General features: G+C 42.4%; 1 long non-coding RNA gene across 1 annotated transcript; it reads right to left on the reverse strand.

Annotated features, from left to right (window-relative positions):
• Positions 1-300: 300 nt before the first annotated feature.
• On the reverse strand, positions 301-95,094 carry LOC147916927 (uncharacterized). Its single transcript, XR_015552534.1, has 3 exons — positions 95,035-95,094; positions 49,307-49,443; positions 301-375 (listed from the first exon to the last, which is right to left on the reverse strand). It is a non-coding gene; the product is annotated as an uncharacterized LOC147916927 (long non-coding RNA).
• Between the last annotated feature and the right edge of the window lie 33,508 nt (positions 95,095-128,602).

A 128,602-nucleotide genomic window follows, 5' to 3' on the forward strand; every position in this document is an offset into this window, starting at 1 on the left:
ACAGCACAGAGGATGCTTAAATTCTATCCTTGAAAAATCAGGCTCTGAAAAAAAAAGAAACACCAGAACTATGAGAAAAACCTGCTGAGTTATACAGTTCTCTTTTAGAGTGATAAAATTCTTTATTTTTCCATTGGATCATTTTTTGAGGTTAATTCTTCCCCAAAACCGAATTTGGATTATGAATCCATGCATTTAGTTCTGCTTCTCTATATGCCAACATAAATTACACAGCACTTTTCAGTCCACATTATCTTAACGTTCTCCTATCGTGCAGTAAACAGGAATTAACTTGACTCACTCATTTCTTTCCAGATTTATGATCAGTTCTTTGCTTTCCAGTTGTATTCGAAAATTCAACACTTGTGGATGATTCTGAAAGATAAACAAGAAAAGTCAGTTGAAAAATATTTCACTTTGACTTGCCAATATCTGAATATGCTCCGTAGGTATATTCAATGGGGGGAGAGAAACACATCCTCTTGGGACCATTCCAAGGCCCCAAGTAGAGGAGAAGAGGACAACCAGAATAAGAGTCTGGAAAACGCGTCACCCTGCTGGGTGGCACTGACACAACTGCATCCCTGGCCTGTGTACTCCTCTCCTTTGGCCACATACCCTCAGGATGCTTCTTGACTCGACCCCCATCTCCCATAATCAACTCCTTCCTCAGTTTCCCTTTCTCTAGACAGGACACCTCTTTCTTTTCCCCAACTGCTCATGCCAGAAATCAGAAGTCCTCCTTGAACCCTCTACCTTTTCCCTCACCAGCTCCATCCAATCCACAAAAAGGTCCTATAGAGTTATACCTCCAAAATACAACTCCCGTTGTCCAGGTCTTACATCTCTCTCCCCCGCTCCAGTCTAAACCTTCATCATCTCTCACCCGGATTACTGCAAAACCCTTCTAATTCATGTTCCTCCATAGCTATCTTCACTTTCCTCCCATTCATTCTCCAATGGCAGCAGAAGGATATCTTTAAAAATATAATGTCATCAACCCACCCCTGCTTATGAGTCTGCATTGGCATCCCACTGCACTGACGACAATACCTCGTGCCTGCAGGCCTGGCCCTCGCCTCCCTCCACATCCCCCTACATTGCTTTCCTCCTTGCTCACCTGGCTCTAGCAGCTGTGTCTTTGCACATGCTGTTCCCTCTACCTGCAATGCTTTCTCCTAACTCTTCCACTCAGGATCAGCTTAAATGTCAATAATTAAAAAAAGCCTTACTTCACTCCCCAATCTAATTACACCCCCTTCTCCCCAGGTAGTCTTCCTTCCAGTCTCCTGTCCTTTTCCTTCTTGTAAGGAAGGACTTCCTTCCTACTTGTAATAATTCAGTATGTTGATTTGTGGGTCCTCTTGTTTATTACCGTCCATGAAGGTGCCAGACACATAACAGAAGCTCAACTAGTAATTGGTGAACGAAGGAATCAATCAATAGGGCAAACAGCTCTACCAACCTCTTCTCCCTCTTGCTAGGCAGACACCCTCTTCCTGTTCTCCTTTGGGTGCCAGGAACCCTAGTCTATGTGTGCCCATCTGCCAGTGGGGAGCAGGCACCTACATTCTCTGTTCTGCCCCAGAAGCCCCAACGAGTTTCTTGCCCGCCCTAAGAATGTATTCCTGTGGCAGTGTCCCTTAACCCCCAGCCCCACCCCAGGCTCTCTCCCACCTAACCCAGGCGGTCAAATATGCCACACTCCTTCCTGTTGAGCCCAAGTCAATGATTCGGAGTCTTTCCCCAAAGTGAAAATCTATTTGCCATCCCAAACGTATCTTCCTAAGCCCCCTTCTGCTTTCCCAAATGCCATGCATCCTCAATGATTCTAGGGACTGATGGTCCAATTCCTCTCCCTCACCCAGGCCAGCATGTCTCAAATGGGGCATTTCTCACTAAGAGAATTTAACATTTTTAATGTTGATTTTAAAAAATGAATGCTGTGTTTTCATTCTGATGACATGTTGAGACAGTTCACTCAGCACAACGAGGCCCTGACCTAGCTCGCCATTGCTTCTGTGTTCACGTGGGAGCCTGGCAGTGCTGCCCGACCTCCAGGCTGACGTGAGAAGCAGAGGGGAGGGGTTAATTCACAAAGGATGCAGTCAACTCAAGAAAGGGCAAAATGCCATCACAGCCCAGTCCAGAAATTAAGGTTTCTTAGTGGCTTAAAAAGAACCAAGCGGAGGAGAGTTGGGTCATCACGTGGAACCAGCACCACAAACTCCAGAGCACCCGGCTCTGCCCAGTTAGCGCGTCAGTGCTGCACATGGAGTTCCCGTCTTGTTCAAACATCATCCTCACCCACGTTAAATTGGCGCTGCTAACTTCAGTTGTATCGGTTTCGTCTGCCTTTGCTTTGTGAATTCTTTTGGTTTTATGCTTGTATAACAGATATGAGAAGTAGGGGTTTATACATAGTTTTCTAATATTCCGTATTCAAAAGGCACTTCTATAACTTCAGAGTTCAAGAGACTTTTTTACAACACAGCATTTCAGCTACGCTATAAATGAACTAACCACACGCTACTACATTTTAACAGAAAATGGGTTGTAAGCTCCAAAATCCAACATTAAAATAGTTAAAATGCAACAAAATTTAAACAAAAACCACAACAACTGAAGGTCACAAGAGCTTTGGGAAAATGTAAAAACCTGCATTAACTAATGCCATATTACTGGGGCTGAATCATGAAGGGGGAAGCACGATTCACTTTGTTTTTAGGGCAGCCCTTTGCACATCTTTTTGTAATTTCCTATGTCTAATATGGTAGCCATTAGCCACATATGGCTATTTAAATGTAAATTAATTAAAAAAATTTAAATTAGTTCATCAGTCGCACTGGACTCATTTCAAGGCTCAAAAGCAACATGTGGTTAGTGGATATCACCATCAGACAGCACAGACGAAGAACATTTCCATTTTCACGGAAAGCTCACAGAAATTTCCATGTTCATTGGACACCTCTGAGTCAGTAACAGAGACCTAAAACTTGCATCACCAACTGCTGCCTGATTAACAGACTATTTTAAATATTAGTGCCTTTAGGGGATAAAATTAGCAAAGCCAAGTTTTGTGTCTTTTTTAGTGTGCTTCCAGAAGGCTCTTCTCAATTTTAATTGATGAGTGATATTATTTTTTAAGTAGTTACTTAAGCTTGAGTGTTAAACAGGTAAATTTCCATATACATGAAATGCTTATGTATATTTTCTGGGTTTAAACAGGTCTTGTTTTGTATGGATTCATTCTAGCAAATGACTACACAAAATCTAGCGATCCTGTGAAAACCACACTTCTTAATTGACGTACTTTGATGTTGTCTGGTATTTATAAGAATTGTATGGATTTCTGAGTGTTTGCTGAACTTTTAAAATTAGTATTACTATTCCTATTAATTAAACACACATTACTTCTTTTGATTTTTAATAGAGTGTGTAAAAGTGTTTCTAAGCCCTGTATTTGATTTTGGGTCTGTCACAGAGACTGTTACCCACATTTGACTATACTTTCTAACACTTGGATTTAACTACAAACACTTATAGAATGTTCTCTCCAGGGTTTGCGATTTGTATCCATTAATTATATCTTAGAAAAATAATACTATTAATTATGTTTATAATAAAATATTAGAAAAAATATGTCTCAATATTCTGTCAAGATATACCCAAACAGCATACAGATGTATAAGGATATATATTTGTATGTGTCTTATATACGTGTGTGTGTAAATAACTTAGTTACTTTAATTACAAATTGTTTGTCTAAGATATTGACATACATATCACTCTTTTAAAGAGAAATCCTGACAATTATATTTGTGAATAAAAATATTTGCAGCACTCTTTTTTCCCCCCAAAAAATTGAGCTAGTTTAAACATTAACATTTGTACTCATCCCACATCAAGTCCCTACAGGACCTGTTATAACATTCCAATGTCAACATCTTTCAGATGACTACATTTGCCCCCAGGGAGGCAAAAACATCTTTATCTGTATACTTTAGTTGAGATATGAATGGTGCAGGAGAAATCAATGGAGAAGAAGAACAGAGAGCTATTTTAATTCAAAACCACTAATTGCATTAGATTTCTTCGTTTAAAAGCAGGTATTTGTTCTGTTTTCTTTCGATTTTTACATTGGAGATAATGAACTAGTGCTGGTTAAATATAGCATTCCTTTCTTAAAAATAACATATTGATTACCCTAATGGAACAGTCTTTTATTGAATGCTTAAAGAACTGCATTTGCTGAATAAATCAATTAAGTGCTAAATCAATAGGTTAAAAATGTTTTGTCATTTTTAGTCATTGTAATTCTAGTTTTTTAATTGGGAAAAGTACATCCAAAAGAATGTATAAAATGTATAAGTCCAATTTAAAAGACAACAATAAAATAATCATTAGGATATCTATCACCCAACTGAAAAAATCAAAATATTAGTAGAATCTTAGAAGCCTCCTGTATTAGCTGGCTAGGGCTGCCATAACAAAATACCACCGACTGGGTAGCTTAACCAACAGAAATTTATTTTTGCACACTTCTGGAAGCTAGAAGTCCAAGATCAAGGTGTCAGCAGGTTTGGTTTCTTCTGAGGCTTCTCTCTTTGTAAATTCCTCATGGAAATGAGTTTGGGCAGGCCTCCCCAGACGGTTCACCCAGGCAGATCTGCAAAGTAAGGCTCCAGCTAGCACCCCGTGGCCCATCACCTGGGCCCTCAGCTGCCCTGTGGGCTCTCTGAGGTCTTCCACAGTGCACTTGGCCAGCACATCCTACTTAACTGGAAGTATAAGCAGATGTTTAAAAAGTGATTTATTGATTAGCTACAGCTTTCTTCTTCTCAGCATTATGTGTGTTGTGCTGCCCTTCTTTAATATGTATAATTGGGAGCTCACCCAAACTTGAATTTAAATTATTTCACTCATGATGGGTGCAAAATATCTCAAGTTAATAAATGTAGCTTTTCATGGATGCAAGGATGCTTATGACTTTTTTTTCTCTGACAGATGGAATGATACACAGCATCATCTCCCTGGTGTTTCTATGTCCTTAAAGAGTAGCCAATTTTCAACGACTTGGAAAACTCTGAACCTGACCATGAAGATGAAATAAGGTGGCAGTGAGCCGGCAGGAGGAAGAGAATTACATTAAAAAACTAAGATGTGGGGTCAATCGCCAAGACCACTTCCATCACGACTTCTAGGTTATCCTCTCAAAGACAATGGTCGGTGCTGAGCCAAAGTCATTCATCTCAACCATCGATACTAGAAGCTCAGAGAGATCTAATTTTTCAAACAGAATAACAATATTACAATAATGCATTCAAGGGACTCTGAAATAACTAGATCCCTCTCCAGTACTAAGTAAATGCTTCAGACTGCAGCCCTGGCATTCATGGGGCACGAGGGAGTCATTTATTGCTATGAATATTTAGAGGCAATCTTGATTACAACTTTAATATTAGTGTGCTAGTTCCACAGCCGGGAAGATATGTGCACCGTGGAATTGAGAAAGGACAAAATCAAATTAACTGCAGAGTAACACAGTAAGGAGTGAATTGCAGCACCATAATGGGGTGTCCCTGGCTTGGGCCTTTTAGGTATTACATAAATGATAATAATGTTTATTCATGAGTTTTGATAAGTTTTTCTGATGGAAAATTGACATTAGCAAACAGCTTGTTGAACTGGGCAGAATGGCACATACTAACCTCGGGTAAAAACTGCTTTTGAAATATATATAATGTAGTTTTTAAGGTTTTTTTGTGTTAAAATGTTGGATTATTTTGAGTACAGACTCTTCTTACCATATTTCTGTGACATGACGGGTTTACAGATGTTCAGCCCACTTCTCCCTTCCCATCATGAAAAGGCACAACCCCAACACCTTTCACAGTGTGATGCTCTTAGTTCAAGTTCTATATCCTGTTGCTGCTGGTACGATCACCAGTGCTTAAATTTGCATCACATATTTTAGATTTTCATTTTAGATTACTGTAGCTATAGCCAGACCATCTTAAAACCTTACTTATTCATCAAAATATCGCCAGTCTCGCCCCGCCCCGCCCATGCATCTGTGCTATAGGATTGAGGTTCCTCACGCTCTGTGTCTGTCTGCAGACAATGGTGGATTCTGAAGCAGACAGCGGTAATCTGCTCCCTCCTGGAGCTCACAGTCGGGTTGTAAGAGGAGAGTGACAACATGAATTAACAGAAAGCAATTTGGAAAGCGCTACAATGCAGGTTTCTCAAACTTAACACATCTAAAATTCAATTTTTATTTTACACCTCTCCCCAGTCCAATAGAAAGGAGAAGTTGGGGAAAATCCATGCTAGCTCCCCCCAGAACTCCCCTGCTCGGAAACAATGCTCTTTCTGAAAACCCTTCAATGGTGACCCACTGTACTTGGAATAAAGCCGTGGCCTTCAGACCAGGAAGGGTCTGGCTCTGCCCACCTCTCGGCCTTGGGTGAGCCCCTCTCCCGCCTGCTCCCGAGCACCTGACACACTCTTGAACCGGCCAGGCTCGACTGCCTCCCAAGCCATCTGCTGACGCCCTGCCCGGAGGTCCTCCCTGGGCTCTCTGTGGGGCTGGTCTCAGCCTGGACACCACCCTCAGAGAAGCCCCCGCCATGGCAGTGGGGTTCTTTGCTCTTACAAAGCCACTTCTCTCCCTTCCTAGCCTAAGTCCTCATTTGTGATCATTTATTGATCTATCTCCCCTAGTAACACAGAAACTCCATGGGGGAAAGGAATTTTTTTTGCCTTGTTCCCAACACCCAGAACAGGGCCACCTAGAAATATCTGTCGGATGACAGAATACAGGCATGGAGGTGGTAGGAGATGGCAGAAGGAACACTGACCAAGGGGGTAGCGAAGAGACCCCAAAGCCATTAACATCACCTCTGGAGGTTTGAAAGGGACATCTGGACTCTCCTCCCCAGTCAGAACTGACCCCTAGCAGAAGGCTGCAGTCTGTCCCTCTGACCCAACGGGCTGCCTGCCTGGCCTCCCTAACAGATACAAGTGGGTATACAGAAGATCCCTTCCTAAGGAGCGAGGAACCGGCCCTCTCAGAACGACGTGTGTTCTGATCCTCTGAGGAGAGCAGGCAGGGCTGGCTGGGCGCTGAATTTCTCACACTTACACTCGGGACTGGAGAAACATTTCTCGTGAGTGCCCATCCCCAGCCTGGCTCCTGGTGCCCTCAGGTCTCTAGAGAGGACTCCTACTCAGGTTCTTCAGACCTTAGTGATAAAGAATCCTGAACAGGGCAAAGAAGCACAGAGCAGGCAGCTGAAGGAGGACGGAATGCGATAAAATGTAAATCAATGTAAAACACAAGGCAAAGAGTGGGGGGGGGGGGGGTGGAGCAGGGAGAATTAGAAACCAGAGCCCTGTTGGGGTGGGGTGGGTGGAGGGGAATCAGGGTAGGAGGGATTTGAGGAAGTCCTGTTCTGCCACTTAATGGCTCTTAACTGCCCCAGGCTTGGGGACTGGACCCTGGACTGCATGGTGACATGGTGGCCTGGGAGCTGGATGGTGTGGTGAGATCGTGTTGCTGAATCTGGCCTCTGACTGGGGCCAAGCGGACACTAGATCCCACCAGGCTGTGGCCCTGGGTCCTCAGACCTCTGCTATCCTCCTGTCCTCTTCTGCCTTCAAACATCTCTATTAGCAGGAAGTGGGGAGAAATTCGTGTGGCTGCCTGCTGATGGCTCAGGACCACCAGGACGCTGAGGACAGGAGGCCAATGGCTAAGGTGGGACCTTCCCATCACCCCTGCATCTGACTGACTCACAAGACCACCTCCAGCCCTAGTGCCACATGCCCATCATCCCTCACACAAGAGGTACCAGCCCCTTGTGAATGTCAGAGTCAATACGGCTGCACCACTGTCAAACAGGGGTCGTGATGAGGAATGTTATCACGAGAAGAAGGCCTTGGCTGGGTGCCAGGACCCAGATCACTTCAGCATCTTCATACTACCTCCAACAGCCCAGAAGGAGGTCATGGAGCCCCCAATTGACTTCTAGGAGCATCCTAAATTGGAAGTTTGCAAATGTGTAACAATTCCTCCTCCCTTGACTGCAAAGGAACAATAATTTTAAACAAGAAAGAACTATTTCATTTCATCTTGAAAATGTAGTGTTTTTCCATTTAGAAGGCTACACACCGGGGAGGATTTAAGCTAGAAATCTGTCCACAGACTGAGTGGATGCTGCCACTTGGGCCGTGGGACTGCCAACTAGTCATTTCACTCTGCTGGGCCTCGGTTGCCTCACCAGGAAAATGGGGATAACAATACTTTTCCTGTCTATCAATGTGGTCGGCAGAAAAACAGGCCCCCAAAGATCTTCTTGTACGAATCCCTGGAACCTGTGTATATGTTACCTTACTTGCAAAAAGGGACTTTGCAGATGTGAATAAAGTCAAAGACCTTGAGATGGGGAGATGACCCTGGATTACTCGGATGGGCCCAATGTAATCATGAGGGTCCTTAAAAGCAGAGAACCTTTCATCGCCCGGGGCAGAGAAATGTGACATGAGAAGGACTTGACCCACCTTGTTTGCCCTGAAGATGGAGCAAGGGAGCCATGAAGCAAGAAACACGGTAGCCTCTAGAAGGTGGGAATCGTCTTCAACTTACAGCCAGCAGGAATATAGGGACCTTGGCCCTATAACCTCCAAAAGCTGAATCCTGCCAACATCTCACATGAGCAGGATATGGATCCTCTCCAAATGCCTCCACCAAAAAAGACAGCCCTGCGGCATCTTGATTTTAACCCGGTGAGATCTGAAGCAGAGAACTCAACCAAGCCACTGGACTTCTGATCTTTAGAACTTTGAGATAATAAAGGGGTATTGTTTTAAGCCACCTAAGTTGTGATAATTTGTTACAGCAGCAATAGAAAATTGACATAATCAGGAAGATTGCTATGAGATTCAAATGGTAGAATGTCTGTTTGGAAACCATAATGCATGATAAGATGAAAATACATGTTTATTCTAGAAATCCAATCACCAATGAAACTGCCCCTTCATAGCACAACAATGACAAAATACCATTTCACTGATTATTTATTGCTATTTACACTGCAAGCCTTTTATCCTTTTTGTATTTAGATCTAAATAGCCATGATAAATTAGGTTTTCTAAAGAAAGCTAACAATTTTTCAAAAAGGAACATAACATATTCATTAAGTGGGGGCCCATTTACGAGCCAGGCACACGGCCAGTCCCTGGGGAGGTGGCTGAAAGCAACTTAGCTCTTCCCTTCTTTCATATGGGAAGAAGATGGTACATCTGTAAGACCAGTATTGGAGAAGAGGCAGAAGGTTCTGAGAGACCCATGTGGATGCAGCACAAAATACGTGAAAATACTTCATTTTGATGTGAAATATTCTAAAGGTAACACTTTCTAAGATTTGCTTACTGATATAATCAGGTGTATTAAAATATTAGAAAATAGCACAGAACATTGATTTTTGGAATGACTCGCCTAAACTTACAAGACATAGTAGTAAAATAATATGCACTGTTTATTAACTGGAAAGCTTGGTTTCCAATTCATTTATCTAACTAATTTGACGTCTGAAAACATTCACATCCCATTTTTTTTCTACAAAACTATTTCAAAACTGCCAGTCAGAGGAAGTTAGCTTAAGTTGCTGGTTTGTTTGCAGGCAAGCTGTCTTCTAAAGAGAATATCCCATTCATATGCCGACTAAGGATCATTTATAAAGTATCACTGCAATCTCTTTCAAATAAACATTAGCAGAATACAAAAAGTCCTTTAAAAAGTAATCTTGCTATCGATCACAGAGGCACTGCCAAGTCACTGTGGACTAACTGAAGCCTAGTGCAAACAAGTTTTTCTATTACAAACAGAATTACAGCTAATTGCTAGCTTTGTATAAAACACACTCTAATTGCTCCATGAAAACTCATGCCAAAAGCCTCGCAGAGATCTAGGAGAATCCACATTTCAGAACTTCAGACAAAAGTTGGAGCCTGACTATCACTAGCTTTTTCTATCGCTTGCCTGTCACACTATTTCTTGGGGTGTCTGGGTCTCAGAATCAGGAGGGAGAAAGAGCAGGAAGAAGTCGGGGAGCCAGCTAGGGCTGGAGGAACAGCTCTGCCCAGAGTTACTAGAACGGAGCCCGAGGAGAATGGGGCTGTGAGCGTGGATGGATGCAGCCCTGCAACTGAGGACTGAAGAAGAGCAAGTGAGACAGAACGGCTATAATCAACAAGACAAGAGAGAACAAGTGTTGGAGAGGATGTGGGGAGAAGGGAACCCTCATGCACTGCTGGTGGGAATGCAAACTGGTGCAGCCACTATGGAAAACAGTATGGAGAGTTCTCAAAAAATGAAAAATAGAAATACTATATGATCCAGCTATCCCACTACTGGGTATTTATCCAAAGAACGTGAAATCAACAATTCAAAGAGATTTATGCATCCCTATGTTCATCGCAGCATTATTCACAATAGCTAAGACATGGAAGAAACCCAAGTGCCCATCAATGGATGAATGGATAAAGAAGATGTGGTATATGTATACAATGGAATACTACTCAGCCATAATAAAAGACAAAATCGTGCCATTTGTGACAACTTGGATGGACCTTGAGGGTACTATGTTAAGTGAAATAAGCTGGACAGAGAAAGCCAAACACTGTATGATTTCACTCATATGTGGAAGATAAACACATTAGATAAGGAGAACAGATTACTGGTTACCAGAGGGGAAGGGGGTGGGGGAGGGCGAAAGGGGTAAAGGGGCACATACGTATGGTGACGCATAAAAACTAGACTATTGGTGGTGAGCACAATGCAGTCTATATAGAAACTGATATATGATAATGTACACCTGAAATTTACACAATGTTATAAGCCAATATGACCTCAATAAAATAATTAAATAAAAAAAAAAAAAACAAAGAAGAGCAAGTGAAGGACTCAGGTGGCCTCTCAGAGCCACCACGTGGACCCTCACTCCACTGGGCTTGCAAGACTTGCACCCCTTGAGGACATAGTTTTCCATCTTCACTGAGCTTTGTTTTAGGGACAATCAGTACACCCTGCTGAAGAAAATGTGAGTTCATCTCTCTTCCTACTAAAATATTAGTAAAATCAACCAGTCATAAATCCAGTGACACTTATGGAAAACTCTGTCCTCTATGTAGAAGTTTCCCAATTCCAAATCTCTAGCTCCGACCTCTATCTTGAGCTAACATGTATGATGCAAATGCCCCACGAGACACGTCCAACAGATATCCTACCAGCAACCCAAAAGCTACAGGGTTTAAAACACACTCACCACGTTTTGCATCTCTCCCACAACTTCCCCAAGCACATTCCTCGTCCTGTGACCCCCTTCTTTTCCCTATTGTCATCGTCATCCTTTTCAGTCACATTCGTAGCATCTTCTGACTCTTTCCTTTCTCTCAGTCCCATGTTGAATTAGTGGCCGAGCTTTGTGGATGCCTCCTCTGTAGCATCTCTGGAATCCTTTCTATTCCTACTACGTGGTCCTTCTCCCAGCTCTCCTCTGGCCACTCTCTCATTAACCAGTCCTATCCATTGTTCCCTGAGCTGTTTGATAAACACAGGGCTCCAAAGATACTACTTCCCTTCATCTTGGGTATGAAGCGGAGGTTCCTTAGCACCCTCTCCTCCTCGGTCTGCCCCCTCTCCCTCCACACCTACTCACTGTTCTAGAGTAGGGTTGACAAACATTTTCTGTAAAGGGCCAGACGATAAATATTTTAAGCTTTGTGGGCCATACGGTCTCTGCTATGACTATTCAACTCTGCTGTTGCAGGATAAAGACAGTCATAGATAATATGTAAATGAACGAGCGTGGCTGTGCGCCAATAAAACCTTACTGATGGACACTGAAACTTGAATTTCATATAATTTTATGCATCATGAAATATTATTTTTCTCTTGATTTTTTACCAGTCGCTTAAAAATGTAATAAAATTCTCAAACTTGAATGGGCATCAAAATCACCTGGAGGGCTTGTTGAAACACGGATTGCAAGGCCCATCACTGAGTTTCTTATTCAGTAGGTCTGGGATGGGGCCTGGGCATTTGCAATTCTAACAAATTCCCAGGTGATGCTGATGCTGCTGGTCCCGGGATCACATTTCCAGAACCACTATGCTGGGCCAAGTTTCACAGGGTGGCAATTCATGAGCTTCATTCAGCCTACAGCTTTCATTGGTTTTGTCCTAAAGTGTGTGCCACCCAGTGCTGTCAATTTGAGTTAGTTGCTAACATCTAGGAGTCAGGAGGATCTCAGACAAATCTGGGTGTGCAGCTTTTTGGAGAAGAAATATATCAGAAAAATGGCAACCCTGGTCTTGCACTTCAGATGGCAACAACTGGCTAAAACTGAATACAATCGGCCAGTTCTCCCAGCCCCACCATGCCCTAGTGTACTGGCACACGGAGGCCAAGGGGCAAAAGTTATCCATCATCTTACACCTGGCCAGCCTCACTTGTTTATAACACCAGCCTGGCCCCTGGCAGCATTTGAATTCACAATCTCTGTATTAAAGTCAAGTAGCTGATGATCAATATGCCTGGAAGGAATGGATGAGCACACCTTTCCGTCTCTTACTCCCTCTTCTACTTCCTGAACTACTTACTCTCCATCCCTTAAGGGCCCTGAGATGCTCCTGACTTTCGAAGCCCTCCCAGATGGCACAGGTAGGTCTCAGGTAGGAGACGTCTCTCTCCTCTCTCTGCGCTTTCCACTACACTTCCACATTCTGCCTGGAGTGCAGTTATTTCTGTCCATGGCTGTACACTCACTAGGCTGCAAGCGCTCCTTGAAACCTTAGCCAACCTTGAGAATTCACCAAGATGCCTCAGGTGCTGCTTTCTTGTACATTCGAAGTACAAAATCAATGCTTATTAGTCTGATTACTTTGATCAACACATTATAAAATGTTGCTCACTCATTCCTTCATCTAATATTTACATGCCAGATACTGTGCTAAGTGGAGGCTGTCTACCCTGCTAACCAATCTTGACCATCGCCACAAAGTTCAAAGTCACGAGAGTATCTTATTATACTGAACAATTGAATATACGAGCTACTTTGTTGTTGATGTTGTGTTGACAAAATTAGGTATTTAAATTCACCCTTAATAACAACAATTTTCAGACCAAAATAGAAAATCTAGTCCTTGCTGAGAACGAGGCTGGAATTATCAGAAATGTGTGATTAGCAAATCCTTAGCCTATTTTGAGCTTTCCTGGATTAGCCCACCTTAAACTAAACCATGAGTGTAAATGTGACAGCATTTAAGAGGCCACTGTGGAAACCGTGGTATTTCCACCAGGACGATACTAGTAGGCTGCGTCCAAGCGGACACAATAAATGAAGTTCATGGTCACTGCAGGGCCTTCATTTCCTTTACTGGGGCTCTCCATGGCTTTGCCTTTGGGAGGACGGCAAAGAGTGCTCAGGGGTCCCTCCCTATCCTGCTAGGAAGAGGAAAGAGTGGCTCCATTCCTATGAACGAGTTTACAACAATGATGCAAAACTGGACAAATATGTAATCAATTTAACTGGACCTTAAAATGAAGTGATATTGACTTAACAAAAAGTGAAACAGAGAAAGAAGAGACAACAGAGCTAAGAGATGCAGCACGTGGGTGTGAATAATTCATAACTGACCAACAATATTTTTAACAAATGAAAACCAAAATTACATTATTATCTACAGATAGAATGTCATACAGGGATACCTGAAGTCCTGCTGAAAAACCTTTTATTTGCAACAATTTCAAAGAGAATATTTCGGAAAGATTTCAGATGAGTTACTAGCAAGAAGACATTTTGTATAAACAAAATTGTGTGTGTATGGACTTTTCTTAAGTATAAAACAAGATCTTACCTAAAGGTGCACTAAAATAAGTAAACATAAAAATTGTTGCACGGTCATCAAGTTTAAATTAAAGGTTTCACTGTTAATTCTTAATAAATAGCAAGTCCAAGCTTAGTGGAAGATAAAAGAAGTGGTCAATTAAGCCCATCAGTAGCTTTACCCTAAACTAGAACTTGGTTTTTCATTATAGCCTCCTCCCCATCTCCCCAAGTAAATTAGGATTACACAGACCTGGAGTCAAATCCAAGCTCTATGATTTACTACCTCTGTGACTCAGTCACTGTTAGCCTCTCTGATCCCCAGTTTCCTCGCTTGCAAATCATCGTCATACCAGCTGGGAGGATTAAACGGCATGGTTCATATCAACAACTGGACAGGGCTGGCACAAAGGAAGCACTTGATGTGATTGACAGTAAGGATCACACCACACTGCCATTCGTACTGGTCATATCTCTGTTCCTTTTGTTTAAGGATATAGTTTTGCCCTCCAATCCAGCAAAACATTCTCATTCTTACAATCTAGTCTCCATTTTGCTGCAAACCATAACATCTTATCACAAAAATACACATACACACACGTTTATTTCTGCTCTTCTATTGGAATTGTTGAAAAAAAAGGAATTACTCGTAAGAACCTCATCCAAACTGTCATTCATAGTATCTGAATAAGAAAAGAAAGGTTAATAAATCCCTTCTCAGTAATTCTAGGGGACTCTATCCCTCACCACAAAAACATACACATGCTCCTGCCCCCATGCCACTGGTACATTTTTTTGGCCTATCCTAGAAGGATGCTGTTTATACAGGAAAACAAAACAAATAAAACCATGGGATGTAGAGTGGTCAGAAGGCAAGCCAATCTCTTCATCTGACAAGAAAAGCTAAAAATAAACCACTGTGATGAAGCACTGAACAACAGGGAAACATACCTGCACAGCATGAGTAAATCACGCATCTACACACGGTGTCTGCTACAAATGATTCAAACTCCTAGCAGGGATTTCATGAAAGGCAGTGGCTGGAGAGAACAGTAGGCTCATATCCATCCCTGTCTGTGGGGACCATCAGGAAATTGTGCCAAAAGGTTTTTTAAAATAAAATGCTTGGTAGATAACTGCCTGTTCCTTATTTTTAAATATCCTGTTGAAAAGAACTATATTTTCAAAGTCATGCAAAGTCATCATTTCCTCTCCCAAACACATCTTTTGTGGGGGTTACACACTCTGTTCCTTCAACTATTTTCTACGTGGTATGGTTATAGACCATCCTAGACCTGCTTAGCTATTTTTTTTATTGAAACTAAAAACCTTGTCATTTTACTTGCATTGATTTTTCTTATGAGTTTTTGGCCCATAGTTCCAACTTATTGAGAACTTTTAAGACCATGATTTTTTTGGCCAACCTGGTAGCTACCTGGTGCCACGCCAGGCTTATTAAAGTATGAGACGCTAACGTTGGTGAGATGCCAAGAAATGTGTACTTCCATGCACAGCTGGTACAAGTGTAAATTGGTGCAGCCTTCCATGAGGCAATTTGGAAATAGTTATCACTCCCAAAAATTCATTTAAAGGAAATAACTAGAAAAGTACGCACAGATATAAGCAGAGAGACATTTAGCACAGTTCATATTGAAAAGTCAGAAAATACCTATGTGTTTACCCCAAAGGAATGGTTAAAAAAATGACATGACAGAACCACATGATATGATATTCATAATCATTAAGCTGATGGTACAAAAATGGAGGCATTCTGCTTTTGGTAATGACAATTTGAGTAATGTGGACTCATCCCTCCACTGAAAACAACTAGAAAAGCTGAAAAAAGTACATAAAAATTCGATTTGAAAGCAATGTAGAGTTTCCAAAGTAATGAAGAATTATGGGACCACGATGCAGGTACAACAGGAAACCCAAGGTGTGAACCCAGAACTGGAGGTTAACTTTCCCACTCAAAGCATCTGCAGATATTAGAAGAGGCAGCTGGGAGGCTGAAAACTGGAGCAGAACTTTCAACAGACTCACAGGACTAAGGGGATAAAAATTGGATATCAGAGTCTGCTAAGAGGTGGTACTGATAACTCCCCACTCTGGACTTTGGTCTGGGAATCTCTAAATGCTAAACCCAATGAGAAAGGGTGACTCAGAAGTAGATTAGTTCTCATAGAGAACTATGAAACCAGCTCAGTCCCTGATCACATGCGCCTCTTGCTTAGGCACCAGCCATATAACATCAGTGCCTTAAACTATCTTTAAGCTTTGCATATACAATGTCTGACACTCAAAAAATAATCAGGCATAAGTGGACACCAAGGAGATGAGACTGAAATGCAAGAGAAACAATAGAAACTGATCTATAGGAGATCCAGCTAATGGAGCTAACAGAAACAGCCTTTAAAATGACTACGCTTAACATGGTCAAGAAGTTAAAAAAAAAAAAATATCAGCAAAGAACTAGAATCACATGGATATTCTAGAACCAGAAAATATAACTCAGTGAATAGGTTCCACAGCAGTTTAAACACAGCCTAAGAGAGAAACAGTGAAGTGGAAAATAGGTCTAAATAAAATACACAGGACTAAAGCATAAAGAGATGAAAGGATGGAAAATTTAGAAAGGAACTTAAGAGACATATGGGATATGGTGAAAGGTCTATGCATGTGCAATCAGAGACACAGAAGAAGAGACAAGAGAAAACACAGCAGAAGCAACATTTGCAGAGAAAATTACTAGGAATTTTCCCAAATTGGCAAAAGACATCAAGACTCACATTTAAAAACACCATGAATCCCAAGCACTATAAATAGAAAGAAAAACCACACCTAGACCTAACAGAGTAAAATTTCTGAAAAACAGAAACGAAGAAAAAAAGACAAATAAAAAAAGATACAATGTCTTAAAAAAGGAGCAACAATAATTGACAGACTGACATCATAGAAAACAATGGAATATATTATAGTGATTAAAGAAAATAATTTCCACCTAGAGTTCTACAGCCTATGAAATATTCTTCAAAATTGAAGGTGAAATAAAGATATTTTCAGACAGACAAAAATTGAGAGAACTCGTAAGCAATAGATTGCATTAAAGGAATACTAAGGGCTTTTCTTCAGGCAAAAGGAAAATTACACCCTTGACAATTCCTGGGAGATGCATGAAGGAATGAAGAGGTAACATTAACAAGTGGGAACATCTAAATAAATATTAAAGGCATGATACAATAAGAGAGAGGGGAAGTAAATATAACCCAATGAATGAGTTTACAGGAGTTTAAACACAGCCCATGTCCATTTTCAATGCCTTCATTTCCCATGACACATTTTTCAACTGGAAGAAGATTCCATGAGCTCAGGCCTTGGTGTTCCTACCTGGAACTTCAGTCACTAGAGATATAGTCTAGATTTCTTCTGGCTACACCCATTTCTTCATTTTCACTCATTTATTCAACAAATCTGTTGAGTATCTATTAGGCGCCAGGCACTGTGCAGGCTACTGGGACCACAGAGATGAAGAGACCCATTTTATAGGTGAAGAAGAAAAACTCAGGGAGATTAAGCAACTTGCCCAAGGTCACCTGGTTCTTAAGTGGCAAAGCTACACTCCAGATGGATTTCCTTGCCATGGGTTTTTACTAAGCAACTCTGACTCCCAATAAAAACTAACACATATATGAATGCTCAGCTGGAATTTATCCATATTATTCTTTCTCTCTAATGTTTTATTGCCATTACTGCTCAGCTTTTTTCTCTCACATCCCTACATCACTGTCACTTTCTTCACCATCTCCAAATTATTCCCTTTAACTCTCTTTCCTATTCTCTATGCCTTTGTGCATAAAATATCTTGAATTCATTCATGAAATTACAACCTTCTATTTCTTAAGATGTTAGTACGCAGCATTCTGCAGATGGCAGAATCCCACTGGGATTTCCAAGCATTTAATGCTATAAATCATACACAGCTGTTGTCCTCTCACCCTGGCCAAGAGCTGGGGTCAGCATCAAAAGTAAAGCTCCAAGCTGGCCCAGGAAAGAAGGAAGGAGGCTGCTGCTTCCCTCCACCTGCCTGACCCCATCCCACCTAATAGGACCTTGGTGCTAGTGCCCCAGTGATGCACAGAGGAGAGAGGCCAGTGCTGATGCTATCAATGGGGCTCCTTCCTGCTTCTCATTACCAAATACAGTACTTCCGAGCTAAGAGTTACCCCCCTTAACTTGGGCAATTACATCTGCAAACATCTGTATTACAATTTAACAACTAGGGGGAAAACATTTCTATAAAGCAATGATCAATCATCTGTCATATATACATACAATTTATGGTCAAGATACATTTTTAGAACACAAATACTGCTTCAATGTTTCTGCTGTTAACATAAGATCCTGATTTTATTTATTTATTTATTTATTAACATAGCACCTCACATTTTTTTATTAATAGGAAACAGAAAAAATGACCTGACTGGAGAACACAATTCTAAACAGAAAAACAAAAATAACCTTTAAAATCCTAATGGAGAAGTCTACATACATTGAGCGTGTAATTCTTTTCACATGTCCACAGATTAAGTGCTTCTCATACACAAACATTGCTAACATATTCCATGAGATTCCACAACTATGTCATGATGAAAAACACCAACTTCTGAGGGGGCCCAAAGGTTTCTGTCAACAGGTGTTCTCTGTTTCATCTGCTGAATTAAAAACAAGCATTCAAAACAAGCAACTATTTCACTAGGTAGGTTGAAATCAGTGGTTATCATCTGGGGTCATTTTGCCTCCAGGGGATGTGTGGCAGTGTCTGCAGACATTTTTGATTGTCACGACTGGGTGAGGGGTGCCACTGGCATCTAGTGGGTAGAGACCAGGGATGCTGCTCAACATCCTACAATGCACAGGACAGCACAGCCCCCATCCTAGAAAAGAATTATCCAGTCCAAAATGTTAATAGTGCCACAGTTGAGAAGCCCTGGTTTAAAATTTTTCTTCATGAATAACTGTATTTAGCCAGATGGTCTACAACTTAATAAGTACTAACAACCCCCTGGCTTACATAATACTCTTTATTGTTATTTTATTTATGTATGCCAACAGATGTAGTATATATTTTTTAAGACCACCTTTGAATGAGAGAAAACTTGCCAAGATATAACTACATTCAATCTATGTCAGTGTGAATGTAGTTTCACTCAGCCCCAGAAATGATGGTACATTAGAAAATAGGTTAATGTGTATTTAATCTGGGGAGGTTTTCCAGAGGAGATAAGTCTTCAGTTCTCGTTTAAAGGAAGACCAGAGCAAGCTGGTGGGAGGAAAGGAGAACTTTCATGTTTCAGAGTCAAACGTGCAAAAACTTGGAGATAGGCAAAAGGAATGTGATGGTGAGGAGTGGGGGGTCCATCAAGCTGGAACAGTGGATTCTGGGCGGGGCGGGTGTATTTATTTGAGATTAAGGCTTATAGGGTATGACCAGTGGCAGGAAGGTTTGAAGACAATCATCAAAAGTTTGTATTGAATCCTGAGCAATGGAAAGGCAGAGACCATGACGAGTCCACTGAGAATACTCAGAAGATAAAAACATATTGGTCCGCTCTCCTCTCATCCAAGCGGATGAAAAGAGCCCTATGCAAAGACTCTTATGCTGTTCCTAATTTCAAGGCACAGTTAATACTCTGCCTCCTTAATCCTAGTTTATACTCTGTGACTGGGGCCTAATCACTTAATCTTGTTGAAATTTAAGGAACATACATGGGTAGCATGTACCATGACCATGGGACAGCTTGAGCCACTTAAGAAAAGTTTCAAATCCAAATAGTGTACAAAAACATCCTGGCCTTATCTAAAATTTCGACATTCTCTGGAGAAGCAACAATCTGTAGTGTGTCTCCAGAGGGATTCTCAGGGTCATCCAATTTTGATGCTTAAATCAAATAATCATTTGGCTTAATTCTCTTATTATTCCTCAAACCCTATCTCCCCTCTCCAACCCCATGCTTTCATCATTCCAAACCATTCATTCTGCTTCACCACTTTAGTTACTGTGCCAAAGTCTGTAAGTTCAGCCTTCAGCCTATCCTTCTACAAGATTGAGGCTCAGATTAAATTCTCACTAACTTGTTATTGTGGTTACAGATGTCCTTCTGGATCTGTGTTCCTTTTGTGTGCAATCTCATGGAGTTTGGGCTGGAAATAGAAAGTCAGCATTTTTTAGAAAGTAATTGGTCTTTTATGATATTTTGAACATGATAAATGAGTTTCGGCAAAAACAGAAATTATTATGATAAGAAAGAACACAGATAGATGCGAAGAATTCACCCTTTGGATGAGGACACTTAGGATAATGAGTAGAGCCCAAGGCACAAGAGGGTGGAAGGGGTCTCAAGAGTTTGAAACGATCTCCATAAATTTAAAATAAAAGCACAGTTGTCTCCTGTCTAAAGCCAGTTTGTACTCAGTTGTTTTTAAAAAGAAAATCCCCAATGGAAAGGATCCTCTGTTATGCCAAATTATAAATCTCCACAGAAAAATAACTTTTAGAAAGAAACAAAAAGGTTTTTCAAATAGGTTACACCTACCATGAGCAAAGAATGCATCTTTCCAGAATTATAAATACCTGAAGTGAACGTACTTTTGAGTCAATACAGTAAAATCCTCATTACTTCCAACTTCTAATAGTTGAACACAACGGCTGTGACGCTAGAGAAGAAATGACCTTTACAAGAGAGGAGGAAAGTAAGAGGTGACACATCTTTGAAACAGGCTGGACATTAAGGATAAAAGAAGAATATAAGCCAAGGAAGGTATGAAGTGGAAAGTGGGGTGCCTGGGAGGACACTGATGCCTGGGAAAACATAAAGGAGTGGAGAAAGAGAACTGATTTCATAATTTTTTATATTTTATGTGTTAAACATTTTTACATCTGTGACATTAATGTTTCTTTAAGTACATGTGACCCATCCTGTTTCAGGAAGCACAGATATTCCTTTTCACAGGTTGGTTGGTAAATTCCCTATTCATCACAGTGTGCTTCTCATTCTTTTGGTATTTCCAGTTGCTCCTACTAACCTATGTATGTCACTAATATAACAACAGCTATTTTTATTGCTGCTGTCATTGTGTTGGAAAAGTACAAACATGTTTGTACAGCTTTTCTAAGCAAAATTGTCATCTTCCCTTTTATTAAGTTGGTCTTTCATGATTAGTGGAAACAGTTAAATAGTTGTAGAAACTTGATTAGAAAGAATAATGTAACAACCATACAGGGGTCCCAGGCCATTTCCCAAGACAGGTCATTAAATTACTTCCTAAGTAAAGAGAAGAGTCACATACGGCACTTTTTCCTCAAGATACTCATTCAGGGCAATAAAGAAGCCCTTACCTATTCCTAGCCTCTAGAGAATTTTTTGAGGTGAGGTATTATGCTTTGAGCAAAATCAGGGAATATGGTAAAGGGAGATTACTTCTGCACAGCAGGACAGGGAAACAAGCAATATGTTTGAATCTTGTCCTACCCACACACATGCTTTGAGACAGACTAATCACACATAGCAAAACCTCTTTACTCATGGTGGCTTAGGCTTCTTAATTCACTGCAAGGTAATGCCTCACCTTGCTTCTCCTAATTGTGAGACCATTATAATGTGAAGTACATTATACTTCAAATTGGTTGGTTCATAGGAAGGTAAAGATCCTAAGCCAAAGGTATTTTTAAATTCTCTCTCCATGGCATGATATTTTTTGACAATACACTATAAATAAGCTAAAGAAGTGTATTATAAATTCCACACCCTTTCTCAATCTGACTTCCTCCAGAAATTAAACTGTAATGCCTTAAGACATCCATTATACATGACGAAATAACTTCTTTCCCATACATTTAATCATTTTTTGTCTTCTGTGGTTCAGATGAAAAGCTCTGAGAAAGGCTATGCCTCACACAAACACAATCAATTAATGAAGACAAAGAGACAATAGTGTAGGAAAATGGAATACTAAAAAAAAAAAAAAAAAAACCCTACATTAATCCAAAACAAAGTAAGAAAAATGGACGAAAACAGATGGAAAAGCAGAAAATAAATAGCAAACACTTCAGTATAGCTAACTCTATCAATAATAACATTAAGTATAAGTGGTCTAAACACTCTGAAATAAAAGGGAGAAGGGCAGACTGTGTTAAAAAGCAAGACTTAACTATACACTGTCAGCAAGAAATCCACTTTAAATATAAGGAAGCAGATAGGTTAAAAGTGAAAGGATGGAAAACAATAGACTATAGAAAATGAAATACTATTTGATAATTGGACTTCAAATGTTAAAAATTCTGTTCATTGAAAGAAATCATTAAGAAAATATGAAGTTAAGTCACAACGTGGGAGAAAATATTTGCAATACAAAGGATTGGTATGCAGAATATATAAAGAACTGTTACTACTCAAGAAGAAGAGTATATAAAACCCATTTTAAAATGGGCAAAACATTTGAACAAATATTTAGCTACTCCCCAAAAAAAGATATTTGAATGGCCAAAAAGTATATGTAAACATAGTCAATCTCATTAGATATTAAGGAAATGTGAACCAAAACCACAATGAGATACCAATACTCATCCATTAGAACGGCTGAGAACACAAGTCTTGGTGAGTGTCAGAGCAACTAGAACACATATACATTGCTTGGGGGAAAATAAAATGGTATAACCACTTTGGAAAACAAGGTGACAACTTCGAAAGCTACACATGCACTTAGCATTTGAAACAGAAATTCCACTCCTAAATATTTTTCCAAGAGAAATAAAAATATATGCCCAAACAATTTATACACAGATAATCATAACAGCTTTATTCTTAATAGCCTAAAACTTGAATCAAGCCAAAAGTCCATCAACAGGTGAATGTACAAACAAACTGGCATATCCAACGAGTTACTAGTTTGCAATAAAAAGGAACGGACTGACACAACAACACAAACGAATCTCAAAAACATTATGCTAATCAAAAGAAGTGAGACTCAAAAGAGTACATATTGTATGTTTCCACGTATATGAATTTCTAAAAGAGAGAAATCTAAGCTTCAGTGATAAAAAAAAAAAATAGATTGGGGCCAGGGTTAACGGGAGGGACTGACTGCAAAGGAAATTTTGAGGCTAATGGAGAAATATTCAATATCTTAGTTTTGGGGGTGGTTTCATGGGTGTACACATTTGTCAAAATTCATTGAACTGTACACTTAAAATGATGCATTTTATTGTTTTTTTGTTTTATTTCAAAGATTATTGTTTTTAAATCTCCACTGTGAAATGGTTTTGTCTCTCCTTTTATTTCTATTAATTCTTGTGGTATATATTTTGAATAAATTCCAAAAGAAGTTTTTCAGATTGAAGGAAAATTATTCCAAATAAAATTATGGCAGGCTAATTGACCCTTTTTTCATTATGAAACGTCCCTCTTTATTTCTAATCATTCTTTTTGTCTTAAATCTACTCTAATTGATGTTATTACAGTTGGTCACTTTATTTTGATTAGTGTTTGGGTAGCCTATATATTTTTCCATTCTTTTACTTTATTTCTATAGAAATTTCTGTATTTCTATATTATATATTTGTATATGTATTGATATTTAAAGTGTATCTCTGACAAATCACATATAGGGAGTTTGGTTTCTTAATTCCATCTGAAAATCTCTATTTTTTAATTTGTCCATTTAATTTTAATATAATTACTGACACAGCTAAGTTTAAGCCTAACATTCTTCTATTTTTCTTTTTCCATTGTACTTTGTTCCTTTATTCCTCTTTTCCTTTTAAAAAAATGAGTCATGTATTTTTATTATTCCATTTTTCCCTCTAATAGCTTCTTATATACTTTTATATTATTCTTTTAGTGATGACTTTAGAGATTAAAATATGCATCCTAGACTTATTACAGTATATCTAAAATTAATATCTTTACTGCTTTCAGAACAATGCAAAAATATTACAACAGTTTAACTCCACTGGTCCTTCCCTTTGTGGTACTGATGTCATATATTCACTTCTACATGTTGTAAATCCTTAAACATATGGCTATTGTTGTTTTAAACAGTCGATACTCTTATATTTACCAACATATTTACTTTCTCCTGCTTTCACCAGTTCTATGCTTCTGTCTGGTATAATTTTCCTTCAACCTGAAGAACATCCTTTTACAGTTCTTATAGTTTGAGTCTGTTGGAGATGAATTTTATCACCTCTTCTTGGTCCTTAAATGCCTTTATTTCTCGTTCATTTTTGAAGAATATTTTCACTGGGTTTGGATTCTAGGTTGGCAGTTTTTCTTACTCTCTACCCTTTCAAGCTATCTTTCCATTTTTCTATGGCTAGCATATTTCTGTCGAAAAGAGAGCTATCAGTTTTCACTTTGCTCCTTTGAAAGCCTTTTTTCCTCTGGATGTTTTAAAGATTTTCTCTTGAACTTTGATTTTCAACAGTTTGACGGGGTTTTCTTTATATTTAACCTAATTGGGATTCACTGAGCTTCTTGCAAGTATGAGCTGACTGATCCTCATCACTTACAAAAAATTCTCAGCCATTGTCTCTTTAGACGCTTCTGTCCCAATCTCTCTCTCTTTCCTTATGGTGTTCCAATTACATGTAAGTTAGGCTTTCCACTGTTCCATATGCTTTGTTATGTTCTCTCCCTTAGTTTTTCAGTGTGTGTTTCATTTTCTTCTATTGCTCTGCCTTCAAGTTCACTATTCATAACTTTGTTCACATTCTGCTATTAAATTTTCCAATGAATTCTTAACTGTAGATATTGTATTATTCAGTTATTATTCAGTTTGGTTTATCATACCAATCCTAACTATTTTTAAGTCTTTCTCAACTAATTCCAATATCTGGATCATCTGCGACTCTGTTTTTATTATTTGTTTTTGTCTCCTGATTGTCAGTCACAATTCTCTGCTTTTTTTTTTTTTTTGCATGTCTAGTTACTTTTTATTTCACGCTAGACATTGTGTATGAAAGTACCATAGAGGCTCCAGATAACATTTCCCACCAGAGAGCGGCAGCCTTTCCTCTGTGTGCAGATGGGACCCATGTGATATGTCCCTCACCCGTCAAGAATTGAGCCAGGTCAGGGCTGGGGTGCACTCTTATTAAGACTCAGTCCACCTCTGGTCAGTGCCTATTCCTTAAGGGTGACCCTCCCAAGCTTCTGATAGTCTGGAGGGTCTCGGTCCTCTCACTCCCCATAGACTATAGAAGAGGTTCAGTTCTATCTCTTGGAGGTTTGAAGCTTACTCTTTAGCTCCCTTACCCAAGCAAGTTTAAAATCTGGCATGAGGTGGAGAGAGTCAGATGACTGTTGCAAGCCCTATTCCTCTGGCTGAATTTTGTCTCCTAATCATTATGATGGTGTGGGAGATTTCACTTTGCCTTCCCCCTCAAGTACCCCAGCCTCCTAAACCACACCAGAACTTATCTGTAAATTTATACCACTGAAGTCAAGGAAATTTTCAACAATACAAACCTCTTCTTTACCACTTTAAACACTGCCATAGAAATCTTGCTTTCACTACTGATTTACTTAGTATTTTTAACAGACAGCATAAAAGTGACCTTCTACATAGCTACTGTTTAAAATTAATTCCAATTTTGAGTAAATAGTGTTTTGACTACTTTTTTAAAATTTTGATTTTCTATTTCAGGAAATGCCCTCAAACTATATCCTAGGAGTTTAAAAATATTCACTGCAAATTGGCTGATGCCTGGTGTGCTTTGTAGTGGAGGACATCTGAACATCTCATCTCAGATAAGAAGCATTATCATCCCATAGTTAGCAACTGCAAATAACAGCTGTGACATGCTGAAGTCCTTTTAATATTATATCCATAGCTGAAGGTCAGATCTTATCACTTACCAGTCCGAGAATGATGCATGTGTCAGCTGTCATGAAGCCTTTCCTGGGATAACGGAAGAGATGCATCTATAGAGTTGAGTAGACATCTGCCATTTTTGCCTGCTTGCCTTCCACTCTCCTCTCATACGGTCCCAGAACCCAGCGTTCTTTGGGGGAATCACCACTCTCCCACTCAGTCCTGGTGATTATGATTGACTATCTCCTCCTCCCGGTACCAAAGACAGACATATGGCCCAGGCTTGGTCAGTCACTTATTCCATGCCTCTGACCACACTGATCATTTCAAGTATTGACACATGACCCAAATTAGTTCTCAGAGACTCAATTTGAGGATTCTTTTTTACATCATTGAGGAAGAGAATGTCTGCACCTGGGGTTACAGCGAAAGAGCTATGAGACTGTAGCTGTTGACAGCCATCTTGCCACACGAAGATAGGGCCTCTCTGAAAACAGTGCTGATAGAGAGGAGCTGAGCTAAGAGATGTAGAGAATAAACACCAGTTTTGAGGACAGCGGTTGAGTCACTGGAGCCTATCATGTCTAAACCCAGGAAATACCTCAGGACTTTTCAGTTTTGTAAACAGAAAAAAATCCCTATTTAACACAAGCAGGCTTTAGTTAGTTTTCATCACTCATAATCAAGAGTCAATTTATTCATCAGGTAATTCTCAACAATGGATCATCATTCTCAGCCTGAGTCCCTTCCAAAACAAAGGCTAGAATGGTGAGTTGGGTCCGGAGCGTAGAGATATAATTAAAGTGATCTGATTGCATTACACTGAGTGGGAATCCATGCTTAGGACCTGGCCATGTCACAACCCAAATATGGACACCAGCAAGCCATTTAGATTTCAAGAGGAAGTAGAGAAATTCATGTCTGGGGACTAGCAGCTAGAGAGAACGGCATAATGTCCAGACCGAGGTGATCTAAGATGGTTGGAAATATGGACCTGAACCTTGCTAAAAATCAGGGCTTGAGGTGAGGACTTTGTCATGTGATAGAGGTGATAGTGGAAACGTTGCAGTATGCTGAAAGGGTCCAGAGAGAGAACGCAATGAAAAGGAAGTAGACAGAAGACAGAACCTTGGGAGTTGCACAGACTTAGAAGGCCAGTGGAGGAGAACAGGAGCAGGGGACGAAGCTGGTGGAGCAGTCAGGGGGGTAGGAGGAGAATAAGAAAAAACTGGGGACCAATAAATCCAGGGACAGCAGCTGAGAGAGAGAGAAAGAGATTACCAACTACAAATACCAAAAAGCTGAAGACCCCAGAGACTGAGAGATGGGCAAGGAATTTACCAAGGTCATTGTTGACCTTGCCCAAAGCTCTTCCAGGCAAGTGGTAAGGTAGAACCAGGCTGCAACCGTTACCCAGCAAACGCATGGCGAGAGAGCAGACCCCAAGAGCAGTCAGCTGCCTCTGCGACGCCTGGTGACTGAGGCAGGGGCAGACAGCAGGGCATACAGAAACTGGGGGAGGGGTAACTCTAAAAAACATAAATGCCGTGACTGTCTCTGATTGTACATCACCATTTAGGATGCCGGTCTCACTTTCAATGGGAAGCTATAAAAAATTTAGTCAGTAAATAAAAGTACGAGGCTATAATGCAGAGTAGCACATGCTCGGGAAAATTATCAAGAGCTGAGTTTCATCTGTTCAGTGAGAAGGGACCAAAACATGAAACTGTGCACTGTGAAAGAAATAAGATTTTGCCCAGCATCTACTGTTTAAGGTGACACAGTGGATTCTAAAAAGCAGAAGACAAAGTTCCTGCCTTTAGGGGGCGCCAGTCTATGTTGAGGTTCAGCACAAGATGGAGCCTCGTCTGAGCTGTGCCCCTGAAATACTAAGATTCTGCCCACACTGGGTCACGGGCCCCCCCGTCTTCCCGATGCCAGGCGTGGTTCCAGCACAGCTCTAGCAACACTATTTTCTCTACTTAGTGTTCGTCTCTTTTACTTGGCTGAAAACTCCTAGAGAGCAGGGATTACACTTTATTCATATCCACATCACAGAGTCTGGCAGAGAGTGGACACTCAAGTAGGGCTCCCAGATTTAGGAAAAAAGAGAAAAAAAGAAACGACATCTAGTTAAATTTGGAATTCAAATTCAAATACCATATGGGACATACTGTTATTCAAAAGCTATTTGTTGTTTGTCTGAAACTTCAATTTCACTGGGTAGCCTGTGTTTTATCTGGCAACGCTACATTCCATCCATGTTTGTTGAGTGAATGCAGGAGTGTAGCTGGGGCAGGAGAGAGCTGGAGAGGACAATTACTCCTTCTGAACCCATTCTGCAAACACAGTAATTTAAAAAAACAGCACGATGCTAGAGGCAATACATTGGCAGCGCAGTGAGGACCACAGGAATAAGATTTGAGAGAGACTGTGAGAACCTCGTAGCAGGAACACCTGCTGGGGGACCCCAAGAGGGGTGCGGGAGGTAGTCCAAGATGGGGCCTTTTGGACACACTTGCTCCCACCTCCCCCACAGCTGGGCCCTGCCCTCTCCCACACCCAGGATCACAACTCCTGATGTCAGAACCTGGCTGTGCCTCTGGATGAATGCGGCTGAATTTAAGTCATTGTCTCTCCTCAACACACAAACACAAAAGAAGAAACACTGTGTGCAGCTGGGTGGTCCTGACCACACGGTTGGGGGATTTGGAGACTGTGGGGTCAGTGGAACCTGGGTGGTCAGGGAAGGCTTCAGGGAGGAGGCAGGCCTGTGGTGTTGCCTTCAAGGAGGTGGAAAACATAAACAGGCAGAAACTTCTTAGATTCTAACTCTGAATTCTTTGTAATTAAACCTAAAAAACCAGCCAAACATGAGATCAAGATCGTGGCTGGCTTCCTTAGACACTCGGCTTGTTTATTGTTTTAGCTTTTCCCTGCTTCAATAATAAATGACTCTCTCCTTTCTCCCAGCAGACAACAGTCCCGTCAACCCTGCCAGGATCAGAACAACTTCGTTTCTGACAGACTGTGAGCTGTGTCCTCTCACTGCAGGCCACGTGCATACACACACAGGCACCTCCACAGACAGGCAATGCCAAGCTAGGGCGTCTACAGTCAAGTCTTCGGACTTTGCATTTTTTTCTTTAATTTTAGTTGACACTGTCTCACTTACTTGCCTCCCTTTTATGTGAGAGGTAACCACTTCTGTTCAAATGAAGACAGTACGTTAGCTTGCTCCTTTGCTTACAGTGTCTGTGGGGCAGAAACCTGGAGCAGCTTAACTGAGAGGTTCAATCTTGGAGTCTCTCATGGGGTGTGGTGAGAAGTCATTGGGGGCTGCTGTCTTCTGAGGGCTTGACAGAGACTGGAGGATCCGCTACAAGATGGCGCACTCACAAGCCTGGCAAGTCGGTGCCGCCTCTTGCCTGGAGGCCTCAGCTCTCCACAAGGGCCTCTCCACAGGACTTCTCAAGTATCTTTGTGGCTTGACAGCTGGCTTCCCCCAAATGAGAGATTCAAGAGACCAAGGTGAAAAGTGTAAGGTCACACACTGTCACTTCTACCTTATTCTATTGGTGACACAGACCAACCCTGACTCAATGCAAGAGGGGGCCTCAGAAGGGCAAAGACCATCTTGGAAGCTGTCTATCACAAAGCCAGCTTAGGAAATTCAAAATATGCTAATTGGGGGCAAAGTCTCCCACCCTGGAAATAGGAGGACATTTTAAGATCTCATAAGAAAAGGCCAGAGGCCCAAGGAGACCATATAAAAGGGAGGCAGAGAACACGGAGGCCTCATCAACACCATCTGTTTCAAGGTGATGGCCCATCCATCCACCACTCACCCATCACCCACCCAGCCACCCAGATATCACTGGTATTTATCACACAAGCTTCTGTGGTGGACTCCGGGGAATAGTGATGAGCAAATGAGCTATGTCTCTGTCCTCTTAAAACAGACAGTCCAGGGCCGGCCCGGTGGTGCAAGCCGTTAAGTACGTGTGCTCCGCTTCGGTGGCCTGGGGTTCGCAGGTTCGGATCCGGGCACGTGCCGACGCACCGCTTGTTAAACCATGCTGTGGCGTTGTCCCATATAAAGTGGAGGAAGATGGGCACGGATATTAGCTCAGGGCCGATCTTCCTCAGCAAAAAAAGACGAGGATTGAATTGGATGTTAGCTCAGGGCTGATCTTCCTCACAAAAAATAAATAAATAAATAAATAAATTGATTAATTAAAAAAAGAAAAACTTTGAGGCTGGCCCAGTGGCGCAAGTGGTTAAGTGTGCGCACTCTGCCGCGGTGGCCCGGGGTTCGCTGGTTCAGATCCCAGGCACGCACCGACGTACCGCTTGTTAAGCCATGCTGTGGCGGCATCCCATATAAAGTAGAGGAAGATGGGCACAGATGTTAGCACAGGGCCAGTCTTCCTTAGCAAAAAAGAGAAGGATTGGCATTGGATGTTAGCTCAGGGCTGATCTTCCTCACAAAAAAAAAAAAAAAATCAGACAGTCCATGGGCTGGTCCCATGGCATAGTGGTTAAGTTCACACGCTCCGCTTCTGGTGGCCTGGGGTTCGCAGGTTCAGATCCCAGGCGCAGACCTATGCTTCGCTCATCTAGCCATGCTGTGGCAGGCGTCCCACATAAAGTAGAGGAAGATGGGCATGGATGTTAGCCCAGGGCCAGTCTTCCTCAGCAAAAAGAGGAGAATTGGCAACAGATATTAGCTCAGGGCTAATCTTCCTCACACAAAAAAAAACCCAGACAGTTCAGTTGGGGAGGCAGACACTAAACCAGGATACAAGCAAATAAAATGGCGAGGCTCAGTGTGAAACAGAGAGCAATGACAGCCACCAACAGAGTGTGCACCTGCTTAAATGAGACGACCAGGAAGGCTCCCTAAGGAGGTGGTTTTAAAGCAGAGATGACAAGAGGCTCACTCACCATGTGACGAGATGGGTGGTGGGGGGACTCAGGGACTGCAGTCAGGAACAGGCGTTCACAGGTAGGTTCCTAGAGTTCTTCTGGATAAAAGCCCAGAGGAGAAGCCAAGTGAGGAATGAGATGAGAAGCCAGGTGTGGAAGATGAGCCCACTGACTCTGTCCTGAACAGCTTCAAATAGAGGGGTTGGCATAGGTGGCGCAGCCTTAGAGCCGCCAGAGGAGCTGCGGGTGGGGAGGGAATCACGCCTGGAGAGGGGCGTGTCAGCAGAAATCCCAAGAAGCCAGTTTGCTAGAGAGGAGAGCAGATGTCCCAGGTGAGGAAAGCAGAAACCAGCCCAGGGTGTGTGGTGACAGACTACAGCGGGAGGTGGGTGCTCTAAGGGAGTTTGAAGGCACAGACAGCAGAGCACGGCTGGGCTTTAGGGCCACAGGTCAGAGTCCGGCTGCCTGTTAGAGAGCATCATCTCAACAGGGCCACACATTAAAGAGCTCTGCTTCTCATTTGGGACAAACTTTGGGAGCACCATCTCCTCACAAATTGGGACACACCTGAATCAATCAAGAGAGACGACATGTATATTTTTAGGAAAAAAGGTCTGCCTAAGAGCCCATTGTTTACAGTAACATTTTCAATAATTTGAAAATGCAAGCGCCTAAGGGAAATGATTGTTAAACTATTTATGAAAATGATGTTTTACTGTTTGTGGCATTCATCAAACTTAAATAGAAAAGCACTAGACCAAAACAAAAGTCAAGATAAATGAAGTAATTAAAAAACAAGGGACTCTCAAAGTCAACATAAATATTAACTCAAACGTCTTTGGGGACCTACTATGTGCCAAGCACTGTGACAGACCCTGAGGATACTGAGATGAGCAATACGCAGTATCTGCCTTTAAAGATTTCACAGTTCTCCTAGGAAACCAGTGAGAAAACCAACTGTTATGTGTGAATAACATGCACCACGATGGAGGTACTGACTGGGTGCTCAGGTAACATGTGCCACGATGGAGGTACTGACTGGGTGCTCAGGTAACATGTGCCACGATGGAGGTACTGACTGGGTGCTCAGGTAACATGTGCCATGATGGAGGTACTGACTGGGTGCTCAGGTAACATGTGCCACGATGGAGGTACTGACTAGGTGCCTGGCAGCTAACAAGATATTGGCAAGGGGTGTGGACGTGAGGAGTTCAGGAAAAACCAACTGTTGTAGTCTGCTTGGGCTGCTATAACATAATACCATGGACTAGGGGGCAGAAACAACACACATTTACTTTCTCACAGTTCTGGAGGCTACAAGTCCAAGATCAGGGAGCCAGCATGGTTGGGGTCTTGGTGAGGACCCTCCTCTTGGCTTGCAGACAGCCACCTTATCACTGTGTCCTCCCAGAGTGGAGAGAAAGCCCTGCTCTCTTCCTCTTTTTATAAGGCTACTAATCCCATCATGGGGGCCCCACCCCCACGATCTTATCTAAACCACATTACCTCTCAAAGGCCCCATCTCCAAATACCATTATATCAGGAGTTAGGGCTTCAACATGTAAATTTTGGAGGGACACAAACATTTGTTCTGCAACACCAACCAAAAAAGGTAACTTCTGCGATGAGACACACCATAGCAGATGAGGGAAGGTCTTAAGGCAGGGAAGGAAAGGGTGTACAGAGCAACCAAGCAGAGCACAGGGGCAGGAAGGAGCCTCTGGGGATTGTAGGTAAGGGGTTGGAGGTGATGCACAGCCTGAGGAAGATGGAAGGGGGCGCAGGTCACACACAGGTGCTTAGGCCCCACATCAAAGGTTTGGGTCTTGTTCCAAAAGAAATGGGGAGTCACTGATGGATTTTAAGCAGCTCTAAGACATCGTCAGATTTGTGTTGAAGAAAGACTCATTCCACAACAATAAGGACGGATCTGAGGGGCCAGAGAGTGAAGGATCCACTAAGATGCTACTAACAGGATGTAACATTAAAACCAGATCTTCCAAGAACATTTCATGGCATGGGAAGTATAAATAACAATAACAATAATCACAAACACAATAAATCCTGGCATGTGCTAGACACAAACACCATCTTATCGATCATAGCAACAACCCTCTGGAATAGGTACTTTTTTGGGTTCCTATCTTTAACAGGAAAACAGAGGTTCAGAGAGGTCATATAATTTGCCAAAGGACACAGAGCAAGGAAACGGCAGTGCTGGGTCCGACTCCTGAGGCCCTGCTCCTCACAGCCATGCCACCCCTGAACACAATCAGTTTGGACAGCCTCCATGCTGGGGAGGGGTGGGCCAGTGAGAAGGGGTCCACACAACCACTGGACCTGCCACTCTGCAGGCTGAAGACAGCCCCTGAGCCAAGGAGAATCTGCTAGGTGACGTCCTTGGGAGTGGCCTCTTGGGGTCGTGTAGGCTGCCCCCTCCCCCCCAATCCCACTGCAGGGCTCCAATTTTGCATATAGTAAGAGCACAGTGATTTGGGGAATGATACGGATGTAGTATACTTTGTTTAAAAAGGCCAAACTCTACTTCCTCTCCCCAAATAGATGCAAGGAACACTAATAATGCCATTTTGGCTCAGGGTGTGTTTATCCAACAGTGGAAATGCCTCAGCCAGCAGCATGAGGCTCTGGGAAAGGCCCATACCCAAAGATCCATGACAGCGAGGCCCCTGGTCTTTTGTCCTTCACCAGCAGGGAAACAGGCCCACATCCTGGATTTATCTTCACTGGGGTGATGCTCTGAGTTTGCATGGGGTCTGCAGGGAATAAGAACCCTCAATCAGCTCCTGCTCTGGTCTTCTCACAGGCCTGGACCCTGCTTTCTGTCTCTGGCATAACCCATCTACCGTGTCCCCACCATTCTCCTTCCTAAAACAGACACTCTGTTTCAAACCTTTTCTAAAACTACTACCCCGAATGTCACTTGACTACTCTAAAACCTTCAGTGGCTTTCCATTGACTTCAGAATGGAATTCTAGCTTCTTAGCACGACATTCAAGGCCCTGCTTATTCTGAAAAATCCTCACCCCAAACCCCAATCCTGATAGGATCTTATCTGTAATAGGTGCTGAAGAGTCATTTGTGAAAATAAACAGAGAAAATTCCAACTCACTACTCAGAGCACAGGCAATGCAGAGCATGGTTCTGAATCTCCACCATGATCCTTTCTACACAAGGAGACGGAGGCAGGGGGTTTCAATAGGCTTCCTCAGTATGCACGGAAGCTAGGACTTGTCAATTAATGTTTCTTCCCACTTGATCCAGAAATATAAGCAAGGAAATCTAAGGCTAGTTGTTCCGGTCTCAGCTGCTTCAAATAAAATATTTAAATTAATTTGTTGTCATGGCCGTAGGAACTTCTTGAAAGGAGTTGCCTCCAAGGTCAATGGGCGGGGGGAGCAATTCTGTGTGCTGAAATTCTTGGAATCTGAAAACATGGGCAGTTGTAACTGGTACGGTTTCACTGAAAAATGTACATGTGTTGTCTTTGAGGGTATTTACTTAACTAAAGACGTACGTTTCCACAGCTTCTGGACATTTATATTATAGGAAAAGATCTTTAAAGCTTCTCCAACTCATTTCCCCACCTGCCAACTTCACCCGCCAGCTCTTTCCTTGTAATGCCTGCTGGTGCCAAAAGAATGTCTCCATGCTCCTGTCTGTTATAACCAACAAAAATGCGCACAGTGTTTCATATTTGACTGAAGAACATTGTTTCTGTCCTCAGCTGACAGCTCCTCCTAACCCTGTCTGGGCAAATGCAGAAAGTGGTATGAAAATCAGAGTCTTAGTTTAGTGCACAGAACTCGGAGGACGACCGGCTTGTGTTATGCCCATTACAGGCGTTTCCCGTGGCAGCTGCGTTCCCAGAAATGCTTCCAGACTGAACCAGACGAGGCTCGATACCTGCCAACGAAACAGCGGGCTGGAAAAACTCAGCCCTAGGACTCCACCGAGGCTGTTCCGGAGATGAACCTTAACAAGCTCCCTTCTCCCCTTACGTAGGCAAGGGGGTCTACTGAACCAGAATTCTTAACTCTTCCAAAACAGCCCAGACAGGAAAACTGCAAGACAGCAAAGTCTGCCCTCAGTGCTCCAGATGAGCAAAGACACATACACAGGCGGCCAGTGTCGGCTCACCCAATACTTCCTGGGGATCTGATGCTTTCCCACGTACTCCACTTAACACACTAAAACCAGCAATAACTTTTGGCAATACAAACACATTCCTATTAGCTGAGTAGGCACGACCAAAGATTACATGCCCCAGTGGTCTTGTTTTGAACCATAAAAGAAGGAGCAAGATTTCAAAGGAGCTGTGATAGAATTCTCTACCCCTGGTAGGCCCTTAACTCTTCCTTGTGTTTGTACCGCAGGAGGAGCAGACATTTCCTAGAGTTCTGTTTGAACAAGCTTCAAAGTAGTTCTGAAATGAAATTGCCAAATTTTATGCATTTTTTAAAAGGGCAAAATATCGCTAGCATCTAGCACAGGGCCTGGAACATAATGGGTTCTCGATAACGATCTCCTGATTAAATGAATAGACAGAAAGAACTCAATAGAAAAGGAGGATAATCTTTAACTGGTAAAAATGTTCTCCTCAAAAGTTATACATCAAAACTCGTAGACAGAATTTCATTGCCTTGTTCCTAGGCAGGGCCACCACCCTCAGCAGCTGAGCAGGTTCTGCACTGCTCAACTCTAGGAATCAAATGGACTCCACTCCCCCTCCACCCACCAAGTTGTGCAGGGCTCAATTTGCATGGCTGTACAGGGCACCCCTGATGAGATACTCAATAAACATCTATTGGATGAAAAAAATTGAGAAATTGTTAAAGGTCTGAGACACTGTTTTCAAATGGTATAATGCGTTTCCCGAATGATAGATGCATTTAAAGAGGTATACAGCACACTTCATTTTACATTCCTTTATGCGTTTAATCATTTATATTCCTTTCATGTTTTTGAGGAAAAAAATCAATGAGTATGTCAAGCATGTATAAACTATTAAGTGTGGCTGCTTCTATAACTGCTTCTATAATTAGGCTAAAATACTGCATGTGGGTCATGGGTGACTAAAGTTTGGGAAACATATGTAAAATATGTCACTTACATCTACAAATATAGTCCTGCTAATCCATCAATGGGGGGGAATAGTGCACATATAACGTTTCTGAATTTGGGCTGATCCATTGACATACCTTCAGAGACGTGCTTGTGAGATGCCTGCTGGGGTAAGACATGTTGGGAAAGCCAGGGAACTGAGCCAAGCTGGTGGCTCCCATGTGAAGGGGGAATCCTAGTCGAGACACAATCCATAACGCTGGGTCCTGGTCTCATTAATTCTGTGCTCTCACCAACTCTGTACTGGGTTTATGACCATGTCCTTAAATCACACATTTGGAAAATGAGTAGGTTCAAGCTAAAAGAAGGCCCTAAGTACCTTCACTGAAAACTGCAATAAAAGCTGCATGTGAAAATGGTTATGCCAGCTCAATAAAATCTTTGTGTGTGCCACTTTTAGGAAAAGGTCAAATTAATTTCAAGTAATTAGCCAAAATGCAGCCTTGAGGCATGGATCAACTCAGAGAATATGAAAAGCTAGAGTTATGTCAAATGCTGGAGAGTTGGAAACTAATTTTTAAAAATAACATTTTAGGGAGAAGAACTTAATGATTGGGTTTGATTTCAAGAATTGATTTAGTTTACTGAAACTAGTCATCTTTTTTGACCTGTATATAGCTATAAAAAGCAAAATTCCTGCTCTATTTTCTCTTATACAATTTTAAAATTAAGTATATTGTGTGAAAGGGTTATGATGTGCCTCAGTCATGATCCAGCATTTGAGATTTGTGTCTTTAAAAATCTAGCAAGAGCACACACACACATCTCCTTACTCTGTCAGCTGAGAAGACCAAGAAGCAACAACACTGCGGTACAATGAGCACACCCCGCACCCAGATCTGGGTTTCTAACACCAGTCCCTATTTCTCCTTGAAGAAATGGCTGATTCTAGGACTGGGGCAGGAAATAGATAAGATGAACTTGGTGGATCTTGTAGTGACAGAAAGTAAGGAAGTGCTAACACACACAAAATAATGTGTATACATCACAGGGACACAGGAGCCAACTGAAAGAACCCCCAGTGGCCGAAGCCGGAACAATTCGAAAACAACATAAAGTAGCACTGGATTACAACCCAAATTATAAAATAAATACCCACGAGTCCGTGCTGATATGAATAAATGATTGAATACATAAATAAATAGGGAAACCAGAGAAATCTCACATGCAGAAGAATTCAAAATAATTTATGTAGCTACTTCACCCTCAAGGAGATGAAGCATAACTCCTCAAGCATGGGACGTGCACAGTGACTTCCTTCCAAAGAATTCATTATGGAAAGGGAGGAAAAAAGAGGAACTTAACAGCAGAGAAACTTGACAAACACGACCTCAGCCAGCTGATCAAGGTTAACATCAATAGCGATAAGTCCTGTTGATAGTATGGACCTGTGATATGGTGTAACAAGAATGGTACTTTACCTCTGTGGTCTTCTCCCCAAAACAGATAAGCCCAGTTCAATCACGAGAAAAACACCAGACAAATCCCAGTTGAGGGACATTCTACAAAATCCTTGACTCCTCAAAACTGTCAATCATCATCAAAAACAAAAAATCTAAGAAACCGCCACAACCAAGTGGAGCCTGAGGCGACATAAAGACTAAATGTAATATGGCATCCTGGATGGGATCTTAGACCAGAAAAAGGACATTAGGTAAAAACTAAGGAAATCTGAAATAAGGTATGGACCTTCGTTAACAATAACATATCAATATTGGTTCATTAATTGTGACAAATGCACTATAATAATGTAAGATGTTAAATGATAGGGAAACCGGGTGTGAGGGATATGGGAACTCTCTGTACTATCTTTACAATTTTCCTGCAAATCTAAAACTGTTCTCATGTAAAATACTTACTTTTAAAAATCTAGCAAGAGCAGTTTTTGAGGGAGAGAGAAATAAACTTTTCTTCTTACCTGCCCCAAATCTCCAACAGGCAGACTTTTGTAAATACATGTAGTCCTGGGGAACAAGCATTTCCTCTTGCCCATTTACGTGGGGCGCCCATCACGCATTCTCAATGGGCTGGATATCTGCCCTCAAAGGGGCAAAAATTGGTCCATGGGGAGGGGGCGAAAATTCTTAGATATTACGGTGGTCTGTGCCACTCCAAAGCTTAACACTTCAAAATCTTATTCCTTAGTACTTAATTTCCCTCTTTAGGGAGAAATTAAATTTAATTTTAATTTATTTAATTTTTCTCCTTAGGCAGGCAATAACGAAGAAATGGTTGTAAAATACTGGTGTACACCACTCAAAAACACATACCTTATGCTTCCAAGGATGCACGCGAGACACAGAAGAGCTGGGAACACATTAAATCAATACAGAAAGAAAATCTCCCGTGAGCTCTCTCCACAGTCATTATGTCACAGTCATAGAATAGCACTCTATTCAGTTGTTGTTTTTACATGATTTTACATACTTGGTTGCAGGCACTCTCGTGATAGGTTTAAAAATATTTCTCATTTTTTAAGGAAAGAATAGGAAGATTTTTTTTAAATCTGAGCTTTAAATTTTGGTTGAACAAAACATCTTCATCACCATCACGACTGTTTATTGAGCAAGGAACTGTCCTCATTGGTTATGTTTTAACTTCAGGGAAAGTCCAGAGTAAATGCATAGGCGATGGCTTCCTCAGCCTACATAAGATAGTAAACTATTAAATGCAACATGGACACATTAAATCTCTCTTGTGGAGATATGGTCTTTAGTCTAAACTATGATTTTAAAATCATAATCCTTTCTAGAAATTATATGTTCTTCTAAATGTCCTCAATTGCCAGAACTTTTCTCTCTTATTAAAAGAGTTCAGGTTAGAATATAAAAAACCATATATCTGGGGGCCGGCCCCCTCGCGTAGCAGTTTAGTGCGCGGGCTCCGCTGCTGGCAACCCGGGTTCGGATCCCAGGCATGCATTGACTGACTGCTTGTCAGGCCATGCTGTGGCGGCATCACACATAAAGTGGAGGAAGATGGGCACAGATGTTAGCTCAGGGCCAGTCTTCCTCAGCAAAAAGAGGAGGATTGGCATAGATGTTAGCTCCGGGCTGATCTTCCTCACAAAAAACAAAAACAAAAACATATATCTTTACTTATTACAAATGTACCATACAAATGCAAATGTGAACAATAGGGAAAGCTGGGTGTGCAGTATATGAGAACTCTCTGCGCTATCTTTGCAATTTTTCGGCAAATCTAAAACTATTCTAAACTCACTTATTTTACGGGGCTGGCCCCAGGGCTTAGCGGTTAAGTGCTCGAGCTCTGCTACTAGCAGCCCAGGTTCGGATCCGGGCGCGCACCGACGCACCCACCGCTTGTCCGGCCATGCTGAGGCCGCCTCCCACATACAGCAACTAGAAGGATGTGCAGCTATGACATACAACTATCTACTGGGGCTTTGGGGAGAAAAAGGGGAAAAAAAAGGAGGAGGATTGGCAATAGATGTTAGCTCCGGGCTGATCTTCCTCACAAAAAACAAAAACAAAAACATATATCTTTACTTATTACAAATGTACCATACAAATGCAAATGTGAACAATAGGGAAAGCTGGGTGTGCAGTATATGAGAACTCTCTGCGCTATCTTTGCAATTTTTCGGCAAATCTAAAACTATTCTAAACTCACTTATTTTACGGGGCTGGCCCCAGGGCTTAGCAGTTAAGTGCTCGAGCTCTGCTACTAGCAGCCCAGGTTCGGATCCGGGCGCGCACCGACGCACCCACCGCTTGTCCGGCCATGCTGAGGCCGCCTCCCACATACAGCAACTAGAAGGATGTGCAGCTATGACATACAACTATCTACTGGGGCTTTGGGGAGAAAAAGGGGAAAAAAAAGGAGGAGGATTGGCAATAGATGTTAGCTCAGGGCCGGTCTTCCTCAGCAAAAAGAGGAGGATTGGCATGGATGTTAGCTCAGGGCTGATCTTCCTCACAAAATAAAATAAAATCACTTATTTTTAAAATCACGTATCTCTTAAGTACTGATTTAAATTTATTACAATAGTTAGTTCACTAAACCGTGAGCTTCTCAAGGGCTGGATTGAGTCTCACCCACCCGTGTGTCACGGGTGGAACACGGGTGTCCGTGTAGGAACTTGACCTACAACCTCGGACACAGCCAGCACTCACACGTGCTTGGACAAGTGAATAAAAAACTGAAACAATCTATCAAACTCCTTTTTTCCTAATATCGAGGAATTATATGCCCTACATGTCAGCCAAACATGGAGAGTCTTAGCTAAGGATTGTAAAGAAAAAAATATTTTATAACCACTGTCTGTTTAAATAACGCAAACCACTGTATCTCCTAGCATTATCCAAATTTGTTATTTTAAAATATAATTTTTTAAAAAGACCCAGTTCCATGATGATGCTAGAAGTCTGAGGAGGGAACAAGTTGCAGAAAGTGTAGGGAGAACTCATTTAATAGACAATTTTTTAAAAAACGATATTAAGGCTTTGCCAAGAGGTCACAGGAAATAACGGAGTCAGCGGTGAGCGGTGGAAATGCAGTCCTAGGGTGCCTCCTCGATGAGCGGCGAGCTCCCAGAGCGGGCACCGGCGACCCAAGCACGATACCTCGGCTTGCTTTCTCCTCTGTGTGTTGGCCAGAAAGGAAGAGTGAACTGGGGTGGCGCGCTCACAGCTTGCTGAAGAAGGCCAGAGGTCCCGCGGACAGCAAGACTGACAGCTGGAGGGAGCCACGGCGCGCGCTCCCCACGCCTGCCTTCTGAGCCGCGACCTCGCCTCTGCAGTCCGGGTTTCTGAACCAATCCTGATACGATGCACAAGGGAAAGAAAGCTAGAGACTTTTCCAGGAGGCAGCAGAGCACTATGGAAAGAACACCAGACTTCAGAATCTGACAGACTTGGGCTCAGTTGCTAGTCCTGGCACCTCACATTCTAACTCTGTGCGCGTTGGTGTCCTCACCTACAAAATGCGCACACCACCCCCCACTTCGCAGGGCTGCTGGGAGCGCCCCGTGAGATAATATCTACAGTACCTCTAGCCCGAGGGTCGCAAACCACGGCCCCTGGGCCAATCCAGCCCACTGCCTGTGAGCTAAGAATGGTTTCAGATTTTTAAACGGTTAAAAAAATAACAAGACTATTCTGTCACAGATGAAAATTATAAAATTCAAGTTTGAATGTCCATAAGTAAGTTTTATTGGACTACAACCATGCCCGATCGCTCACCTATTATTGATGGCTGCTTTTACACTACCAGGGCAGAGCTGAGAAGCTGCGACAGAGCACATAGGACCCACACAGCTGAATATAGTTACTGTCTAGCTCTTCACAGAAAAAGTTGCTGACTTTTGGTCTCGCTCCATCCAAAGTCAAGGAGAGGTTCTCAGTAACTGCCAGCTCCCTCATCCTTCTCAGTCTTCCCTCCAGGGCAATGGTTCTTAACCAGGGACATTCTGAGTTGTCACGACTGGAGTGGGGGCAGTAGTGGCATCTAGTGGGAAGAGGCCAGGGATGCTGCTACACACCCTACAACGCACAGGTCTGCCCCTTCCCCGACACACACAACAAAGAGCTATCCAGTCCCAACGGCAACAGCACCGAGGTAGAGAAGCCCTGCACAGCGTAAGAGGAAAGCCCAGAGTGAATTAAGGGAAAGGAGAATGGCTGATGTCTACTGAGTATGCCAAGGGTGCTGTGTCAGCCGCAAAGTAACCATTACCGTCTCCTTTCAGATGAGGAAACAGAGGCTCAGCACAGGTTAGTCACTGGCCCAACATCACACAGCCAGGCAGAGACTCCTGTCTGAATTCATTTCTGCATGTTCCAATGCCTTTTCTCCTTCCACTGTACATGGCATTGATTCTTAAAAACAGTTAAGTTCCCAAAGATACAAGGGTGCCAGCTTTTCTCTCTCTAATCCCTCTCCCCAGAAGGGTGGGCAGGGTCTTGGCTGGGTGGTTATGTGAGACTGGGACAGGAGTCAAGTCCTACAGCAGCCTCTTGTGTGCCAGATACAGCCTCACGGGGACCACCAGGCAAGGGGTGGGGTTGGGGGTCTGATGGGAGTTAAGAGGTCTGGGGGAACAGACCATCCTAGGAGGCTGTACAGTCTGGAAATAACATTCCAACTTATGAGCCATTGTGCATTTCTTATGAGGAGCTTCACAGTAGGTATTTTAATAAAATTATATTCTTAAGAGGAAGCACTATTGGCTGGGTTGTAGGCTTATGTAAGTTCAACGTTCCGTAAGTCAGAAAGGCTGACCGCTGACCATTGAGCTTACTCAGCCAAGCTCCAGACACCACTGGCCGGCCTGCACCAACTCCTGCAGTTACCAGAATAACCCCTTAGGACAGGGGAAAATCATTCTCCATAGGGCTGGACGTGTGAACCCCCCTGGAACGGAGGCACACGTGGGGAGTTATTCCAGGTAAGACATCAGCAACCACAGAAGTGAAAAATGTGGCATTCCACCCAGCTGTAAAAGACCTCCAACTGATTTAAAATCACCTACGCTTGCTAAAAGGCGGGCAGCAACTCTGACAAGTCAAGGCAGTCTGAGAGTGGTTCGCAAACTCTCCGCAGAAACGGAGAGGCTCCCAAGGCACCCTCTGGGTTTGAATCAAGTGCAAACGTTGACTTTTGTCTGCTCTGTCTTCTGCGGCAGCCACAGCCACCACCACACCAGTGAGCAAGCTGGCCCCAGGCACAAAGGAAGGCTCGGAGCCAGTCAACAAACGTCCCACATCCCTCCGCTAGCTGCCAAGCACTGCACTAAGGATGAGGGCATAAAGCTACCACCCCCAGGGAGGGCACAGGCTGGTGGGAGAAGCAGAACTATAAACTAGCCATGACAGCACAGTGTGATCTGTGCCAAAGAGCTGGGTCCCAGGCCATGTGGAGTCAGGGTCTAAAGCCAGCACGCAAGGCAGAAGTAGTACCCAAGGCAGAGTCGGAATTGATCTTCAAAGTGCCTTACAGTTTTCACGCTTTCATACAAGTTCAAGGTGGCCATTTCTTTTCTCCAGAACATTGTTTCTTGGGTTGAGCATAGTTGAGTCGGCGTATTTTAGGGGCCCTACTATATAATGATATCTCACTGGAAGAACTAGAATCGCTCTCAGGGAGTAAGAGGCCTGCCCTGTGAGAGGCAGAAGGAACTGAGGAAGGAGCAGAGGCAGCTCTCCCCTCGTGCCCACCCTGGCCACACGCTCCTTGGGGAGATCAGAGGATGTGTAGAGGATTTAAGTTGTATGTTTGCAGCATCTGTTTCTGCCATGCCCACAGGCTCAACGTGCCTGAGTTAAGTGTGTGCATGGTATGACCGCACATCACAGAGATGCCTGTGACTTATGAGGACGAAGGTATGGGAGGGACAAATTGGCTGGGGAGGTCAGGATGAGCTTCACAAGAGAAGGTACAATTTAAGCTGGGGCTTCAGGTGTCAGGGACACAGCATATGCCAAGCTTGGCGATAAAGAACATGGCATATTTAGGCAACAGGCTGGGTGGCTGAGAAGTGGGAGTGGGGGCCTCCCGAGGCAGGACAGCTCTGCCTGCAAATCTTCTTGGGCATCATGCTAAGCTACCTGGCTTTCGAGTCAGATATCATGGGCAGCTTCTGAGGGACTGGAAAGCAGGAGGGGGACAGGCTATATCTGTGTTTGAGGCAGAGCACTGGCCTGCATGTGTATAATGTCTGAAGCAGAGGAGGACTAAGCGAGGAGGGGTGGTGGGCATGGAGAGGAAGGGGCACGCATTAGAAGCACTGGGCCAGTAGAGTCAACGGATGTCTCCAACCTCATGATTCGAGGGGAGAAGGGGGACGACAAGCTTATCCTCTAGGAGTTGTTAGTAAAGTAGAGAACATGGGTGGGGGCTGTGTCCACTTGGGGGCAGAGTGCATGCAAAGTGATTGGGAACTTTCACCTGGGGGTGCCTGAAATCCGTTAAGTCGTGATTGAATCTGAGGGGTCACAACAGGGTGAGCGACGTGGGTTTTAAGTCAACACACATCAGAGGACGAACGGCGAGGTTACCATCTCAAACGGGCCTGATGCCGTGCCTCACACACAGTAGGAGCTGAGGGGTGGAGGCCATGGTGGCTGCTGTCATTCATGGGAGCCCCTCCCCACACGCCTCCACACGACAGATGGACTTGGGGCCTGGGGAGTGAATGATGCGGCCAGCAGGAACCCTTTGTCTGAAGTGGGCCTGGGAAGAAACTCAGGGGAAACCAACAGTTAAGGGACAAAGCCAAAAAGAGGAATAAAAGCAAGAATTAAAAACATATGAAAAGAAACAAGAGAGAACAGGGTCCGGGAGCCAAAGGAAGTGAGAATTTCAGAGGGGAGTGACTGGGTGTCAGGACAGCGCAATAAGGATAGAAAGGCACACTGGCTGCCGAGTTAGGAGGCCACCTGTGACCTTGGCGGGAGCGGTCGTGGTGACGTGTGGGGAGGGGAAGCCACTACCGAGGGCGGCAGAGGGATGCAGGGAGGAGGCGAACCCCCTGACGAGTCTGATCGGAAGGGATGAAAGGGGACGGTTACTTGAGGGAAAAGCAGGGCTCCGTGTTCTCAGCTGTGAAACAAACCAAGTGGAAACGTGAGGAGCAGAATCTCCCTCTGCCGTTTTAATTAGTTGCTATTCGATATTTCAGACCCACAATATGCTAAGGGAAGCTTTGGTTTCATGTTCTAATCCGTTTGCCTTTTTATTTTCCATTTCACGTACTATTCCCATAATTTCATTCTCACGTGAGAAAGCTGGAAATTGGAAATTTCCTGGAGCATTCAGAGGCTGAGCTCAACTGAGGTCATCTCTCCATCAATCACATTCTGACACGGCTTCCCTGGTTCTAGAGGTTATTTTTTTAAGACATGAAATTGGAGACTGGTCCCTAAAAACACTTTAAACTTTCAATATCACCCTACAGTTGTGTAGTAGTTTTTTAGTTTCCAATGTATTTTTATAGCCATTGTTTCATCTCATCCTTACAAGGACCCTAAGAGGGAGGAAAAGTAGATAAGCTTATCCCCATGTTATAGACCAAAACAACAGGCAGCAAACAAACAAAACTGGAAGCCCTCCAACGTGCCAAAGGTCATCCTCTTTCCCATTTCTCTACTCTTGCAATCAAATTATCAGTGGCAATGATGGCTTGATTCCTGACTTGCTAAAGACATAATTAGATCCCATTCAGATCTATTTCAATCACAGGTGAGTGAGAGAGAGAGTGCATTTTGACTTTTGCCTACATCAGTCCATTACTGGATGCAGCAGCAATTTTCACTAATACTGGGGTTCTAAACCTTGTGTGCTCAACAGAATCACCTGGGGGCACTTTTTAAAAAGGAAGATGCCTAGGCCTTTCCCAAAACAAGTTAAATTGGACTCTCAAAGACTGGATGCTGGACATTGTTATTTATAAAAGTTTCCTGCTGATTCTAATATGCAACCAGGCTGAGAACCGCTATAGGTAGTAAGTCAATGATGTAACGAAAATCAAATTAATAAGGGGGTCCTTTCTCTTTGGGGATGTTTATAGTGGAACTACCACCCACCTAGTTAGCAGGTACAGAATGTCTCTAATCCTCTGGCAAGTCTGATGGACTCTCCCTTCCATCTGACCGCTTCTCAGCAGTTTGAGCTGCCCCCCTCTCTTCCCCGGATGCTGCACCAGCCCCCCATTCCTCTCCTTGTTTCCACTCAGGGCCCCATGCTGGGGTCTTTGCACAGCTGTCAGAGCTCTGTTAAAACTCACTGTCACAACCAGGCTCAAAGCCCTGTGGTCCTTTCCCACCCCAGCCATACCTCACCTGGGCCCTGCCGACCTTTTCACACTCTGTCCTTCTCTCCCTCTGTTCCAGCCTTACACTGCTGTTCCCTCTCCCCAGATCTCTGCACGACTGGCTCACCAGTCACCTCCTTCAGGTCACTGTTGACATATGACCTCCACAAGGAGCCCTCTCCTGACCACCCCGTCCACAAGCACCCCACCTCTGACCCTTTACCCTTGGCCTTCGGTATTTTTCCTCAGGCACTTAGCACCACCTGTAGTCATATTATTTATCTGTTTCCACGTTCCCCTCTTGCAGTTTGGTGGAAGCACCATAAGGGCAGAGATGAGGCTCCAGCACTAAGAACAGTGCCTAGTGCACAACAGGCACTTAATCAATATTTGTGAATGAACGATTAACTCCTGGGAACTTGTTACTGCCTTCCATCCCCGAGGGCTTTGAAACAAGCGCAGTGGGCAGTGGGGCAAGTGATCAGTTCAGCCCGCCGGACACAGGAGTGGCCTTGTGCACTGGCCTGGTAGGATAAGGGTCCACGGCTGGTTTGGGGAGGTACTTGAGGGGGTACAGATCAGAACACGGTGTCCTGGGGCAGGGGGGCAGGGAGGGGCTGTTAATGGCAAGAGAGTCGGGACCACACAGAGATGTGCTTTTTCTGCCAAGCCTAGAGTTTTCCTTTGTGCTGTGGACATGAGGTCCACCTCTGAAGGCTTCAAGCAGGACTGGGATGAGTTACATCTTCATTTTCGGAAAAACATTATGGCAAGCTATCTGGAGGGAAACCAGAGGGGACCTGACTTAGAGTTTCAGATCCCTTCTCTACGTTATTGCTTCAGTCCCCAGGGTCTTGTGGCATTCCCAACTAGAAACCATGTGTTTACACTCTCAGGTCCCATTTACCGGACTTCTGATGGCCCTCCAGATAGAAAGGATGTTTAAGAGTTAGGTGTTTCTGTACATATAAAGAATGTCGTTCATTATTGTGAATACTGCATGAGTTACCTCTGTGAAGAATAATTACATGAATTCATGTTACGGGTTGGTAAGTCACATAAAATCAGAATGTTTAACTATCAGAGAAAGAGGGCTACAGTCTATCATCTTCTCTCAATGAGTGTCTCGTTTCTATAGGCTGCTACTTCTACAGTGACATCACATGGACCCACTGAAGCCCACCCTGTGCTGGGCCCTGCCGCTCCTGCATCATCCCAAGACCATCTCATCTCCCCCACTCCAGACACACCAGGCTCCTCCCTGCTCCTTGCACATCAGCCTTGCACACACTTGCTCTGCAGAAGTCGGACTCTTTTAAACTTATTGAAAAAGTTTAATAGCTTATCATCTTCTTAGAAAGGTCTTCCCTGGAAACCTATCGAAATATATCCCCCCTGTTGGTCCCTGTAATGTGTTTTTACTTTCTTAACACTATCATAATCTGAATTTGTTTTGTTTACATTTCCCTCATTAGAATGTAAGTTGCACAGGGGCAGAAAGCTCGTCTGCCTTCTTTGTGAACTGTATACCTGCACCTGGTCCACAATAGGTGCTCAGTTAAAAACTGGCTGAATAGAAAGAAACAGGGGAGCAAGAATGCAAATCTAAAAGTCTATACTCTAAGACACGGCAGGCACAATTGTGCAACAAAAATATTCATTAATGTGAGTATGTCTTGTATACTTGAAGATACACTCTGATGATGCAGTTTAAAATGAAAATGTTCGCTGTTATGTTTGATAACAAGGAAAGACACACGTCACTAGCGAGAATCCCTATTCTCACAACAGGTACACACATCCCATAGAGAATTCCAGCAAACAGGTACATGTATACACATTAACAGACATTTACATGCACCCCTTTTCATGCAGGGTCTTGGTTAACCACCACATATGGACACATATTGTAATTACAAAGCCATAATGCTGATTCCATGAACCATATGTTGAGATGAGCCCCACGGCATTACAACAAAATACCGTTCCCCAAATCCCCTAGGTCCTTATTCCCTTAAATCATGTCAGTAACCTGGAGTAATTTTAGTACAGTGGGTATGTACCTGCTACCTCCATGGTTCTAATCCTAGAGGTCGAATCCCAGAGGAGCTGGGACAGCTATCAAACAATAATGGTTTTTCCTAGTTTTCTATAAAGATGGTGCTGCTGGTGGCCGACCGTCCTCAGGTTGTGAGGTTGGCCAGCGGCAGATGTGCCGATTCCTCCTCCGTCACACCTCATGATGTCTGCAAGATGGTTGGCTGGCAAGAAAGATGAAGCTGGAGGTCAGAAACCAGAGCCGACCTGAGCTGGTCCATTCCAGGTGCACGCAGCCAGCCTTACCAGCTGGTGCCCTGACATCCCCAGGGAGGGCTGCCAGATGAAATACAGCACACCAGGTAAACCTGGATTTCAGATAAATGACGAGGAATTTTTTGGTATAAGTATGTCCCCAAATATCGCATGGGATATACTTACACAAAAAAATTCATTGTTTATCTCAAGTCCAAGTGTAAGGGTGCATGCTGTACTTTTATTTGCTAAATAACAGCTTCTATCACCCAAGAAACTTTAGATTATTCTATATTTTTCTATTATTAATTAGTGCCTATAAATATTTTAAAGACAGACTTTCTTTATAAAATACTATACTTCTCTTTTACTGCACCTATCAAATCATTTCTGATTTTGCTGATTAATGGCATGACAAAATGTTTTTTAATGTCTTAAGTTTTTCTTCCAGGAAACATCATCAATACTACCATGATTGACTTGTATTTTGTATATTCAATTTGCAACAGTCTCCATGAAACCATAATATTCAAAAAGTGCAGATTTGGCATTCAGATCCTTTAACCAAACCTCCAGTCTTTCCAAATGCTCCCTTTCAACTGAAAGCCTCTCTAGAAAATAAATGAATGATGTAAATCATATTATCATTACCCACATAAAGGTGGCCCACTGCAGCCCTTCCAGAAAGCTACAGAGGATTTTCATGATCTCAACTGCTCTTTAAAAAAAATCTGTTTTCTATCAGAAAAAATAATCTAAAAATAGTTCCATATAACATAAGGACGAAGCCATCTGTATCTTCTCTCCAAAGAGCTCATATTTCTATAGATTTTTTCACTTTCCAACTGTGCCAACAAGTTCTGAAATTTAAGAAAGTCACGTAGATTTGGCAGATAAAACTCATCAAAATATTAAATTTAATCACTAATGTTTCAATTATTTTATATTATTCTTTTACATCATAGAAGGCTCAAATGAAGCGTGTCAAAGTAAACACAGTATAAAACTGCATTAAAACTCACTACAAATTTTTTTTAAAAGTTGTATTAAAATGTTTCTACCAGTAATCGATTGGTAAAACCAAAATGTTGATGAAATAGACATAAATAGAGAAAATTACCCAATACTCAGTGAAAACAAATACAGAAGTTGTATATCTGGAAATGTCATCCCTGGTGTATATTTGAAAAATGACTTTCAACAGATGCAAATACTGCTGGCCACTCCTCAGAACTGACACATCAAAATTGGTTTGTATTTTATCTTCGGTAAGAATAAAGATTTCACTTTATAAGGATAAAGTTAGCATTAAAATAAAGGCAAACTTGAATAAAAGAATGCAAATGCAGTAAATGTGGTTTTAAAACTTCAGCCACCAGAAAGTCAAGAAAAAAACAAAAATGCTGACCTTTGAGTCGATGCTCTTCGTGGCATCCCAGGGGTCTCCGTTTAAGAGAGAGGCACTGATGACTTCATCAGCTCCTCCCCAGTCCTTCCTTTGGGCCTGTTGCACGGAAGATGCTAACTTGCTTCCCAAGTTCACCCCTGCATCAAAAAACAAAACAAAACAGCCCCATTCTTCACTCTGGTCGGAAGACTTTGGCATCAGAAGCTTGTGACGTAAATGAGTCAGTGAAGATATCTGCAAGTTGACTAAGCCCAGGGAATGCTATAATCTATGAAGTCACAAGTGTTAAAACTGATGAATTCTCTGTCAATCCAACCATAAAATTTTATAACAAAAAAAAACAAAAGCTAATTTTTTCCTTCGAGACCTACAGCATGTGCTGGGTGATTATCACAGTCAAAGTATATAACTCCATCCTTCAACAAGCAACAAAAGCACACAAGCAGTGACTTTTTAAATGATGAATTCATGCTTTGCCTAAGATCAGCTCTCTATTAAAAGTCGCAAGGCTTTAGCTGTATTAAGACTAAATCCATTTACTTAAGTCCCAGCGAATCAGTTAAACACAATGCCAATTCTCCTCTCTCCACTTGCGGAGGTTAATTTTATATGCTTCAGTGAGTGATTCTATAGACAAAATTAATTTGCCAGTTCAGACTGACTAGACTGGTTTACGTAAAAAAAAAAAATTAAGTCATTCAATAAACTATTATATGATCTTGTTTCTTGGGGTCCTGTCTGTCGAACCAGTTAATATACCGACAGAGGTTCAATTTAGCCCATTTCCATAAACAATTCTAATGGAAAGTATAACATTTTTCTCTTCTGGAGAGTGTATCGCTTTCTTAACAAATACGGTAATTTCTCTGGGCTTGCTCTCCTATGAGGTCACGCTTCTGCTATTTGGTGCGACCACAGTATATCCCTCAAGGTAAAGGATGGGAGCAGATTCTCTCACATGTTATTCCCATTTCTTCAACCAGGACTCATAATTTTCAGACCTGAGTCATAATAGCACAGTTTTAAGTTACTAAAGAGTTTGCATTTATTGGGCACAAATGGTATTGAAATTTTAATCCTAGACATTTTACAGTTCCCCAAATACTTTTAAATCCACACCATTTTATCATTCTCGATGTGGAAGTCTGCAGTTATATTCAGGTTACAAAAGGATTACTACTCGAGTATTAACTGTCTGACACAGCCTCTCCAGAAAAATTCTCAAGCTGGTCACAAAGCATTTAAAACTCCCAGTTGTCCAGGACCAAGGGAACAGGGATGAATTGAGAGTTGAGAATATGGCCCGTGGCAGAGGGGTGAGCTGGCTGCTCGGCCACGTGGGGAGGAGAAAGGGAGAGAGAGGACTATAAGCCAGGTGAGCAAGGAGGATGACGGTGCTTGGAGCCGGGATAAGAAGTCTTCCAGGAGGAACCATATTCAGGAGATGAGGGTTCTGGCTGTGCAAGCAGAGGAGGCTGGCTCCAGGTGGTGACATCTGTGGACACTGGTGGAGGGCTGGATGGAGGTGGAAAGAATGGGCTATCTGAATGGAAGACATCAGAAGTCATTCTCCTGGCTGCAGAGGGGGCAGCCATGGCAGTGTGCAGATCTTATACAAATGAACTTCATCCAGCAGCTTGACTTCATGCCCTCAGTGTGCCCCAAGGTAGCACCGCATGGCTACAAGCAGGGGCTTTGGAGTAAGACATACCCCTGCATCAGCATCATCTCTACCACGCATCAGCTGTTTGTTCATTTACTCACTCATTCGTATTCACTCATATTTATAACCATCTACCTTGTGACAGGTTCTCTGTAGGTGCTCTAGACCTGAAGGCTTCCATCCAAAAGTCCATTCGTTCTGCCTCAGGCTAGTACACCTCAATGTCACCTGCAGGTTCTGTCTACACTGCCAGGACCCTCATCTCTTAAATACAGCCTCACCCAGAAGATTCAGTCCATTTCACGCAGCATTACTCTCTAAGCTTTGCCAAGATCCAGCTCTCTTGCTTAGGAACCTCAGTAAAATTCATATGTTGGAATTAACTGAATCAAAGTGAGTTCTGATCCTTTATACAGCTCCTGCAGAGCTAGATAACACAGTGCAATTAACTGAACTTATCTTAAAAAGGGAGCTGGTGTGTTATTTGAACTGGATTAAAAAGGCTTTGAGGGGCCGACCTCGTGGTGTAGCGGTTAAGTGCGTACGGTCCGCTGCTGGCGGCCTGGGTTCAGCTCCTGGGCATGCACCGACGCACTGCTTGTCAGGCCATGCTGTGGCGGCGTCCCATATAAAATGGAGGAGGATGGGCACAGATGTTAGCCCAGGGCCAGTCTTCCTCAGCAAAAAGAGGAGGATTGGCATGGATGTTAGCTCAGGACTGATCTTCCTCACAAAAAACAAAAACAAAAAACAAAACAAAACAAAAAGGCTTTGAAATGCCAGCAACTATGGAGTAAAAACTCGAGATCCATCGAACTTTGCCCTCAACGAATGAAAACTATGCCATGTGCCAAGAGTTACCCTGGCCATTATTTTAATATGTTAAAATGTCAGGTAAAACTATTAAGAAAATGATTGCAAGCATTTTAAAATTTCTTCTATATAAACAAACCAATTTGATGATGAGCTACTCCTGGCAGTTCTGTCAGTTAAGTTTCCAGCACAAGTGAATTGTTAAATTGAATAGTTAGTCACAAATCCAATTGTCCAAGGGCTTGTTAAATCTAAAACTGGAGTCGTGTATCACCCGCCACCTGGCTGCAGTGGGGAGGACAGGATGGTTTCCATGGGTATTCCAGCCACCGTACTCAAAGGCCTAGAGGATTTTCACCCAGGCCCCAGATACTTGGAGAAAAGTCTTTGCATTTGATACAACTTGCTTGAGAAGCTGTATGTCTTAGAAGGAAGGAGATGGCGCCATGAAATTCAGGTCTCCTAGCTTATCATTAGCACGCCTCTGCCAGTGGAGGAACTAGGAGAGAGAGCAAGTCCACACCCTTGATCCTGCGGAAGCTGGGAAGGCGCTTGTGAGGTCTCCTATTTGATAATCAGCTGAAGCTGCACAAACCAAATATAAAGAACATTCTTAGTTCTCTGGACCTTCTTCCTCCAAGACTCTTAGTAACAGAGAAAGACAGTTATTTACTCTCCTGAAGGCACAATACTCCAACCACTGAACATTTCCCCTCACCTACATATTCCAGCATCTTAAGCCAAAAGAAGTCCTTTTTGGCTAAATTATTTTTCCTCTAAAAGACTTTATTTCTAACTATTCCAAGGAGAATTTACAGGCAGGCTGTGCCAGCTCTTGTAGAAGGCTGTGCAACCTTTTTAAGAAATTGAGTAACTACACTATTTGCTGAGTACAGTATTTATTATCTATGTACATGGATAATGAAGCCATCTCTCAGCTTTTTAACTGGTGGCACAATATCCCCCCAGCAGTCTCTGTAGTTAGAAGACTGTTTCTTATGAGCTTTGCTTATGTATTCATACACTGGTACTTCTTTTAGATGATGCAAATAAAAATTTTATTTGTGCTGCATGGATAGACAGAATAAATTATACACAGCTGTGAGATATCAGAATGTATTTTATGGAGTGATCTTGTTGACAAACCATAAAAGCAGGTCTTGGATGATGCGTACATTCAAGCCTTAGAAACCCAGGGAAAAAAATATGACCTTACAAAACATACAGTTTGCATAGGTTTTGTTTTTCATAATATTTGGGTATCAACAAAACTCAGTTGCCTAAATAAAAAATGTGAATAGCTGATACTGGGGAGGAACTTCTGGATTTTTGCTGTTGGGTAACCTGATGCACTGCTTGCCATTTTGAGAAAATGGCCAGTTTGTTTCTGAAAGAGAAGGAAGGAAAAGTATTAGATATTTTGGTTTCTAACACAATCATTTTCTGTAACAATCAGCTCTGCTTTCCCCCGGGATGTGTGTGTGCCTACTTCGCTTGTCTCCTCATCTGAGTTTGTCATCTTCAGACCCGATTATGGCCGGTGAAGAGGGAAGTTATAGGCCAGTTCCTCAGGCAAGAATCTTTCAGCAATGGCTTTTAAGGTCTTAGAAAAGCCAGCAATGAAGACACCTCCCAAAAGTGACTCTAGATGCCCTCTTGTGAGAAACCCAGATCCTGGCTGCTGTGTATGTCCTGCCCCATCCCTGCTCTGGCCAAACCTCCATTGTCTAGCTTACTAAGGGAGGTCCAGACCACCCTGATGCCCACCTAAGGGCTCTGAGATAGTGAACAGTGAACATCTTGGAGCCACAAGTCCTGGCCCTAGTCTGAGTCCTCTTTGACTTATTGCCTCAGTCAAAGTCTGTTATCTGAGGTTCTGGCCTCTACAAAATGGGAAGACATTCTCTCCCCTCATCATTCTCATTGGGTTAAGGAAGCTCAAATAAGTCAATGCAGTCAAAGGGCTTTCAAAATCTTAATGCATGAAATCAGTCTGGGATATCAGAATCCAAGTTTCCAGATTCTAGGCAGTGTTTGTCTAACCAAACCACACTACTGGTGTGAAAATGACAACTATGTACTGATCATTAGAAAACACCAGGGGCTGGCCCGGTGGCACAGCGGTTAAGGTCAAGGGCTCTGCTTCCGCGGCCCGGGGTTCACCGGTTCACATCCTGGGCATGGACTTACGCACCGCTCATCAAGCCATGCTGAGGCAGCATCCCACATAGAAGAGCCAGAACAACGTATAACTAGAATATACAACTATGTACTGGGGCTTTGGGGAGAAAAAAGGAAAAAAAGAGGAAGATTGGGAACAGATGTTAGCTCAGGGCCAATCTTCCTCAAAAAAAAAAAAAAGCACCAACTGTGTGATATTAAAAAAAAAAAAAAGAATAGGAAACACCAGGGTTTATCCACTCAAGCCACCCAATGGGCCATCAGGGAAGACAAACTCTGATGAGATTACTAGTCAGCGTAAAACTGAAACATTACCCCTGGAGCTCTGGCTTTAAAGCGAAATCATTATCAACACCTGCAGGAACTAAGAGGCAGGAATCAATCTGGGGCACCAAAAGCAAGATTAAGATAAATATTCCTTTGAAAATCTAGCTGGGGGGAAAAGAAGTTGAGGCGGCCATCATGAGCTGCAAGAGAATTGGGAGACATGGCCCTGGAAACTCATAAAGCATTTTCCTCAGCCCCAAATATCCAAAAGCTAAAGAAAATCTTATAGAACTGACCGAGCAACTCCTTGTTTCAGGGAAATATGATGACAATGCTCTCATAAAGGACAACTATATTACTTCCTTGGTTCAGATTCACATCTACAGTCTTAACCAAATAACAATGCCACTCTTCAGCTCATCTGCAGACTCCCTGGGTAGAAACTAGGGATGTGATTTTTAAATGACATAGTTCAGGGATGCTCAAAAGAAGCACGGCAAAAGTTCATCTGAAAAGAGCAATTTTTCAGTGGAAAAACCTGAGAAACACTACTTCAGCCAGACGATTAAGGTCATCATCAACAGTGATAAGTCATCTTGCCGGCATGTACCCTTCATAGGATGTGATCAAAACGACATTTTACCTCCGAGATCTTACTCGTCAAAACCCATAACCCTAGGCTAACCTTGAGACAGATGCCAATAGAGGTGCATCCTACAATATGTATGCCTGACCCGCACTCCTTGAACTGTCGATGTCAACAAGGACAGTCTGAGAAACTGTCACAACCAAGAGGAACCTAAGGAGACATGACAACTCAACGTAATGTGGGGTTCTCAATGAGACTGACGATCAAAGAAAGGACATTAGGCTACAAGTAAGGAAATGTGATTAAAGTATAAACTTTAGTTAAAAATATTATGTCAATATTGGTTCATGGGTTGTAATAAATGTACAATACGTACTACTGTAGGATGTTAATAATAGGGGAAACTGGATGTGGGGTAGATGGGAATCATCTATACTATCTTCTCAATTTTCCTATAAATAAAAAACTGTCCTTTGAAATAAAGTCTATTAATAATCATTTTTAAAATTTAATCTGAATCTTGCAAGAACAATGTCATTCTGGAGCAATTCAGTATCAAAAGGCTCAGAGATGGCCGGTTATCACTGAAGGCTCCAAAGACCAGCAAATTGGAGTGTTTGTCCTTCATCTCTCTTCTAACATTGCTATTTGTTTAGATGGAGGAAGACGCAGTAACTGCAGTCAAGGGAAAAGCATGAAGTAGTTAATTGACAAAGTTTCCTAGAGTATAAAAAGGCAGAGGTGTGTGAAGGTAGTTGAACCTTAAGCAACTGAAAGGCCACTCTAAGTACCCCAGAGTGCTCTCGAGAACATGGAAACAAATTGCGACAAAAACTTCAAAATTTTTAGATTATTGGTTTAAGGCTCTGGGATAGTACAGAAGTGAAAAGTTGATTTAGGAAGGTGACACCAAGTGACAATCACATAAATACTTTGATAAAAGATGTTGAAATAGAACCAGATTCTCTCTGGCAGGCTAAGTTATCAAGACTCAGTCCAGTGTAAGGGAAGCAGCTATAGTATTTTGAGTCAGAAGACACATCCTGCAACCACCACAAGCTATCTAAGGATGCTCTTGATCAAGTTTCTTGCAGTCCTTGACATTCAGATCCTTATGGGTCCAGCAAGTCTATGGACCATCATCTACCCCAGAGCACTGGCAGGAGGACCAAGGGAGATCACAGATGCAAGGTGTACGTGGATGTCATTTGGCTCAGTTTTATGTTTGTTTCTTTTTTAAATCAGTCTTTGGAAAGAAATACACCAAAATGCTCCTGCAGGTTTTTTCTGAGTGTTGAGGCTATGACTTCATTGTTTTTCTTCTTTATGTTTGCATGCATCTCTGATTTTTTAATAATCAGCACATTTATTCATCATAAAAAGTAATAAAAAATAAATTATGCTGAATAAAAAATAAACTTGAAATAATCAATCATTTGGACTCATGACGACAAACCAACTGACTGAATGTTTTACTTTCTTACCAGCTTTCCTGGCATCACAGATACGCAGCCTTGGGCATGCTAGAGGACATAGCCCATTTGGAAATACAAGCAATCAAGTGTTATGGAAGAATTACAATTTTGAAAAGATGTTTTATATGTCATTTCAACGCTCAAAGAAAGCTGGTTATAGCTTCCCATAAATGTTTCCAATGGATTCATACCCAAGCACAAGTTGTCTCTACTACACAGAAAAATAACTTGGCATGCCCATAGAGTCTCCCATCTGTGGGGAGCAAAATCATTTACAACATTAACTTATATTTTTATACTCCTTTGCTGGTCAGTGGAAGCTAATGCAAGTCCCATTGTACAAATGATGAGACTGAACTATAGGGTTATATGAATTATTCCCAATATTGCCCAATAATAAACAGCAGAATTAATGGCAAAACCCAAGGCCTTTGCATTCAAATACATTCATTCACTTTGTTCTTCATAGGAGGGACAAAGACACGCTACAGGAATTCATCTGTAATATTTTCTGAGGGGATGGGAGGTAGGTCAGAATTTTCCAAAGTTTGCTCTGCAAGAAATGATGTAAGGGAAAAATGGAACCGATTATTAAAATCTATACCCCAGGAGCAATTTGGGGAAGTTAACAGCAAAAGGATAAGAATGGAAATTAGTTTATTCCACTTACTATTATAAATTTATTAAATGGAATTAAACAACAATGAAAGAGCAGGCATTCTGCATCTATACTCAAGACCCAGTTCCATCTAGGGCACTCTCTAACATCCTCACTGCACCATTGGTCATTGGTGGCCACCTTCTGCTGAATATACACCCGATTTAGCAGCACTTGACGATTAAGGTTTTCTTCTGCTTCTCTGACTAGGTCTTGCCTTTCTCCAGCCTCCTTCCCACCTTGGGGGACTTGAACACCCCCCAAGTCTCAGCTCTTGGCCATCTTCCCTTCCAACTCTTACTGCCCCCCAGAGAACTCATTAATTTTTAAGCTGATGTTGCCCAAATCAATATTTTTCCATGTGGCCCATTCACCCAAGCACAGTCTGCATTACAATACGTCTCAGACACTTTAATTTCCGTGTCTCATCACCAGCTTCACCTCAAATTCAGTATGTTTACAAATCAAAGGTTTCACTCCATCCCCTAGTCAGAAAACACAACATTTTCCATAATACGTGTCTTGTCAATGCCATCACCATTCACCACTCCTTAAGTCACGTGGCTGGGTGCCTTCTTTGACACAGTCCTTTTTTATCGCCAAGAGTCAACAACTCCAATATAGTGTTTCGTGCTTTGTTTTTGCTCTCTCTGGTTTTCTAAAAACTCGCCTACTTCTTAACCAAATCCTAGATAGCCTCATCATCCGCAGGTTCTCCCTCTTCCAGTTTTAAAGGAGAAGGAGATTTGATAAGAGCAAAAATCTGTGGCAGGGTTTTCCATCCAGAGAACATGAACGTAAATGGCCAAAGGCAGTAGAGAGCTTAGTGGGTTCTAGGGACAGAAAGGCAGTCAGTACGGCTAAACTGCAGTGAGTGATGGGATGGAGAGTGTGAGCAGAAGCAGAAGGGTAGACAAGGTCTCGATCATGGTGGGCCTTCCAAGGCAGAATTTGGATTTTATTTGAGTGTAATGGGAAGGCATTCTAGAGTTTTTTGTTTTTGTTTTTGTTTTTTAAGCAGAGTAAATCATTCATATTAGAAACGTTCTCTGTCTGAGAATGGAGTGTAGAAGTCTGGAGAAGAATGGATAAATAAGAACTATTCACAGGGCAAAAATACAATGTTGAGCATAGATTACACAATCAATAAGCACTAAGAGATTACAGTGTTGAACGCTAATTGAACAACTGCTATGCACCAAGCCCCAATCTAATCCTTTATCAGTTTAACTTGTTTAAATCTCACAACCACTCTATGGTATTTATCCTCATTTAATAGATGAGGAAACTGAGGCACAGAGAAGTTAAGCAACTTGCCCATGGTCAAACAAACCATGAAGCCAAGTTCTAGGATCTGTGCTCCGGTCATACTCCATGATCAATAAACAATCACTCTGGCCAGGAAACACTTGGATTAAATTCAGATTCCTTCCTGAGTCCTATAGGTTCTGGAACTTCATCCCCTGAGAGCTCCATCTTGCTCACTCTGCTGTGACCACACTGATCACCTTTCTGACCCCTCAATATGCCCAGCTATGTCCTATTTCATGTTCTTTGCATTTGCTGACCCCTCTGCTGAGAAGACTACTCTCAAACCTTTGCCTGCCCCCTCAATCTCATTATTCATGTCTCAGCTCAAATGTTACTACCTCAGAGAGGCTGCCCTAGTTAAAGCCCTTTCTCTCTAGCCCATCATCCTATTCTGGTCCTTTCACAGCATTTATCAGTACCTGAACTTCTTTTACTTATTTATCCTTGTGTCTGTCTCTACCACCCCGCCCCCAACCTAAAGTAGAAAGAGGTAGGGACTTCATCTGTCAAATTCACTGCTATATCCTCATACACAGACAAGTGTTTACTTAATGAGTTATTACCAAACAAATGAAAGTTCCCCCAGCCTCGATGTGGTCATAATGACATGGGGGAGGAGACCAGGCTTGGTTTTCATTGTGGAGATTCCCACAGCTGACTGATTTTTAGCTCACCCAGCAATGCCTGGTCCTTTGCAGGTCAATGCACAGAACCAAACCCACAGGAGCCTCATTTATAAGCCAGAATTCCAATTTACTTATTTTTAATGAGAAAGAACTAGCAAGTCAACCAGAATCCTCATCTAAGGCACTTTGCTCATTATCTTCCCAGCAGGAAATCTTCCTTGAGAAGCCAAATTAAGATCAGAACAGAAAACTAAGGGACCATGATAGAAACTGTCATCATGGAAGCCTGATAATTCCTTCTCAACTCAGGAGTGTGGACCTGCCGTGCTAACCAAGGGAGTACTACATCCCAGCAAGAATGTGGCTGCACACCAAGAGGAAGGGAGCACAGCCTGATTATTTGGACTTGAATGCATTTTCTCTAGACTCGGTGAGTTGTCCAATGCTTATTAACTCAGAATGTAGTTGACTCTCACACCACCATTTAGAACACTTCATTTTCTTCATAAGAAAAATGCTCTTTGAATTTTAACTCAGGTAATAGTTTTCAGAACTAAACCCCATGTGTGTTTATGAGAAAATATATTCAGAATTCCAAAATGCAACACCAGGGACATATCCTGTGCCCCACGGCCCTACTGCAGGAACTTTCCCTTCCCCCCTTCTCCACCTGCTGGGCACTCAGTTGTAGGGACTCCTGTGGCTTGGGCAGGATGGGGGTGGGAACAGAGCAAGAAAGGGAGTTGTGGCTTCCAGGTGGGACTTGCAGGGCAGTGAAGATGGGGGTTGCTAAGTTAGGGACGCCTGCCTAAGACCTAATGACCACAGGTTGAAGTGGGGCTCTCTGGAGGTGGGTGCTGATAATCATTTTTACAGCTTTTAATTTTCTAGTTGTCGACTTGCTCATTGAATGTGGGGGACATAAATGGGAAATCCTAATTTAAATAGTCAAACAGGATAACCAAAACTATTATAACCTAGGATTAGAGCCCTGAGTTCAGAGAAATTTTAATTCTACACAATTTGACAAATATTTATTAGGTTTACAGAATGACCTAGGAACACTTTTAATCATTTCGATTAGAAATACTTTTGTTCTCAGTTTTTGAAACTGAACGATGTGCTTAACTATCTTTAATCCTTGCTTCATCTTACACAGATAAAGACAAAAAAGTAAACTGTTCAGTTTAGGAACTTTTAAACAATTTCCTTTCAATAATATCCAGCTTTATTCTGATCTTTTCCTACAGCCCACACAACTAGCCAATCCCATACTGGCCGGCAGGTATCTTATCAGAGCAAGTGTATTTGTGGGCTGAGTGTCACTGCCCTGGTTGAAAGTTCACACTAATGAAGCATTAATTTTCTAAATGGACTTTCCATTCTCTGTAAAATCAGCACTGTTATGTCATCCAAGTGCCACCATGTGAAAGGGCTATTGGCAACCCAAGGAGCTTGTCCATCCTCTCCTCTGTCAGCCTCTCGTCACACAGTTTTGCAGAGTTGAATCAACAAGAGGAAGGACAATTTTCCATGGGCTCCCTGCACTGATGAATGCTGGAGGCAGGGTGTGGACAGGGCTTCCTCCTCGCCAGACCTAAAACGGGACTGTCTTCTGTTCCTTCAGCAATGACCAGGCCCTGGCAGGTTGACAACTCAGTAGCTAATCATTATAAAGAAAATGCCCTACAAAAAATTTTTGACCATTTCTAAAGAAAAAATCATATTTCTTTGTTGTTTTAATGTGCCTTTGTCACCGAAGTTGAACTTTTCCATATTTTTATCTTTCATTTCTTAATTGGGGATGATTTGCTCATATCTATTGCTCATTTTTAATTGGCATAATTTGTTCTAATTTATTTATGTGTTAAGAATATTAAACAGGCTTATTTCTCAAACAAACCAACAACTGTTGAGTCAAACAGAATCCTCCCTGAAGAGTAGAGGCCGGCTGTCACACGTCAGTGGTGATTTCCCTTCTGCTGTTCAGAAGTGGGGTGTAGGTGGTGTAGGATAATAGCCAACAGCATTTCAAGGTTCCATGTGAATCTAGGATAGGTTTAAGCTCTGCCTTTCACCAAAGGTGGGACCTTTCTAATGTATACAGTCATGTGTCACTTGATGAGGACACGTCCTGAGAAACTCTTCATTAGGCGATTTCGTCATTATGCAAGCATCAGAGAGTGTACTGACACAAACGTAGATGGTAGAGCCTCCTACACACCTAGGCTCTATGGTGCTAATCTTATGGGACCACCATCGGACATGCATTATTATGTGGTGCATGACTGTACAAGGAAGTCCATAGAATCCCTCTCGACTAGAATAGTGGAGAAAATGGAAGGAGATGATTTGAAGAAGGAAAGCCTTTGGCTCAGCACCTGGTTCATGGTAGTGCTCAGTAGAAACCATTACAGAAGTGAAAAAAGGAAAGAAAGAAACCTTTTCTGAGTGTCGATTTCCTGGCAGCTCCCATGCTGTGTGTTCTTTCCTTAAATTGGACTTGATTCTGCCCTCAGGGAGCACGAAGTCGAGTAAAGAAGACTGAAAGGAATGGCGCCTTTAAGAGCCATCGGAGTTGAGCTAGGAAACCGACTGAGTTGAGATGGTCCAGGAAGTCTTCACGAAAGGGGTGCCAATTATAGCAGGCTGTGACCAGGTAGGATTTGGGTATTCACATGTGGGGGAAGCGGGAACAGGGAGGAGAGCGGAGGGGAGGAAGTCTTCTTAGACTTAGACCCCTGGTCTGCCTACATGACGTGGCTGAACAGCAAGAGGAGAACATGAGAGCACATGGACGTACAGGAGGAGAAGAAGGTACTGACCCGCGTCCAATCAGAAGCGCAATACATGTGACTTATTGGTCTATGTTTAGACTTTGTTCTAACAGAACGTTTTTGTTCTATAGAAGGGCTGGGCTGAGATTTCCTCCATCACTATCCCGCACGGACTTTCAAACTCACAAACCCTTCATCCCTGAGGAATTTTCTTTGACAGTCACTGTTTATGACAGTGAATAATAAATTGGGATCTACGTTGAGTTGCCAGAGGTAGCAAACAAAAATATGATTTCTAGGGCCTGGTGCCGTGGCCAAGTGGTTAAAGCTCTGCTTTGGCGGCCCGGCTTCACGGGTTCAGATCCCAGGCACAGACCTACTCTACTCACCAGCCATGCTGTGGCAATGACCCATGTACAAAATAAAGGAAGACTGGCACAGATGTTAGCTCAGGGCTAATTTTCCTCAAGCAAAAAAAGAGGAAGATTGGCAATGGATGTTAGCTCAGGGCAAATCTTCCTCAGCAAAAAAAAAAAAAAAAAAAAGACTTCTAGTTAAATCTGAATTTCAGAAAAACAACAAATGATTTTTTAGTATAATTATGTCCTATGCAATATTGGGGATGTACTTATACTAAAAAAATTATTCCATGTTTATTTGACATTCAGATTGAACTGAGAGTCCTCTGTTTTATCTGGCAGCACTAGTTCCAGGCTTCCTTGAATAGCTCACTGGCCCACAAAGCCAAAAAATTTCAATCAATTCTTAGGAACATGTTCTAGTTTCAAAATTTGAAGTGAACATGAGAATGCCTGAAACATAATTATTTTCAATCAATTCAGAGTGTATGACAATATTTTCTATGGCACAGAATTTGAGACCAAATAACCTAGTGACATATTTTGAAGGGGGAAAGGAGATTTTAAGCTCACTGGAGAACACACCTCTTAAGTAACTGGATCCTCTTAATCTCGCAGCTTGTCGAACCCAACTGCTGGAAGACAAAGTCTATACACAATGAAGAGCTTCATTCAAGGGTCCACATGACTCCATCCATCACCGAAGCACATGTCTGGCACGGACTGAAAGCCAAATGCAGTCTAACAAATATTTCAAAACTGAATTTATATCTTTCTAACACATGGTTTATATACAGATGTAATACCTAGAGAGCTTTGCAGTTCTCAAATAATATCCTGGCTAAACTACAAATGATATCTGCAGCAGACCACAATACCCAACTTATCTGCTTTTTAAATATGTTAAAGAAAGCTAAGTTTATGAGGGGGGCGCTGTCCGGAGATGCCTGTCTCAGTATGCAACTGTTATAAGATAAGGGACGAGAATCCAAACATATCCACTGTAAGCCAAATATTTGCATAATTCCCGATACGAAGAGGAAACTCTTCTAAAGCTCCAACTTTAGAATGAAATTATCAAGGGCTGTAACTCATATTTTAATAAACTTTAAAATTTCTGAATATCTCTTCATCTAGGAAAACCACTTGAACATCAGCTCTATAACAATGCATACACTAATATGTTCGCTTCTGCCCTCAATAGTAGAACAAGTTGGCATTATGCCTTTCTCTGTATGCAAGCACACTCACATATACTGGCCTGTTCTTCTAAGCGGTTTTCCCCATAAGACAAATTTCTAGATGAAGCTCCAAAATTACTGAAAGGTAGATATTTTGTTTTCAGTGTCAAAGAGCCACGTATGTGTAAACTTCCTTTTTTTTCATTATTTTCATTTTTCCTGCAACTGTATGATTGCATGTAGACCCAGCTTTAGTTTGTTAGAGAGCAGACGATATTTGCCATTGGTTGGCCAATGATATTCTTGTAAATATTTCAATACCCTCCCTATTCCCAAGAAGAAAATGGAAAAACCAAAACAACTAAAAGAAGGCAAGCAGGGTCCACACGCTGGCACACATTGTAATTCTACTAACTTTTCAGCCTGCCCTAAAGATTACTTTTCGTGAGAAGGGCTGGGTGGGGAACAAAGAAATTGTCACATTGATTTTCTGTGGAAATAATACAATTTATATTTTTTGATACTTGATAGCATCAGTGTAAATCAGAGCCATATGGAGAGAAACTCTATTCCTGAACACACACACACACACACACACACACACACACACACAGTGGGCCCAGCTCTCTAGAGCTCCAGGGGGCAGACTTTGAGAAAGTGATGGGGAGAGAGGGGAGAGGAACTCAGACCAAGCACAGGGACAGCTGCCTGCCGTGTTTTCACCACCACTAGACTCACTTCACCCCACGTCGTCACCAACATTTGAGGAAGCTCCTGCCCTAGAGCCTGACTTGGCTCATTTCTTGAAGGACTTTGAATAGTGACCTGTGTGTCGAAAATGGCAGTCTTGTACCTGACATCTCCCAGTTGTCAGGCACTTCACAGTTTACAAAGTGCTTTCCATAAATGTCATCTCACCCAACCCAAAAAGGTTGCGGTAGGTTTTATGTGCCCCATTCTACCAGGGGTGGGAATGGGGATGGGGTGGATGGGAGTGGGCCTTGGGGAAGCCAAATGCTTGGCCAGACCTCACAGCTCCAGCAGGTGGCAGAGGTTCAAATCCAGTGGCTTCACCCTGCCATGGTCACCTCAGACCCAGAGCGACTGTGGCCTGAAGTCAGCCAATCCCCAACGCCCTCTCTCCTATAACCTCCCACACTTTCCTGCTCACACTGGCCTCCAGTCTGCCTGGGACACCACATCCTTGTTTCCCCAGGGTGTCCACATCAGTCACTTAAGTTAGACCAACTGGGGCTTGGAAGTCAGGCAAGGGACAGGCTTTCAAGAGAAGCTGGGCTGTGGCAGGGAGGTGTCCAGGGACAGGGGCTCTCAGGCCCTGAGGTCCAGGCCCTAATCTCTAGGCACAAAGCTGGCACCAGGCAACTTGGGCCCCCCGACTCTTCACACTTCTGTCCCCTGGTTTTCCCCTCCAGCTTCAGATTTACTGCAGCCATCTGGACCTCACCAGACGTGGCCTGGTTGTGACCAGCTCCCGCCAACTCGGCCCTCTGCCGGCCCCACCCAAATCAACGGGGTCTCCAGTTGTATGAACAGGCCACTTCTTTGCCTCATTGGAAGTCACCCTGCATGCTTGAGGTACAACAGATCCTCGTCCCACCTGGAGAGTTGCCCACAGGCTTCTGCAAGGAGCAACTCCATCCTGCTCTGGGCCCTCCAAGCACTGTGTGTACTCTTCCTGACGTGGAGCCTTGTGTCACGGCAGGTGGTCATCACCTGGCCACCTGGGAGCTGGCTTCTTTAGAGCGTGTCTTACTCTTCTCTGAGACCCCAGCCCCAGCACAGCACCTTGAACCTACCGCATGCTAAATAAATACATTGAACGGATGTGAGAGAGAGAGGGACGAGGTCCGGAAGCTGTCAAGTGACACGCATGAAAATGCTCCCTGGTTGATGGTTTGGGTCCAGGGTCCAGGAAGAAAATGCCAACCTCCTCATTAACGAGACAATGCCTCCATCTGTGCACTGCTTTCCCAGCCTCCTCGCCTCCAAAGAGGGGCACTGAGCCCCCAGAGGCTTGAGTTGGCTTCAGGGGTCATCTACAGACCCCCCGATTCCAGCACTTAGCCCTCACCGGGCCTTTCGACTCACACCAGGGAGTGGACTGTTAAAAGCACCTGGAGGGCTCTGGACCCTCCCTTCCTCACTATGCCTGGGCCCTCTCCCCTCTGCTTTAGATAAAGGGTCACCAAGTCACTCTGGGATCTTCACAGAAGGAACTCAGGCCCCCAGTCTCTCAGGACGCAACAGACATCAGTGCCCCTCAAAGAGTCAGACCCACCCAGGGGGCTGGGTGTGAGATGCTCTAGGCACAACAGTATGTCAAGGGGGGAACAAGTTATTCCCTTCTCAGTTCTAAGTCTTTCACTTAGGACAAAGTCTGTTTGGTATAATACATGCCTAAAACCTCCCTAGCCCTTGGCTAAGCGCCCTTTTTCACAAAGGGAGCAGGTCTCTGGCTCAGGGACATCAACAGGCACCACTGTCTGGCTGGAACTTAATAACATTGCTCTGTTTTCCTCTGACTGAATTTTACAGTATTTATGACAAGTGATACTGGCCTTCTATTTATAATATGGAAGTACAATTTCCTTCTTAAATAAATTTAAGTAAAATGCATATATTGACTTAAAGGAAAATTTAGGATAAATTAAGAAAAAATATTATTTAATTAAATAATAGCACAGGTGATATACACATATGAAAAAGTCATGAAGTTCTGAACACCAAATTGGGAAACGTGGCAATACCTGGACTGCTTAGACCACAGCTGGTGACACTGCTATGTGCTGAATTATTTACAGAGCTTGACGAACAAGCAGGGCCCACCACGACCTCAGAGATGAGATCGTGATCCAGGTGGGGTACCAGGTGGGGTATGAAGCTGCATTCATAACAAGCTCCATGGGGGGCTCAGTGCAGGTCATCTGGTCTCAGAGACCCTGGCCTTTGACCCAACAGTCCCCGACCACCACCCTAAAACAGGAGTACAAAGGAGCTCTTGCTAGGGATTCCCATGTGATTCCCATGTCTCTACCTGATGATTACAATCAAAGCAGCTTCTCTCTACTGCTCCAGAACATCCATCCATGGGACAACTGAGCACCTCCTACATACCAAATACAGCCCACAGATTCAACGGGAATTCCACCGCCCACTTCCTAACCTCAAACGGATGCAGCCCCTTATGAGAGGAGATGTACGAGACATGAACTCTGATGTCAATGAGCTCACAAAATTTTTTAACTTGCCAGCCTTTATTGAGCATCTGCTATGTTGCAGGCCCATGGGGTCGAGAGTCAAAGGTCACAAGCCCAGCTCTGAAAGATTTCACAGCATAAGTGGGGACGACAATGGTGTCAGACCCAGATAGCAAAGCACCCAGGGACAATGCCTACCACACCCTGGAGAGAGGAATCAGGGGTGAAGGAGAGAGAACAGCAGTCAGGAGGTGTCCTGAGGGACAGGGGTTGACAAGCATAAAGGAGGCGTGCACAACAGCATTCAGGACCGAGAAAGCGACATGTGTTAATAGGCAGGCGATGATAAAACAAGGCAGACATTGTGCTTACATTAGTATGTCATTGTTTCCATTTAATCTTCAGGGATCTCAACCTGTTTATTAAAGAGCTGAGTGATATGAGGGCTGCTGGTAGCTAAATAAATAGATTTATGATTCTTCTAAAGCTAACCACTGCTTGTGAGTAGACAAAGCCAATGGAATCCAGGTCTGTCTAGCCTGGCCCTGCTCATATACCTTTAGGAAGATTTCATAATGAACCCTCCAGAGCCCCTAAAAAGAAGGGCCAACTGCCTTCTGTAACCAGTACACTGCTCTGCACAAACAGCCAACCGTAGGCTTCCAGCTGCCCTTATTTGGGAAACACATTCCCCAGGGATAACGCCCCTTCACAAGCCTACAAGGCCAAGTCTTAGCCCCAGCCAGGGGAATCATGTTTGCAGCAAATTCCACATGCCCAGGTGTTACACCAAAGGAAGTTAGCCCATTTAAATTTGAGATAACATATTTTAAGTAATTTTTATACTGATAAAATTTTAAAAGGGGATATTTGCATTTATTTACTTAACTTATTTTCCACTGATACCTCATCTATGCCTCCATAAAATGCTGCCCCTTCACTAGTTTGGTATCTATCTTCGGACAAGTCATTTGACCTTCTCAGCCATACCTCCCCCATCTGAAAAATGACAGATTTATGAGTTGTCACCCTGGCTTCTTGGGGTTTCGAGAATGTAGTATTGAGGTTCCAGGAGTCATTTTTATTAAAGTAAAAATCCCAGAATGTATCCCACAGTAATGCTGGTTTGTTTACTGCAATTGGCTCCTTGTAAGCCTTGGCTTTCAAATGACTAACAATCCTATGTTCAGGGAGCAGGGTGAAGGAGGATTCAGAAGTGACCGCACACAGTGTCTGTAACAGCAGGTGCTCAACGAACATTTATGGGGGGAATGGTGAAAAGGGTGGTAACCACAGGACTCACTGAGTCTCTAGGTTCTGCTGTATCTCTAAAATCCCATAATTCTTTATATTCTATATACCTTGCTGGCAATTACACATGACACTGAAATTTAACTAAAATTTTCATCATTAGCTTTTTTTAAAGTAGGGTTTTAATAGAAAAAATCATGTTTAATGCTGAGAACAAACTGGTTGGCTATTCAGAAAGAAAGTTCTGTGGGGGTAGCCACTGGGGACAAAAAGCATTCATGAACATCTAAGTCGTCTTTTTTTTTTTTTAATTTTTTGTTTATTGCAGTAACATTGGTTTATAACATTGTAAAAATTTCAGGTGTACATCATTGTACTTCTATTTCTGCATGGACTACATCATGTTCACCACCAAAATACTAATTACAACCCATCACCACACACATGTACCGAATTATCCCTTTCACCCTCCTCCCTCCCCCCTTCCCCTCTGGTAACCACCAATCCAATCTCTGTCCCTATGTGTTTGTTTATTGTTGTTATTATCTACTACTTAATGAAGGAAATCATACGGTATTTGACCTTCTCCCTCTGACTTATTTCACTTTGCATTATACCCTCAATGTCCATCCATGTTGTCACAAATGGCTGGATTTCATCGTTTCTTATGGCTGAGTAGTATTCCATTGTGTATATATACCACAGCTTCTTTATCCATTCGTCCCTTGATGGGCACTTAGGTTGCTTCCAAGTCTTGGCTATCGTGAATAAGGCTTCAATGAACACAGGGGTGCATGTACCTTTGCAAATTGGTGTTTTCAAGTTCTTTGGATAAATACCCAACAGTGGAATAGCTGGATCATATGGTAGATCTATCGTTGATTTTTTGAGGAATCTCCATACTGTTTTCCATGGTGGCTGCACCAGTTTGCACTCCCACCAGCAGTGTATGAGAGTTCCCTTCTCTCCACAACCTCTCCAACACATGTTGTTTCCTGTCTTGTTAATTATAGCCATTCTGACGGGCGTGAGGTGATATCTCATTGTAGTTTTGATTTGCATTTCCCTGATAGTTAGTGATTTTGAACATCTTTTCATGTGTCTGTTGGCCATCTGTATATCTTCTTTGGAGAAATGTCTGTTCAGGTCTTTTGCCCATTTTTTAATTGGGTTGGTAGTTTTTTTGTTGTTGAGATGCATGAGTTCTTTATATATTTTGGAGACTAAGCCCTTATCAGATGTATGGTTTGCAAATATCTTCTCCCAATTGTTAGGTTGTCTTTTCGTTTTGTTGATGGTTTCCTTTGCTGTGCAGAAGCTTTTTAGTTTGATGTAGTCCCATTTGTTTATTTTTTCTATTGTTTCTCTTGCCCGGTCAGATGTGGTGTTTGAAAAGATGTTGCTAAGACCGATGTCGAAGAGCGTACTGCCTATGTTTTCTTCTAGAAGTTTCACAGTTTCAGGTCTTACATTCAAGTCTTTAATCCATTTGGAGTTAATTTTTGTGTATGGTGTAAGGTAAGGGTCTACTTTCATTTTTTTGCATATGGCTATCCAGTTTTCCCAACACCATTTGTTGAAGAGACTTTCTTTTCCCCATTGTATGTTCTTGGCTCCTTTGTCAAAGATTAGCTGTCCATAGACGTGTGGGTTTATTTCTGGGCTTTCGATTCTATTCCATTGATCTGTGTGTCTGTTTTTGTGCCAGTACCATGCTGTTTTGGTTACTATAGCTTTGTAGTATATTTTGAAATCAGGGAGTGTGATACCTCCAGCTTTGTTCTTTTTTCTCAGGATTCCTTTAGCTATTCGGGGTCTTTTGTTGTTCCATATACATTTTAGGATTCTTTGTTCTATTTCTGTGAAAAATGTTGTTGGAACTTTGATAGGGATTGCATTGAATCTATAGATGGCTTTAGGAAGTATGGACATCTTAACTATGTTAATTCTTCCAATCCAAGAGCACGGAATATCTTTCCATTTCTTTGTGTCTTCTTCAATTTCTTTCAGAAATGTTTCATAGTTTTCGGTGTACAGATCTTTCACCTCTTTGGTTAAGTTTATTCCTAGGTATTTAATTCTTTTTGTTGCAATTGTAAATGGGATGGTATTCTTAATTTCTCTTTCTGCTACTTCGTTGTTAGTGTACAGAAATGCAACTGATTTTTGTATGTTGATTTTGTATCCTGCAACTTTACCATATTCGTTTATTACTTCTAAAAAGTTTTCTGGTGGATTCTTTAGGGTTTTCTATATATAAAATCATGTCATCTGCAAATAGTGACAGTTTCACTTCTTCCTTTCCAATTTGGATCCCTTTTATTTCTTTCTCTTGCCTGATTGCTCTGGCTAGGACTTCCAATACTATGTTAAATAGGAGTGGTGACAGTGGGCATCCTTGTCTGGTTCCTGTTCTTAGAGGGATAGCTTTCAGTTTTTCACCATTGAGGATGATATTAGCTGTGGGTTTCTCACATATGGTCTTTATTATGTTGAGGTACTTTCCTTCTATACCCATTTTATTCAGAGTTTTTATCATAAATGGATGCTGGATCTTGTCAAATGCTTTCTCTGCATCTATTGAGATGATCATGTGATTTTTGTTCTTCATTTTATTAATGTGGTGTATTATGTTGATTGATTTGCGAATGTTAAACCATCCCTGCATACCTGGAATAAATCCCACTTGATCATGGTGTATAATCTTTTTAACGTATTGTTGTATGCGATTTGCTAGTATTTTGTTGAGGATTTTCGCATCGATGTTCATCAGTGATATTGGCCTGTAATTTTCTTTTTTTGTGTTGTCCTTGTCTGGTTTTGGTATCAGGGTAATGTCAGCTTCGTAGAATGAGTTAGGGAGCTTCCCCCCCTCCTCAATTTTTTGGAAGAGTTTGAGAAGGATAGGTATTAAGTCTTCTTTGAATGTTTGGTAGAATTCACCAGGGAAGCCGTCTGGTCCTGGACTTTTATTTTTAGGGAGGTTTTTTATTACTGTTTCGATCTCCTTACTGGTGATTGGTCTATTCAAATTCTCTACTTCTTCTTGATCCAGTTTTGGAAGGTTGTTGCAAAGTGAATGCCATGGAATCAACCATGGTAAGATTTCCAGTAACCACCACTAAGAATTGTTTTTGGAAAAAGGAATACTCAAAAGAGATATGCAATCGATGAAATTCTAAATCTATGCTCATTTTATTTTGGAGTGCCAGCAAAATGAGATGGAAGTTTTCACATACTTATATTAAAACTTGCGTCAGTCTTAGAATTCACAGTAGGTTACAGAAAATCTGTCCCACAAGAGACCTTATGTCAATCTTCAAACAGCAATTCTCCAAAGAAAAAGGAAAAATTTTAAAAAGGAGAAAATGTCTTACATTCTGTCTAAAGAATAATACACATCAAATTATATGAGAGGGAGCCAAAAATTTACTAACAGGCAAATGCTTTTATGCTCAAGAAATAAGAATATAAATGAATTAAGCAGTAAACTAGAAAAAAACAAAACCAACAATGAAAATTAAGAGGAAGGAGTTAAGAAATAAAAGCAGAAATTACTAAATTAGAAGCCATAAATGAAAGCAATAGATTTGATGAATAAATCCAAGACAGTTTTTCAGACAGACCAAACATATAGCCAAAACTGATAAGTCTAAATAAGGAGAAAGATAAATTGTAAATAAAGAGAAATGGGTATAATTCTAGGTACAAATTTAAATTATAATCAAATATTACACATTCTTTATACTAATAAATCTGAAAACATGGATAAAATAAAAGATTTTCCAGGAAACAATGTTATAGAAATTGGCTCAGTAAGAAATAGTAAAACCAATGACCATGTAAGAAGTTGAAAAATCTGTAAGAGATTTATGTCCCATAGAGATGCTAGGTCCAGATAATGTTAAGAGAAAGTTTTTAAAGCCCCAAAAGACAGATTATTCTCATATTATTTTTACTGTCCCCAAAAACACACACACAATCAAAGACAGAACAAAGGAAACTTAAGAATCATGGCTGGTTGCTAGAATGGCCCTAATACTTCACCCTCCCTCTGTCTGAGCCCCAGTGAGCTCTTGCTTTGGGCTTGGGATGTGGCTTTGCAGCTCCTTCTCTTGAGAGCTTGAGCCTATTCCCCACCCCTTGATTCTGGGTTTGGCTAGCTGACACGGCAATGGGACATTAGCAGGTGAGACCCAAGCAGAGGCTGGAAATGGGCTTGGGCATTAGGCCTTGCTTGTTCTTGCACCTCTGCCTTCCCCAAGAAAACACGCCTAGGCTAGCCTACTGGAGGAGTGGGAGAGAAACGTGGAGCAGAGCCCAGTCACCCTGTCAGTAGTCAGTGGATCCACAAATATATGAGCAAGCCTCATCAGGACTAGAACTGCCCAATGTAAATCCCTGACTTGCAGACTCATTGAGCCAAAGAAATGTTTTATTGTTTTTAGCCACTGAATTTGGGGCCAATTTATTAAGCAGTATTATTGTGTCAATAAACAGCTGATATAAGACCCTTGCCTTCTTAGTATAGATATGAAAAATCTTAATTAGAACACTAGGAAATTAAATTCAGCAGCATATTAAAAATATGATAACACCTTGACAGAGTTGGATATGTCCCAAAAATGTAAGGATGTTTTGACCTTTGGAAATCCATCAGTGAATAATTATATCAATAAGTCAATGAATATTTATATCAGTAGGTTACAGGATTAAAAGAGAAAGAAAAGATATGGTGCCTCAGTAAGTGTCTAAAAGGCAGTTAATAAAATTCAATATCCAATGCTGATTTAAAAAAATTTCTATTTGTGGGGGCCGGCCTGGTGGTGTAGTGGTTAAGTTCACGCACTCCCCCACGGCAGCCCAGGGTTTGTGGGTTCAGATCCCAGGCATGGACCTACACACCGATCATCAAGCCATGCTGTGGCGGTGTCCCACATATAAAATAGAGGAAGACTGGCACAGATGTTAGCTCAGGGACGATCTTCCTTACACACACAAAAATTTTATTTGAAAACTAGAAATAGATTCTTCCTTTAAACTAATAAACTTGCATCTTAAATCTACAGTTAGTATCATAATCAATGGTGAAACACTAGGGGCCTTCACATTAAAGACCAAAACATAAGAGAGATTCCTGCTATTTGTACAAGTTTTAAAACTGTTCTTTATGTGTGAGAGACTGTGAGAAAGCAATAAAAAGAATTCAGAGAAATAAATGTTAGAAAAGAGAAATTACTTATAGGTGATATGATTAGTTACTTAGGAAACCCAAGAAAATCAACTGAACATCTACTAAAACCAGCACGATATGTGAATAAATGGGCCAGTCCCAGAATGTATATATATAAATCAATATCAAAAAAATACTATTACTAAAATAAAATTGAAAATTGGATCCCATTTATAATGACAAGAAAAGAAAAATAACTCAAAAAAAACCTAAAAAATGCTTAGTAAGAAATGGATGATAATGCTGTTCATCCAAAATTATGATTCACTATAGGGTAGTGCCATAATATATAAATAGCTCTTAAGAAATCAATAAGAGAAGATAAATACCTCAATAACAAAGTGACCAAAAGATATGAACTGACAATACAAAAAAATAAGGAAGAAGAATCACAAATTGTTGATAAACATAAGGGGAAAAAATTCAACTGCATTAGTAAGAATTTAAAGATCATCTCCTTCCCCTAACTCCTTCACCCCCTGCCCTATCCTACTTGTTTCTGCATGCAAGAACTTACGCCTGGCCTCCCCTCCAGTCCCAGCTCCTCCAGGGCAGGAACAGTGACATATTTGATAGAAGAGATTGGGAGGAAGAACTGGGTATCCTGGCTCAGTCCCGCTGTGTTCTCCCTCTCTTCTTGGATCTACAGCGGGTTCATTCTGGTCTGTTCTCTGCTCTATGTTAAGGGCAGTGACCCCGTGAGGCAAGATCTGATATTGTCCAGCAGGACTAATGACTCTCAAATCTGGGAGTAAAGTAGCAGCAAGCCCACCTGGCCGCAGACTCAAAGCCAAATTCTCCAATCAGCTTTCCTGTAATAACTGATAGTTTGATCTCTAACATTCGGCCTCCTAAATAATCAGTTAGTTCTGAATCTAAGAGGGGAAGAGTGGTGTTGCTTATTAGACTCCTAAGACCCCAACAATAAGTTTAAAATGTGAGTTAAAATATTTTAACATAGAAAATTGGCAAAGAAAACGCAACAATAATTGACAACAATAATGCCACTAGCTAGTGATGAACAGGCTTCAGAAAAGCAGGCGGGAAGACCATAAATGAATATGGTCTCTGGAAGGCAAACTGCAACCCACAGCACAAATTTTAGATGGTGGTTCCTCCTCTCTGAATTTATCTGCAATTTTAATGCAATCCTGTTCATATTTATTGAGATTTCTTTTAGATATAAAGTTTATATGGAAAATAAGCGAGATGGTACAGAAAAACTCTGAAAGAATTGTGTAAGGGGTTTTCATCTACCAGATATTAGACATAACAAGTAGGAATACTTAAGTGTGCAGTACTAGTCTATGAATAGACAGATCAATGGAAGTGAACGAAAGTGAGGAAATCGAACCAAAGATGTATGAAAATTTAATATACGATCAAGGTAACATTCCAAATCAACTGAAATAAAATAGTGGTCACGTTGAGTAGCCATCTGAAAAGAAAATGGACTCCTATTCTTATTCTTTATATCAAAATAAATGCCAGATGGATCAATGATTTAAATGTAAGAAAAATAAAACTAGAAAACTACTAGTTGAAAACATGGTACCACGCTAACTTCATGTAGCCCTTCTGGATCTCACAGCAGGACATGTGCTCCTTTCTATTACTCCTGTGATAACTGCATTAAGTTAGAGATAAATATTCTAATCCCTGTGGCAACCACTACAAAATTACCATAATCAAATTAAGAAATATAGCTTTAAAAGATGGAATACTAAAACTACTCCATCCAAAAGAAAACAGGAAAAGGGGAAAAAAAAAGAAAAAAAAACATATAGGGCAAATAGAAAAGAAACAGCAAGATAATGAATTTAACTCCCCATATGAATAATTAGATTAAATGTAATTGGATTAAATGTTCCATTTTAAAGGAAGAGACCTTCAGAATGGATTAAAATGCAAGGCCAACTATTTACTGTTTACAAGAAATGCACATGAAGCAGAAATACATAGACAGGTTGAAAGCAAAAAAAAACCAAAATGGACAAAGATGGCACATACATATCTGCATCCTCAGCGTAAGAAAGCTGTGTGGCTATATTAACATCCGAGCAGACTCAAAGACAAGAATTACTGCCTGAGATAAAGAGGAAATGTCACAATGATAAAAGGGGCAATTCATCAAGCAGACAATCCAAGATGTGAATAAAACCAACATAAGTTTCAAAATACATGAAGAAAACTGATAGAACTGAGAGGAGAAATAAATTGACAATCCTAGTTAAAGGTTATACTACTTTCCCAGTAATTGATAGAAATGGTAGAAAAAAATCAGTAAGCTTATAGAAGATTTGATAACACCATCGACCAACTATGCCATTTATAAAAGACTATGCCATCCAACACCTACAGAATATACATTCCTTTCAAACGCTCATGGAACATTCACCAATATAGACTCTAAGCTGGGGTATGAAACAAGTCTCAACAAATGTAAAGATCAAAATCAAAAAATATATTCTCTGATTACAAGAAAATACAATTAGAAGTTAAAAAGATATCCTCAAAAATGTGGAAATTAAGCAACGTATTTCTAAATAAGCCATAGGTCAAAGAATAAAATCACAAGGAAAATTTTTAAATATTTTGAGCTGAATGATAATGAAAATATAGTCTATGAAAATTTGTAATATGCAGCTAAAGATGTGCTTACAGAGATATTTATATTTCCAAATGTTTATATGGGAAAAGGAGAAAAGTTTTATGTCAATAATCTAAGGATCTACCACAAGAAACTAAAAGGAGCAAATCAAAGAAAAAATAGAAGGAAAGAAATACTAAAGAGTAGAAATCACTAAAAGAGAAAACAAACAGAAGAGAAAATCTTTGAAACAAAAGTTGTTTGCAACGTTGATAAAACTGTTAAATTCTTAGCAAGATGAAACAAAGTGAGAGAAAACACAATTTACTAATTTCAGGAACTATAGAGGATATCATTATAGATAATATGGGTATTAAAATGATAAGAAAATATTACGAAAATGTTTGTGCCAATAAATTTAACTCAGATGACACAGACATGTTCTTCGAAAGACACAAACTACCAAAACTGGTACAAAATGAGAACTATCTATATGGCCCTATATCTGTTACAGAAATTGAATTCATGATTAATTCCTTCCCCCAACACTAACACACACACACACACACACACACACACACACTCCTCCCCAGGCCCAGATGGCTACACTGATGAATTCTGTCATTTAAGAGAGAAATAATAACAGTCTCACACTAACTCTTTCACAAAATACAGGATGAAGGAAAACCTTCCTAACTCTTATTATGAGGCCAGTATAACCCTGATAACAAAACCAGATAAGAATATAACAAGAAAAATACTGCAAACTAATCTCTCTTATGAATACAGACATAAATCCTTAATAAAATATTGGAAAATCAAACCCAGCTTCTCTCTCTCCACACACACACACACACACACACACACACACACAGGGGAAGAATGGGCATGCTAATTTGCGGACCTAAATAGTCCATATTCCCAGGACTATACCTAACTAGACCACTCGGTTCTAATTTATATTAAAACTCTTCAGCAGGGGCCAGCCCGGTGGCGCAAGTGGTTAAGTGCTCGTGCTCCGCTGCGGTGGCCCGGGGTTCGCCGGTTCGGATCCCGGGTGTGCACCGATACACCTCTTGTCAAGCCATGCTGTGGCGGCGTCCCATATAGAGTGGAGGAAGATGGGCACGGATGTTAGCTCAGGGCCAGTCTTCCTCAGCAAAAAGAAGAGGATTGGCAGATGTTAGCTCAGGGCCGATCTTCCTCACAAAATAAATAAATAAATAAATAAATAAATAAAATTTAAAAAGGAAAAAAAAAACCTCTTCAGCAACATGAATGTTACTATTCCTTTGAAAACCTAATTCAATACTTCATGATCTGGGCTTAGTTTTTGTGCTATTTCTACAAAGGACCAATGGTAAACCACCAAGAGAAAAATGTATTGTAAAAATAAATAGGACACAACCTTAAGAAATGTACTTTTAAAATTACTGTGAGTTTATCAACAATAAACTTTGATGTTTTCCAACTTTAGTATATAAAAATGTTTTTCCCAAAACCACTGAAGTCATCCAACATGGACGTAAATAAAAGGATAACCGAGGTCAATGGAAGGAATCAACAGAAAACAAAGTAAAATTCATGATTTGCAAATGAGCCTGATGTGAGGTTTCGCGGTTGTTTTTCTGCTTTTGTAGTTGCTGAAGTTGAACTCTGTTTTAGAAAGTCATTTTATCCTGCAACTGAATCTTGAGTCATGTGGGTCAAAATCACTTCAAAAGTTTAAAATGAAGAGGGAGGGAATAAAAAGAAAAGAGTGAATATACAGTTAAGTTTATCTTCACTGGGTCACTAGGTACCAGCTAGCGAAAACCCAAACCAGCACATCGAGTTATTCACACCCATCCCCCTGCACCGTGTGCTTCTCAGCGAATCACAGGAACAAGCTAAAACTGGTAGAGACTGCTTCTGATGTTTCTTATCAGCTCACATTTTCTACCCAATATAAAAATAACATTCAAAGTAGAGTTTCATAGTAGTCCCTAGAGATGTTTCTTTTGGATCACTCTTAGATACTATCTTTTGTACCAAATATTAGGATACATTGTGTTTTTTTTAAAGATTTTCCAAATGTGCTAAATTATTTACATGAAAAGTTGTACAAAGACAAAAAGTTTAAAGTAGAGCTTTAGTGAACCACATTTGTTGGAAAGAAAAAGAAGCACATCAAGTGGGACTCTCCACTCAATGTGCCAATATTTATTGAGCAGCTGTGACGTGGTAAGCGCTGGGGACAACGGAGAGTAAGATGGATATGGTCTCTGTCACCGCGGAGCTTAAATTCTAACAGGGAAGACAAACAGGTGGTTACAACATGCTAAGTACTCTGATGGAGAAACAGAGCTTTAGGGCACTTAACAGGAGGGACCTCTCCTCAACTAGAGTCAGGGGCAAAGACCAAGAATGCAATGCCCTGAAGAAGTGATGTCTAAGCTAAGTAGGAGTTAGGCCAAATGTTGGAGCTTGAAGTGGGGAAAGAACTGTTAGGAAGAGGCAAAGAACTCCGCAGTGAAAAAGGATATAGAACAGTTGAACAGTTACAGAATAAAAAAGCAGAAACACACACCCACCTTTCCAGTAGGATGCTGCTACCAATTCTGATGTCTGTACATGGTAAGCTGATACCTCTCAAACAGAAGCTTCCAGCTGTCAGATCTATACCTGATACTAACAATGCTCATTTTCTAATTAACTCATTGTGGTAGACAGACCGTTATGATGGTTCCCAGTGAGCCCTCTTCCTGTATTCACGTCCTTGTGCAAGCTCCTCCCCTTGAGGGGGGGCTGGCCTGGTGACTTGCTTCTAACCAATAGAATATGGCAATAACTTCCATGATTAGATTACAAAAACTTGTGACTTTTGCCTTTCTAGCAGATTCTCTCTATTGCCTTCTCAGTGTGCTTGCTTTGACGAAGCAAGCTGCACTGTTGGAGAGGCCCCTTGTTAGGGAAACGAGGGAGGCCTCCAGCCTCCAGCATCCAGCCAGCTAGGAACAGAAACCCTTAGTCAACAGCTCTCAGAGGTCTGAATTTTGCCAATAACGATGAGAGCTTGGAAGCAGATCCTTTCCCACTCCAACCTTCAGATGAGAGCCTGGCCCTGGCTGACACCTGGATTGCAGCCTGTGAGCAGCTCAGCTGTGCCACATTCCTGACCCACAAAACTTGGGGTCAAGTCAGACCCTAAATGTGTGGTATCTTAAACCACCAGCTTGTGGTAATTTGTTACACAGCAATAGATAACTAATACACTCATATATGTACATTCATAATTTAAATATTTTCTATAGCCATCACAGATAAAAGTGATTAGGGTGAGTCTTATATTTTATTTGTGAGAGAGAACAGAGGACAGTATACTTAATTATTAAACAGTACGTTTCCCCAGCAGAGAAAACATATTTTGGCTATGTCCACATGCTCCTTTAATGCCAAAACAAAAGGTCAAAGATGTTGGACTGTAAAAATGGGTCCCCAATTTTCCTATCTTTTCTGTCAATCTCTGAAGGGCAGGACCCACCCACAGGAAAAGTCCAGGAGATCTACCCCGTGACAGACTCAAGTATTGCTCTGCCTCAGTGCCTTCCTGGAAAGATGAGCCATTCACTCCTCAAACCCCGATGTCCCAAGAGCAACATAAGATAGGATGAAGCTTCCAAATCTGGATGGGCACTTGGAAGTCATGGCTCTTTGCACTGTAGCCCAGCGGTTTATCACATGGGCTCTGAAATCAACCATCTAGTTTGGTCCAGGCTCAGCCTCTTAGAAGAAGCGGGAGCTAAAGCAAATTGCAAGTTCTCTACGCCTTGGTCCTTTCTTCTGTAAAATGGAAGTTATAATGGCCCACACCTCCCAGCGCTATAGGGAGATTTTAATGAGAGAATTCGTGCAAAGGGCTTAGGCAAGCACCTGCTGAATGTTAGGTTCGTTGCTGGTGTCACTGCTATTGCTGTTATTAGTGTATGTCCCATTTCATTATTTCCTATTTCTGCAGTACCTCATGTGCATAATCTCAGCTGTGCCACCTGCTAGCTGTGTGACCTTGTGCAAGTTTAACTTCCTAACCTTGGCTTTCACATCTGGAAAAGAGTGATCATACAATCTACCTCCCAGACACGTGGTGAGGATGGACTGAGAATGCATGGAAGCTCTTGGAACAGTGCTGGCACACAGAAATCACAAAAGCAAAAACCCCTGTATGGAATTCCTTAAATCCTTCCTCAAAGTAAGAGCGATTACCATCAGGAAATAGGACTGTTGTCCAGGTACGAAGGTAAAACTGTAACAAGGAGCCCTTGCGTATTGTCTGATAACGTGTTGAACTAAGACTGAGTGGACATTTTTGAAAATTCATTTGCTTCTTTGCAACTCAGTGAAATGATAGCCATATAAGAAAGTATAAGTATAAAAAAAGTATAAGAAAGATTCAGGAGATAATCTTGGCAGCAGAGAAAAATATATCTTTTCATTTACTTATTTTTTCTTCTATACATTGGGAAAATAACACAAACATTTGGTCTTAGAGTGGGACATTTCTGTCAGATTCTGGAAAGTTCTAAATTTGAATTGATTGGAACCACAAGGATGCAGAGCCTCTAACTGGTCATACTACTGCAATCACATACTCTAATTGGTAATTAACACAAACGTTAAGAGCTTACAGATATGCTTTACCCACAGAATGTGAGAGACTCCTGTTTCTACAGCAATTCTTATTAACACCTACCCAGCACTCTGATGAGCATTTTAAATTTTATCTTCCTTGCAATTCAACTCCTACTTCTCCTCCCAACTCCCTTTCTCAAGAAGCCAAAGGAAGCTGGGGGCTGGGAAAATCCATGCCCCTGGCCTGGGTCTCTGCCATCATTTGTTCTTTCTCCAGCCTTTATGCTGAGCCCATGATATGTCCTATACAGTGGCGAAGAAGGAAACTAATAATCGTTTTGTTTGCTATAACTAAATGATATTTGAAAGAGTTGACATTATTAGGACAATCTCGAATGGTCCTCTTTAACAAAGAGATGCCCTAACACAGACTGAAACATGAGATCGAAGCTGGGAGAAAAAGGAGCAGAACCGTCCTGCTCTCTTAAACCTCTGCCACCCCCTCTGCTGACCTCTGGGGGTAAGTTGTACACCCATCTACCAAGAGCAGAAGGGGAGGGCGGCTGTGGACGCGGAGAACTTTGTGCCTTCCAAGACACCCCAACCCAGTGAGGGAGGCTGTATCCTTATTTTTCTTTGACAAATAAGGAAACTGAAGTTCAGAAAGAGTTAGTAGGTTCCTCAAGGTCACACAGCTAAAAGAGGCCAAGCCAGAACTCTGAGTCAGGTCTTCTCACTCCAGGTTCAGAACCCTGGCCACGATCCCAGCCACCTCTCAGCCTCATCACTACAGCGCGAGAACACACAGCACTCTCGACCCACTAAATCCACACGGAAGGGACAGCAGGGGAGATAAGGTACAGAAATCTCATTATTTCATGTCAATGTATACCCATAAGAGAAGCAGAAGCTTCTATTAGGAATTTTTTAATGCTTTAAAACGGTTGTCTTGACTTGGTTTTTCCAACTCTATCTTATCCAGTCCCTTCTGCCATCCCTTTTGAAGTCACTTTCTCACTGACCAATGGCCTGGCCCTTCGCTGTGCTGAGTAAGAAAGAAGATTGTAAAGCACTGTTTAAAGGTGAGCAGAGACAAGAAAAAGAGAAGACAGAGTAAAATATGTGTCAACTGTGAGAGAATTTTCAGGAGGACCATCTATTGCAGCTGAATAAATTATGCTCAAAGGGACAGACTTTCCCCACTAAGAAACTGGAAGTAAAACTTAATGAATTGAGTACACTCCATTTGACACATCCAAATTTTAGTGACAAATCAGGTATCTGATTTTTCTAGATAAATCAGTGGAGAAATCAATCTATGTGGGATCATATTATTCATTCCAAAAGTTAGAAAGATATAGACGAGTGTTTCAATCATCAGCTTACCCCATTATACAATCCACTCTCTATATTAGAATTTTAAAGTATGGAACAAATTCCATATATGCTCCTGGAAGGCTCCCATGAATGGAATTCTATTGACACCTCCACTGGCAGTGGAGCAGCTTCCGGGAGCATATGCCAGCCTTGTTTCCCAGCTGTTCTCATTTCGCCTCAGCCAGAGGGAGATGGGAACAGCTGAGGCTTCACCCCCAAAGCCCGGCTTGGCCCCATCATTAGCACATCTCACCCCTGCAGCTGCCAAGGCCAAGACAACACGCCAGCAGGAAAGCAGCTGACTTGCTTTTCTGACCAAGTTTCTCAAGTATTGGAAACTGAGAATCAGGGTGCCAGGTGGGTTCACCTCATTTTCTGTACATCTTTAGGTCCCACTCACTCTACATGCCACAAGGTGAGAGTCTGTGTCTGTTGTCCTCACTGTCATATCCCCAGCTCCTGGCACAAATCTAGGATTACAGTAGGCAAATAAATTTGTTGACTAAGATAACCACAGAATCAATGTTGCGGACTCCTAGTTCTGAAAGCATGGGGGACTGAACTGATGCAGATAGAAAACCTTCCCACTACAAACACATAAAAATGCTAAATACAAGGTGACATTTTTATAGTACATACATAACTAAACTAGAACAAAAGGAAATTACCAGAATCCATAAATAAAAAGGGAATTCATAGCCAGAGCATTAAAAGCCAGGGCGTTCAAACACTGCCAATGCCCTGAAATCCAGGAGACCCAGCAGATACTTCAGTCTAGGAGCTGGAATTTTAATGACAGGAGGTATGATCTGGAACACAAGAGATGGGGAACTGGACCTGAGACTCTTGCATAAAGCCAGGACCCTGCAGGACTGCCCTTCTCAAGTTCTAGGGGCTAGAAAAACTCTACCAAATGCCCCAGGGAAACTGCAAAGTTGCTATATCTACCTAGAGAGCTTGTGAGAGTTAGGCAGTCTCCCAAGAGAAATCAAAATTTCAGGCCTTTGCCACATGGGTGTGAAGACCAAAATTATAATACACTTGGGGTAGAAAATTCCCAAGATGAGAAATTAACATAAAAACTGGGCTCAGATGAGTGAAATCCTTGAAACACCTATCATAAGTAAACAAACTCCGCTCCACTGGACCTTTCATAATCCAAGGGGCATAGGACTCCCATGGAGGGGACAGTGGTAGAAGGGAAAAAGCTGAAAATGAGTTCACAATTCAAAATTGCAAGGCTTTGGAAGAGATAATCTATGATAATACAGATTCAGTACCCTAGGAACTAGAGATAAGAGAATAATCTGAAAGGGATAACAGCATATACGTCCAAAAGTTTTAAAGACATAGAAGAATGCACAGAAACCATAAAGGAAGATAATGAAAGGACACTATTTTTAAAACATCTAGCAGGTTGGAAAGAGAACAAAATAAAGCTTTGATAAATGAAAAATTTAAGGCATTGGAAAATGAAAAGTAAGTCCACAGACAATTTAAGCAGCAATTTAGACATGGCTCAAGAGAGAATTGTGAAATGGAATTTAGACTTGGAGACATCACCCAAAATATAAAGCAGAGTGATAAAGAGACAAAGAGAAGTTAAAAACAGGATGACTGAACGATAAGGTCCAACTACATACAAGAAAAGTCCAAAGGAGATTATAGAGAAAATTAGGTCAAGACAGTAATTGAAGAGATAATGGCTAAGAACTTTTTATAATTGATTGGATTCAAGAAGCACAGCAAGGCCAGATGTACATAAATTAAAAAGAAATCCATTTCAAAAAACATGATAATAAAACTACAGAACCACAGAAAAAAAACACAAAGAACTATCTTTAAAAGCAACCAGAGGGGCCGACCACGTGGCTTAGCGGTTAAGTTCACATGCTCCACTGCTGGCGGCCCGGTTCAGATCCCGGGCGCACACCGATGCACCGCTTCTCTGGCCATGCTGAGGCCACGTCCCACATACAGTAACTAGAAGGATGTGCAACTATGACATACAACTATCTACTGGGGCTTTGGGGAGAAAAAGGGAAAAAAAGGAGGAGGATTGGCAATAGATGTTAGCTCAGGGCCGGTCTTCCTCACAAAAAAAAAAAGAGCAACCAGAGAAAAAGGCAAATTTAGTGCAAAAGAACAATCATTAAACTTAAACTAAAGTTAAGAAAATTAAATCATTAAAGACTTCTCAACAGTAACAGTAGAGGCCAGGATACCATAGATAATATCTGCTAAAAAATATATATAACTGTCAACCTAGAATTCTATATATAGTTAACCTAACATTCATAAAAAAGAGAAAGCAAACATTTTCCAGGCAGACAAATACAGAGAGTTTTCTACTCATAGTCCTTCCAAGCAACACTACTTTGATAAGAAGCAAACTGAATCCAAGAAGGCAAAAGAGGCTTGCAAGAAGCCATGATGGAAAAAAAAGAGCTGGTTACATTAGATACATCAAAATAAGCCTGACCATTAAAAATAAAAACAAAGCCTACTACCACCTCACTGCATTTTTTGATGAGAGATGTGTTTCAAAGTGGCAGAACTAAAATGCTAGCCAACAATATTAATAAATGGGAGGAGTAATAAAAATGCATTCCAGCATGCTCAGCCTGCAGAATTGTTTGGGAGGAGACAAGAGTCCCTGATTACCTTTAGAATTGTTACCCGAGTGCAAATGTTAAAAATTTAACAGCACTACTGAAAATGTGGAAACAGCATATATGACCTCTAAGTTCACAGACCTGGAGAGAAGTGGGTATAAATAATCCTTCAGCAATATAACAGGAGAGAGAAAAGAAGAAAAAGAATCTAAAAATAGCAATGGTAAATAGACAACAAAATAGAAGGAGAATTTAAAAATATCAAAGGTCACAATAAACGTGAATGGACGAAACTAGTTAATTAAAAGGCAGTAATTATAAAGTTTTAAAAAAAACCCAGGCATATTTTGTTTATAATAGACATGTGAAATATAATGACATGGAAAATTTGAAAGTAAGGAGATAAAGAAAGATACACCAGAAAAATATTAACCAAAAGAAGACTCATATAATAATATTTGTCTTAGACAAATCCGAAGCTGTACACAGTTGAATGGAGCCAACAAACCAGCCTCAAAATGTATAACAAAAAAACCCGACAAAATTACAAAGAAAAATGGAAAATCCATGATTATATTAGATTCTTAAAACCTCTCTTAGAAACAGAAATATTGAACCAAAAAGTCATCATAATTAAGATTTGACATCAGTTAACAAGCTTAATCTAACTGACATATTTAGAACCCCATAGCCAATACTTAGCACATATACATTATTTTCAAACACACATGTAATTTTTACAAAAAATAACTGTGTATTAGCTCATAAAGAAAAATTCAAATATATGAGAGTCAACAGGATACAGATCACTTTCTTTGACACCAGTGCACTAAAATCAGAGATCAATAACAAAGATAACTAACCTTATCCCAAGCATTTGGTAAGTAAAACGCACATACACATACACCAATCAAAACATGTCTAAATAACTTAGTAATCAGAAAAATCATAATTCAAGTTATAGATTGTTTTGGGCTGGATGATAACACAAAACTAAAAGCAAAATGTGTACACCAGTGAAAGCAGGAATCAGAGGGAAAATGTCCCCCTTTGTGAATATAATGGAAGAGAAGGATGATGAAAAATGAGAGAGCTAAGCTTTCAACATAAGTGAGAAATAGAACAATGGTATTAATTCCAAGAAAATAGAAGAAAGGGACAAAATTTAATGAAATAGAAAACAAAAATAAATGATCTACAAAAGAAAAAAAGCAACAAAATTATTTCAGAAAGAAAGAGAAAATACGAATAGCACTATAACCATTGAGGAGATTGAATCAACTGTCAGATTTCTGCTAAAAAAACAAAAAGCATCACATCCTAATGATATTAAGTTCCAACGACTGCTAAGGAAAAAAGAACCTCTTATACCTAAGCTGCCTTAGGAATAGAAAAAGACGTAAAGCTCCCTAACTCACTTTATGAGGCTAATAGGATAGCTTTAAAATGAAAACTAAACCAAGAGATTTAGAGAATAGAAAATTAGAGACCAATGTCGGTTATGAACATTGCCCTAGAGGGGCTAAATTCTTAGTAAATGGAATCCAACATTGTATTTATAAAATGCATCCAAATCATGGAGGATTTACCCTAGCTGTTCAAGGATGGTTTAACAACATAAAATCGACTAGTGTAACGCATTAGTAGTAATAGCATTACATTAGTAACAGAATAGAGGAGGGAAAAAATCAACAACAAATGAGCAAGTGCTCATATCAACAGATGCTGAGGAAAAGTCTGAAAAAATTAAGCAACCATTTATATACGTTAAAGAGAAAACCTGTTAGCCAACTAACAGCGTACGGAAATGTTCTTAACCTGATAAAATGCATCTAACAAAATTTTGCAGTAAACATCTTAATCAGTGGTGAAAAGCTAAAGTTATTCTCATTAAACCTGAAAAAAAAACCAAGGACACTTGCAGTCACTTTTGTTTGTCACTGTAATGGAGGTGCTAGCCAATAGAAGAAGTAGAATGCATAAGAACTGTGAAGGAAAAAACAAAATTTATCATCATTTTCAGGTAATAATTCTCTTAGAATTTCTATGCTGTCATCTACAAACTATTAGAACTAATAAAAATAGAGCAAGGTTGCTGAATTCAAAAATTAAAATACAAAGATCAGTAACATTCATTTATACTGAAAAGAAAACATCAATTAGAACTTTTTAAAAAGATATAATTCCACAGATAAAACAAAAATAGCCAAGAGCTCGTACTTGTAAAAACTGAGTAACAGACATGTGTATTCATCATACCAGTTGGTCTTCTTTTGTATAGTTTAAAATTTTCCACATTAAAAAGTTAAAATCTAAAAATAAAAACAGTGACACCATTCAGAATAACAACAAATCTATTAGGTACTTAGGGTACCTCGAAATATATCTTACAAAGATGTGTAAGAACTTTAGAGAGAAAATTATTTAAAACTTATTGAATAACATTAAAGAAATCATATAAGTAAAGAAATGACCATATTCCTGACGGGAAGCTTTGATGTCATGAGGATGTCAATGCTCCTCCAAATTAATCTATAAGTTCCTATACGGTATTCTGCAGAAATTTGCAAGAAGATTCTCAAGTTTATATGAAACACTAATGTTTCGAGAATAGTCAAGACAATTTTAAAGGAGAGGAAAGGAGAGAAGGGGAAATTAACCCTTTTTGAGCACTTAGCATGGTCCAGGCAGTGTTCAAAGCCCTTTCCCTGTGTCATCTCATTAATCCTGCCCACACCGCTGTGGGGCAGACAATATACCATCACCATTTCATAGAGGGAGACACTGGGGAAAAAGATCACGTAATTTGTCTGTGGTTTAGGGTGACCACCCACCCGGTGTGCCCAGCACTGAGGGGTTCCTGGGACCAGGGATTCTCAGTGCTGACCCTGGGGAAGTCCCCACAACACAGCATGCTGGTCACTTTCCCAAGGTCACAGGTTAGTAACAAGATGGCAGAGCTGACATGCAAACCCCAGCAAGCAGATCTCAGTGTCTGCCCTCTACACACCAACCAATCTAAACACTTAGGATTTATTATAAAGTACAGAATACTGAAAGCAGTATGATACTGGAAACAGGATAAATCAATAGTCCAACGGAACAAGGAACCCAGAAGCCTATCTGTCTACACTTGGTGTTTATTAGAGAGGGAAAGCATTCAATAAATGTTACTAGGATGACTGGTTATCTACATAGGGAAAAAACAGATGCTGATCTCATACAACAAATAAAAAATAAATTCCAGTTATACTAAAGGTGAACAGCAAAAAGTTAAAATTTAGAAAAAATTATAAAAAGAAATCTCTCTTGGAGCTTAGGAAAGAGAGAGGGATTTCTTAAACTAAACTCAAGAAAAATGGGCAAATGATAAGAATATGTAATTCAAAGAAGAAACACAAAGAATAATATAAATACATAAAGAGTCTTAGAGTCCCTAGTAATCAGAAAGATGCCAATGAAGACAATGAATATTTTACATCCAGCTTGGCAACATTTAAAAGTCTGAACAGCCAAGAATTTGCAAAAATGTGGGTAACCAGAACTCTCTAACAAGGAGGCATGTAAATTGGTACAAGCAATTTAGAAAGCAATAGAGCAAAATATATTAATGTAGAAAATTGGCATACTCTGTATCTCAACCATCCATTTGTGACAGATTTGCTAGAGCTCATGCCTGTGTGTAAGGAGATAGGTACAAGTATCCTTGCACCATGGCAATATCAAAAAGTTGGGGAAAACATATTTATCACTAGAATGAACAATTTACGGTTTAGTCATTCAACTAAAAGGAATGAAGCAAGCACATGTATCAACATGAATAAATCTTTTAAAATATATTGATTTTAAAAAAGCAAATTGCAGAAGGCTCTTGCGTATAGTAGGGTACCATTTATATAATATTTAAGTACAAAAACAATATCAAATATTGATTAGGGAGATGTATATACATATAAACCCACCAGCTTCAGAATAGTGGTTGCTTCTGCAGAAGGAGGAGGAATTGGATAGAAAGGGAGAATAGAGGATTGTTATAAATATATCTTAAACATCTTATATATTTAAATTTTAAAAATTCTGAAGCATATATATTAAAATCTGGTTGGCAAGAGTATGAGTGTGTAATTTATTCTATGTCCTTTTTTCCACTTTTAAGATAGTTCAAATTTTATAAGAGAATGGATGATGGGAGCCAAAATTCTTTTTCAATCTTCTTTTGCATGATCATCTCAAATTATACTGAAATTGGCTGAAAAAATGATTTTAGTTTAGAAATTTTACTTAGGATCCCTCACTTCAGGAATACATCTATTCCATAAACTGGAGTACAACTGCACTCTGAGATATAACACAGACTTAAACCCTATTGCAGGCTCCCAAAAATACTACTAAAAATCCCAGGATTTAAAAAACGAAAAAAAAAAAGCAAAACCAGGTTCTCAGATGATATTCAGATTCATGTGAGCATAGATCTCACGATAAATGCTTAAATCCTATCTTGGCTTTCATTACAAATACAGCAAAACACAAAACAAGGAATCTTTTCGTCAAATTGCAGGCCAGCGCTCACCACCGCCCTGCAGAGGAAAGACATGTCAGGGTCGATTAACAGTTCTAAGAATGGATCATCTAGACTGACTGGGGAGGCCAAAGCTCCCAGAAGCAGGTGAACAGATGGATGGTCCAGAGTGTGTCCGAGGAGACTGCCTGATTTTTTAAGCAGTTGTCTGGAGGCTGAGCTCTTAATGTAGCCTTGGGATGACATAAAAGCTTAAAGGATAAAAAATATCAATATGATGTTGAATTATTCGGCTTCTCCATCCCATCTATCAGTTGGAGGCAAGGTATATTGGGCATTACATAAAGCACAAGGAAGCAGAATGAAAAATGAGCTGGAGAAAGCTTGAGGATTGAAATGGCAGCGTCAGAAAGCACGATACTCAGCGCACACATTTTGATTAGCAAAGTTTATTTGAACTGCATTATCATTCTGTTTAAAACCAAACTAAATTACAATCTTATTGCTATAGACACTGTAATTATTCCAAAGACAGAGTTCATAGATTACAAAATGTTTACCATGGCTCGGTGAAGACCCCAACTCCATCATGAGACCGCCTAGAAAGCACCCTGCATCTGCCACTTGGCAGATACTCAGCATCTGAAGCTGTGGGTTCCTCCTCTGTAGAGGGAGGGTAACAACCGGGCCCACTGTGGTATTCCTCCATGAGGACTGTATGAGAAAGTGCACGCAAAGATCTTAGAACAGCTCCTGGCACCAAAGCACTCAATAAATGCGTTTTTAAGTAACTATGTGCTGGTATAAAAACTTTAGGTTTAATAAAATACTAAACAAACACACATAAAGAAACAGCTACTCAAAATGCACAGAAACTATTTTCTTAAACGTTTTGTCTAGATTATATCAACTTCACCTTCTCAATCCCAGAGAACTGATAATTAAAGACTTTTACATACTACAGAGCTGTTTAATACAGCTCCCAGTGGGCGCACAGCCAAAGGGCTAAGGGGCTAGCCATTTGGTACGAAAGAAACATCTGAAAATGTTTCTCACACCTGTCTTTATAAATCATAGATACTGCAGGAACAATTTAGCTTAAAAAGGCCTCTGGAACACACTCTGATACAAAAACAAAAAAATCTTTTTCACAACTGTAATGCATTCATTATAGCATCATCTACACCAGGAAGAAATATGCTTAGCTTTTTCAGATGATGTACTTGCATCCCTTACCAAAAAGAAAGTTTTACAATTTCCATAGCTGCAACATCTATCTAATTAGATATATGCTAACTTTGAGTATTTATAGAGTTTGAAGAGAAAGTTTTGAAACATTTAAAAATGCATATAATGTTTGTTTCCACAAGGAAGGGATAGAAAGAGTCAAAGGACAAGTGAGAGAAAGGAAACACGTCCATCTGTGGAGTGTGGTCATAAGAGCAAGGGCTGACTTCTATATGTACGTGGCAGACCCACGGGTGTTCGTCTGCACTCCCTCCTGAAACCCTACCATAAGGAATAATAATAACAATAAGAATTTAAAAAAGAATTGGAGAGAAGATAACAACACGTAGGAGAAAGCAACAAAGCTTTGGAAGATGGAAGAGGATAGACAAGTGGGTCCCTACTCAACAGAGAAGAGAGAGCCGGAACCCTGTTGCCTAGAGAGGAGGGAAGCCATCAAGAAGTTGAGATGGATGAGAAGAGCCCCAGAAAGGCTTGGGAATGGGAGGCCCTGGGCATCTCTGAGGGCCAGTACAGGCTGGGCTGAAACATCCAAGGAGAAATTAGAGCCCCAAGTCCCATGCAAAGCCAGCAGAGCTAGGTGAATGCCCCTCCCTCTCCGACAGACTAGAAGTTGTCTTTTCTGGAGACAGTGAAGCAGAGAAGTTCTATACTTAGGGACCCCAGGCATAGCTGAGAGTGGGGAGGGGTAGCAAGGTGCCAAACTGAAAACAAAAGAATTAGGAAAAAAAAAATGCAAAGCACACTTAAAGATGAGACATTCCCTTAACTCTGTTCCCCTACCTGGCTCACAGACCCTGCCTTAAGAAAAAAGACATAGTCAATGAGGCATGAAGCTTCCTGCAACAAAATGTGTGCTTTTGAAACACACAGAACTTTCAATCAGCTTTTCAGTGTCTCATTATTAAATATAAACAGAGAGCCGAAATTCAGACACTTGAAGAAAGGCGGAGACTATAAAACCGGGGTGAGGAAGAATGTGAGAGCAAATAATCAGAATGAAGTGAGCAAAAGAATGCTTAAAAAATAAAAATTAACACACTCTAAGAGTTCATAGAAATATGGCATCTCTTATAAAGAACAAAAAAACAACAAAGGGAACATTCATAGAACAAAAAACAGCTCCTGGAAATTAAATATCTGTTAGCAGAAGTAAATAACTTGAATAGCAGGGTTGGAAAATGAAATTAAACAAACTATCCCAGCAAGTAGAACAAAAATACAGAGAGGAAAAATAGATAAGAAAATTAGAGGATGTTTTCAGGAGGTCGGGACATCCAGCTAATAGCAGTTTCAGAAAAGCATGGTAAAAACAGTGACGAAGAAATAATACAAGAAAGTGTACTGGAAACTTTACAGCATGAGTTTTCAAACCGAAAGAGCCCACAGAATTCCCAGCACGATAACTGCTAAGAACTCTGCTAAAGCATATCATCATGAAATATAAAATTACCAGGGATAAAAAGATGATAAAACCTTCCAGAAAGAAAAACAGCCTACATTTAAAGGATTGACAGCGTACCATCAAGCTCTCAAGCAGCAACGGGCATAAAGGCAATGAAGAAACGTCTTATAAAATACGGAGGAAATACGACTTCCACCCCAGAATTTTATATCTAAACAAACCAGCAGTCAAGGGTGGAATATACATATTTGTACATAAGGTATAGCAGACACATATTCCAACCTTCAACTCACAGAACTGTGTTTTATTTGAAACACCAATGTGTACAGCTAAAAATATTTACTTTTCTATTTTCCCATGCAGCTGGCAGTGGCCCTGTGTCACAGTCTGGCCAAGAGAAAATCTGCTACAAAGGTTTCTGGAAATAGTCTTATTTTCCTGATAAAATAGATTTTGCTGGCTCTGCGTTTTTGCCTCTTCTGCCCTATTACTGCCTGGAATGCAGATATAATGCCAAGAGGTACAGCAGCCTTCATGAGACCTTGAGGCAGTAGGCATAAAGGCAAAAGTTAACATACAAGTATGGCAAATACAAACAAAAGTAAGAGCTTGGGTCTCTGATGGTATCACTGACTCGATAGTACACTGCTGACTTCACAACTGCTTGTTATGTAAAGAAAAAAAAAAAACTTTAAAAAATTGCTGTCGTCAGGTTCTCCATTATTTGCAACAGAAAGTGTTCCTGACGGGTTGGCAAAAAATTTTTATCTCCCATACACCCTTCCTCAGGAAGTCACCAGAAGATGTACTCCACAAAAATAAGGAAGAAACTAAGGAAGAGAAAAGTTATGAAGCTCAGAAAACAATTGATTCAACCCAAGAAGGATGCAAGAGGAATTTCTAGCATCTTGGTAATAGGGTAGTCCTGCGACAACAGCTGTACTGCATGCCTAAAAAGTAACCAGTTTATATTAGAACAGGAGGATAAAGGGCTCCAGGAGACAGAACACCAAGAAAAAATAAATAATGGATAGATTACCTGATGTGTTTGATCATACTGAAAGGAGCTTAATAATTCTCCCAAAAGGTTTGGAGGTAAACTAGAGACCAGTACACAGGAAGCAAGGCAAAACAGTAAAAAAACAAAAACAAAGCAATTATTAACTCTAGGAAAAACAAAAAGTTGTAAGAAGGATGAAATGGAATTATAGGACAGTGTGTGACTCAACTGTGAACAGTATTTGCAAAGTCTTCACAGTGCAAACACTGAACATTGTTTTTAAAAAATTATGGCAATATTATATTGGAAAGTTGGAGAGAAGAGAAGCCAGTGTGGCTGGAGTACGATGAGCAACAGGGAGAACAGTAAGAAAGGAGATCATAGAGGAAAACAGAGATCAGGTTATCCAGAGGTTTAGATTTTCCTAAGAGCCATAGAAAGCCACTGGAGACTTTTAAACAGGAAACCAGCGTGATCCAACTCATGACTGAAAATGATGACTTTGGCTGTGGTGTTGGGAAGAATACACTGTGCAGGGACAAGAGGGAAAGCCAGAAGACCAGTTAGGATGCTATTATACTAGGGATAAGAGGCTTCTGCAAAAGAGATAAAAAGAAGGAAAAGAAATGGCCTGGGTTGGGGGAAGGCACGCTTTGAAATGGGGAGAAGTGGGTAGATGGAATACATTTTGGAAGTCGACGGTTTGTGAAGGGAAAGGGGATACTCATGGATGACTTTCTAGGTGTTAGCCTGAGGAATCTGGAGAAGGCAGAGGATGCTGTTATTGAGTTGGGAAGACTGGGGGAGGAATGGATTCAGGAGTGGAGGGTTTGGGAATTGGGTTCTGTTTTGGACCTATCAGGGCTGAGATGCCACTGAAGGGTACCAAGCAGGCAACTGTTCTGGGAGAGACAGAGAGACAGAAAGACAAAGCCCAGAATATGCTCTGCCTTCGACAAGGAGTAATTGCTCTTCTTCTCTTGCCAACACAAAGAAATGTTTCATTATATGTTTGGATTTTTAAACAACCTCGAAGCTATGATTTGGTGCACTGATTAAGACTTGATACGGAGAATCCAAGGGTAAACAGTGAATCCTGGGATATTACAACAGGTAACCCACTCAAAATGTTTAGGCCTAAATGGTTTTCTATTTTGAGTCACATCTATCCCAAGGAAAAACTCTCTCCACCAAAGCTGCAGTCACAAAATAATAGTCCCCCACTCCATGAAATAATTTCCCATTGTTAGCATGATTTAGTAAACATTTTCCTCTAAAGAAAAATAATATTGTCCATGCTCAGTGGACTTCTGTTTATGTGTACAGAGCATGTGCCAAGTCAAAGACCACCTCAGGCACACTTTGAGATTCTGTTTCAGTTTTTATAAAGTTCTTCCTCAATAAACATTCAAAAGGACCAATTTGTACAAAAGTCTTTCAAAACACTTTTGACTACTATTATTTTCATTTGCAGGTCATAGAGTTCTTTCACTGAACAGTCAGCAGTATTCTGTCTTGGCTTTCTCACTGCTCTTCATTACTTTGTGCAATCCTCTTATTGAATCATTAATTCCCAAATTGGTCCTCATTGCTGTGTGGATTTGAACGAGAATTGGCTTTTAGCCACATTACAGTAGATGCGGTGGGGGTGGAGGGTAGCAGTGACAATTGCAAAATAAAACGTACCATAAAGTGGTAACGGTCGGTGATTGAGGCCAGTTTGTTGAAAAATAAATGTCTGTTATATAGAATCATAGAAATTTAGACTTGGAGGCCAAGGCAAGTCATCCATCGGTAGACCGACAGCGCCTCTCGCGGCAGAAGGAGGATGGCGGCGGTGGCGGAGATACAGGGAAGCTTCTGCATTTTTAACAAGGCACCTGCTGGGTGAGTCCTCATTATGCAAAAAGAAAGGATCCACAGGTGCCCAATTTTAAGAGGATACAATTTTGGAAAATCTAGATCTATAAAACAAGTATAATATCCACACTTTAGTTTAACTTCGAAATGAGTTGTCGCTTTACACAAGGTTGATTTAAGATTATTTATGGCCGAGAAAGTGACGGAGTGGCGAGAGGCGGAAAAATTCTGCTAAAGTTTGGCCGCCACTGACAACTAGTGAGCGATCCGGAATTTAAAAAAGAGGAAAAGAAAACTAAAGAAGCAGGCAAAAGAGTCACTTTTTAAAAATGGAGACCGTGGAACACAGCAGGCACACCTGCGGAGAAGGGCTGGCTCACCTGCGTGGTTAGTGCGCGTCCCCCAAGTGTACCCACGGGGGAGGCAGGGGTGGAAAGGGAACCTCACGGAGCGTTGACCCCGAGCCTGGGGAGGGGGGTCACTAAGGGTCAGGGGCAGTAAGATGACCCGACGCGCATCATCCCGGGCGACACGTGTAACTGTCAAGACACAGAGAGTCATCCTAGCAAATGACAACCGACAGGCGAGGGGACGGGGGTGCAGCCCGAGGCAGTGCCGTCCGAGCTCCGCGCTGGCGGCTTCCGGGCCCCGAGCCAAGTGCTCCCTCCTCCTCCTGGGAAGTGGCACCTGAGGGGGGTCCTCTCCGCGCCGAGGTGGGGGGGGGCTCCGCAGCTGCGCCCGGGTGCGCCACCTCGCGGGGCAGCCCCGCCGCTCGGCGTCCCCCCAGTGCTGCGCGAGGTGCCCCCGAGGGGCGAGACCCCAGCCAGCGCAGGACCCCGGACGGCGGGCAGGAGAGGAGAGTGGGCGGAAACCGGCAGGGAGCCGGATGGGCTCGGAGACTTACCTCGGGCCGCGCGGGGCGCGAGCAGAGCCCCGGCCAGGGCGAGCAGGAGGGCGCGGGCGGGGGGCGCGGGCGGCGGGCGCGCTGCCATCGTCGCCGGCCTTCAGTGCAGCAGCTCTCGGGCCCGGCGGCGAGCGCTGCACCATCCCCCGCGGGCGCCGGGCGGGGACCGGGCGTCGCGACCCGAGGGATTTCCTGCTGCAGGGAGTCAGCTCCGAACCCCTCGCGCAGCGCCCGCGCCGCTGGTGAGCTAGTCTAGGCTTTCATTTTTTTTAAAAAAAAGTTTTCCCCCCGTGTGTGCGCGCGCGCGCTGTTCTGGCAGGAGCCAGCCTTGACCGTTGCAATAAATGAGCAAACTGTCCGAGTTGGCCCGGGGACGAGGAAGATCGTTAGTGAGAGAAGGCAGGCCTGTGAAATGGATCCACGGCCAACAGTCACCGTTCTCATTACCACGGAACAAATTATCGTCTCCCCCGCACCCCCGCCCGCCGGCGGCGTCCCGCGGGTCCTAGAGACCGCTCAGGGTGCCCCGCCAGGGTCCCGCCCAGAGCCGGCGCTCGCCCACCCCCGGGGGCGGCTCGGTGCAGGGCGCCTCCCGGGCCGCGCGCCCTGGCGGCACAGACGTGGCTCCGTGGAGGCGCGGGCGCCCGGAGCGCACACATCCCCGCCCCAGGATGATGTGGCCGCGGGGCCCGGGGCGCCCGGCTGCCAAGAGCACACGCGGCTGCACGGTCCAGCTTTCCAGTCTGAGGCTGGAAATGATGACTCGGCTGCTCGCTCCCCGGCTCGCCGGGAACCCGCGGAACGCGAGTAGCAAGTCTGAAAGGCCGTCCACTGGCCGGGCGGGCGTCCCGGGGACCATCCCCTAAACCGCCAAATGGACACCTCGTGCCTGAGAAATAAGCTTGGACTCCTAGGCACACGGCCTCTGGGCATTACGCTTTGATGTATTGCTTTAGGTTTTATGTTGATAGATTGATCCACGTTTCTTTTCCATGGCATGGACTCAGAAAAGGGTGTACGGTGATGTTCCCCAAACTTTCCTGGCATCTGGGTTTGTCTGTTAAAAATGCAGATTCCCAGGCGCTCTGCCCCCCACGCCTTTGGACTGAGACTCTCCGGGCGGCCGCGGAGTCCGGGGAGCGCCAGGTGTTTGGGAAACACCAACCAAGTGAATGGACTGTCTGGCCTTCAGTCTTGGCTGGTCTCCGCCTCTTGCCCCTGACAGCCTCGCGGAGCCATTATGTCAGTTTTTATAAAAGGACTCGTTGCCCTCTCAGAGACCAGGGAGCAGCAGCCAGGGGGCTACCCAGACTGAAGGAGCTGACTGTATCAAGGAAGGTTGCCACCCGCCTTGGGGGGCTACAGTGATCCCCAACCTTGGAGACGACTTAGAACCGACAGAGTTAACGAGATAATAACAGCCCCACCCAGATTAATTAACTCAGAATCTCCTAAAATGGGCGGAGCCTGAATAGTTTTCAAAGCCCCGGTGATTCTGCTGTGCACCCAGGGCGGAGAACCACCCGTGGAAATCTGCCCCGTGACCTCCCACCAGTTCCTGAGGAGGCTCCATTCTAAGAGGCCATTAGCCAGCGTTGGAGGAAACCCCCTTCCTCACCATTTCTTCCTACTGGAAAGTATCTTTTCTCACCGTCTGCCTCCCACCCCCAGGTTTTGCCGTGTTCCAAGAACCAGGTCAACCCTGTCAACAAAGTGCAGACCTTTTTTAAAAAACCAAAAGCCAGAGACACTGGCCCAAAGGCCCCCTTTTCAGTGCCAGGACATCTCAACACTCCATCTGGAAGTGAGGCCTGGGTCCAAGCCCCACTCTGAGTCCAGCCCTGCTACTTCCCGGCTCTGCTCTGCATGGCCTTCTTTGTCCATTCATTCTCTCCATCAGCACTTAGCAACGCTGTCTTAGGGACCTGGGAAACCAAACTGATGAGAGAGGCCTCCTGCCTTCAAAGACTTTTCTGTCTGGTAGGACAAACTGATAAATCACAACTATTGAACGGTGTGAGCTGGTTACTTAACCTATTTAATAATCATCCAGTTGTTTGTTAACTAGTACGTTATTTATCACATACTTCATATAATCGGAGTATTGTGCTAGCATGCTTCCCATGCGTTATTCCGTTTTAAAATCCTGAATTTCCGGATGAGGAAACTGCAGTGGATAGAAGTTAACTAGCTTTCCCATAGGTCACAGCCCACACCAGATCTGTTTGCAGGTACAGCCTGTCTTGAGCTCTGACTTCCAAGCTTCACGTGCAACATCTGTTAAGTGGAAGTAAAATTCAAACCTCCCACGTGGCAGTGAGCATGAAATGAACTAATGCAATGCCTTCCCAGCCCACAGGGATTCCTATCTGTGGTCAGAATTCAAATCCCGTGGTATTTGCACTGGAGATTCTTCTTAGGAAAGTCTGGGAAGGATAGTTTTAGCAAGTTCTCAGGTGGTTCTGATAAATTGTGTTCCACAGAACTTTCAGAAACACTGTGCAAGAAAATTAAACATTGTTTCCTTTGAGGTCAATGGGACAGCCGAGCTTTAGGACAAGTCAGCTGCTGGCCTCTGGAATCTTCTGACAGTTAAATTGTTTATTCATAACAGACCTAATATATGCTGTGCACAGGGCTAGGGGCTTTATATACTTTCTCGCCTAATGATCCATTTATTTTTGTTCTTTAATATTCAGTTGTTACTCTTGACTATAGAAGTCCAATTTTTTTTTAACCTGGAAGTTGCAAAGCTCTCTCCAAAGAGCTAAATGTGCCCGGAGACTGTCCTCGGTTTGTGTTTGACTGAATGAAACAAAACACCCAATGCAAGGGGAAAAAAGAAAGACAGGAAAGAGAATCCTAGCCACAAGCCCTGGTTTCTCAACCTTCTAATTCCCCGTCTCTGTGAAGCAAGGAGCCTGGGCTGACACTCTCTCCATAGACGTCATGCTCGTCAGTAACAGCCAGCCAGGCAGAGAGAAAATCTTACGTCCGGCAGATGGTCAGCCTTTGGATGGGAGCTCTGTCGCCTCATTCACAGGAAACGGAAGCTGACATGGCATTCAATACTGGATTGTTAGGTAATGGTATGGGGTCAGAGGCCAGGATCTGCTCATTAAAATTTCAGATAGATGGCTTGTTGTCCCTTCCTCGCCAGAAGAACTGACCTTTGCGATGCTGTTTCCTGGTGCTATTTTTGTTCAACAGCCTGCATTCACAATGAACAGGGCACTTATTTCTTACCCAAGCTCACATTTAGCTCAATCCACTTTGAGTACAAGCAGATGAAAACTGGAGGCAGATTTTCCTAAGCCAGGCGTTTACAGGCGGCCACTCCTGATTTCTGCAGGAAGTAACGGGCCAGCCTCCTTGCAGGTCCACCTGTTGCTGGAGCTTCAGACACAGGCTCACAGGACAGCTTTGATCCGTCCAAGCACAGCTCCCGAGGCTTGCCGCAAAAGCCAACAAACAACCGCCCCATGATTAAGATTCTCGGAAATCTTTTTATTCCATCTCTTGGGGAGACTGAAACTCATGACCCTCTCAGCCTATAATAACATGTAGTCCATTTTTCTTTTCATAGATCTTCTCACTTCAAGAATCCATGCCTTCACCTCCTCAGAGATCTGCTCCCGAGAGCCTCCTCTGGGCAGATTAACCCCTCTTGGCTCTGATACTTCCATTACTGCCTGCAATCAGTACTTAAGTAGCCTGTCCAAACACCAGAGAAATAATGCTCTTGGGGGGATCAGGGACTCATGGATGCTGTGGGTCAGAAGGGACATGGAAGGTCACTTAGGCTAGCTCCCCCCATCTGTACTCATCTGTGTCACCTGCCAATTGACCATCCAACTTCCGCTTATATACCTACTGTGATGGGGGACTCATTACCCTCCAAGAGGGCCAATTTTTAAAGTACCCCAAGTGACTGACAATGCTCAGGAGGAACAGAGAGCCACCACAGCCAGAACACCAGCTGCTGAGAGAGCCCTCCTGGCTGCCCATGCCCATCCTCTCCCATGATCCTTGGGGCAGGCTGAATGAAAAGACAGTGCTGAGAGAAAGGCAAATGGGGAATCTCAAAACAAATATAAACTCACTACAAGAATGACCAAATATTCCAAGATCCTCCTTCATTCAAGAAATAAAGCTTAATCTCCTTCCCCCTTAGTGTGGGCTTGGCTTGGTGGCCCATTCTAATGAATAAAATGTGGCCAAAGTGACAGTCTATGAGTCTGAGATGAGATCAGGAAAGTTCTGAGTGACTCAGATCACTCACTCAGGGGAACCCAGCTGGCCCATGGAGAGGACACTCAAGCAGCCCAATGGGGAAGAACTGAGGGAGAAGCTGAGGTCTCCTGCCAACAGCCCCGTGAGTGAGCCATCTTGGAAGTGGACTTTCCAGCCCCGGTCAAGCTTTCAGATGATGGCAGCCCAGGGCAGTGTCTGAGTGCAGCCTCCAGAGAAACCCTGAGGCCAACCATCCAGCTAAGCTGCTCCCAAACTCCTCTCCCACAGAAATTGCAGGAGATAATGAACGTTTGTTGTTTTGAGCCACTAATTTGGCCGGGGGGGGGGGGTAGGGAGGCGGGGGTAATGTGCTATGCAGCAATAGATGACTAGTACATATTTAATAAAGGAAACATTCCTTTTCTATATTTTTTCTAGCTTCCAAGAATTCATGATAATTTCAATATCAAGGGCGCCTCTCTTCTTATTCTTGAGCTTTGACTATGAGTCATAGATTGGGCAGCCATAGGTCCCCGTTTTGTCCGAGCATAATTATCAACAGCACCCGCCATTCACTATCACAAATGTCCTGGTTACTAACAAACGGCACCGTTATCCTATCTGTAGATAAATATGTCTTTGATGTGGTGTTTTGGGGGCAAGAGGAGGAAGCAGGCACACAAGCTTGGTTCTATGTCTTGACTCAGTTCCTTCCAGGAATGATGGTTGAATGAAGAACTGAACTCCCAGTGATGGATAGTGTGCCTAAGCATGGTGACAGCCATGACACCCAGAGCAGAACTGTCTAGGAGCTGGAGTCTACAAGGTTCTCTGAGTATTTTCATTGCTGTTAACCAGTCACGCAGTGATCTGATCTAGACTGCCACTTTCGGAAGTTGTAAGACATTTTTTACCAGCTGCCAAAGAACCTGCAGGCATTTGCTGTTGACTGTATCTTGAACACATCGAAGAGAAAATGTGATTAAAGGTTATGCTTGTTCTTGGATTGGGAGACCCACCAGAGCAAGCACAGATGCTCCCACCCGTCCAGGCTGGCCCCTCACTTGTCAGGTTTCTGCTCTGAAAAGATGCACAGGCTCCCAGAAGCCAGGAGAGCTGGGATTGGTGGGGGCTCTGGAGACAAGCCAGGGCCTCATATCTCGTCTCCAGCAGGCTCCCTCCCAGCGAGGGGGGACAGCCCTACTTGACAATTATTCCAGGCAAGGCCGTTCCAAGACGTACATACGTTTATGAAACTCCTTCTTTACCTGATCTCTCTTGGGGCAAATTAGGCCATTTGCCTCTTATTCTGTGCTCTTGAAATTGGGAAATAACTGGACACCGGCCCCTCTTTATGTATTTGAGTGCAGTTCCCATTTCATCTTTACTGTTTTAGGCAAATCAACCCCAATTTCTTTAACTTGCCTCTTGGGTCCTATTCTTGCTCTCTTTAATCACGTTTTTTGCTCTCCTTTGGATCCTCTCCAGTTTCTTGATTTCTATTAAACTGTGGAGGCCAAACGTGGCCACAGAGCTCCAAGAAGGGTCTGCACGAGGCCATGAGAAGCACAGGCTGGTTTATTGCATCTGGTTTATTGGTGGTGGGTCTCTCTGCAGTAGAGACTTTTAACTCCCCTTTGGAGGCCTGGACCAGTTTCTACTTTGCCGGTGAAGGAGCAATTCTCAGTGGTCCTGGGGAGGTTGACTCCTCCGATACGGGGGTGTTTGGCCCTCCGTTCCGTCACTGCACAGATTTGTTTGTGCTGCATGCGGCCCTCCTTCCTCACCGTAGTTATTTCAGTCCACTTCTGGGATCTCAGTTTTCTGTGCTTCCTTGATGGGCACTTTGATGCAGGGCTCGTTTCTCCTGTGAGCTCCTAGATGGACTCAGGCAGAAAAGCCGACTCAAATTGCTAGGGCCTGGGGTCCATGGTTCTTCCTCCTGCATTAAGCTCTGGTCTAGGATCTCATGTAGCTTTAATATTGTAGCCGTTACCAAGCATTTGATATTTGTCATCACCACCACATCCTGACCCAGCAGCACCCCCACTGCCGTAAGCCTACCAACACCTATCAGTGGGGAGAATACCCCACTGCTTCCCTGGGTATAGACACTGCCAGCATTCCTTTCCCTTAAATTCTTAAGCAATACTCGCAAGAGATTTTTCAGCTTTCTTTGTCCTAGTCTGGGCTGAAGAATAAAGAAAAGAAGTTGAGCAAACATCCCCAGAGCTAGTTTTATGTCTGTGCTGAAGCTGGGGACACAGACAACAGCCCTCGTTCTCGTGACCCACCGGTCTTGTGATACAGAGAATGGCCTTGAGCCTCCTACAGTAATCCTCCCAGACAGCCTCTGTCTTCATCTGATCTACTCTGCCCCAGGCCTCCAGGTTGGCATTAACCCTCACTGAATCCTGTTCATTACTCTTCTTTTGAAGGAGGAAACAGAGGCTCTGAAAAGTGATTTGCCCACGAAGGCAAAACTTGAAAGTGGTACGGCTGGGATTGGAAGCTGGGTCTGTGTGATTCCAAGGATCCTCTATTTCATTTCCTCCCAAACTCAAATCATATCTGACCCCTTCCTTTCTCTCTCCCTCTACCATGCCCTTCTAATTCGGCATCAACTCCTATCCATCCCTCCTCAGAAGTCCCTCCTAAGTCTGTCCCCTCCACCCCCTACCCCTCAGTCCCAGGGCTCCGGAATCCTGGTGCCTCCCATTGATGCCAGTCACAGGCTCCTCAAACTTGTTTGCTGTCATTCCAGCTACTGCTACCGCAAGAGCACTTTTAAAATGAAAAACTAACAAAGCTTCACTGGATCCTCATTGCCTTCTGTAATATATTGAATCTCCTTCGTGAGACATACGAGGCCATTTGGGATCTGAGCATAACCAGTGTTCCCAGCCTCATCTGTCTCCCACCCCTGATACACAGCCCCATCCTTTAACCACATGGGACCACTCGACATTTGAAAAGTGTTTATTATTTTATGATTTTCCATATGCTTCTCCCAATGTCAGAATGCCCCTCTCCTCCTCTCCACCAGCTGATCCATCCTTCAAGGCCCAGAGTGGTGCCACTTCCTCTGTGTTCTCTTTTCGATGACTCCAGGCAAAATGGAGACTTCCTCTTTTTGCTTGCACAGTTCCATGTATCCACTGCTAGTGTCAGGCTTGCCACGTTGTATTATAATTATTGTTATGCAAGACTGTCTGCCTCACTAGACAGGCAGCCCTTGGAGGTGGGGTCCCTTGATTGGCTCACCATTATATCTGATATGCCTACGCCTAGTCCAGAGCCTGGCAACGAGAAGAGACAGTAATTTCTGGTTGAGTGGATAAATGAACCAGTGTGATCGTGTTCCCACTTGGGTCTTGAAGATTTTTCCTCTATATAAAGTCATGCGCCGCATAACGACAATGATTCAGTCAATGATTGACCACATGTACGACAGTGGTTCCATAACATTAGTACCATATAGCCTAGGTGTGTAGTAGGCTATACCATCTAGATTTGTGTCAGTACACTCTATGATGCTCGCATAATGACGAAATCACCTAACGACGCATTTCTCAGAACAGATCCCCATCATTAAGCAATGCATAACTGTATAGCTTTCCAATCCAGGCTCAAGAACAGTAATTCCATGTAAGTGTATTTATTGCTGAGGTCCAAGAAGATAAGTAGGCAGTATTTCACTTCTTTCCCAAACCATTCTCCCAATAACTTCTGTAATTATTCCAGTTAAGACCTATTATCATTGCAAATCAAGTTAGAACTGAGTTCCACAGAGCTAGCCATCTGTACCAGGACATTTTATTTTCTAAAATCTTCGATTTTTAACTAAGTCTGTTATTATTTTTAAATTTAATAGAGACAAAATCAAACTCCAAACAACCTTAAACTGTGTTTTGTTCTGGTCATCAGACAATGGATAAGGACTGTGGTGACTTGGAGATATTGCCAATGAAGGAAAAAGTAAATAAGAGCACGAGTCAGAATCATCTGAAACCAGAAACGTCTTTTGGTAATAACTCAGAGAGTCACATGCAAGAGCCTGGGTCACAAAATCAAATTTGATGGTTTTTAAAAATTTATAATCTCCTGTATTAGAAAGCCCCTTCCACCTGGTAGAGTGCCAAGAAACTTTACAAAATCTAGTCTTGGGAAATCAAAATCTTGCACCATCAGGAAAATGCTGTCTCTCTTGGGGGCAGGATGTAGACAGTCTCCTGTGCCATATGGAAAAATGACCCACTGTGGCAAGGAAGCACCGCGTCAGTAAAGAGGAGACTGTTGAAGTCAGGCACAGCCATGCCTGCAGCCGGATCCTTGCAGGCACATTTCCAGCAGCACAGAGGGAACTGCAGCCTCACTCTGGGTGGGGGTGACGTGGAATTGGATGCCGTGTGCAATTGCACTGCGTTGGAGTACCAGAAGCATCACCCAAAAGTGTGGTTTTGCTATTCAAAACCAGCCACTTCTTCAGCTACCCATGGAGGGAAGAAAGCACCCTGCTTCTTCATCCCTGAGCAGTGTGTTGTCCCCAACCCTGTGTTGGGCTTCCTAATGACCATCAGGCTTAAATCTGCCAGCTTGGTCCCGATGACCAGCAACCATGATCCCCATCCTAGAGGTGGCCATCCCAGAGAAAGAAAATGTGTGCAGTCAACGATAGTACAATAGAATCTCTGGTGTCACCTCCCCAAATTGTCCTTTAGTCCTTAACAGAACAGGCACCAGGGGTCTAAACACGAAGTCTTTCTCGAGCTCAGATTTATGGCAGTTGACCTGTTTCACGGCTCTTTTACTGACCTACTTCTGAGTTCTGTTTTGGAAAGTGACACAAAAGTCTCCTGTATCCCTGCAAAAGAAGAAGAGGAAGAAACACACACGCCGGCCACACACACACACAGCCCAGAAACCAAGGCCCTAGTAATTTTCCACAAAGGAGCATTTGTTTTCTTTCACACACACAAAAAAAATGTCAGAAAGCACTTAAAAAGTGTCAACAGTCCTTTCAGAAGTAAAAAATATATATGTTAATTTACTAGATGCTTATTTTCCGGTAAAACACCTGCAGGGTACTGTCCACGCCTGTTGGCGGAAAGCCCCATGGTAGGAACAGAAGCCAGACGCTGATGTATGAGTCACAGTGGCTTCAGATGCAAATCCCGCCCTACAACCTCCCCCTGCTAGTGTCCCTTTCATTGGAGGTTGCATTTCTGACTCGTAACCCCACAGTCAGCTGGCGGAATAAAAATTCCATATCTGTTTTATGAGAGAGAATTATAGTCTGGGTAGCAGATGACCAACATCCAGTTCCCAAGTGCTAGTTACAGGCCTGCCCAACAATGATGCTATAATAATGGCAATTACCATTTACTGAGCACTTATGATGGTCCAATCACCTCATGTATATTATTTATAAACTTCCCTATTACCCTGTGAGGTATATCTTAGCTTCTCATTTTACAGATGAAAAACTAAGGCTCAGTGATATTAAATAAATTATTCAAGACCTCATAACTACTACGTGGCAAACCCAAACCAGGACTCAAACCCAGGTCTGCCTAATTCCAGAATCCACATTTTCTTCCCCTAAACCAGGCTGGATCTTACTAAAGCAGATTCCACCCAGATTTGGACTTAAATCCTTTGATCATCCCTCTGCCAGTACAACATTTGGTTTCTGTCCCTCAGCACCAATAAAATGGGAGCACTTTTTACCATTGAGAGATTTTTAGGGCAATTTAAATGGAAAGCTATTAAATGCAATGTGGTATCCTAGATCAGATCCTGGAACAGGAAAAGGACATTAGTAGAAAAACTAGTGAAATCTGAATAAAGTCTGGAGTTTATTGTACCATGGTTATTTTAGGTGTTGACAATAGGGGAAACTGGATGAAGGATATTTGAGAATTCTCTGTGCTATCTTTGCAACTTTTCTGAAAATCTGAATGATTCCAAAGTTTAAAAGTTTATTTTTTTTAAAAAAGGGACATCTAAATAAATAAAAGGAAAAAAATGGAAAATTAGTAGTTCTCCTCTTGTGGCTTCTGATTGTCAAGATTTGCACCAAGTATTGCTTATTGTAGGTTGAACAGAGATGTAGACTAAAATTTTCCAATTATACATCAATGCATTAGGATTAATAAATTTATTTTAAAGTGTTACTGAATGCATTGTAGTTTTTTCTTGTTTATTTTCTTAATCATTGAATGCCAAAAGAGAAACTACTATCCAATGTAAACATTTTTAACATTATAAAGTGGTCTCAACAGCTAAGTGGAGAAAAATGTATATAGTATGCCACCATTTATCCAAGAAGATGTGATATGAATTTATGTTTATGTGTATAATATTATTTTTAAATGAACAGATAAACAATAAATATTTTAAAATTATTGCATATAAAGGGAAGAAGGGATGATGACAGAGAGAAAGAAATAGGTTAGACTTCTTTGGATATACTTTGGTTAGTAGATTTGATTATGAAACTATGAAAATATTCTTACACAATTATAAAACAAATTGAAATATCAGAAAAGCAGTCCCTTAAAGTCAAAATCAAAATGAAACAAGTAAACCTACTTACATATTGATTTGGGGAATGACCACAAAGGCAGAAACTATTCCATGTGACTTTAAAACATTAATTTGACTGTACATCCTTAGTAAGACATACCCCAAAAACAAAAACAAAAACAAAAAAACAACCTAAAGGGTTTTTAACAATCATGTTATTGACTGTAGGGTTAGGGGTGTTATTCTGAGATTTAAGATTGATGGGAGCAAATAAAACACGCCCTAAATTCTAATTGAAAGTATTCTTACAAACTCATTATATATTTTATTTTTAAAAACATATTTTCTAGCTTTATGCATTGCAAATGTCTGGAAACAATGACCAACCCGTCACTAATGAAGGCTTCTAGTGTCTAGATTGTGGTCTCTAAGAACCATTTCACATTAAATGCAACCAGGGATCCTTGAAGAAATGGCTGATTCAGATCTGAGACAGGAGTTCTATAAGGTGAGCCTGAAAAATCGCGTCATATCAAATGAAAGGAAGCTATCGAAGATCACTAGAGTCATGTCAAAAGGACCCAGGAGCTAACCCGACTAGGCTCCCATCAGTCAAAGACGGGGCAATTTGAGCATCAAAAATAGTAACTTAGTGAGTTGAAACACTCCAAAATGTTTGTATTCATGAATTCACTAGGACAGATTAAAAACAAACAAACAAAAAGCATCTCTTTGGCAGCTGAAGATGCTAGGGAACCAACTCACTATTTTGAAAATGGGTTAATGAAGAGAAAGATTCAAGCATTTCTGCTGACTTCTGTATGAACTCTACCTTAGGGTGTTCGAATAGCTGATTTGGGAAAGTCTCTCTTTATAGAAGTAGACCAGGTAATAAATGAAGAAGAAACAATAGAATGAGGGTATAACCATTTTGCACCCCTAATGAAATTATAGATCTAGGAATGATTATTGTTGGCTACTAAGGTCTCAAAGAGAGATGACCAGACGTTGTGCCTCCTGATGAAAGCATACAAATACTATGTCTGAATCTAGCCAAGTTGATTTAAAAAAAATATCTAAGTTGAAGATAGACATATTCAAAGACACCCTGGGGATTTAGCTAGCTAAATCTGGACGTGGGGAAACTAGAGCAGTGCTACCCAACGTGGGTTCCTAGACAGGCATCAGCATCATTAGGAACTTGTTAGAAATGCACATTCTCAGGCCCTACCCCAGACCTGCTTAGCCAGAATCTCTGGGGCTGGGGCCCAGGAATCTGTATTGGAACAAGCTCCCCAGGTGATTCTTTCGCATGCTGAAGTGTATGAAGCACTGGTACACAGGGCAAGCAACCTGGTTACTTCAACAAAGGGACTGCAAGAAAAATAAGGGAAACCTATGGATTCAAAAAGAATTTTTAAAAATATCAACAATATGCAGTATGTGAACTTTGTTTGGCTCCTGATTTGAACACTTATAAACATCTTTTGTGAGAGAAATGGGGAAATTTGAACATCGACTTGATATTTGATATTAAGAAGATATTGTTAATTTTTTAAGCTATGAAAGTGGTCTTGTGATTATATTTTAAGAGTCCTTTCTTTTAGTGATATGTACTTAAATGTTTGTGCATAAAATGATGTCATATTTGAGATTTGTTTCTAAATAATTTTAGAGTGGGAGTTGGGAAAATATGTGGGGCTCTAACAGAAACAAGACCAGCCAAGACTTTGTAAGTATTGAGGCTGGGTGGTGGGCACATGGGCGTTCATTACACTTCTCTCTTTTTTTTAATGTTTCAAACTTTCCATAATAAGATGGATTAAAAAAAAAACACTAATTCAAGAAAATAATATAACAAATATAGCAAAATGTTAACAATTATTAAACGGATTGATGGATGTATTAGGGTGGTTATTATACTTTTCTCTGCATGAAAATGTTTATTATAATTAAAAATAAAAGGAAAACTTAATTGGAAAAAATTGAAATGGATTCTCATGCTTAAAAACGTGGGAGTCACTGTAGAAAACATTGACATATTTGATTCAACCAAATTGATCAAACTTTTATGTGTAGATACTATATTAGACAATTTCAGATGTTATTAGCTTATGTGTTATTAATACCAATTTAAAACTGCAGAACGTGAGGTCCAGGGAGGTGCCGCCTGGGGTCATCATGTGCCTGAAGTTAGTCCCGAGTTGATCTCTATCTGGTTCTGCGCTCTTCCTAGAACTATAACATTTACATTTAAAAATAAAACCTTTTTGGGGCCGGACCAGTGGCGTAGTGGTGAAGTTCCCAGGTTCTGCTTTGGTGGCCCAGGGTTCGCCAGTTCGGATCCTGGGCACGGACCTGCTCACTGCTCATCGGGCCATGGTGAGGTAGTGACCTAGATAGAAGAGCTACAACTCTACAACTATGATACGCAACTATGTACTGGGGCTTTGGGGAGAAAAAAGAAAAAAGAGGAAGATTGGCAACAGATGTTAGTGCAGGGCCAATCTTCCTCAAAAAATAAATAAAAATAAAACCTTTTTTTCCAGCATATTTTTAATAATTCCTACAAACTTGGGGATCCTTTAGGTAGGTGTTCTAGGATATTAAGTGACAGCATTCTGTTTTGTTTATTTGTCACTGATTTTTTACTTTAAAAATTTTATTGAATTATACATAAAGTGTGTGAATATCAAGCATACAGTTTCACGAGTTTCACTTATGTACGCAACCTTTGTACCAGCACCGAGATCAAGGTGTAGAATATTTCCAGTGCCTCCACCCCTGGTGCCCCTTCCTCGTCATAACCCTCCCCCCAGGTAATGACTGTGCTGACTTCTACCACCACCAGAGATATAAATAGGATCCTAGTGGGTGGTCTTTTGTGTCTGGCTTCTTTCACTCATCACGTCTGTGAGAGTTGCACATGTTGTTGCATGTGGCAGTAGCTTATTCCTTTTTATTGCTGCATAGTATTCCATTGTATGACTATTTCAATTTATTTATCCATCTTATTTGATGGAAATTTGAGTTGTTTCTAGTTTTTAACTATTGTGAGTAAACCAGCAACGAACATTCTCATAAATGTCATCTGGTGGATATATGTACTTATCATGGGAATAAACCCAGGAGTGGAACTGCTGGGTCACAGGAATATGACCATATGTTTACCTTCAGTAGGTAACTGGCAAAGTGTTTCCAACAAGGTTGTGCAACCGTTACTCCCACCAGCAACATATGAAAGTCTCAATTGCTTCACATTCACAGAGACACAATTGTTACTGTGTTTGCCATTCAGATATCACCCTGTTTTAGAAACCTCCTCTGAACTGTCCTGTGTTCTTCTGCAGAACTAGCGCCCCCCTCCTCTGGCTTGCACAGCATTTTCTCCATCTCAGCCACAACTCTCACCACCTCTGGCTGAATCGTTTGTTTCCTGTGTCTCTCCTCTCAACAGAATCTAAATTCCTCAAGGGCAGGGGCAGTGTCTTATTCTTATTGGTATCTCAGTGTTTCACTAACTCAGGGGCCTGCCATACAGTCATTGCTCAGCTTGATTCAATCAATAAATGAATGAATGCATCAATCAATCAACATTCTTAAGAGCCTAAAACCTACTTACCTGGCAGGACTTGGTACACACTTTATATAAACAACTAAAACGTTTGGACCATGTGAACCTATTTCCAGAGCTGTATCACACAGGGAGGATTTGTTTGGCCCGAAATTCAGAGAGCTCTCAGGGATGGGGAGACGTCTTCCATCTCCAAGGCCTCATTTGCCCCGCGCCTGGCGGCACAAAGTGGCAGGACTCAGCTGCCAGGAGGGAACTGCCCTGGTTGGCACTGAGCTCAGAGAATGCTGCTCTGTTTGGAAAAGTACACCTCTTCCTCTCCAGCCACCATATCGCCGTGATCACAGAAAACACCATTTATACTCTTACCTTTTCAATACCCGCCAAGACCAGCAATCTCCTCCCTGTAGAGGCTTGGTGGGACACAAATGCTATGCCTGCCCTGGCCCGTCTCTGAGTTCAGGAATTTCCAGCGGTGACCTCATGGTCCAGAGGCACTGCCGAGAGGAGAGTGATCCCGGAGATGGGAGTTTGGTCTCCTCTAATAGATGTGTCCACATAAAAGTTGCCATTTGAATAATGGGAGATTGAGAATTCACTGCTATGTTAAAATAACCTGGTTGCCTGTGTAGATAATTGTAACCACCTGCAATGAAACTGAAAGGCCTATCTTTCGGGCAAATATTGGGCTTTCATTGAACTTCTGTAAAATGAGTACACCAGTGGACTGACATCTGTGCCTTTGGTTGTGAGCATTTTGTGAGCATTTCTATATGTAGAGGGTGCTGCAGAATAAAAAAAAAATTCAAAGGGATTGAGTGCTGAAAAAAAGCAGAGCTATGAGAAAGAGACTGAGGAAATCGGGATGAATGTAATTCTAATGTCACTAGTGTTTAAGTCACACCAGCCTGGAGATGAGAATGAGGCTGCATTCTTCACTGCATTTTACTATCTGGGTCTTGACTACATTTTCTATACTGGCTCATGAGGGCACAAGACTCAGCCCCTTACTTCCAGGCGGCCCCTAGGACTGTCACATATGTGATTTGAGCAAATGCCCTTGGCCTCCGTGTCCCCGACTCCCCCTGGCACTGCCCTCAGCCCCATCTCCCTGAAGCAGGGAACAAGGAAACACTGGAAGGGCTTGATGCCCAGTGCTGGGCTCCATGCACTGGGACACGTGACCCCAATCAGCCTGCCTTCTGTCCAAATGTCCCCTGGGAATTTTAGTGAAGATAGCACTTGTCAGTTCAGGCTGAAAACATTTATTGTCGTGTATTTTCCTACTTACCACCCTTGCTCCTCCAAGGAAAGAAAATTCTGTATGGATGGCCCTCATTTCTCCAGTCTGCTGGGGATTAGTTTATTTCCACCAGGCAGATTCCTGGTCTTTACGCTACAGGAGGAGAGGATGGGTAGAGGAGGGCAGGAGAAAGGCCAGCAAGAGAGGTGAAGCCTTCTCCCTGAAGTCCACCGACATGATTTGGAGCCCCCAAAAGAAGGACTGGACTTCCTGTGGATCTGTTTGTAGCTTTTGAACCATGCTTCCTGAAAGTGACCCCAACTGTGACCTGAGTCACAGCTGTGAGCTGTGAGCTGTGACTTGAATGGGACCTAATGCAAGTCCTCTCTCCTCCTAGGACTCAGACATGAACAAATCTAAAAGCGAGGCAGCCTGCTATACTCAGAACAGCTCATCCTCTTAGGTAACCCAGGCCTTCCTAGTAGACCCACAACCTGCAGTGTCTTCCCCAGGATGAGTTCCATTCAGTTCCCGATAGCCCACCCAGGTCTGTGTCCCCCAGTGGGTGAGGCTGGGGGTTAAGCTGGCCCAGGAGTAAACGTCCAAGAAGGGCTTCCTCCAGCAGCTCTTCCTGTCCCCTTAGGGTGGGTCCTGCAGCAAGGGGTAGCGGACACACCCCAGGAAGGCCAGGGTCACAAGAACTGTTTTCTGTCTCCAAGGACAAAATGACCAATCAAAGCTCGGGCCCTAGTCAATTATTCAGATAAATTTGAACAACATGAGGTGGCCAATAAAGGTTAGTTTGTTTCATTTTAACCCAATTAGACCGAATATTTATGCTACTGAGATTCATACGTGCACACATTGATAAAGGAACTTGTATACATGACTGACCATGAGGGAAATTGTGGTGTTTCAAAGATGTTTCCAAGTCAATGAATATCCTACTTTCCAGAAATAGGTAATGACACGAAATAATGCTAATTAGCAGTGATAGGGAAAAAAGCAAGATTCAAATTATATAACATCATATAAATTCTGTCTGTGCTTCTATCATCTTTCTATTTATCACTCACTCTCTCTTACTTTCTCTCTGTAGGTATGTAACTAACTAAACATAAAAACTGATAGAAAATACACCAAAATATTCACACTGGTTATTTTTGGTTGCTGGAAACTTTGTTTCCTCATCAAAATTTTTTGCAATTTCGCATTTTTCTTAAATTACACTCAGTTAGCCTTTTCTATGTAACAAACTACTCCAAAATTTAGTTGCTTAAAACAAGAAACATTATTTCTTACAATTCTATGGGTCAATGAGGCTATTCGTCAGGTCCAAGCCCGTTTGGTGGGTCTCTTCGGTCAGCCAACAGTCACGCTGGGTCAGGATGGCCTGGTGCGGCTGCATTTGTGTTTCCGGTAGTTGGCAGGTTGGTTGGTCTCAGTGTTGAGCTGGGCCGGGCCTCTGCACCGAGTTGTGTCTCATTCTTCCACAGGCCAGTCCAGGCTCGTCGTGTGATGGTCTTGGGAGTCCAAAGAGCAGAAGGGAAGGCCGAGTCCTACTGTGCACGCTCTCCTCAAGCCTCTGCCTGTGTCACATTTGCTCCTATCCATCGGTCAAAGAAAGTCACATGCCAAACCAGGACAGCGGGTGAAGCACACCGTGCCTCACACTGCAAAGGACGACACCCAGAGAGGGAAACTGCGACCGTGCGGGAAAACGCGCAACAGTTTAAATCAGGAAGAAAGCAGCTCATTCTTAAGGGAAAAAAAGATAGAAGAAAGTTTTGCCAAGAGATCTGGAATTATGATGGAGAATTCCAAGAAGCCAGAGGTTCCTAAGAAAATTACATGTTCACAGAAGTGATGAGCCATTTGTAGCCAACACTGACTATGTATTTATTTTAAAAAGTCTAAGAGATGGTGGAAACTCCTTTGCCTCCTTTAAATTGGCTCCCTTTTCAATGACTTTTTTTTCATTAATTAAAAATAAATGTCTGTAGGAGGCAGGATTTTGGTCCCCATGAACTTCATCCTCAGTGTTACACCCATGAATATGTTAAGTTACAAGGCAGAAAAGTACTAAGGTTGCAGATGGAATTATGGTTGCTAATCAACTGACTTGAGAAGAGGGAGATTATCCTGGATTTTCTGGGTGGGCCCAACGTCCATAAAGGCAGGAGAGTCAGTCAGAGAGATGTGAGAGATGAAGAGGCAGGAGAGATTCGAGGTTTCAGAGAAACTTGACTCTCCATTACTGGCTTTGAAGACGGAGAGGGGGAGCTATGAGCCAAGGAACGTGAGTGGCCTCTAGAAGCTGAGGAGGGCCCTCAGCTGATAGCCAGCAAGGAAACAGGGACCCCCAAGGGAACCACAACACCAGGAACTGCCAGCGACCTGAATGAGCTTGGAAGTGGATCTGTCCCAGAGCCCCCAGAAAGGAAGGCAGCCCAGTGACACCTTGATGTTCACCTAGTGAGACCCGTACCAGACCTCCGACCTACAGAACTGTAAAATAATAAATGTGTGTAAGTTTGTGGTAATTTCTTACAGCAGCAATAGAAAACTAATACAATGTTCATCATAAAAATTTTAGAAACTATATAAAAGCACAAAGAAAAAAAGCAAAAGCCATTTATTCCTATTATCTCTAGACAGTTGCATTTTAGTTCAGATGTATTTTAATCCATTTAGCTATCTTAACCCAATTGAGTTCACACTGGACCTACGTTTTATAAGTGACTTTTTTGTTTTTCTTAACAGATATTGACAGTTTCCCAAGGCAATAAATTGTCTTCTCCGTCCCTAAAAGAGGGAGGGGGGGGAATTTTAACAGATCAGAATTTTAACAGATCTTAGAAGTGTTTGTGTCGAGGTCACAGGGGGTGTGGGAACCTGGTGGTGGGGTTGGGAACCACTTCCGGGAAGAGAGGAGGTTTTTGAAGCCTCAGTGGAGTTTGGCAGGTGAAGTCGCCTAGGTTGGCTTTCCTGGTAGAAGGAATAGTGTGGACAAAGATGCGGAGGAACAAACGCAGAGTTGCAGCATGTCCTCCTGGAACAGGGGGTAGAGAGGGCTGGGAGGTGGGGAGGAAGCTGGGGTCAGGCCTCCCAGGACCCCCGACGCCGTGCACTGAAGTGCTGGGAAAACACCTTCTGAAAAACCAACCTCTTATCTGGGTCTGGTCACTGTTTCCTTCAGGAGGTTCCTTTTTGACAACCGACATACGACTTCCCTCTGAAAAAGAGCCCCAATTGCTATTCCAGGAAAGAACTGCGCAAACCAGATTTTCCTAGAACAATGCTCGAACGCCAGAAAACCGCATTCCAATGACAGTGGCATCGACACAAGCATTACCTTGAAGCCTTTTTTGGAAAATGGCTATCATTCTAATCTTTTGACGACAACCTGCTGCAGAAATGAAGTTCACTGTCACAGAAACGAGCCCATTTAATCACTACCAACTTACCAGCAAGTCTTGGCAGAAAGACAGACTTCAGCAGGTACCGTGCTCCAAACTTACACGTTCTGTTGCTGTGAGCCACAGAGTTTTCTGGCCTGGGTTTTCTTGTAGAAACTTGACTTACAAGCAGCTGCGTAAATGGGCAGGAGACGCTTGGGTGGGGAGTTGGTTTTCCTCCTCTGGGACACCGGTAAGACAGGCAGGGGCCTCCGCAAGTGCTCCCTTCCAGGGCGGCTCAGTCCATCTTTGCCAAGAGCTTCAGCCACTGGGGGACACTTTTCTCGCTCTTTCCCAAGCAGAAGTCGGGAACAACAGAGTCCCTCTCTTCTCACATTAGTTCGAAGACTTTATATCCTGGAATAATTAAATGATTCCTACTCTTGTCTCCAGACTGGAGGGGACGAGTCCTGTTGAACACCATCCCCTTCTCACCCCCCGCAGTCTTGCATCCTCCCCAGCAGGGGAGAGAGCACAGAGCCACCCGTGGCCCTCGCTTTCTCCAGGGCCTGAGTGTGTTTTCTATGTCCACACGTCACACTGTCTGCAGACAAAGTCTGAAACGGTAGAACGCTCTCTTCCAGCCTCTTCTCTGCACTTGCCTGCCTCCTAATCCAGCCCTAATTCCACCTGGACACTCTGTCTGCTGCCCTTCAAAACATCCCAGAGCAGCTGCTCTCTCCAACATAATGGTCGTCCTTGTTACTCCTGCACGACCGGAACCTTTACAATGTCACTTCCTCGCAGATCTCATTTGGTATAAATGAAACTGATTTTAAAGTTGAAACTCACACTTGGAGGTTTATTCCCAGGGATTGTGTCTCTTTCTGCCTTTCAGCTGGCTCACCCTTGGGGCTGACATCCTGACATAGATGTACAGGGCTCTTTTTCAAATCCTGAGACTTGCAGTTTCTAAATCTTTCCTATCTGAACTCACAGAAAGAAGCATCCCTGAGGACATTCTATGGCTGCGATTGTGCATTTGGCATTGAAAATATTGCTATTTTTAACAATTTTCTTTTCTCTTCAAGCAGCAGTGATGGTTGCATTGATCTTAGAAATGATTTTTTTTGTGTGTGAAGAAGATCAGCCCTGTGCTAACATCTGCCAATCCTCTTTTTTTTTTTGCTGAGGAAGACTGGCCCTGGGCTAACATCTGTGCCCATCTTCCTCCACTTTATATGGGACGCCGCCACAGCATGGCTTGCCAAGCTGCGCGTCGGTGCGCGCCCGGGATCCGAACTGGCGAACCCCGGGCCGCCGCAGCAGAGCGCGCGCACTTAACCGCTGTGCCACCGGGCCAGCCCCAGAAATGATTTTTTGGAAGATTAGACGAATCATATTAGGGAATGACCCATTTCTTCACGTCCTGGACTGGCCTCCTCCAGAGCCAGCCATGTCACCAAGTCCGATTCTGCTCTTTGGGGGCAATCGACTCCATTGCTGCTCTACTCGGGAGTTGGAGTCTGCATCCCTGCATTTACCCTGGACCCTGGCAAGAAGCTTGGCAAAGAGTAGCACCCTGCTTTTCAGAGTCATTGCTACGTCAGGCCATGTTCATGTGCAGCTGAACGTCCTCTGAGCAAACCAGAGGCCTGTGATCAGGACTTTGGGGGACAGCCGTACCCCCCCCAAGGGCACTAAATCAGGTCATCCAAGTAGCTTTGGGAAGTGTGGGAGCAGTCAATGAGGGCTACATAGCCTCGAGTAATGAAAATGAAATCATGACCATTCACACAACTTTGAAATAAACATTTTTCCCCAGGCCAGTGACCATGGTTTCTGAAAATTGACTTTTTGAAAGTGGGTGTTCACTCCCAGGGTGCCGATGGCTCTGGTAACAGACGATTCGCCCCTCCAGCGTCCTTCTCGGCCCTCCACTCCAGGCTCACTGGCCCAGGAGTCTCCACCTGTACTTTCACCTCCGAGGCTTGGCTCAGGGGGCAGATGAGTTTATTTCATAGGGTCACTTCTAGTCAGGCAGTGGCTTCCAGAACGGTGTGTCAAGGACAATTCTGAGGCTGCACGTGGCTTCATAGGAGAAAAGGTAGCCATTGGTCATAGAGTGATCTGGGGCCCAGAATGGGGCGAAAGGTAAGCCCTCTCTGCTGTGCTCCGGGGGAGTCCCTCTGTGCTCACTGTCCCCATCAGAGGGGTCCCCGGCAAGTGTAGTTTGGGACGCGAGGGTCTCTCTGGACTTGATTCCCGACAGGAGATCCTGGCCCACAGACCAGACGGCTGCTCCTTTAGGGGTCCTTCTTTCTCAGGGCCTCTGCTAGAGCCTTTTTGGGATGACCCTCCATATACACACCCCACCCACCCACCCATCAATCTGGACTGTTGCCATTTATTTCTCAGTGGTAATAAGTTCTTCATACATGCCATTTTAGTGGATGTATAATATTTATTCCAATGCCTATACCAGTTTTCATAACTATAACTAGTGGACATTTGGCTTATTCACATTTTTTTCTCTTAAAAAGAACACCGTAATTAAATTTTTTACATAATATCCTTTAAAATTTTTAGAAGAATTTCTTAGAATAGAATCCCAGAAGTAGGATTATTAGTTCAAAACAAATGTACATTCTAAAGCTTAGATATGTATTTCTAAGTTGATTTCAAAAGAGTTTTATCAAATTGTCTAGCCAGTAATTTAAAAATTACTTTAAAAATTTGAAAGGTAAACAGTTGTGATTGTCTTAAGATAACGTAACTTATTTTTATCTAATTATAAAGGTAAAAAATTTGGAAAATGTAGAATAACAAAAAAGAGGGAGAAAATAAAGATGACATATGAAGGTCACTATTTAGAGAGAGAAGGACATGATTTCTGCAACTTACTATCAAATAGTTCAGAAAAATAATATTTACAATTTTATATAACGTGTAATAGTATACATAATATGCGTATCATTCATATAAAATAGAAATTCATTTACATACACAATATATTATATAAATTATATAATATACATATTATACATTATGTAAAATTATTTATTTTCATAATATGTATTGCTTATGTGTGTGCGTGTGTGTGTGTAGAGAGAGAATATTATTGAAATATTTTTAATAGTGAAAAATTGGCAACAACTTAAAAGTTCCACAGGAAGGAAATTGTTTACATCCATAAGATGATATTCAACAGTCATGGCACATGACTGGACACAAATCTTTAATTAGATCTTTGATAAGTTCCCTCACCGGGAAGGGCTGCCAACCCAAACTGCCAAATGCCCCCGGAAAGTTTCCGCTCATTCACTCTGCCACTAGATAGGAGTAAGAACCGCTGTATCAGTTGCCAGAAACAGAGCCGGGCTCAAAGCAGCTCAGGTGGGCAGTGGGGTCTCCTGTAGGTTCGTGGTGGGGTTTGAGGGGCTCCAGGGGCAGGAAGCACAGCCTGGCATTTCGGACTTGGAGAGCCCAGGAGCTGCCACCTGTGTCTCTCCTTTCTGCAGCCCTAGCCTCTGCTCCATCCTCCTCTTGGCAGGCTGGTAGCTTCTTTGCAAAGCTCTGAGTTCTGACCCCTCCTTCACTTCCGCTCACAGGAGCCTTTGATTTGCTCTGGTCCACTCTGACCCCGCACTCCAGGCCCTTGAAGTTGAGCTGCTCTCCACGGTGAGTGCAGGTGGGAGTAGGGGCTGGGGGTGGGGGGAGACGGCAGATGCCTTAGAACCAGGCAGGAACAGGGAGGCAGTGACACATACCTCAAAGTCACCTTGTTCCCTGTACTTTCACTACAGTTTTCTTCTAATTAAAAAAAAAAAAGGCAAATTTGATAGGTTTAAATATTTTGCTATTTTACTTGCATTTCTTCAAATACTAGTGATGTTGAGCATTTGTGTATGTTTGCTCACCATTTATCTTTATTCTGTGAAGGGCTTGTTCATGTCTTTTGATCATTTTTCTATTGGAGCATTTTTCCTTCATTGATTTGTATAAAGCCTTTATAAACAATATTACCCATTGTCATACAGTTTCAAATATTTGTCCCATTTTGCTATTTGCCTTTTTTTGTTGTTTAGTGTTTTTTGACATTCAGTAGTTTCTCAGTTTTGTATAGTCAAATCTAAATCTTTTTACTACAGCTCAATGTTTACAGAAATGTTTCCACCTTTGCTTTCACTAGAAAGGTTTTGCCTTCCATAGGGTGGTCCATTATGTATCTATATATTTTCTTCCAGTCGCTGTGGTTTTCTGCACCGCATCCCCTCTCGATGCACCCACATGGTACCTAGCACAGCGCCCAAGTAGGCACTCATTAAGTGTTTGCTGTTGACTCGAATGAAGGGTAATGAAAACTCTTTACAGTCTAATGACTTTTGAACATTATTTTCAAGGCTGCAAATGAGAATTCAAGAAGCAATGCCCTAAATGGTACCTTAGTGCCTCTCAGAGGATCTGGCTAATTGACTTCAAACCATATGTGGGGGTTGCCCTTCCCAGGACAATAAGCTAAAAAGTCAGTGGGGATGACCTTTTTCCAGAGTCTGGGAGTCCCAGAACAGGACCAAATGAAGACGGAAGTCCACATCTTCCTTCTTGCCCTTCAGAGATTTGGATTATGATGTGTACCTTCTCATGTTAACGATTTCTGAAAATTCATACAGAGTAGCTAACACAGGGCCCATCTGCAAACAGCAAAGCCAGTGCATGGTTTGAAAGTGGAAAGTGGTGTCCACAAGCTCGAGGCAATAAGTCGATTGTTGCTGCAAATCTTTTTATGATGTCTTTAAGCACATACTTGGAGACAATAGCATCATGTGGTGGGCCTCATTATGGTTCCAGGACTTTAGATCTGATTAGAAAGTGCCCACAGAAAACAAAAACCATGCAGTGCTTTTCTAAAGACATGCTGCTCCCACAGTGCCCCTGTGCTTTCTCAACTTTGGGAAACAATCTTTGGTTTGAAATCTTGCTTTTTTGACAGAATTATTGATTCTATGTTGACTCCTTGACTACAAGATCATGAACTCTCTTGGTCATTACAAATCAACTTTTGTAGAATTGTCTCTTTCACCAACATCAAGAAAAAGGAGCTTGGGTTTTCTAAGTGTCTGGAGAAAACCAATGTATGTATTGCACAGATTATGTTGTTAATAATGCATTTTTAGATGAAGTTAATATTTCATGGATTATTAATAATATACGTGTTTAGGGAAATGCATATATTCTACAGAAGGAAGAGAAAGTTATAAACTTTGAATCTCACATCTTTGTATCGGTGCAATTGTGACCTATTTTGATGAAATTTTACTGTTATTTTGTATCAAGAATAAAGTTCCTTCATTGATGTAACCTGGAAGGTTCAGAATTTAGAAGTTTGTTTCTACTTCTGGACAAGATTGTTGCTGACAGTACTTCGTCCCTTCCTTACCCATCATGCACTTCATTTACAGCTCTGAGCATCAATGTCAAAATGTGGGCTTTGAAGAATGAAGTGGGGCATGTGAATGGCATTTATCTATGTGTATCTATAAGAAGTCTTTCTCACCTCTTAGAATGTGATTTAAACTTAATGGAAACTTCTGTTCAGAATTTGAAAAGGGTCTGTCTGTCCCATTCCCTTTGACTTTGAAGAGAGAACTTTTGCAATGTTCACTTTCCCAGATGTTCAAGACCCAGAAGAAGAAAAGTGAGGAACAGCTGGCAAGGTCCAGATATAACAAAAAAACTAAGCCCTGATGGCTGATGACATTGAAATGAGAAGAACGTGCCGCTATCCATGGATGCCAGGCTCCCTGCTAGTTGCTGGGGAGGAGAAGCACGACATAACACCTGCTCCGGGGGGGCTTTCAGTCTAGTTAAACATCATAGCCCATTATTCCCATGTTATGATAAACCTACTTAATTCTTCCTTATTCGGCAGCACCTGACACTTTGCTGCTAAAGATGCGAGTTTCCAAGGCAAATATTTTCTAATTTTATTTCCCTGAAGCTTTGAAGTATTCTACTCCATAATTGAAGTCTGACAGAGCTCAGAACATGCTACCCAAAACACGGCAACTTGGCAGACTGAATATTTTAAGCTGAAGGAATTTGAGAAATGGCAGGTGCAGGAAGAACTCTCTGACCTCCCTTTCTCCCTGAAGTAGGTCGTAAAACCTGCCGTATGAGAGGTACCCTCCTTGTTCCTGGAGGAAAGGAGCATCCTTACCTCAGGAGAGGGAGAGATGTTGAGAGGAATCTGAATAAACAGGCCTTGCTAAGTTTCCCACAGTTTACTGCTCTTAGTTCCTACCCTCTGTCCTATCACTTCTTCCCACAACTTTCCACTCTGCATCAAACCTAGTATAAAGTGCTCAGGCTTACCCATTTCTTTGGGTCTTCATTTCCTTATGAAGGCTCCCATGTCACAGAAAACTCAAATAAATTTGTCTGCTTTTCTCCCGTTAATCTTTCTTTGTCAGTTTAATTTTCAGGCCCAACCACAGACCCTAAAGAGGGTCAAGGAAAAGTTTTCCTCCCAGAACCACAAGTCTCTTCTGTCAGTTAAATTACTTAAAATGTTAGTGAAATCCAAAGGTGTGTCTGTACCTTCAATTCTTAGACTCACTTACACCTGTGCAGCATGGTGTCAGCATGAGAGCTTGTGGTTCTGGAGGGAGACAGGCGTGGTTCGGATCTCTGTCTCAGCCTACCCACAGGAAGTAATCTGAGCAAGTTACACCCATCCTGCCGCTGACTCTACTTCCTTGTGGAAAATGGAAATTATTTGGTGGGTCACTGTGCACTCATCTGCTTCTCTTAATTCAGAGACCAGCTCAGGGGAGGGAGGGAGAACAATTGAACCAGCAGTCCACGATGCTCATCTTTCCCCTCGAAGCCTCTGCCCCGTGGGAGAACCAGATGAGAGATAGGAATCTGTGGTCCCTTGCTTCTCAAAGTATGACCCTCTCACTACGCTGAGTGGGATTCGAATATTTTAAAGGAAACTTTTTTTGTGCATCACATCCCCTCAACATGCCAATTTCTTCCTGTGATGCTCAATCTATCTGTTTCAGAGCTGGAGGAAACACTGATGGGTTGCAGACCTGCCTTGAGAGATATTAGTCTGTCTTCAAAAGGGAAGTTAAGGGATTTTTAAGAGTGATTTTGATATTATAATATTCCATTCTTATCTGACTTAGAAGCTCTTCCCCCCTACACACACACACTGCCCCTCCAGCTCCTATTACAAGGAAGCCAGTCCAGAGCCTACCTACCTCCTACCTCCTTGAGGGTTATTCTGGGAATAATGAATGTGAAATGGGCACGATCTGTAAACATGTAGGAAACACCTGTTCATCAGCCATGACACTTTTTGCCTCAGAAAAGAAAGGAATGGCAATATCTCAGAAAATAGAGCATTGAACAGCTTTGAGCCCTAAAGCTTGCTCTCTTGATATCTTTCATGAGACAATTGTCTTGAAAGCCAGGTTTTGTGGGGGAGGAGGGAGTAATTTTCTAAATTCCCTGAGTTTCATTAGCATATCAAGCACTCTACCTAAGGCACTAGATCATGGAGATTATCTATATGCCAGCGGCAGAGAGAATCCAGGGTACGACCTAGAGGAGAAATCCCCTTCCTCCAGGTTGGACAGAGGAAGGGCCTTAATTTGCTTCTCCAGCTTGTTTCCAGGCCTTTCCATGGGACACACAGGAAGGTGTCAGGAAGTTCCTGTATGTCCCATGGGTAGATGGGAAAGCTGATGGTACTGGCTGGTAAACTTGCCAGAGTTATGTTAGAGAGGGCAAAGTGCCCTCATAGCCAAGGGCTGCAGGGCAGAGCATAGAGACCAGGGGTCTAGGGGAATCACAGCAGACCTCAGGGGGATACACTGTGCCTGAGAATGCAAAAGCGGAGCCCAGTCGGCAAGGAGAACCAGCAAACTCAAGCTCAGAGAGTCTACCTGCTGTAGACACGGGTAGCAGATGCCAGTAGAATGGGCAAGGAACAGCATGGCTGCAGAAGACAGCAAGGGTCCTGACTAGTCTACCTGGGCTGCCATACAAAATGCCACACATTTTAGAGGGATTTACACAACAGACATTTCTCACAGTTCTGGAGGCTGAGAAGTCCAAGATCAAGGCGCCACAAGGTACATTTCATCCTGAGGTCTCTTCTCCTGGCTTGTAGGTGGCCGCCATCTGGTTGTGTGCTCACATGACTCTTCTTTGTGTACAGAGACAGAGCGAGAGCTCTCTGCTGTCTCTTCTTATAAGGACACATCCTGCTGGATCAGGGCCCCACCCTCATGACCTCATTTAGCCTTAATTACTTCCTAAGAGGCCCTATCTCCAAACACAGCCAGACAGGGGGTTAGGGCTTCAACATGTGAATTTTGGGGGACACAAACATTCAGTCCATAACAGGTCCATCGCTATCCGAGGACCCTGGAAGCAGATCTGAGACTGTCTTACTCATCTCCCTGAGTTTCTCCCATGGGTATATGGATATACATGTTAATAAACTTCTGTTTGTCTTTCTCTTATTAATTTGTCTTTTATTACAGAGCCCTAGCTGAAAGCCTAAGAAGGATAGAGGAAAAATTTCTCCTCCCCTACAATGTAAAGCACATGGCAAGTTTGTGGCATGTGGTTAGCACTCAAAAACAAAATTCTAAGCTACAGTCATGGGCCGCATAATGACGTTTTGCTCAACGACAGACCACATATATGATGGTGGTCCCATGATATTAGTACCATATAGCCTAGGTGTGTAGTAGGCTACACCATCTAGGGTACGTAAGTACACTCCATGATGTTTGCATGACAAAATCGCCTAAAGATGCATTTCTCAGAATGGATCCCTATCATTAAGTGACACGTGACTGTATTATTTTTCGAAACATTTGAACTGGGTCCTCGGTTCAGCAGTTTTCTTTCAGGCTTTCCTCTTCTGTTCAGAGGGTGCTATCGACCAATCAGAAACCACTTCATGTGTTGGGGGACTGGGGGGTGGGGAATCTTGCTCAACTGCTAATTGAGACTTCGAACTGAAACACCCCGATCTGAAACAAATGCTTCGACAAAAACATATTTCACTGATCAGAATCAACGTCACCATCTAGAAATATTGACATCCACACACCCTGGTCTAATCTGTGCAAAGACATTTGTTATCCATTGTAGAGATGTAGGCTTAGCCTTGCTAAGGAAATGTCATGGGCTACCAAAAACCCAGAAAAATGCCCTGAATTATTTTGTCATTTTGATTTAACAAACGTTTCAGCTGAGAGAACCAGACTTGGAATTATAATTATGTCAGCATGTAGTAATTAACTCCGGCCTAACCAGCCTCCAGCTATATTTGTAAACAAAAACAAACACAAAAGTTCTGTACGTGCACTCAATAGCTTTTAATGTTAAGCACATATTTGGCAACACGGAACCGTTAAGTGGCTCGTCATCAGTCATTCCCTTGGTATCCGTGTAATAACATCAGTCACATCACACAGAGGATATACACATAGTGTGGGTTTATTCCTTTATAAATTAGCAGCAGCGAAAAGATTTATGATTTCCCCCTCACTGACATCAGTGGGCAAGTGAAATAGGCAGCCTCATTGGCTCTGATGAAAGGACATTACACGTTGTGTGTAGTTAACATGGCTGACGGTTGCAATATCTGTTCCCTGATGTCAGTTACAGCTGTTGCCCCATTTCAGGCATGTCAGGAAAGTAAAGATATGTGAAAAAGGAAGAATGCTCTGAAAGTCATCAACAGTACACTTTTCCTATGTCTTTCACTCTTGGCGCGGTTTCACAAAAAAGATTTGAAGAAATTCATCATTTTTTTCTCAGCTGCAACTTAGACCATAAACTTCTTTCTCCTCCCTTTTCAGCTTCGATAAGAATAATCCAGTATTTTTGAAGATCCTAGGGTCAAGTGATGTTCCTCCCTCCCCCTCCCCTCTTCAAGTTCCTGATGCGCTAAGATCTGAGAGAGAGGCCACTGCTTGAAGTCACGTCCGGCTGCAGCCTGGCAGGTAACAGCAGCATCCAGCATGTGAATGTGAAAACCTTCTTAGAAAAGCAAGAAAAAAAAATGGAAGGATTTCAACGCCTCCCCCCTACACACACCCCAGACAACTACCTCAGACAGTCTCTGGGGGTCTCAGGATCAGAACTGTGGCTGAGGCAGCCGACAGGACTTGAAAAAAACCCTTAGTTCTAGGGGAGACTTGCCAAAGTTGTTGCTACGTTCCATGTGGAGAAAACATTTGCGTGAAGGAGTCCGCCACTTCCAGACGAGCTGCCCGCCTGTCGGGGGAAAGGGGGGCCGGCGGAATCTCACCGAGTTTTCTGACAGCCTGCTCTCCCGATAAGCGGGGCGACGTCCTGTCAGGGTGTGACAGACGAGAGAAGACTGGGGTGATTCCAAAGGGTGTCAGTCCTTGGGGCGGGCTGGTTCAGCTCAATGACAGCCAATTCTGAAAGGTTTCCATTTAGCTAGGCATTCGTGGGGTAATTATCAAGTATAGACGGAAATACAAATACGATGAACTCCGCAAGGTAGAACCATCTGCCGATGGACTCGTTTCAATCACTTCACAGATCATTTCCTTTCTTTTAATGTGCACGCCAGTGCACTCACACGAACCGGCAGTGAATCACTTTTCTATTGCACTCTTACTTCCTTAGCCCAGCACTCGCACGTCCCCACTGTCAGATATCCTCCTCTGAGCAGCTACACCACGCACTTCCCCTCGCCTGTCATTCTGCATCTGACCTGCCTCCTACGCAGACCGTTGGTCATTTGATGTAGTTAGAGAACAGGTCCGTGGCCTGCAATTTCTACACGCACAAGTGTTGAAGTGGGACAACTTCTTAAGGAATAGGATTTTCAGCTGCTCCTTCCACAACTGGTTGTTTCACAAATAGTTCTTTCAAAGAGCCTTGTGTCATCTGAGCAAGCATTTGCTGACTCACTTAGGGAGCACACAGCTTCCAGGAAGTTTGGTTGGCAATAGACACTGGTTAAGAAAACCAAGGCAATCGTTTTTCCATTATTCCATTACCAGCTGGCAGCGGGGACAAATAACCAAAATAGGAATGTCTGCTTCGACATGAAGTCATGGTGGTGTTACTGCCTGTCCATCTTAAATTATTCCGAACACTGCCTGATCCAAGTCCATGAATACCAGCTATAAATCTTGAACTCCGCTACCTGCTGCATCGTTGAAGAACTGTTCCATGCCAGACCCCAAACACACTCAGATGTAAAGAAATCAGCTCCAGAACGGAATTTGATTATTGAAGTTACAGTGGTAAATTCTACTTAGAATTTCAAAAATCTTAAAGTCTTTCCTGAAGTCTGATTTTACCAAGAGAATCCAACAAATCGGTGACCAATTCCTGAGAGAAATATAAGGGATGGCTGTTATGATTCAAGGCTTTATTTCCATATTTGTTATAATGTTATTATATTTCTGTTACAACCTTATTATAACAGAAAAGAAATGCTGGGTATCTGAAATTCACTCATCAACATTAAAAAAACAAACAACAACAACAATAGGGAAAAAAATCTGTTCGGCAGAAACCAAAACTTTCATTCGCAGCCTTGTCCTTAGCTGGTGTCCAGAGGAAAGATCAGCTCAAGGCAAACCTGACGCATTCTTACCCAGGACTCCGCCACCCAGTTCTTAGTTAAGAACCGTCCTCAGAAATACATTATTCAGTGATACTTAATCTCAAGTTGACTTTTATTTATTCTTTAGATTTTAGGACTTGGCATCAGGTTTGCAAAGGGGGTAACCTCTTCATGGGCATTTTTGAAAGTTGGCTCCCTCCAGGCATTCTGAGATATTTAGATATTAGCTGACATAAATCTCCTTCTTGGAAAGTGTCACAGAGTAGTCTAGAAGTGGTTGGGCCCTGAACTTAAATTACTGGTTAGGAAAAACTTTGGAAACTCTCTGAAGATATTAAAGAAAAACAAGAAAAAGGTATGGCAGGAAGATTGTCCTGAACTAATAACATAGATTTGATTAAAAATGATTTTTAAAAAATATAATTAGGGCCAGCCCTGGTGGCCTAGTGGTTAAGTTCGGCATGCTCTGCTTTGGTGGTGCGGGTTCAGTTCCCGGGCGTGGACCTACACCACTCATCTGTCAGTGGCCGTGCTGTGGTGGCGGCTCACATACAATAAGAGGAAGACTGGCAACAGATGTTACCTCAGTGCAAATCTTCCTCAGCAAAAAAATAAATAAATAAAATTTAAAAAAATAAGAACAAAAAAACATTTAAATTGTAAATAGAAATTCAGTGTAGCATCCCAGAAGAGGACTAAAAAGTTTAAGAAAGCTGAAGTTAACCTTAAGGGTAAGCTTAACCATGTTGTTGAAATTGTTTCTAAGAGTGAGGAAAGCTTGAGAGAAAACAAAATAAGTTTGCAAAGCATCCTGTGTGTATGACTGATTTTTGCTGTAGTGACACCCACACACTCAACAGTCTTGTGGGGGCGTTTTCTCAGTGCCAAGCTGAGGGGTTGTGAGAATGAACAACTCTCCGCCCCTGTACTCAAGGGTTTCTCAGGACACTCCTACTCCACATCTGCACACGTATGACATGAAACACTCGTGTTGTGTTTGCTTGGGCCAGGCATTCTTCTAAGCACCTGACTCACACTGACCTATTCTAGTCCCATAACAACCCTGTGGAGGGAGGCACTACAATGATCTCCATGTAGACGAGGAAACTGAGGCAAGGATGAACGACCTGCTGTGCCAGTTTTTGGTTTTATGATCTCTTACCTCCAAATTCACCCCTTTTGCCTGCTCTGTTAAAATGGATCTGGGCACTTTAAATGTTTTCCTTCTGCCTGCTGGCACAGTGCTAAGCTTGTCAGTAGGGAGAGCTAGAGAGACACTGCTGGAGAAAAAGGGTGTTGCTCCCTAGACCTGGGGTGGTCAGCAGTTTCCTGCAACATGAGCAGCGTTTCCAGCACCTGACTCCTTCTGGTCCAAGCAGCCGGTGACACTCAGTGGCCAGCTGGTTCCCCCAGCACCCTCCCTTAGGTGGTACTACAGCAGAGTGCCTCCAACGAGACAGCTCCCTGTGCATCCTAGAGAGCAGATTTCTGGCAAGTTCTAGAGGGCACATTTTGAACAGGTTCCCTCAGCATGGCACCACAGAAACTTCTCTGTCACCTGCCAGCCACAACCATTCCCTCCTCAACAATATCTGCATCTTTGTCCGGGGGTAGGAGGGGATGCTGTTTCTGGGACTAGTACTGCTCCTCTTATCTGCTATTCCTACCTGTATCCTGTTGAATTCTCTTTACCTCTCACTACCCAATCCCTCGGTACTCCTATCCTCTGCTGTGGTTAATAATTACATGCATTAAACTTCCCTGTCCAGGTTACGGTGTGGTTTCTCTCTCCGATGTGATCCAGCCTGATACTCTTGCCTAAGGGCACAGACCAGGAGCAGTACAGCCCAGATGCGAAGCCTGAGTCTCTGCTCCTGGCAGTGTTGTTAGATTGTCTCACATGGGTGAGATGGCACAGGTCCTCGTGCAATGTGCAGACAGTGAAGTGTCGATTTGCACTGGAGCGCAGGGCAGAGAGGGGAAGGCGTCAGAAGAGAGCTCAGAGGCTGAGTTTTTAAACAGTTTTCCAGCAGACATGCAGAGGAAAGGCATTCCAGAAAGAGGGGACGGTGTATGCAGCAGAGGGTAAAGGGAAGGAGAGTGGCTACCCCAGGACAGGAACAGAGGCGTCTCCAGGGCTCCGGCTTCATTCCCCAAATGTCCTTCTTGTTCCTGGGGAGATTCCCAGTGAGGTTTGGGTGGTCAGGGTCCTAACCTTGCTCTCAACAGTTTCCCTGCTTCTCTCGTGCCAGCTCTGAGAAACAACCTTCTCCCCCAGGGCACTGGGACACACAGGGCTCCTGACCTGGGCTCCGTGGTGGTGAGAAGGTGGCAGAGGAGCAGGTCAGAGGCCCCCTCTGGGCCTCGGCGGCATTTCTCACTGAGCGTCATCTACAGCGGCTGCTCAGTTCATAGCACAGAATACGTAACAGAGAATTACTTTAATTTCTGTAATAAGTGCATTTATTTCCATTTTTGGTAAAAGCTAGTTTGTTCTTAACTCCCCAAATACACATTTATAAATAATGGACGTTGTAAATGTTTAGAAGAACAAATGGCAGAGTTGGAACCGTTTTTAGCAACACAGCTTTTTGGGGTGGGGGTGGGGGTTGCAGAAAACACTGAAGTTACCTACAGTTTTTTTCAGCCAGTTCTGCTCTTATAGCTTCCACAGAAATAGATTCTTAAATGAAGAAAGGTGCTGGGAGCGGGGGTGGAGTAGTGAAGTCTGTCTGACCACCCAGGTTACAAAGAAACAGACCACCTGCTCCCTAGTCTCTGGCAGAGCACCCATTGATTTTCGAAGTCAGCTTCTAGTATCACGTGGCGCCCACATCCAGAGAGTGCTCAGACATACAGTGTGATGACCCGAAGTTTGGAGTTGGCAGAACTGGCAGAAGTGGGATTGGTGTTTAAAAAGTGATGGATTTGGGTCTCAGAAATTTGATGGA

This window comes from Ceratotherium simum, chromosome 6 (assembly GCF_057802395.1).
Source record: "Ceratotherium simum simum isolate JZ-2026a chromosome 6, ASM5780239v1, whole genome shotgun sequence".
In the NCBI taxonomy this organism is placed as follows: domain Eukaryota; kingdom Metazoa; phylum Chordata; class Mammalia; order Perissodactyla; family Rhinocerotidae; genus Ceratotherium; species Ceratotherium simum.